Source organism: Diorhabda carinulata, chromosome 4 (assembly GCF_026250575.1).
Source record: "Diorhabda carinulata isolate Delta chromosome 4, icDioCari1.1, whole genome shotgun sequence".
NCBI classification, from domain to species: Eukaryota; Metazoa; Arthropoda; class Insecta; order Coleoptera; family Chrysomelidae; genus Diorhabda; species Diorhabda carinulata.
Window position 1 is genome coordinate 21766239 of NC_079463.1, and position 121412 is coordinate 21887650.

General features: G+C 33.0%; 1 protein-coding gene across 2 annotated transcripts; it reads right to left on the reverse strand.

The window, feature by feature from the left end:
• Positions 1 to 7427: 7427 nt before the first annotated feature.
• On the reverse strand, positions 7428 to 119075 carry LOC130893298 (transcription factor hamlet-like). Of its 2 annotated transcripts, none has more exons than XM_057799281.1 (9): positions 118802 to 119075; positions 57847 to 58190; positions 34260 to 34388; positions 31978 to 32101; positions 18529 to 18622; positions 17046 to 17202; positions 14837 to 15007; positions 13389 to 14694; positions 7428 to 12348 (listed from the first exon to the last, which is right to left on the reverse strand). In XM_057799281.1, exons 1-9 carry the CDS (start codon positions 118836 to 118838, stop codon positions 12107 to 12109), a joined length of 2604 nt encoding a protein of 867 aa, XP_057655264.1. In that variant the 5' UTR covers positions 118839 to 119075; the 3' UTR covers positions 7428 to 12106. The 2 variants fall into 2 exon arrangements, with proteins under 2 accessions (XP_057655264.1, XP_057655265.1); XM_057799282.1 differs by lacking the exon at positions 118802 to 119075 and adding an exon at positions 68847 to 69302.
• Between the last annotated feature and the right edge of the window lie 2337 nt (positions 119076 to 121412).

Here is a 121412-nt window from a genome sequence, read left to right on the forward strand (position 1 = left end):
ATAGCTCTTCAGAGACGCATCTTCGTTTACAGGTAAATTGCACCTCATCGTTATATTTTTGGGCTCCCCTATACGCTTTCTGCTCTAAGTCGGTTTGTACGCGATACACCCTGTATAACAAAAGCTTTCTTGTAAAAAATTAGATTCCAAATAACGTAAAATGCACCCCATCGTCATATTTTGGGCTCCCCTGTATGTTTTCTGCTCTGAGTCGGTTTGTACGTGATACACCCTGTATAACAAAAGCATTTTTGTGAAAAATAATATTCCAAATAATGTAAAATGCACCCCATCGTCATATTTTGGGCTCCCCTGTACGCTTTCTGTTCTGAGTCGGTTTGAACGCGGTACACCCTGTATAACAAAATAATTTTTGTAAAAAATTATATTCCAAATAACGTAAAATCTACCGAATATAGTAAGCGGACGTTTTCTTGAATTATTATTGAAATAATCAATTGATAGAATGATAAATTAGTTGGCCTAGAAAGTAAATTGCTTCGTAATTTTTCTCATTAAACCGTAACAAAGATATTGCGGAAATGGGTGACTAGATCACGCGGTAGTTTCATATTGGTGCATTTAATTTGTAAACAACAAAAAACGACAATCTTATCAATATTCATTCAACCTGCAAACATTAGTTTTCTATTTAATTTCAATTTGATGGGATTGTGTTGTATAATTGGTTGTCTAAGCTCTGCATAATACGGTTCGAAAATAATCGTAGCAGCTTTTGCTGCTGATCACGAGATGTCGACACTTTTTTCAATTAATGTAATATCTTTGTTCACTGTTATTAATTTGTATTTATTTTTAAAAAATGTTGAATGTGAACGAATCAAAATAGATTTTGTGCATGAAATTATCTATTACGTTTTTTTATGATATAAACGCAGAAAAACACATAGAATAGAGAAAACTAGATATATATCATTACTGAAGAAATCGCGTGATTAACATACAGATGACGTTTATGAAGTACCAACCAACTTTTCTTATTTTCAAAACAATTTCGTGTGTTAATTGATCATTATTTTGCTGGATTTAAACGTGGTCAGACAGACACTGATGATGGTGAGAGTAAACAACAAAAAACAATAATCTTATTCAATATTCATTCAACCTGCAATTAGTTTTTTATTTAATTTCAATTATAATGATGGCTTTGTCTTTGTATAACTGGTTGTCTAGTCTCTGCACAATACAGTTGGAGAATAATCGTAGCTGTTTTTGCTAATGATCACGAGATGTCGACACATTTTGGTGATTAATTGGAAATGGAGGCCACCACCCATAAAAAATTGGAAAATTCCTATTTTTAATAATTTTTTTTCCATTTCCTCATTTTTTCAGTCCATTTGAGATGAAAATGAAAGTTTGATGGTTCCGAAAATTAAAATTTGAACACTTTTATAGTTAATAACAAGAAAAAAACTATGGATTTCGAATTTATTTTTCGAAAAGTAAATATAAAAAAAGAAATTTATTAGGTTAGGTTAGTTTAGATAAGGTTAAGTTAGCTTAGGCTAGGCTAGATTAAGTTAGTTTGTAATGGTATTTAAATTCACAATTATTTATTTTATTTATCAATCAAAAAAGTGTTGAAATTCTGGTATCAAAATTTATTTTCATTTTTATCTTAAATGCACCGAAATAATTAACAAAATGGAAACAAAAATACTAAAAACATCAATTCTCCGATTTCTTACAACGAAAAACAAAGTAGACCCCCCTTCCAAACATTTACCATACCAAAAATTTTTATTTCTATAATTATTCTCGTAATAAAATCTATTTTCATAAATATTTTCAACAATTAATAAAATCCTAAAATTTCCTTTGATAAAATATATTTCAAACCGCCCTGTATATCAACTACATCGTATATTGAATTCAATCGAACATTAAAATTCATTAGCATAACAATTTTTTTCCAAAATTATTAATACCTATAATTAAATCTATTTTTATTTACCCTGTATAATATAAATAATTTCCCCAACTAATTTATTTATTTCCTATATTTCCTTAAAACAATAAGGTCTAATTAAATCACTTCTGCGCACCTGTTACGATCAATTCCAAGAATCTATAAAGATCGATGCATCCCGAGACACCCCCGAATACGCATTGTCTAGTTATCTATATCGAATCGCGGACGTCGCGTTATTAACACAATTTCGTAATTAATTTTTGATAGATTTAAACTAATGGCGAGTGTTTTTTATAAAAACAAATGTGCAAAAAAGTGTTCACAATTAAATTTAGTTATTTAAAATATTTATTTCGTTTAATAATTAGTAAAAGTTATTAATTTACTATCACGTTTATGTCTCATGGCATAAGGCAGACAGTGCTTTGTTTTTCCACCATTTTGTTATTAGTGAAATTAGTAAATTAAATAATCGCGAGTGATTTTTATAAAGGAAAGTGTGTGAAAAGTGTTTTGATTAAAATTTCTATTTCAAATATTTAAATGGGTAAGTTTATTTATGTTAATAAGTCTTTTATGAAATTAATTTTTGAACTAGATTCAGTTATAATTTGAACGATTCAATATTTTTGGAACTTATATATGAAATTTTGTTTAGTTATTATTCGCACAAAGATTTTTCATATTTAAATAGAATAGTTTTATTTGTATTTCTTATTATCACTCCAGACTTTTTCTTAGAAATGTACGTATCGAGAATTCTTTGAATTATAGACGTAGTTGACATATGACATATGACATTTGTCGAGTAAATAAACAAAACTTAGGAACTTTTGAACAGTAAAACGTAGGTATTAGGATGCAATTAAGTGCATTCGATTCGAGAGAAGCACTTCTTGTTTGATAAGCTCGAAAAAGTATATTTCGACATTTAATTATCGATGAAATCTTCTAAATATTTTTCTTATTTTATAAACGGTACTGAGCAACAGAAAATTCTTTCTAAAAAAAGCTTGAACTATTGCTGTATTCATCGTATATTATGTAATATACGTCCCGGGATTTGATGGGAAAAATTTGGGAGTGGAGTAGATAGATGTTTACGTATGTCCATTTAGTGTGTCAAATAATAGTAAGTAATAAATAATTTTACATTACAATCTGAAGGCCAGGGGCAGCTCTTACCCAATGATTAACAATCCATCTCGAAAATTTTCCTATTTATAAATCATTCGAGATACACTTTTGTATTTTCCTTGTACAAATGCTGTTTCCATTTTTGTGCTTCATTTTCTCCAATAAACATTATTTTGAAAAAAATGCATAGGAATCAGCTCAGTGTAAACTTTTGACTTTGTTTGAAAAACAATTTGATACGCTTCAATGTGAATTTAAATTTTTTCATAACTTTTATAATCCTAGTGAATAAAAACATTTTCTTGATTTTTATAATAAAAAATAATGTTTTCTTATAGATTTAGAAAAGTTTAGAAAGCGGTTTGCTAAAGGTAGGTGTTTGTGGTTGAAAATAGTATAAATAAAATTATATATTTCAAAAAAAATTTGAATTTCGTAATTTTTTACAATATATACAACTATAATATTATGTAGATTTTTGAACATAGTTCAATGATAATAAAAAGATTTTGAGAAATAAGTGCCCCCCATTTTTAAAAAAAAATTTATTCGAATTTTACAACTTGAAATGAGTCGTTAAGACAGTTCCATTATAATAAAAACAAATTAAAATATTTTTTGATATTCTGATAAAACATATTAGTCAAAATAAAATACAGAATGTCCCAAAATGAATACCGAAAAATAGAAATTATAAATATAAATAATTATATAAATATACTTGATTACAATTGACGATATTTTTCAAAATATCACTCGTAGCATTTTTTTGTATAATTAAAAATTTGAAAAACTCATTAATAAATACGAGGTGTGTTAAAAAATGACATTAATTTCAAGTTATTTATGATATATATATATAGAAATTGTGAGTGTGATTGATTTTGATGTATAATTTGGATCACTTGGTTATCTCTGGGTACAAAAAATCTTTGAAGCCGGGATCGATGACCACGGCATGCAGCGTCCAATAAGAAGAAGTCTTCAGGAGAACTAGATACATCGAGTTGCTTTCTGAGGGTTTGATGTCGTTAAATTGATAAAAAAATAAATAAAAATTAAACGAATAGGATTTGAAATATTCCAAAATGATATTTAAAATTTCGAGAAAATTATTATTATTTGAAATTCTCATTTTTAATTTAGATAACCATCACTCAATAAATCGTATCGCTAAGTAAGAAAAACACATTTTTCGCCAATTTTATTCTACTTCAAGGGCAATACAATCATCTCAACGCTTCTCGAAGCTCTAGATACCTTGTTTGTACAAAGATTTGTTTCTGGCCTGAAAATAGGCTTTAATTTCAGCTATTGCTTCTTCATTTGAGCTAAATATCTTACCCGCGAGCATTTTTTAGAGATCAGTAGTCACTGGTGATCAGATCTGGACTATACGGTGTATAAGATAGCAATTTGGTTTTTTTCTTCGGCATATGAGCCCGTTTTTCCTTGATAGTATTCGCTAGTGATCGTCGATCCATTTTGATTATAGTCTATGAATAATATTCTGTGTGGATTCCAACAAACTAAAACCATAACTTTCCCAGCTTTTGGACCTGGTTCACCGACTGCAGTCCACTCAGATGATGATCGTTTTGATTCCGGAGTGAAGAGATGGATCCATTGTCTCATATCGATGCAAAAAATCTGATTTATTTCGTGTAAACATGACCAAACATTGTTCTGAATCATCAGCACGTTGTTTTTGATCAACTTTGAAAAAAGCTTTCTGTTTATCCATAATTATGATCTTCACGATCTCTGCTATCTGACGCAATTCCAATTTACGATTAGATATAACCAATTCGTGGACTTTTTTGATGTTTTTTGGAGTAATTATCTCAATTGAACGACCAGAACGTTCACCATCAGCGACCACGTTTAAATTCAGCAAACCAATGAAAAAAAATGTACTTTTCGATTGTTAAATGGATTTGTCAAAGTGCAGCGCCATCTGTGCGTTAGTCACACGATTTATTGAGTGATGTAGTACAAAGTGAATTATTTTTAATATTTAGGCGATTCCAATTTTCATATAACAAACGATGTTTCTTGTAATATCAATTTTTTCCTAAATTTTTCATTGGTGAATAACATTTTTTGGTCGAATTGTTGAATTTTCTAACTGTCGAGTATGGAAGTGTACTTTGGTCTTCTTTGTACTGAATTTCGTATTTCTGTATACAAATAACGTATGTGTGGGGTATCCGGTAAGATTTTTTCGAACTACAAGTACAAGGCTGTTGTCTTAAACTTATTTTCACCATAATAATCGATTTAGGTACGATAATTTTATACTATATAGTATAAATACCATCGAAACGGTTTTTTATGTAAATTCTATTCCCTGTAAACATCGGGTACTGGCTCGAAGTTGCTCTAACGTAGTGGGCTTAGAGTCTGTACTATAGAGATAATCACGTGATGAATGCCTTCGATGTAAGTGAAAATATGAAAGCAAACCGCCACGAGATGGTACTGTTCGAGATATGGTGCTGATCAAAGAAGATGAAACCGACGTCGAAAATTATTTTAGTTTATTTATGAATTATTTTAGAAATTTTCTCGAAAATCTAATGGCCCCTCGCCACCCACCTTTCCATACGTGTTTTTATTGATTCAAGTGCTGGAAGTCTTCTTTGGTGAGGGTTTTTAGGAACTCTGGCGTTATTTGCTTTACCATCGACTCAAATCGGGTCCTTTTCAAAGCAGATCTTTTTCTAGCAAGAGTTTTTGATCAGGAGTCAAATTTTTTGGCACTAACATCGCACAGACTTTTGTCATGTGTAATTCCTCGTGTAAATTTTTTCTAATCGTATCTTTATCGGAGTTTACAGTCTCGGCAATCCTCCGGATGGTAATTCGCTTATTTGCACGTTCAATTTTTTTGATTTTGTCACTGTTTTTTGAGGTGAAACAGTTACAAAGCGGCCTGGGCGTTGGTCATCTTCAGTGCTCTATCGGTCATCACTAAAGCGCTTACACCACTCAAAAACACTCCCACGAGATAGAGAATTGTCCTCATAGGTCTCTTGCAGCAATTTATAGCACTCACTCGGAGTTTTTTTCAATTTAACGAGAAACTTGAGAGCCCTCTAGGCGAGTAGTCTCGTTATTTAATAGCCAGACCTCGTATTTCAATGTTTTTCGTGTTATTCCTTCTGCTACCCTTAGGAAGTCCCCGACTTATAAGCAACAGCCGACTTTTGAAGATGCCAGCGGGGCTTTAGGCCTGACAGAGCCTTTTGATAAAAAAAGTTTCTCGGTATACAAAATGACAAAATATTTTGAAACAAACAAATACATTCATTCTATATTGAAACTATAATTATGAATTTGTTAAACCCTCATTAAATCAATTATTTTTTTACTATTAATGTGTTCTGTATCCTCCCCCACAGATTGGGCCTCCAGATCCAATACAGCCCTGGAAATTCCTTTTTGAAGATGGTATTCACGGAAGCCCCGACTATGTCTTTCCTTCCCTATTTTCCAGTTGCTATTTCTCTTATTGATTTTCTATTATTTCTATTATTTTCTAAAATATATTCGAAAACTTTCAAAACTACGTTTTGCAATGTCTGTTTTTGAAGAGCGTCCGTTTTTTGGAATGCGCGTAGTATAAAAAAGATTGAAGAGGCGGTTAATGGCTATTAGACATCGCTGAAGTTAAAAAGAGATAAAAGTTATAAAATGTTTGTGTTTTTTTCGTTGCGCCAGGTACTTTTTGAACCATCCTCGTATACGAAGAGTTGAATTATAAAAATCTGATTCTTGAATCCCCCGTGGAAATTCATCATTTTCCTACATTAATATTTTGTTCTTTATGACGTATTATTTTCATTTATTATGACGAGGGGATGAATGAAAAACTAGAAGGAAAACAATTAAAAGGAACGTGTATTTATATGCATACAGATATATCATAATATGTAAAAACAATATAATTTTTATACAAACATTTTCTAAATAAAAAATCTTTGGATTCCTTAAAAATAATCTACATAACTATAAATCTAATTTTTGACGTTTACTTTTTGGTTTTTGTACTAAGTACTTCAAATATTTAAAATTAAAAAAAAAGTCCAATAGTTAAATTTGATTTTAGTTTCTCGTACCAAATTTAAAACTTATGTGTGTTTGTTTTATTGAAATGGAAACTTCGTATTCCAAAAAATCACGCAATTATGGGAACCCATAACTTTTTTTATTAAAATATCGAAATGATCAAATGTGCGATTCATCTGCTAAATTTATGTGGTCGCAATATATATAGATTATACGGGATGTCCCAAACAAAAATTAGCAAATAAGATAGGCGTTGACAGCGAATGTTTTTTTTTTCTTGTAATTTTGAAGAATTTAGAAGCTAAATTTCTTTGCTTATACTGAAAACAGATCCAGAAGGGCAGTATTCACTGTTTTAATCAATTTCTATTTTGACGTTTCAAATATTAAATTTTTTGAAAATGTTACGATTTGGAATAAATCTGCACCTGAATTATAAGCACCCCCTTGAAAAAGGGGGTCGTATGAAGCCTTGTTGGAAAGGGATTTCAGTCTTTTATTTATTAATATAAAAATTTATGAATTTGGTGCAATCATAACTGAGAAAATAAATGTTTAAGATGTAAAATTTTGATAATGTCAACCTCTTCATTGTCGTACGTTAAGACTTAGTGTTTGCATCAATGGTTGCCTAGCTGCAGCTGGGATTATGAAAATCAGCTTTCATAGCATCTTGTAGGTGGTCATCCTGATGGTCGGTTTTTTTTTCTTTGGTATCTTTACCAACCGATCATCTGATATTCTGTCCACGTGGTCTTTTCATTCCCTTCGTCGATTTTGCTCATTCCATCCACTTAAATCGGATTCCTTTCGAAGCAGATCTTTTTCTAACCATTCACGGAAATCTGAACAAGAGCTTTGGTCAGGAGTCCGATTTTTCGGCACCAACTTCGCACAGACTTTTGTCATGTGTAATTCCTCGTGTAAATTTTTTCTAACCGTGTCTTTATCGGCGTTTATAGCCTCGGTAATCATCCGGATACTCATTCGACGATTTGTACGCTCAATTTTTTCGATTTTGGTCACTGTTTTTTGAGTTGAAACAGTTACAAAGCGGCCTGGGCGTTGGTCATCTTTAGTGCTCTATCGATCATCACTAAAGCGCTTACACCACTCAAAAATACGCCCACTAGATAGAAAATTGTCCCCATAGGGCTCTTGTAACAATTTGTAGTACTCAGTCGGAGTTTTTTTCAAATTATCGCGAAATTTGAGAGCCCTCTAGGCGCGCAGTCTCGTTATTTAATAACCAGACCTCGTATACGATTCAGAATTGGACGAAATTGTTTGATGAAGCGATGGGTTGAAATACCAAGGAAAAAAAATTACTAATCACTCCACAGATTTTTCAGTGATTTCTTATAAAGAATGGACACGAAATATCTTATTGAAATCTTAATAGAATTAATTAGCACTTGAGGAATTATTATTTAAGTAGTTATTACCTGTAGTATAGTAGTGTAGTAGTTATAACTTTTATTTTCATTAAATTTTGAAAAAAAAAATAAATTAATTCGTGAAATTGGTGACAAAATTCGACACGGTATTAATTTCTTACCACTGTATTTAGCAGATCTTATCTCCTGCGATTATTTTTTTACTACATTGTGTTTTGGAATAGTACAGGGTTTTCATAATGTTATTTTCGTGGGTTACAAAGTTACGGTTCGATATTACAAGCTTTCATATTTTCGAATTTATTGCAGATTTGTGCTTTGTATGAATAAAATTTCGAGTGCCGAGTGGTTTTTATTTAAAATTATCATAGGAACTTGATAGATCTAATCTTTTTTTGTCCTATATGATTATTATTTGATCACTATTTACATTTAATACAGTTATTGTTTATATAACAAATATCACAATCGTATATAACTTAATTACAACGTTGCCAGTAGTTCGTTTTCAATTTTCTACCAATACTAAATGAGACGTTATCTCTTCTAAAACACCCTGTATATTCTCTTTTTGTATTACGAGGGGAATCTCATAAGTTATGACGACTTTCATACTGCATGTAAAAATTCTTAAAAAAGCTTTTTATTTGATTTCAACGCTACTAAAGTGTTTGAATTTAGAAGATTCCAAGTATAATTTTCATTGACTGACAAGATAATGCACCAGCTCACAATCCGTTATTGCAATGGCCAAAATTGATGAATTAAAGTTTGAATTGATATCTCATACACCCGATTCGCCAGATTTAGCACTCTCGGATTATTTTCTGATCCCAGTTTTGCAAAAATGTCTATTTTGAAGAGATAAACAATTCTTATTATAAAAAAAGTATCGAACTTATTAAACATCGCTGGAAAAAGAATATGGAGCTGTACCAGGTACTTTTGGGATCATCTTTGTATGGTAGCAGCTTCCTAAGTTCTTGGTGCTCAGAAAATGGTTTCAAAGAGCTAGGTTAAGAAGTACATTTTGAATATTGAAGTTTTATTTCAAACATTGAAATCGATATTATTTATCAGACACTCTGTATATAATAGACTTTTATATGAAATTAACAGCTTCAGGAATGTTATACCGTGGTAGGTCTGCATTAATAGATATCAAAATATAATTAATTCACTCTGGCAAAAATAGATGATGATGATTTATGATAATTAATTAGTAGGTTTTAGATTTTACAAGGTTTTCTTTAAAAAATATTAAAACGACTTTTAAGGGCTGCATTTTATCATATAACTTCTTTCGATATATTCTTCTCGATAAATTTATATTTTTATTATTCAAAAAAAAATTTTTCGAAGATAATGTGGATTAGAATTTAAGAGAAGTTTTTATTTTACTATATTAAGTAAAAATTTATTAATTTTCATAAAAAATGAAATTTTCTCGATGAAATAATGTCTTTCTGCTTTGATTTCACGTAGTCTACGAAATGTTTTTATTATAGAACAAAAATACTTAATCAGAAAACTAATTTTGGTGAATATTTGACAAATTTCTTAATATGATTTCAATATTTGTTATATAAACATTATAATAAATAATATTCAATCTTAATATGAACAATACAGGTTTTAACCTTATTACAGTACATTAAGTTAAATTATTCGTGTTGATACAAATTCTAACAAACATAGAAACTATTCATTATACGAGGGGTGGTCATTCGAAAACTTCCCATCTTCAAAGTAGATGAGATATTGTAGATATTTTAGACGTAGGTTCGAAAATTTGCAAATTATGTTATTTTATTGAATAGAGATTTCAAATTTTCACACAATCATAGTGTCAATATGATCCAAAAAACGTAACTTTCAAAAATTCCACGCAATATAATGCCAAATTTCCATTGGACGTAATTCATATTGAATTTCGTGAAGATTTTCCATAATTATTCAAAGTTTTCAAAATTTATTTTGACTAGACGTTTTGCAAAAGGCACATTGAGATGACGTAGTGCTAATAGCAAAACAAAACTTTTTCAATATTTGAAATCATATCAAAAATGTCTTACGTATCAAACAACTAAGTCCAAGTATAGCTAAGAACTCTTCTAATAAAAAACCAATTGAACAATAAAAGATTATGAAATAGAAGAAGAGTTTGGAGCTCTAGGAAACCTATTAAAGTCAAAAAATACCCCAAGGGCATTAATAAAAGAAACGAAATCAGATTTAATGCATTAGAATGTGAAGAAATTTTTTTATGTGATCAAAACAGAGATTGAAATGTGATATGGTCCTCCAACCAACTCACTTTACTATAAAGTAAAGTGAGTTGGTTGGAGGATTGGATGGAAAGGGGCAAGCGCAAAAAGAAGAAGAAAACATCTGAAGAAGACACCAGTCGAGGTTGCAACATAAAGTTAAAGTAAAATAAAGGACTTAATTTAAGGAACGGTAAGTTTTATTTGAGATAGTTGAAACTTCTCTGGACTATTTGTAAGACTTAAAAGGAGACTGAAAGTGATTGAAAACTTCTTAAAAACACTTTTAAATGAACTAGTACTTTTGTCTGATTGTGCAAGAATTAAAATCTGTATTACTTCGAATTATACAGAGTTATGATCAAACAATGTACAACATTCATAAAATGTACAACGTTCATTTCGATGAAACCAGACACACAAGAAAAAACTGTTAAAATGAATACAAAACAAGATGAGTTTGGCGATGATTGGTTCACATGGAATTGATCTTTCATATTGACTGTCTCATTCATCAAACCTTCTTGTCTCGTCTTCATTTTTCGTCTTCTTTCAAAGCTGGTGATTTTCTAGCTGATCTACTGATTGCTCTATTCGACAACTGCTTTCCGATTTGTTGCGCAGCTTGGACACCTTGGTTAATAAGAACCTTGATGAAGTTAGATTTGAAAATTATGGAGAAGCATGTGCTTTATATAACAGAATAAAGAAGAACTGAGAGAGTAATAAGTTGAAATTGGAAGACCAGGAATCTGCGATGGTGCAAAGATGCACATTTTGCAGTAATCGGAAAACAACACGTCAGTCGTTTTAAAGAAATAAAACTGTCGGCGTAATTTCCGGATCCAAAAACTAGGGAACCCAGTACGTGGTTCGAACAAGATGGTGCATTTGCATTTATGCATTTATGGTCTTAATCTTGGAATATTTCTGGAAAATCAGTCTGAAAGAAGATGAATTTTGTGGAATCTACAAGTATTGAATTCAGACAGATACAGCGCCTTCAAGAAAAAGTTTTTTCGGTTGGAATCTTCAGTGGAAGATTTATCAAACCTAATTGCTTCATTTCCGGATACAAAATCTAGGGAACCCAATACGGTGTTCGAACAAGATGGTGGAGCAGCAAATTATGGTCTTAATCTTGAGATATTTCTGGAAAATTAGTCTGAAAGAGGGTGAATTAGGAAATTTGAGCATTACTTGATTATAACCCTATATAAGCGACCCTTATAAATTGTTAAGGTACTAGGTTATCTTTGCATTTTGGTCTTTATTGACTATTTTATTTCGCTTACATCTCACATTATAGTTTTTAACTTCGTCGATATGAAATCTTCGACGGTTTCCGTAGTCGATTCATCGATATCGTGTTTTTCGACGTCTATATTATTATTAGACGGCGAAACGACTTTCTTATTATTAACATAATCTGCATTTCCTTCAGTTATTTTACCGAAAAACGATCTAATTTCATCGAAACAAGCTTCTTCTCTATCATTTTCATTGCTACTACCCGGAGAATCGGCGAGAGTTACTCCACCTGTGAAAGAGAAATGTTAAGAAGTAAAAAATATCAAAGTAGTCCCGAAGAACTTCGTATATGGATAAGTGAGGAAAATCTATAAAGTCTATAGCCAAATATTTCTTTAATTATTCTTGAAAATACAAAAATTTCATAACCGAACCTAATAATTAAACACCTAGTATATAGTTTAAGAGAAAATTAAGGATTTGAGAAAATTTATTTAGGATCTTTAACTCAATTTAATCACTGTACGACATTTACTATTTTCTACCCCCAAAATCATTTGTACCAGTTGTAGTATCAATTTATCCCTAAATTCGACATTTCGACTGAGTGTCTATCCAAAGATTACAGTCTCAGTTCAAAATTAATCACAAAAACATCCTAAATTACTCAGAAAAACCTGATTAACCAAATTGATCGCTCTATAAACCTAATCCATGAAAAACAGTTTTCGAAGTTCATGAAATTTCTCAAAGACATTCTGGTTATTATACAATCACCGTTTGTGAACTTAAATGCATCCATCTTGTCACATTCGGCGTTTTCAGAACCATCTGACCTAACATAATCTAACATAGCCGGGTACAGATCAGGGCTATACGGTGGGTGTTCAATGCCGTTCTTTTGGATATAGGTGAACTTTCGCCATGTTCAACAATCAGGATCTAGCATGCGTTCTTCCTTTGAGCTCTTAGACCCAAAAACCTCATGACACCATAAAAAAACCCCATCTATACATTCCCTACTGGGAATGGGATTATGGGGTGAGCAAAAACTGGTAGTGTCTTCATAAAATGAAAGGGGGTATTTTGAAAATAGGAAAGTCGTTAGAAGGATTATTGTGGAAGATGGAAAGTTCTGGATAATTTACAGTCCAGCTGTAGTTGACGAAGGACTGATTATATATAAAATTGAAGTTTTGAAAAGTTAAAAACCTTAGATTAGATGTTGTTTGGTCAAGTTTCTGGATAATGGGAAGTTAAATCGAATCGATTCTTTAGACCCCTTCAAAATTATTGAAAAAAGTCAGACAAATATCGTGTGAACCTTACCATTTCCTTCGTCCGCTTCGTGTTTCTTAAGATGTCTATCCAAGTTGGTCTGTTGTCCAAAACACCTCTCGCATAGCGGACATTTGAAAGGCTTCTCCTTGTTATGAATATTCCTGACGTGCCTTTGCAAATTGCTCGATATACTAAAAGACCTTTCGCAATATCTGCATTTGTAAGGCTGTTCCCCGGTGTGCGTTCTCAAATGCCTCGTTAAATTCGCCGATCGCGGAAAAACTTTCCCACAAAACTTGCACGAGTATCTATCTTTGATTTTCCCTTGGCTGTATTGTTGCATGACGTCCTGAAAGGGCTTGACGTTGGATCTCATCATGTCGATGCGTTGAGGTTGCAAGCCGTTCAAAAATGGGAATCTGTGAGGGGGAAACGGGAAAGGAAGCATTTTCTCGTTGCTTGGAGGCGGGTAACTGTAAGGAAAATTCCGACAAATATCCGACATCATCGGGTGAATCGGCCGGGGATATACCATAGGTGGCATCGCGGAAACTTTATCAGGAGGATTATTTTCTTCTATAACTTCGAGTACCTCGACGTTTTCTTCGTCAGTTATGGATGGTGGTGATTGATCTTTTGATTTTGGTGATGGGATGTTTTCGTTTAGTTTCCAACCGCTCAAATCCAACGGTTGATCGTTACTGTCTTCGTTATTTGTTGAAGGTGATGTAACGAATCGTTTTAAATCATTTTTTGGATTGTACGTTAAAGAAATAGGATGGAATGCACGATCGTTCTTCACATGATCTCCCTTGGGATTTCCCGGTGATAGAGGTTCGTTTTTAACGTTTTCTTCGTATTCCATTTTACAAGGAAACGGTAGAAAACCATTTGGTTTATTAGGAGAAGGAGCACCACTAGCTTCTAAACCTTTCGAAGGACTCATTACTTCGTTTAAAGGCTCTTGCTTCGGTGAAATTTTTTCTTCTTTATGTTCTTGTTGTATTCTCTTTGTAAGCACTTCGGAGTATTGCTGAGGCATTTGAGGAAACAGGATAGGTGGGATTATAGAGGTAGAAGGAAATAAGGAGATTTGTGGTGAAAAAAACGGTAAAGGACAACCGATAGGTCGATAAAAAGGAAAAGTATTGCTTCCAGCCATTGGGGGAGTTAAGGGTATGTTATGTTGTTGAGCTATGAACGGCGTTACGGTAGGCGAATCGCAAAATCTTTTGTGTTTCGATAAAGAAGTTAAGGTCGGGAAGGATTTTCCGCATTTAACACACTTGATTTGCATCCGACAGTTGGCGTGCATACGTCTGTGACGACACAAGTTCGAAAATTGGGTGTAGGACTGAAACAGAAAACAAAATATCAATTTATATAATTGATTATTTGAACAGTAAACTTTAGAAACAAACATCACATTCAAGGGAAGATTCGGAAGACAGTTGGAAAAAATCTCTTCGTTTTTAATTATTGTCTTCGATGGTTACCTTTAAACAGACTTCGCATCGATATGGCTTGTGAGAAGAGTGGATGTGTGTGTGTTGTTTTAAACCGGAAGAAGTAGCAAAAGTTTTTCCGCATTCCGGACAAGCATGGGATCTTGCTCCTACGTGATGACTTCGTATGTGCCTTTGCAAATTACTAGGGTCAGTGAAAACCTGAAACATTAAGATGATAAAAAAGATTAAAGATGATAAAGTACATCCATACCATTATAAGGAGAATTAACATTTAAAGCAACATTGGAAATGAAGTTTTGATGAATATGTTGATAATTTTTTATAGTAATGAAGATAGGATCAGAAGAAGATTTGAATTGAAACAATTGAGGAAGATGTACGAAGTATTGGAACCTACCAACTATGTCTAGAGTTGACAAGGAACTTAAATAGATTAAGGAAATCCTTGGGGGTGTTGGACAAGGATGTGTCCTGTCTTGGTAAAAGAGAGGTCTCCAAGTACTGGTTTCGAACTGCTACGACCATTGGAAAGATGTTTTTATTACGAAAAATATTTAGACCATTTACAACACCATAAACTCGTTCAACTATTTAGACAACTTGACATAGACCAGAAAGATGTACGATGTATTGGAACCAAACATCTGCGTCTAAAGTTGACAAGGAACGTTCATAGATACAGAAAATCCTTGGAGGTGTTGGAAAAGGATGCGTTCTGTCTTGGGAAAAGAGAGGCCTCCAAGTACTGGTTTCGAACTGCTACGACCATTGGAAAGATGTAGAAGATACAGGAAATCCTTGAAGGTGCTAGACAGGAATGTTTCCTCTAACATAAACATGAATCATCTCCAAAGGCTTCTGGACATAGTTGGAACACATATTATGTACTAAACAAAGCTTAACTATCTGGGATCTTGGTTATGTGAAGACTGGTCATCAGACGTAGAAACCAAGTGCCAAAAAGAAGAGGTTGACCCAAACTGCTTGATTTGGTCCGTGTCTTGGTACAGTATGGAAGGCTGGACACTGAAAGTTAATACCCTGAACAGATTGGAGGCATTTGAGATGTGAAGAAGAATTTTGAGGGTTCGATGGAATATATAAAAACAGCATACCTGGGACATGTGATACAAAGCGAGAGGTATTATTTGCTTTAACTCTTGATAGAAGGGAAGAAGAGGATTGGGCAAAAAGAGGAAGTCATGGCTCCACAATATCAAAAAGAGAATCGATTCATACCACCAGAAACAGGATAAAACGTTTAGAAGTGATCCAATAATGAATAACAGAAGAAGAGTTTATCTGAAGATGAAAACTGGACTAGGTATTGTTTAAAATGAAAATTTAGGGGAAAAAATTTCAATGAGTTCTTGACTTTTTGTATGGAACAAAGGTTTTTTGCTTATATATGTCAAAACAGAGTCCAATAAGAGCTTGGGTAGTTGTAGTGCATTCCACGATCTAGCAAAGAAGCAAAACATTTTTTTCCAAGCTTAATTTATAAATTGAAGCAAGAAAACCCATTCATTCTGTTGCTGCAGCCTTAATAAGAAATTTTCATTCGATTTGTTTCAAATTCTTCATCCAGTTAATGACCTTTTTAACCTTAATTCAATGATTTACCGAACGCTTATTCGTCAGTTAAATCTCGATCTCTTCCTTCCATACCTCACCATATTCTGGTGATGGACTTTCGGATTGTAATATTCAGGACGAAAGCCTTTGGTTTCCAAATTCCTCAGCTTGGTATTTTCCTCGGTGGTTAACAGTTTGATGGTTTGGAAGTTTGAATTTTCTTCTTAAACATCGTATCCTTCCAGTTTATCCAAAATAAGGAGGATGAAGAAGCAACTCGTTGCATCGGGCAGAGTTGGTTACCACTCTTAAGATTAATCGGCTACTGAGGTTTATGGTGAAGAGTGCATGATTGTTCAGCACGTTCATAAATAGCGCAGGACTTTTGGTGAAGGTTGCACGGAAGTTAACTATGAAGAACCAAGTTTATGATCAACTGTGAGGTATTCAAAGGTCGGAAAAATGAAAAAAAACTTTAGGTTATAGCAAGGTCAGACCTCATTAGGTTCTTCGGACACAAGAAACAATGCCTTGAACTTTTCCATCAGCTATGTGAGGAAGTAGGAGAATTTTTGGGTTCTTGATCTTGAAATCTAATGAAAATATGTGGACGTATTTTAACTTTTTTGTCGTTATATTAAATTTCTTAATATACAATTACCTTTGGACAATTTTCGCAGTGGAATTTTTTGGTTTCTCCGTGTTTTATAACTCGATGTTTGGTTAAACTGGGTCGATATGAAAAAGCCTTGGGACAAAAATCGCATTGGAATTCGTCACGTCTGTGGCTGTGTTTCGTTACGAGGTGATCGTCCAATCTAAATAAAAAAAAAAAGTTTATTATATAATTAATCGTTTTATTTTCGTTGGACCTCCCCGTAAATTTACTATCATATTAATCACCCTTGCGAAGGGTAGCGTTTTATATCTGATAAAAATTGAAGTACAGTAAAGTATGGCAGTATAAACTGAATTATTTAATCATACAAGCGTAAATATTAGTATACAGGGTGTTTGAAACAGATAGAAAACGTTTTATATAAAATTAAACATATAGAGATATAGTTTTGAATTTTAAATATTATTATTTATTGAAAAACCTTTTATTATATATATATATATATATATTATATTCACCCCTAGACGTTTTTTGATGTTATATAACATACGAGGGTTGCCACTAAAGTTTTGAGATATATCAACACTAATATAATTGGATGGACAATATTTTGAAAAACAATAAAGTCATTTCCAATTAGAAATATTTATTTTCGTTCGTCTATATCAAAAATTAAGTAGCAACCCTCGTAGATGCTGTTTAATTGGAATTTATAAACGCCTTTTTTCAAACTCAAAATTACCTCATTTTTCAATTGAAAAAAAATTAGATGCAGGAGCTGAAAATTTGACAGTTTTCATTTAACAGCTCGAATATAAAAAATAAATTTGTTATTTCGAAGTCAATATAATCTGATCTACAACAAAATGACGGCCGTGGGAAAAACAATCGATTTTCTCGTAGGTATTCATATGAGTTTTTATGGTTGTTTTTCCGATAGTGAGAGTTGTTTGTTTGTTTTATGGTGTTAACAGAGCTCCATAGATACTGTTCAGATATGTTTAAGTAAAATTAATAAAACTGAAACTGAGTATTTTTGCAGTTTTTTATATCACTCTGCAATTTACCAAATTTAAAACAAAGTACGAGACTTTTTGAGGGTGCAAAGTCATAACTCAATGACAACTGACAAATTCAAAGTTTTAGGCGCATAAAAAAAGATTTAATAATAAATCTGCTCAGTTTCTACGAGTTTTCAGTTTTAAAAATATATTTAACGCTTCCTTACACTTAGTACAACATTTCATAGTTCATTCTAGAAGAAAATTTCGTTTTTTTTAAGTAGAACTTTACAAAGTTATTTCGCAATAAAACTGGATACAATAAGGTCGAAAATTAAAGAAATAACTGCACAAACCAACCAGAAATTTAAAACAAAGTATTAGTATTCCCCACGGCGACCATTTTTCAAATAGGCATCAGCTGAATTTGAAAATTCGGTAGATAGAATCGAAAGTAGATATTACATAGATGAAGAAAGAATCTCTGATATATTTGATAAGTTTTTTTATTGCGAATTACTTACTTATCTAAATCAGCGAAGATATTATTGCAAATATAGCAACGAATATCGTCTTCTTCATCATCACGATCATCGACAGTTCCACTATGTTGAGAAGCTGTAACAAAGCAATAATAAAAATTCTTTCATAATCAAAATAAAGAAAAATCGTCTTCAGATAAAGACAAACTGTATAAACTTCTGTTTGTGAAGATGTAAACCTTTAAACACTTTACTAACTACAGACGAAAAAAACTTTATGAAAGATACTGAAAATGACGCAATGATTGAAAATATACAGTTCATTTTTTGGTTGACAATTTTTCAAAAAAGTATGCCTAATATCGATAAATTTTTTGAATAATTGCAAAGACCTTAAACAGATCTAATTAAAGCTAAACAAGATTTAGAAAATTTTCGAAAGCGAATACAAAATATTAGCAACCAAATGGATGAACTAGAAAGGATTTTAAAACTTTTGGAGATCAAAGAAGTGGAGACGCAATTTCCACAAAAAAACTTGATACTTGATACAGAAAGAACAAAATCTAAGCATCCAAGAGCTGCTTCTAGAAGGTCACTAGAAAGCTTAATTCAACACATTAAAAAGTAATTAACAAAAGGGTATAAACTGATAAAAAAATTCGAAGCATATTACAAACACCTAAGTAACATATTCAAACCCTTTCCCTCAAAGATATCTGCTGAAGAAGAAGATAAAGTTGTTTAAAATCTAGACGCATCCTTTCAACTCGATCTTCCTCACTAGAAAACGACTATAACTGAATTTTAGCAAATAATAAATAAACATAAAAACGTCTGTTATGATCCTACCTTTGGTCAAAATTTGACAAGAACTATTAGGAAAAAACTAAAAACTTAATTGCAGATCAGAAAGTTGTCCTCAAAACGAGGATGTCTAATCCTGTAGACTGATAAGTCCTCAATGATTCAAAAAATGCGAACGCGATTATTTGCTAGTTGAAATAGAGCTTTCAGTTATCCATGGAAGAGATCTGACCTGATCTGATGTAATTGTGAGAATTCTAATTTCCAAAATTAAACGATTTTCATGTGAACATATTAAAAATTTGTGCCCATGTGTCTTAAGGAAGATCATTGAATGATTCCTAAGAAGATGAATTAACCACGAGATCAAGAACGAGGTGAAAGATGGTGATATAGTGACATTGATAGAAATCCAAAAGGTTAAATGATTTGAACAAACACGCTGGGAACTGGAGACAAATCGTGAAGAATAAAGAAAAGTGGAACAGGATGATGAATGGAGCGAGTAAGGAAATGAAGACGAGTCATGAAGGATAAAGAGAAGTGGAACAGGATAATGAAGGAAGCGAGTAAGGAACTGGAGACGAGTCGTTAAGGATAGAGTCAAGCGGACCAGGTTAATGAAGGAAGCGAGTAAGAAACTGGAAACGAGTGGTTAAGGAAAGAGTCAAGTGGAACAGGATAATAAAGGAAGCGAGTAAGGAACTGGAGACGTGTCGTTAAGGATAGAGTCAAGTGGAACAGGAAGATAAAAGGTGCGAGTAAGGAACTGAAGACAAGTCGTGAAGGATAAAGAAAAGTGAAACAGGATTATGAAGGAAGCGAGTAACGAACTGAAGACGAGTCGTGAGGGATAAAGAAAAATGAAACAGAATGATGAAAGGAGCAAGTAAGGAAATGGAGACGAGTTGTGAATGATAAAGAAAAGTGAAACAGGATTATGAAGGAAGCGAGTAACGAACTGAAGACGAGTCGTGAGGGATAAAGAAAAATGAAACAGGATGATGAAAGGAGCAAGTAAGGAAATGGAGACGAGTTGTGAATGATAAAGAGAAGTGGAACAGGATAATGCAGGAAGCGAGTAAGGAACTTAAGACAAGTCGTTAAGGATAGAGTCAAGTGGAACAGGATGATAAAGGAAGCGAGTAAGGAACTGGAGACAAGTCCTGAAGGATAAAGAGAAGTGGAACAGGATGATGAAGGAATCGAATGATGAACTGAAGAAAAGTCGTGAAGGATAAAGAGAAGTGAAACAGGATGATGAATGAAACGAGCTGGAAACTGTAATATGTTGAAGAATAAACGAAGAAAACTCAATGCGGATTGATTTACCGTAATAGATAAATCCACCGAGCCCGAAAGGACAAAATTTTTTTTCTTTAAGCTTATGCTGAAGCTACTTTCGTTTAATAACTGTTCCTAATTGGTAAAAGAACCACAATCCTTATGGAATCTCATTAGATATTTGGTATGAGCTTCTTTTAAAGTGTCTAACAACCATTAATGGAAGTTAAGAGAAATGAATATTGAGAAACACAAAAAAAAATTAAAAGAATTTAGAAATGATAAAAATCTTTAGAAGGATAGAAAAAAAAAAGGACAGGACTTTATTCACCTTAGAAAGTGGTTATAGATCGCATTTATGAATAAATTTTCCTTGTACCGGATTTAATCGAAGGGCAAAAAAGTTTTTTACAAATTGTTAGTATAAAAATCACATTATATTTTAGAATTAACTTAACCTTTTGTAAAATTTGCGTTAATTCTGGTAGTTATAATAAATAAATTTCATATTCCACAGATACAAAATTAAACATTTATCGATGAAATAAGAGTTATTATTATTAGAGATATAAAGGATTTCAAAAAATAAATATTTCATGAGATACTACATACCCTTAACTCTTCTCAATAATTTTTTTCTATTGATACACTTGTTCTAATACTGAATGATAAAATTCCGAATTCGAACTGAATTACGACAATGCCGACATAACATATTGCACCTCTACCTGCCAGTTTATTGGCCGATTTTAGTGAGTTACCCCCTATTTTTTTCCGCCCCCATTAAATGGACTAGAATGTGACAACGAGAGGGTTCAAAACGTCAACCCTACGAAATGATTTGCGTTGACCCCGTTTACATATGTTCTAACGATATTTGTCGGTAATCTAAAAATGAGCAACCTGTTTCCGCTTTCCGTGTCTCCTCGCTTTCGAATTTTTCGTCCTGATTTGAAATAAAAAATAAAAGGGTGAATTGGTCGAATGGAAATCGTTTTTTTCATATCACGGTCAATATTATAATTGAGGGATGATATTGAATCCAATATGTCAACGCTATTGACAATTATTAAAAATGTTTTTTACTAGTTTTCAAACAAATCGAAGAACTTTATATTTCAAACACGATATTATAAAATTCCAAAGAGATATTCCATAAATTTGAATAAAATCTTTTTATAGCACACCCAAACTATATATTAATAATTTATTTCAGTGAAATACGCAGACGGTCCTGTACAATTTAATATTTTAGCACAAAATTGCGCGAAGAAAATAATTTGAATTGTTCTAAAAGTTCCATTTAGATCCCTGTACAATCAGTTATTATCTTCAATTAATTGACTAAAAATACTTCCATCGTCTAGCAAGTTTTGGTCTCTTTTTGGACCACCATTAGATACTGAAGACTGATTTTTTAACCAAATGGTTAGCTGGATAACGAATTTTTAGACCGAAATTCATCTCCAAATCACTTGGAAAGTACCTAATAAACATATGTGACCAGAAGTTTTCGAAATTTGAATCTCTTTAGAAAGCAAGTTATGGTCTTAACCTTTTTGGACCACCCTTAGGTACTGAAGACTGATCTTGAAGAACTTTTTGACCAAATGGTCTCACCAGATGATATTTTGTTGAAATAATGAACCCAGGGGATCTGGCAAGTCTTGAGAAGATTCTAGAATTGGTACCAATTGTATGCACGTAGAAAAAAACTATTTTGGACTAAATTCATTGAATGATTTGGTCTGAATGGATTGCAAAAATTTTAAAATGAAAGAGAAACATTCCATGTCTAATACAGTCCGAAAGATTCGTAATTATACCATATAAGAAGTGTGGGATATCAAGAAACGTCATTAACTTTGTTATGTCTTCTGACATGTCATTGTCGTGACAAAAACCACTTTGAGATGATGAGCATGGTAGAGAAAGACAACTGCAGAGTTGTAGTAGAAACTGGGGTATAAAACAATGGGAAATAAAAAAATTTGACGTATTTTTGGATCAGGACAATGAGATGCAGAATCTTGTACAAAATATTTTTGAGTTATAGCTGCGGAATGACTGAAAATCCCAAGCATTTTCATCATTTATTACCAAAACTCTTTTGTGGTCAATCTAGTGCTACTAGTCAGAGCTGTAGTCTTGGAAATATGTGGAAATTAACATCAAAACTATAGAAAGGATGAGGAAAAACTCATTTTTTGTTAGCCTCACTTTTTTTAACATATTCTAACAACAAAGCTTATGAAATTGTATTAAACATACTGTATAAAAAGCAAACTTTTGGGTGTGTTGATTATGACTACAGGGGTTGTTATTTAAGTTTTAAGATATCAATAAACTTTTGTATGATTGTGAACCTCCAAAACATATGATTTGAACGCTTCAAAAATGATTCGTCTTCTACAAATGATTCCCTGACTTTTCGAACACTTCCGGTAAACAAATGCTGGTTTAACATTAAGAATTGACAGTTCTACGTTGTTTTAACGGACCGGTGACGATTTGACACCCAATATTAAATGTATACGAGTGGAATTAATGCCCAATTTCACTGTATGTCAAATGCAAAATGCAAAAATCGATGAATTTTCGCAATTTTCTCAATTTTTAAATGAACTATAGCTGTTAATATTATAGTGCCACCTGGTATATATGAGATCACCCTTATTACTTAAAAAATCATATGATTTAATCGAAATTCTCATCTAAAACCGACGAAATTCCGGTTAAAAGTCAGGTGTAAGTTGAAAACGAATTTAGCCATCTGTTTCTTATCCATCTCAATCAGAACGAATATTAAAGAGGTCGTAGCGGCTAATGGGATAAAAACAAAAGCTTACACCATATGTCGTGCACTACTGGAACGGTGAAAAATCTATAAAACACTCGGTATGTGCTTCAAAAAAAATACAATAAACGTTCGGTATTTAAAGAAGTAGTGGGGTCGATAAATATGAACTTTAATACAATGCTTATGTATACAATGTGATCAAATAATATATTTTAATAAAAATCTCTTGAATCCTTTTCAAAATAAGGTCCTTTCGAGATTAATTCAATGTTTCATAGCCTCGATTTGAAGGTATCTGAAGCGTACTAATTTTTATGGCTATGACACTTTCTTCGAAGCGGAATTTTGAGTTTCTAAAAAGAAAAAGTCGCAGGAAACTAAATCTGTCGATTAGGATTACTAAACGATGACTTTTGATTCGTGTTTGGCCACATTATCATGGTAATTACCTGTTCAAAAATCTAGTTGTTTATGACAAATTATCTGAAATGGACGTTTCTCGACCACATCAACTGTCGTCATTTCTACAACTTTTTGACCTACCCCGTAGCTGTGATTCTACGGGAAATACAACGTTCCAAGCAAGTCAATATCGATAGACAAATTTTTCGCATAGAAAACAAACCGATAACGATTTAATCGTTTTGTTTCAAATAACAAATTTGATGAAACCTCGTATTGGAACAAAAAATAGATTTGGGCTTTAACAAGATTATTTACGATGACGTTTCGTCGATTAGTGTCAAAAGTCGAACCAATAGAAGAGATAAAGACTTTCTGTACAGTACCACCGACTTGCAATACACCAATATCCTTTTTAGAGGGTACTTACTGGAAAAAAATTATTCGATGGTTAGATCAAAGCACTTGCAGATGATAGACGTCATGGAATTCATATGTACTTTAACTGCGTTCTTCTCCGGAAGGTTCTAAAGGACTCTTGGAAGACATGTAGTAGAATCCTTCAAACTCAAGGAGATTCCTTGGTTTGGTAGACAAAAAAGATCTGTCCAATCAGTACTCATTCTTTCTATAGTTCCATAGAAATATTTTCTTTTGAAACATCGTTTTGGCATTGTCTTGGAATCATCTTTCACCTCCATCGTTCAACTGTATCTAAAGCTCTTTTCTGAGGACATTAGGTATTCATATTGGATCTAGGTTTGGCACTGATAAAGGAACAATTTTCCTCTGCATGGCTGAAAAAAGTCTTGACGAAACCAACATTGGAAAGTGTAGTAGATTTTTTCTATTTAAGTAAGCGTGTAGACGTGAACGGATACACCAGGATACAGGACAAGAAATCTGCAACACCGACCATCGACGTGGTGGAATTTAGAGGGTTTCAACTAAGATCGATGGAGGAATTGGCGATGAAATTGAGTTTCTGGAAGTATGCTGTAACTAGCCGTTGAAGGTGAGATAGGGAAGTTTCTTCTTAAAGGGAACAGGCTGTATCGTATTCATTATTCATATTGAGTCTAGGTTTGGTCCTGATAAAGGAACAATTTTCCTCTGTATGGCTGGAATTGCTGAAACTTACAACACCGACGATCGACGTGGTGGAATTTAGAGGATTTCAATTAATGGCGATGGAGAAATTTGCGAGGAAGTTGTAGTGATCAAGGGGGTTGAACTTGGACATCATTTAAATGGAGTTATGTCAAAGGATGTTTCTAGATATGAGGCAATTATAACTTGAGAATGGAGATACGTATGAATTGAGTTCGTCGGAGTATTTTGATGAAACAGACTCGCTTCTTTATTCTTTCCAGAGTATAGTTAACAGCAACTGTCCAATTTAGAGTGAATCTCACTTCTAAATAGACGCATCTTGAGTTAAGTTTGCATGTATTTGGACCTTCTCCAAAAGGTATCGAATGGGGCTAGTATGGAGCCTTGTTGAACACCACTAAGGGTAGTAAATAGTTAAGATAAACAATCACTAACTTTGACACTAACGGAATCCATAAAAAATTGATATTAGAAGTATATTTAATTAAAAAAATTGTTGTCTAAATTATAATCATCAATTTTCGTCGCCCTCGTCCCAATAAATTCTGTTTCATTTTTTTTTATTAATATAGTGAGAGGAGACATGATGGATTCATCAATCCGAACCCCGCATACAAACTTACGTCACAGTTAAGGGCTTTTAAAGGGCGATTTTACTCATTTAAGGGTTATACTATCAGTTTTCATTCGGCGAAAGCACAGCTGGAATTAATCGGATTTATTATAGGCCCTATTGATATCGTCACCTATTGTAAAAGTCAATGGAATACAATAGCCTTCTCTACGGCCCATATTACATTTATTTTGTGTTGTTAATGGTTTCTTTTTCTCGTATATATATATATGTACATTTGTGATAGGCGTGTGTCGAACCGTTTTGCTTATTTTTTATGGTCGTCTACCAACCGGGACGTGTTGAGGTTGTGTACATGATAATTCAATCATCTTTATATTAATATACACGGTGAATGAGAAATTTTAAGTAAGCGACTGCATTTTTGGTCATACGTTGATGTACCATCACTTTCCAGCTTGATTGTAATTCGTTTTTGACCAAACCATGGAATTTGGTTAATAACTTTAGCTCTATGCGACTTTGAAACACTTTGAAACAAATTCGCTTCGGGAAACACATTTGAACCCATGAAAAGTATATTATTGTAGACGCTTACAACAAGTGTAAGGAAAATTGAATGGAACCTGATCTAGAGATAGCTAAAGACGACGCTGCGTTGTTTGGTACGTTTTCAGCGAATTTGTAAACATGGAAAAAATTAATCATTGTTATATGATACAATATTTTCATTCGAAAGGCTTTAGTCCAACCAATGTAGAAACTGAAGAATATTGGATAGCAAAGTTTAAGCGAGACTGTAAGTTCTGTGTAGACCAGCAACCCTGCATCATACTGGTCGACCAAATGAGGTGACGACTCCAGAAATGTTGTAGGAAATCCTCTAAATGGTACTGGATGATCGACCACTGAAACTGGCATTGGACAGCAGAGTTTAAACGAGGTATTACGACATGCGAAGACCTGCATCGTACTGGTCGATCAAATGAGGTTAAGAGTCAAGAAATGTTGAAGAAAATGGACTAAATGGTACTGGATAATCGACCACTGAAACTGGCATTGGGTAATAGACTTCAAATGAGATTTTACAACCTGCGAAGACCTGCATCATACTGGTCGATCAAATGAGGTGACGACTCCAGGAATATTGAAGGAAATCCACTAAATGGTACTGGATAATCGACCACTGAAAGTGGCATTGCATAGTAGAGTTTAAACGAGATTTTACGACCTGCGAAGACCTGCATCGTACTGGTCGATCAAATGAGGTGACGACTCCAGGAATATTGAAGGAAATCCACTAAATGGTACTGGATAATCGACCACTGAAACTGGCATTGGGTAATAGAGTTCAAATGAGATTTTACAACCTGCGAAGACCTATATCATACTAGTCGATCAAATGAGGTGACGACTCCAGGAATATTGAAGGAAATCCACTAAATGGTACTGGATAATCGACCACTGAAAGTGGCATTGCATAGTAGAGTTTAAACGAGATTTTACGACCTGCGAAGACCTGCATCGTACTGGTCGATCAAATGAGGTTAAGAGTCAAGAAATGTTAAATAAAATGGACTAAATGGTACTGGATGATCGACCACTGGATAGCAAAGTTTAAACGAGACTGTAAGTTCTGTGAAAACCAGCAACCCTGCATCGGACTGGTCGACCAAATGAGGCGACGACTCCAGAAATATTGAAGAAAATACTGAAGTGGTACTGGATGATCGCTAAAAGCAGCTGAAGGGCTTAAGAAAATTTGTACTACAAAGTTTTTTTCGTTGCCCTGCATTTGACAATCTGCTTGGAATGGCTAAACTTTGACAAAACAAGGAGATGATTAAAAGATCTTGAAGTAAATAATATAATTTCTCAATTTTTCTAAAAATTCTGTTTTCATTAGAAATTAAATAATTTTAGGCGAAATATCCGTTGATCCGATCTAACATAATTCAGTTAGACGATACGGAAGGTTGCTCTTCCGTTGGTTTTTTCGAAATAGTGAACAGGTGCCCTCTTACACGCTTTATAATGTTGAAATCATAAGGCACGAAATTAAATTAATTTGTCCAACGTCTGCTTTATTAGTCGTGAGAATTTTACTTTGTTTATCGGAATTTTTCAACTTCAATTGGATACTGTTGAAAATAGGCAATTACGTCAAAATAAAGATCAAGTATTCTATGTAATATGAAGAAGAAAAAAAACGAAAAGCTGATAAAAATAGTAAAAAGAAAAGAAATAGAATGAAAAAAATGGTATAGAAAAGGTTTTGAAACAACTGTTAGATATATATACAGTTATTCTGGATCAAATTGATCTACATACAAAAAATATAGTTTTGACATATTCTATATACTGCAGAAGATATTTAGTAGCAAGTTTTCAGAATATATAGACTTCCTACACCTGAATCTTCCACTGTTGCCTCAATAACTCTCAGAATCTGCAGTTGTCATCTTCTACCATGACTAACTTCTAAAGATCTATCAGAAAACCTACCACCAGTTTAATATTCTTTCTGGACATCTTCTTCGTAGCTTACAAATTTTCTGGAGTACACCTGATTCTTCAGTTATTTTTCAGTTTGATAGGTTTTTTATTCAAAATACGAAGTCGTTTAACTTTTTCTGGAAAAACTATCTGCTTCCTCATTGTCTGGTACATCCTGGTGGCTGGTAGGATTAGATAGGGATATTCCTGTAGGACCTAGGTTTGAATTGACTTATCCTAACCTAACTTAACCTATACTGTCACTACAATTAGGAATATATCATTGATATAGTATAAAATCCACTTAAAACTTAATTTGGATACAAATAAATATCTCACAAGCTTTTAGTAGCTTTCGAAACATCAGAATAATGTAAAAGTTTGCAATAAATAGAATAATTTCATAAATATGCACTATTTTCCTTCTCAGTTCACTAGAATAACATAAAGGGATTAAATAAATTCAATAATTGAATAAATTGTATCTTATTGTCTTATACAGTTTAATAATTTAATCTCGAAAATTATTGGTAATGTTGTGTGTACAAGAAGTGTTGATCAGACTATTAAATTGGATGTTTTTGGAGGGAAAAGCTTATGTAGTAGCGGCATTAAACGAAGATTTTAAATTCTCAAAATATAACGATGAATTGAAACAACAAATTATAGTTTAAGAAAATAACAGAATCCCTTTTACCCCAAACGATAAGTCTCCCTCAACTTAAGCTTCGTCATCGAGGATTATAGGTTTTTTTTGTCACGTGACTTTATCGGCCTCGAAAGATTACAATTATTGTCGAACATATTCATCCACCCCGAATGGAGTTGTCGCTACGTCAAACGCCAAACTTTATTTATGATATTTGTTATGAGCAATACGAAAATTGTGACCGAGAACCCCCTTAACCCTAGCCGAGGTGTTTATGAAACGGGAGCAGCTGTTAACACACCCTCCTTACATACAGATAAAAAGTTTCGAATACATTTATATGAGAAATATTTATTTATATACGATGATGGTTATTGTATATTAAGAAACTGTGGATTTAGCGTTATTACAAGGTGGACGTGTCCTAGATCGTCCTGCTACATTTACCAAAAGGCTTAACGTTACGCGCCATCTCTTAAGTAAGTATCCTTTCTACATCATCTTCATTTATTTCCATAAATTCACAATCAGTGTAGACCACAAATTACTATTTTGGTCCTGGACTTCTAAAAGGACTTGTATGACCACGCACCAATTTTTAGCTGCTGGGAATCATTAGAAAATGACTTTTTCAAAAAACATTTTTATAAGAACCCTTTTTTTAATAAAGATTTCAGGTAATTCCGCAACCAGATCAGTAATGAGGTCCTGATCAGGTTTTTCTTATATCGTCATTATCATACAGGGTTCTGATCAGGATTTGATTGCTTTGATCTGCTCTAATCACATATTCCTGATTAGTTCTCCTTCTGGTTGAGCAGGTGATCCTTAGAGATGCCATGCATGGACATGACCAGAAAAACCTGAAGAAAAATTATCATCTTCAAACAGGTTAACCTACAAAAAGCCTAGAAACGTCTCCTTCAGGATAATCTGATAAGAAATAGTCTTTATTTTAGCAAGGTGATCCTGACATATTCCTCCAACTTAATGTATGTGGACCTCGACTGGTTTGCCCTAATCAAGTTAACCAATTTTTTTTTCAAAAAAATTGTCCAAAGGATTCTACAAAAGGATCAATAGCAATTATGAACTTTCACTATGATCCGACACCTAAAAAAGATTCCACGGAGTGTCAAAGAAGCGAAGGTCACGAACGGCTACAATTTTTCGTAGTTGGTTAAAAAAATTATCGAAAAAGGCTCGGAAACATCAGTTGAGTTAAAATCTTGCTTCATAAAAATGCTTCAATCAACACTGCATTGCTTTCCAAGGCTACTGTATACGACTGAGGTTTCACAGATAACAAACAGCCACCGTATAGCACCGATCTATTCTCGTACGACTATTTTTTTTTGTTCGTAAACATAGTGGTATGTAATTTTAATCAGACGATTTGGAAAGTGTGTAAAAATATTGAAAAATAATAACCTAGACTTTCTTTCTCAAATTTCCTCATGAGGTCGTGAGTAATTAAATAGAAGATCCTCTAGTTCTTTAGATTCGTATAGATTTGAAAAACTCGGTAAACAAGAAGAGAATTCGCCCAAATTCATTCATACCAATTGAGTTCTTGATATTTATGTATATCTAATTAAATTATGAAATCTTCTAGAACACGCGACTTGAAACAGCTTTTTTTATGTTAATGATAGAACAGGAAGGCGATGACCACATCCGGCCAGATGTCGCGTCTGACTCCACTTGACAGGGTAATAGATTGATTGAATTAAGGGTGATTTACTCAAACGTACAAACTGATTGTTTAAATGCTCAGTGATTTCTTCGGTGCAGATTTTTTTAATACCAAATTCAAAATTAACAGTTTTATTTTTAATGGCGTGCCTTAATCAAGTTTGTTTTGTGAACTGGTGATGATAATTGATCATGAGGACATCAAGTTCATTTGATTTCGAGGCTTCTATTGAGAAACTGGAGGATCAAACCAACTGGTCGCGTTGGAAAAAGCACCAAAAGGTTTTGGATATCGGAAATAGCAAGCTGACATTCTCTGCAGGAGGCTGTGGATTTTGAGCAAACCTTCAGCCGTATTGCTTGATTTGAAACAGTGTTGAATCTGGCTGTCGCTGAAAGGTACGATTTGCTTTTTTGTATGGATATGTTTATGAATCAACCACCTGAGTTTTAATATGGAAGTGGTCAAGTATGTAAACTGGATTGAAGCAGTTACCCCGCTGATGGAACCAAAGGTTAGTCCAGTTCATGGAATTTAGAAACATTGTGGTAAGTGTTGCAGATCCCTGTCTTTTCGTCAAGAAGTTCACCAATGTCCCATGGTTGCCATCTATGTTGATGATTGCTTGGAGATAGATCTAAGATAGACCAGTTTTTGTCAAAATTAAAAACAATTGGCGCTTTGGATACGTTTCTTGGAATGCGACTAGAAGTCCAAACTAATGGTTCCATATTCTTGCACCAAACGCATTTTAACGAGGTTCAACATGACGGATTCAAATCCTATAAAGACACCAATCGTTTCGTAGACCACCTATGGAGAGGAAATTGCCCTATATACAAGCTGTGGGAAGCCTGATCTATTTGGTTATCTATGAATACTCGTTCTAAATTATCATATGTTGTTAGTATAGTTTCAAAGGTGTTGTACTTTGGAGGTGTAGTCTTGGAGTTGAAGTGTTTCAATGATTATGCCAACGAGACACGACGCTCAAGATCTGGATTTGTTGCTACTTGTGGTGGAGCTGCCGTGACTTGGATGAGTCATAGAGGTTCTGCTCCTGCGATCTAATAGGAAATCTATTTGAGTGTTGAGTTTTGGGGAAGGTGTTGGACTTTCACCTTCGATTTTCCAATGACGGAAAACTCAAATCGAACACACCATTTCTTGTATATTCATTCTTAAACGCTTCTTCATGGCAAGTAGTTCTATCCTAGTGGGCTTGAAAATCTGGTTCCAGCGTCAACTATTTTATGTTATTTGGTGGATTGCATTTCAAAATATTACTTTCTGGTAGTAGTGAAAGCCTTTTTCTATGGTTATACCATCAATTATATCATCATCGGGGAAATTTCCTGATGATATGTACTTCCTCAAAGAGCCTCTTGCTTCATAAGTGATTTCGCTACAATATTTTAAGGATACAACCCCAGTTTCTATCATCCATGTTTAGAGTTAGATCATTTTGAAAAAGGAATTCCTTTTGTAGTAAATTTGAAGCAGAGATTCCTGTAGAATGATTTCAACCCCAAGAATCGATGACAATGAGTCTCTTATACAATGGAAAAGAGAATTAATTTAATAATCCACGATAGTAGATGTGTTTTTTCATAGTATTTACTCTAAGTAACCAGAAAATTGAATTTTAAAAAGTTATTTCTGTTTCTTACCAGTTTCTCTATCAGATCTTGCATCTGTTGAATCGGCAATAAGATCTTGAAGACACAAAGGCTCTTTTGGTAATAAAATTAATTCCGTATTGACTGGTAAATCTTTAATTGTTTGGTACCATAACTGGAAAATAGAAAAAAATTACGTTATCATTCAGAATTTTGACTCCAAAGAAATATAACTTCAAAAAATTACGTGATTACAGACATTTATTGTGAAAAAAAAACAATAAGTGTCTTTAAATTTGGTCTAACGAAAATTGAAGCTGCATCAGATAGTACAAATATAAGTTGGAGATGTATCTAAGACTCAAAACTCAATTTGGACATAATCCAGCGAACTAAACAAGAAAAAATTGATAGAATATCTTCACAAACAATGAAGAGGCTTTATTAGAGACAGAAAACGTTACAAGGTTTGTAAGGTTTCGAAGCCAGAGATGTTTAGAAGATATTCATGGATCTCCAAAAAAATTTCCATTAAGATCAATGAACTTTTACATGCGTTTCAACTAATCCCTTCCCGATTGAGGTACTTCCAGAACCTATGATCAACCTCTTCTTTAGATGTAGATCTGTGGGAATAAGAAAAAATCATTGGGTACCAAACAAGGACTGTACGGTGGATGATCTATCAATTCGATGTTTTGACTGTTCAAAACAGTTTTTGTTTGAACTGATGTGTTAGAGCTCGTATCTTCGTCAAACTTTATGATGTCAGATTTAGCATATTCAAACGTTGCCAAAAAACAAAGCGACTATTTGCTTCGAAGCTCTTCGTGTTCGTTGGATTCGTCTCGTCTTGGATTGTTGTTTACCACAAGTTGAAGCGAATTGGTTCAATCAACGCACGTCAAACTTTATAATTTCAGATTTGGCATATTCAAAGGTTGCCAAAAAAAACGACTATTTGCTTCGAAGCTCTTCGTGCTCGTTGGATTCGGCTCGTCTTGTTTGTTGTTTACCACAAGTTGAAGCGAGTTGGTTCAATCAACGCACGTCAAACTTTATAATGTCAGATTTGGCATATTCAAACGTTGCCAAAAAAACAAAGCGACTATTTGCTTCGAAGTTCTTCGTGCTCGTTGGATTCGGCTCGTCTTGGATTATTGTTTGCCAAAAGTTGAAGCGAGTTGGTTTAATCAACGCACGTCAAACTTTATAATGTCAGATTTGGCATATTCAAACGTTGCCAAAAAAACAAAACGACTATTTGCTTCGAAGCTCTTCGTTTTCGTTGGATTCGGCTCGTCTTGGATTATTGTTTACCAAAAGTTGAAGCGAGTTGGTTTAATCAACGCACGTCAAACTTTATAATGTCAGATTTGGCATATTCAAACGTTGCCAAAAAAACAAAACGACTATTTGCTTCAAAGCTCTTCGTTTTCGTTGGATTCGGCTCGTCTTGGATTATTGTTTACCAAAAGTTGAAGCGAGTTGGTTTAATCAACGCACGTCAAACTTTATAATGTCAGATTTGGCATATTCAAACGTTGCCAAAAAAACAAAACGACTATTTGCTTCAAAGCTCTTCGTTTTCGTTGGATTCGGCTCGTCTTGGATTATTGTATACCAAAAGTTGAAGCGAGTTGGTTTAATCAACGCACGTCAAACTTTATAATTTCAGATTTGGCATATTCAAACGTTGCCAAAAAAACAAAACGACTATTTGCTTCGAAGCTCTTCGTGCTCGTTGGATTCGGCTCGTCTTGTTTGTTGTTTACCACAAGTTGAAGCGAGTTGGTTCAATCAACGCACGTCAAACTTTATAATGTCAGATTTGGCATATTCAAACGTTGCCAAAAAAACAAATCGACTATTTGCTTCAAAGCTCTTCGTGCTCGTTGGATTCGGCTCGTCTTGTTTGTTGTTTACCAAAAGTTGAAGCGAGTTGGTTTAATCAATGCACGTCAAACTTTATGATGTCAGATTCGGCATATTCAAATGATGCCATATCTAAAAACTTAACTACCAACCCTTCTAGTGATAGTAAAACCGCTAAATAAAACATAGCAAAGGTGTGGTATTGGGGTTGAAATGAAGAATAAACGTCCTAGAATACGAAAAAATAAAATCTGTTTTATACACAGCGTCAAGTTGATTAATTTCGCCTAAACAAACAGCTTATTCTTCAGATTTAATCCCCATTGATTATTTTCTATTTGGGATCAAATTTGGTTTCAATTCGTTGGTTTATAGAAACGTTAAATGTGAATATTTGTGAAATTTTTACTGTTTTCTCTTATAAACTTATAAATATTGATTTCCAGTTGATTATTTACCTGTCCGCCTTGCAGTAGATATTTCAAATTCGCTTCTTCTTGGTTAGTAGTACATTTGATCAGTTTTAACCAGTTCCTGTAATGCATGGAGCCATCCAACCATCCTTTACTTTCGTTTCCATCTACAACCTGAAATACAGAAAAAAATTATTGTTTTATGGGGTAATTTATGCCGTGTTGTTTGGTCTAATATAAAATTTTGAGAATATTTTTTGGAATCGTACGTGATTTATATTTTGTCCGAATCATAAAACTGTTTCGGGGACAATCAAATTTTGATGGGAATCGTTGGAATGATACGAATCAACAAGTTATTAAAAGATTTTCTAATATTAGGATTTTATTAGAAATTTTATTAAAACCCATAGGAGATCAGGAGAATTATTAAATTAATATAAATATGCACGGAAGCAGATTTAGTACAAAAGGTTGACACACAGATGGGGCTGCTTTTGTCAAATCCATATGACTCACAATCGGTAGATTCTAACCTTAAATGGAGATCAGATAGTTCGTGTGATTCACTTATTTAAAACATTTTTTATATATTTTGAATTGAATATGAAATTAAACTTTTTTTGTGGAATAAAAATGTTTTTTTGTACTCCCCCACGTTGCTCAAAATGCATTCTCATTCTCTGTTAGTTTGATTCACTCGTGGTCTTTCCTTTTATGTCCTTACGCGATTTATAATGACAGGATTAAGGATGAGGCCATTAGAGGTTAAGGGTAGTTACTTCTGACAATTAGAGTTGATTCAACACTCGCTCTTCGACCCTTGTTTCGCTTCGCTTTAACATCACCCCGATTTAATTGGTAAGGTGCTGAAGAAAATCCGGTTTCTATTAGAGATTTCGGAATATTATGTTTCTCTATTATCCTGCCAGGATGGCGGCGTATTGATTAATTGCGGTTGAAATGATTATCAATTAATTCAGTTTTTGCTTCATGTTTATTACGTTACAGATCAACAGATGACACTCCAAACCATCATCTTCATCCCTTCTTAATTGCCTTAGACAAAAGACGGTTTTTAGACCAGACTAATTTCAGTTTTTTCCTCTAAACCGTAGAACAAAACAGATTCTTCACCTTGCCAAACGCGTTTTCTATCTGTATTAAATTCTTGTAATATAAAGGTTGTCCCACGACGAGTTAAAACTATTTTTATATGGCAAAATACTTATAGTAAAATCATGAAAATTTCTACGTTCGGGTTTTCGTATACGATCTTTTTAACTAAAATATTTTCAAAGATCGACTTCCGGTTCTACAGGAAGTCGATTGTAATTTTGTTATTTTAGATATAACATCCTGTATATTAATACATTTTTGAAATAAACGTAAAATGTTAGTATACTTTTGTCTAAGAACTTTTTTCCAAAAATGCATACTTTTTGAGTTATTGATTTTTTTGTAAAAAATTTGACCGTTGCAAACCCTTATAAATTATTTTTTAGGAGGATACCCTTAAAAATATGAAAATGGTTTCCATTCGGATTCTTTTAGTCAGACGTATTTGAATCTATGTTGAAAATTTTTTCATTTTATACAGGGTATGTATAAAAAGTGTTAAAAATTTAACTTCATAAATATCAAATTTTTTAATTTATATAAATAGAACTACCCAGTTTTCTCTATTTTAATGCATTCAGGGATAAAAAATAATGCAAATTCATGTCTATATTGAATGTTTTCTGTAAATTTTTAGAGATGGCTCGTTCGATTAAGTAATTAGCAGCAAAAAACATTTATCATGTATTAAAAGCAAAATTACAGATTTAGGTTTAGAAAAGTAAACATGAATTTGCCTTATTTTTCATCTCTGAATGCATTAAAATAGAAAAAACCGGGTGGGCCTATTTAAAAAAATTGAGAAATTCGATATTTAAGAAGTTAAGCTTTGAACTCTTTTTATACACACCCTATATATAATGAAAACTTTTTCAACATAGATTCAAATATGTGTGACCTTGCTAAAAGCAAGCAAATAAAAGCCATTTTCATATTTCTAAGTTTATCTTCGTAAAAAAATAATTTATAAGGATTTGTAAATGTAAATTTTTTTACAAAAAAATTTGCATTTTTCGAAAAAAGCTCTTAAAAAAAAGTATACTAAAATTTTACCTAGATTCCAAAAATGTATTAATATACAAAGTTACAGTCGGCTTTCGGTAAAACCGGAAATCGGCTGTAACTTTGCTATTTTTAATAGAACATCCTGTTTATTAATACATTTGTGAAATGTACGTAAAATTTTAGTATACTTTTGTGTAAAAACTGTTTTCGAAAAATGCATACTTTTTGAGTTATTAATTTTTTTGTAAAAACTTATAGACAGACCCTCATAAATTATTTTTTGGCGAAGATGCCCTAAAAGATATGAAAATGGTTGCCTTATTTTTCACCCCTGATGTATTAAAATAGAAAAAACCGGGTGGTTTTATTTAAAAAAAATAAAGAAATTTGATATTTACGAAGTTAAGCTTTGAACTCTTTTTATACACACCCTATATGCAATGAAAACTTTTTCAACATAGTTTCGAATATATGTGACCTTGCTAAAAGTAAGCAGATAGAAACCATTTTCATATTTCTAAGGTTATCCTCGTAAAAAAATAATTTATAAGGGTTTGTAAAGGTCAATTTTTTTTACTAAAAAATGAAAAAGTATGCATTTTTCGAAAAAAATTTTTTGACAGAAGTATACTAAAATTTTACGTGAATTCCAAAAATGTATTAATATACAGAGTGTTCCATTTAAAATAACAAAGTTACAGTGGACTTCCGGTAGAACCGAAAATCGGCCATCTTTGCTAATAATCATGTTCTGTTTTTTATTTATTCTGCACGTTCTTCATTCACTTGCTAAAATTACTCTGTTATCGGCATATTTAATATTGTTAATTGCTTCTCTTATTCTAAACCATTTAATCGAAGTAAATATTGAATAAGAAGGATGATAGGTTAGTTTCCGAACATTCAGGTCATATCGTAATTTCCTAATATTGACCAAAACATCAATTTTAACTAATTGTGAGACATCTGTAGTGAAAGTGCGGAAACTATATGGATTTTTCGATTCTTACCATACACAACGCACACAGGTGGAATTAAATAACTTTTTAATAGCCCGCTAGATGTCGCCGAGTACAACTAATCTATTACTGAATTAAAAAAAAACAATATTTTTATCCAAGTTCATACGATTAATAGTTAATAGTTCAATTACGAGGGTCTTTGCGTTAGGGGTAGTAACATATAAATCATTTTGAATGAGATAAATGAAGGGCAGTAAAAAGTGTGGGTGTGTGTATGTCTTCGACACTCCGGGACAATTTCCAAATTTAATAATTGCACATCGTTTAGTACCTAACGTATTTAATGGTATCATTTAATTTGTACAAATTAAGGGCATTAATCATTCTATTTTTAAATTGTCAAATATTTATTTTGATTACGAATTTTGGATATTACATTTTTTTTCAAGTTTTAATGTTGTTTTGTTTTTAATTTTTTTCTTATCGTCCCTTTTGGTTCCTGTTCTAGTCAAAATTTCTTCTTGATCCCTTGATTGTTGGAAAATATAATTTTTCGTAGTTAAAGTCGCAATTTTTTATTAAAAATATCAAGTTCAAAATAGGGTGTACCATAAACGTTTGGATTGTTTTCTCAAAATCGCAATTTTTGATCTATAGCAATTCCAAAATTTGAAAATATTGAATTTTACATAACATAAGAAAAGAATTAACATTTAAGATAGAGGAAGCTTTTTCAAATGATCTCGAACTGCTAATAGAAAGAGAAAGTACATCGGTATACCATTCTCTATTCCATTAATATTAGGGTCTTAAGTTCATATATAAATGCTTCTAAATGTTCTGATTTTAGGTCTCTTCAGTTTTGAAATTAGTTTTTTAATAATTTTTGAGAGATTGATAAAAAAACAAAACAATTTATGAAACTGAATCTCTAAAAGCAGCGTAGCTCCGCTGAGATCTAGGTATTCGAGATCATCTCGCGTGGATTCGTGAAATAATGTAGAAGATAGAAAGATGTAGGATGTTGCTTTTTCCTAAAACGTGTACCAAGTATATAGTAGAAAATTAAGTTAATTACAAGTTATTAGAAAATTATGATAGAAATGTGACTTAGAATTAACAAAACAAGATAAATTGGAATTCCCTGGGTCAAGTATCGGTAAGTGAATGGTTTAAAGTTTATTGTTTTATTGAAATCAAAGGGGAAAATGACAAGGATCGAGCTTCTCCTCAGTCCAAAATATCTCGCGTGGGTTCGTGAAACAACGAAGAGGTAGAAAGATGTAGGATATTGCTTTTTCCTAAAACGTGTACCAAGTATATCGTAAAAAATTAAGTTAATTACAAGTTATTAGAAAATTAAGAAAATTATGATAGAAATGTGACTTAGAATTAACAAAACAAGATAAATTGGAATTCCGTGGGTCAAGTATCGGTAAGTGAATGGTTTAAAGTTTATTGTTTTATTGAAATCAAAGGGGAAAATGACAAGGATCGAGCTTCTCCTCAGTCCAAAATATCTCGCGTGGGTTCGGGAAACAACGAAGAGGTAGAAAGATGTAGGATATTGCTTTTTCCTAAAACGTGTACCAAGTATATCGTAAAAAATTAAGTTAATTACAAGTTATTAGAAAATTAAGAAAATTATGATAGAAATGTGACTTAGAATTAACAAAACAAGATAAATTGGAATTCCGTGGGTCAAGTATCGGTAAGTGAATGGTTTAAAGTTTGTTTTATTGAAATCAAAGGGAAAAATGACAAGGATCGAGCTTCTCCTCAGTCCAAAATATCTCGCGTGGGTTCGTGAAACAACGAAGAGGTAGAAAGATGTAGGATATTGCTTTTTCCTAAAACGTGTACCAAGTATATCGTAAAAAATTAAGTTAATTACAAGTCATTAGAAAATTAAGAAAATTATGATAGAAATGTGACTTAGAATTAACAAAACAAGATAAATTGGAATTCCGTGGGTCAAGTATCGGTAAGTGAATGGTTTAAAGTTTATTGTTTTATTGAAATCAAAGGGAAAAATGACAAGGATCGAGCTTCTCCTCAGTCCAAAATATCTCGCGTGGGTTCGTGAAACAACGAAGAGGTAGAAAGATGTAGGATATTGCTTTTTCCTAAAACGTGTACCAAGTATATCGTAAAAAATTAAGTTAATTACAAGTCATTAGAAAATTAAGAAAATTATGATAGAAATGTGACTTAGAATTAACAAAACAAGATAAATTGGAATTCCCTGGGTCAAGTATCGGTAAGTGAATGGTTTAAAGTTTATTGTTTTATTGAAATCAAAGGGAAAAATGACAAGGATCGAGCTTCTCCTCAGTCCAAAATATCTCGCGTGGGTTCGTGAAACAACGAAGAGGTAGAAAGATGTAGGATATTGCTTTTTCCTAAAACGTGTACCAAGTATATCGTAAAAAATTAAGTTAATTACAAGTCATTAGAAAATTAAGAAAATTATGATAGAAATGTGACTTAGAATTAACAAAACAAGATAAATTGGAATTCCCTGGGTCAAGTATCGGTAAGTGAATGGTTTAAAGTTTATTGTTTTATTGAAATCAAAGGGAAAAATGACAAGGATCGAGCTTCTCCTCAGTCCAAAATATCTCGCGTGGGTTCGTGAAACAACGAAGAGGTAGAAAGATGTAGGATATTGCTTTTTCCTAAAACGTGTACCAAGTATATCGTAAAAAATTAAGTTAATTACAAGTCATTAGAAAATTAAGAAAATTATGATAGAAATGTGACTTAGAATTAACAAAACAAGATAAATTGGAATTCCCTGGGTCAAGTATCGGTAAGTGAATGGTTTAAAGTTTATTGTTTTATTGAAATCAAAGGGAAAAATGACAAGGATCGAGCTTCTCCTCAGTCCAAAATATCTCGCGTGGGTTCGTGAAACAACGAAGAGGTAGAAAGATGTAGGATATTGCTTTTTCCTAAAACGTGTACCAAGTATATCGTAAAAAATTAAGTTAATTACAAGTTATTAGAAAATTAAGAAAATTATGATAGAAATGTGACTTAGAATTAACAAAACAAGATAAATTGGAATTCCGTGGGTCAAGTATCGGTAAGTAAATGGTTTAAAGTTTATTGTTTTATTGAAATCAAAGGGAAAAATGACAAGGATCGAGCTTCTCCTCAGTCCAAAATATCTCGCGTGGGTTCGTGAAAAAACGAAGAGGTAGAAAGATGTAGGATATTGCTTTTTCCTAAAACATGTACCAAGTATATCGTAAAAAATTAAGTTAATTACAAGTTATTAGAAAATTAAGAAAGATGTAGGATGCTTTTTTTCCTAAAACGTGTACCAAGTATATCGTAGAAAATTAAGTTAATTACTTGCTAATAGGACAGAAAGGTTCACCTGGAATCAACAAAATAAGGTAAATTGTAATTCGCTTTGTTAAGTCCCAGTCACCATTCCTCGTTTTTAATTTGTATTTACCGATATTATCACATCAATTTCTCACGATCTCCTTATTAAAAATCAACTCAATAATAAAAAAAATGATTTAAATTCATAACTACATCACGCATATTTATAACTAATAATATAAATGAAGGGATATTTCACTATTAAGTGGTTAAGGAATTGGTTTCTGTTGTGATCGTTTTATTTTACATAAATTAATCCCCGGTATGTCATTCGACAATTGACGTTTCGACAAAAGAAACAACGAAAACACGTTCAACGACAAACAAACTGGTTCTAAAACATCACCAGATCAAAATAACGTTATTTAAATATAATGAGGGATTATTTTTTTTTTCTCGCGTCATCTGTAGCGATATCACCGGGGGTTTTAACCCACCAGCGTTCTCGATATTTGTAATCACGCCACGTATATTTTCGTAGATATTAATTTACGTGTGAGCCCTGTATTACCTTAAGGAACCTTTCAAAATATTTATAATTCGTTCGATAAACATTTTTATAAAAAGGATTCGAATCCTTTTCTTACCTAAACGATGATATGAATTTGAACGGGTGCCTCATATTGGATTATAACTAATATTAAATGTTCCATTTGAATAATAATTTTTTTTTTCGGTCGAGAAATAAGTTATCATTTGTCGGTTTGACACCCTTATATAAAGAGAGACACCTTGATAATAAAAGGACTCCCATAGCGTTCGAAGGACTATAGGACATTGTAAAATCCTACCTACTGGGCTTAACATGCTATATTTTTGAGAGGTAACATTTTAATTTTTGTTCGAAATATCCTTAGGAATTTATCTGGTTTGAAAAGTTTTTGGAATTTTACATGGTTTTGTGTGAATTCAATAAGATATTTTCCAAAAATTTTACACAAAATCTCGTTAATAATAAACTAATTTAAATTTCGAAAACAAACATACAAAAAAATGATGACGATACTATATGAAAACGATAATAAAGATGTAAATAACAGAAATGATAAAGGATGTTAAAACGATGATAAGAAATGACACAAAAACAGGTTGGAACAAATTACTGAAGAAGAAATAAGAAGACAGCAAAAGACTAGAAACAGTGAAATAAAAATTGATGACAGGATAGTGGAAACTATAACTACAAGGACATGAAGAGATCTAAAGAAGAAGAAATTATTTAAAAACCAGAAATGTCGTTCAACCTCACCCTACATACATTTAATTATCTTTAATACACTCAAAGTTATTCTAAGATTGTTGATGTATTGAAGACAAATGGATGAGTTGTGATTTTTATTGGATCTGAACCAATCTAAACTCAGCCAGCTACCAAGCGATGGTAATTGAATACTAGTAACAAAATTTGATTAGATCCAAGTGATAAGTATTTACATTTGTAGTTAGTAATAACATTAATGATCGACTGAAGGGGGTTTTAATAAGGGGAGACGATTCTTTCGTAAAAAGATCGATTTTTAAATCGATTCCAATCGCAATCTGATGAATCGATTCATAAAAAAACGTCTAAAACTAGAAAAAATCGAAAAAAAATGTAAATATGATTAAATTATGAAAAACGTTTTTATTTATAGGAAGCGGTGCGTGTTACCAGCAATTGAAAAAAGCAAATAATTTTATGATTTTTCTCGAAACAGAATAAATCGAATGACGATGTTCAAATATCGTTCCAACGAATCGATATAGTACATTTAAAAAATCGATTTATTTAGTCAGTGGAATCGATTATTCGATTAAACGATGTCAAAATACGAAATTACTAATCAAACATAGCGTTTTTTCGAAGTTTTTCAAAAAAACGTCTAAAACATTGATTTACAAAAAAAACGAAAAAAATGTAAATATGAATCCATTTTATGAAAAACGTTTTTATTTATAGGAAGCGGTGCGATATTGCCAGTAATTGAAAAAAGTAAATAATTTTATGTTCATAGTTGAAATATCGATTCAGTACATTTAAAAAATCGATTTATTTGGTCAGAGGAATCGATTCTTCAATTAAACGAAATTACTAATCAAACATAGCATTTTGTCGAAGTTTTTCCATGACAGTTTTCTTTACATTTAAAAATTAATATCGTTTAAGCATTGGAAAAGCATTTAAATATGCAATAAGATGAATATTCTATTTGGTTTTCAAATTTTCTTAAAAAACGATCTTTTGGTAATGGCGTATGAAGGGTTAACTAAAAGGCATTTCCTTGATAGTCTTCTAAATCAAAACATTAGTTGTTTATAGTAAATGAGACAGACAGGAATGTAGGTCAAAGGACTTTTGTAAAATATTTCGATTCAACATTTAATCTAAGGTTTTCAAAATTTCAATTATATCAAAAATTATTCCTTCGTACAATACTATTCGGGACTCACTGCGTTATCAATGAAATATTTTTATCTTATTTCTTGTTATTAACTTCGTCAGCTCTTCTGAAGATATTTCTAGTTTTACTCAAAGTGCTCAGTAGCTCAGATCAATGATTCTGGGGATCTTGTAAAGTGAAAAATAAATTAAGAAAAGCTGCCCTGGATAGTAGGGAAGACGTCAAGAGGTAATTTGTAATGTAAAACACATGTGAGAAGAATTTTGAAGAAAGGAGTTATAAAAAATATCGTAGTAAGTTTATTGAATCAAAAAATAATTTTTAGTTTATGAACTTAATTTTCAGTTAACTAATACTTATAAACTATTCTTATAGTCCAGTGATCACAGCTCCTGGTAGTTCTAAGGGTGATTTATGGATACAGTGAAAATTAACATCAAAATTTTGGACTCTAAGCGATTTATTTCTGTTTATATTTTCAAAATTTCGAATTTTGTGAATAACTCGGAATCTATGCCAAATTTCGAAAAAAGTGAAGAGATCAAAAATGTAGTTCAAAAAATTTTCTACAAAAAAGGTTCCTTGTGATTTTTCCCTTTCGCACCACGTAGACTCTGAGAGAAATTACGTTCCCGGCTGTTTCTACTCGAAAACTCAACATTTCGTGACGAAAGAAAGTGAATTTTACTCGTTAAAGTCTCTACTTTTTAACTGCATCTGCAAAAAAATTCAGACTTGTAAAATTTTCTTGGAAAACAACACGAACGGGACTGTTTTTTGCTGGTTGCCTGGGTGAACTTTAAACACGTGTGTCTTCGATTCTGTTACACCCAGCAGCGAAATCTTGCTTGAGGTCTCAAATTAAACGATTACCTTTAAAATGACATCAATTATACTTTTGAATTCACTCTGTGATAGGAAAAAAACTACTTTTACTAATTTTTTCATAGTTGACAAGTTTTGTTACTTTTTTATAAGTTGTTGAATACTAATTTTCGCAAAATAATGAGAAAACGGAAGCATTGATTTTTTAGCTGAGTAAAACCTTCAATTTCCCATCAAAAATTTGAAAACTCGCCAAGATCTCCAAAACGACATTTTTTTCTAAAATCTTCTTGCGATTTTCGAGAGTTTGGTTTTAACGCATCATACGGGGGGAAACGAAAGCTTACGTGATACAAAAAAGAAACCTTTTTCTACTGAGAGAGTTTCTTCAATACATCAGCTGAAGATTCTACGGGTGTAGAGGGCGCCATCGGAGCAAAACAGACAGAAGGCAGAAGACATTTTATTAGTTTGGTCAATCTGGGGTCCTTTCCTCCAGCCTCGGATACAGCCAAATTTCATTGCTTAAGAGTGTATTTCCAGGTTCAAGAATGGCTTTCTAATACCAGCTCAGATCCAGCAAAGTGGGGAAGAGAGTTTCGAGACATTTTGTCACCGAAAGCAATGAAGCAACCACCAGCGCCCTCAGATATGTTAAAAATGATTTTTTGTAACTGCCAAAAAGTTTGTAGTAAGTTGTGTACTTGCAAGAAGGCTGGACTGTTATTTAGAAGCCTGTGTGGGTCGTGTTTACAAAATTACTGCACGAATATGATTCCTGCTGACTCGGGAGAAAAAAATTTTTTTGACGGAGGGACCGGTCCTGCAGGAGAAGACACTCTAACGAGCACGGAATTCCTCTTGGAAGGAATGTTCGAGATTGAAGATGTAATCGACTAGATTGCAATTGATTTTTAATATTCTCTCTATTTTTGATAAATGTTTGAATATAGTTCTCACAAGAATAGCGTTTAGCGTTTAGCGTTTAAGTGTCCCACACTTAAGTTTAGGGTACTTACAGCATTCAAAATTTTAAAAGAGGATTTCTGGCATTTTAGAGTTTTTTGTAGGTTAGGAAAAATCATATTTGAGCTTTTTCAAAAGGTAGTTTCCTATTTGGCAGAAATTTACCTCGAAATTTCAAATATTTTTTGAGTTATTCACAAAAAATTAACTATTGAAAAAATACAGTAACACGAAGTTCGCTTTTTGTAAGAGTAATTTGAAGATTAGGAAAAAATAACAGGGAAACTTTTTTGTAGGAAATTTTTTGAACTACATTTTTGATCTCTTCACTTTTTCCGAAATTTAGCATAGATTCCGAGTTATTTACAAAATTCGAAATATTGAAAATTTAAACAAAAATATATCGCTTAGCGGCCAAAATTTTGAAGTTAACTTTTACTATGATTTACCTAAATCCAGAAAATCAGCGTTTTAAACTAATTTTCGTGGGTTTTGGTTCTAATTGATCTGTATTCACTGGACTATTATTAAAAATAAAAGTATGAATAATTCTGTTTTTTTTTTATTTCTTAAGCCGAACTGAACAAAAAAAAAACTTCCCTCGCTGTAACATCTAACAGCATTTCAGCAATTTCAGTTACATTGACCATTTTTCTGTGTGACACCGAACACCCTAATCAAGATATTCCTCGATTTACTACAAAAACTCTCGTTCTCGCAGAGATTAAATACGAAATGTCAGATAACAATCAGAGACTAGATACAGCCAAACATTCGCGACGATGTACGCACACACTAAAAGAGATATAACAAAATCAATCACTGTTCCTTTCAGGATACTTTTGTGTGTGCCAAAACAGATGCATCACTTTCAGTTGTCAATAAGATAGTCGGACGGATATTTATTCCCGTTGAAAGAAATCGGTGTTTGTATTGATTGATTATAGTGGGCCACTATTCTAACACGTCGGGATTGATTTCAATAGACGGACAAAAGACAGAGGCGTACAAAATTTATCTATCTATTTGAAAAACTCTAATTTTTCTAAAAATTGCACCTGATGGAAACATATTTTAAATATTTCAAATATCTTATACGATAGATCTTTTCAAGTTTTGAGATATGGCAAATTTTATAATTCCACCATTAAGTCTCATAATGATGATTCGACTCCCTTTGACTTTTGGTGATGAATATTTGACTGTCAAAATAATTTGACAATCACTCTAAATACAAACTTCAGTCGATTAATGCAAAGAAACGCTGGAAATTTCAATCAATTCAAAAAACGTTTGAAGTTGAACAAAAATCGATCGTGTCTTTCAAGACGAACCAAATCCAACGAAAATTGTTCGCGAAATTACTGGACATGTCGTCACCTTTCTATTATAGCAATTTAGTGTTCAATGTGTTCAAAAAAATCAAGGAAACCAATCGCAGAAAACTAATCATTGTCCACCACGAAAATTTTATCTTTTGTATACATATAAAAAAAAACGTTTTTGAACAGTTAAAACATCGAATTGATGTATAATCCGCCGTATGGTCCTTATTTAGCACCCAAGAATTTTTTCGTATTCCCGCAGATTAAAAATAAATTGCGAGGTCAACGTGTTTATACACCTGAAGAAGCAGTTGATGCGTTCAAATCACATCGAAGGTTAATAACGAAATTCTGATCCAAAAATAAATAATAAACATTTTTAAGGAAAAACTATGTAAAAATTAACACTTTGGGATTATACTAGATCCTCAATATATAAAAAGCTCATTTGTATAGTTATTCTGATTATTTTCCTTAGAAGTGAAAACAAATTCGAAATTTATCTGTTAAAAAGAGGCAGGTGTCTACATAGAAGGCCCCAAAATATTATCTAAAGCTACGTATATAGAAAAAGAGACAGGGCTGTATGAAAATGAAGAAGATGTGCCAAAAACGTAACATGGAAAGAAGCTTCAGAAGTAACCAAAATCAGAAGGAAATTGAGAGACCTCGACTTGTTTTATCATACACTTTTTTCAGAAAGTCTGACTGAAGCTTCTATTCCATATGATGCATGAATTGTAGACAAATCAGGGCTATATGGTGGCTGTGAAGCTACAGTAGCCTTGGAAAACAAAGAAGTGTGAGTTGGAGCATTGTCTTGCAAAAAAGATGTTTACCTATGGTATTTTTTTTCGAATTTAAGTAAAAATTTGTGTAGAACAACTAGTTAATATGAGTGATGGAGAATTTGTAGATGTTATAGAAATTTGAACCACAACAGAAATAGACATAAGAATAATTGAAAATAAACAAAAACAAAACAAAATTGATAATTATTGGGGAAGAAGATACCAAGATAAATATAAGGAATCAATACCTAAAAAAAATATGGACACAAAACGCAGATATAAATTACAGAATATTTGATTGTGAATCTGGATATTTGGAGTCATTAAAACTAAATTTTTAGACTAGAATCACAAATTTGGAGAATATGACGCACTAAAATTTTGGTTTTATCTATATAACAGAACGTTTTTTAAAAAAAATATACCTACGGTAATGGATTTATCGACCCAACTTCCGACAATGGGCATTCAACCATTAATAAACCGATTTCTAAACCCATTTCACAATTCTGGTTAAAGAATCCCAATTTCGTCAATTCAATGAAATTCTGAGATACTACTTCTTGTTAAAATAACCGTAAAAAGGTAAAATTTGAAAAAATACATGGTAATATGTAGTTTGTAAACGTCAATTATATCATATGTGTATCGAATAATAAATTTTTATCATACGATTAATAATAATCGAAATTATCGATTTTAGTAATCAGTCGAAGTTAAAATTTTTCACAATATCACTTTCTATGTCATTTTTCACAACAATCCTGTGGAATTTTCTATATATCTTAAAGGACTAAAGGATCTTCTAGTATATAGGAATTGACAGATTTATAAATCGATTCAGACGAAACCTCTATAATCGATAGTCACTGGCATTAGCTTCAAAATGTTAATCACCCCAACAACAAAATAGAATTCCACCTGAAAATTATGAGAAAAGAGAAAATCAATCATCTGGTGTTTCCAGAGATTTCCATCGTTACCAAGAAACTAGTAACTTTAATCGAAGTTGCGGAATGAATCCTGATTGGTGTTCAAGTCCAACAAGAACTCAGCGAAACACTATGAGTGGATGAACAGTCTGAAGAAGACTAATTTCCAGCCAAAAAGACTAACAACTGGCTCTAGATCAACCATAGATCTCCGAGAAGCTCATCTACGATTTACCACAGAACTGTTAATTGAACTTGGACTCTGTTCTTTTCTCGGAGTGTCTGCATGGTAAAGTTAGAAGATGAGGAGTGTATAGAAGACCTGGAGGATGTTTCACGCAGTGTTTGAGCGCGAGTTTCAATGGAAGTTGGAGTCTTTTAACTTCTTTAACCATAATGTGATTTAATAAACTTCCGATAGATATAGGTAACTTTTTGAAATTTTATTATATAGAATGTAAAAGAAGTTTTAGAATATATGCAAAATATATTGAAATTTTCGTTATATATTTTTATAAATTGAAAAATTGTAGTCGAAAATTCCAAGAATATTTCCGCTCCTAATATATCTCTTCCTCAATTACTTGATATCGTTTGGAGATGGGTTCGTACATCATTATTTTATCTTTTGTCTTTGTCTTATTGTAATTTTTTCAAAAAATCATGTTCTGGAATTTATTTAAATTCTATATGATCGTTTTTTATGAAAATAAAATCGTATTTAAAAATTTACTTCAAATAATAAATTGTAATTAATTTCTATTTAATAATAATATTAATTGTCACTTACGCAATTTCCTATTTTTTTGTCCGTAGCTGACACAATCAATTTCCGTACTGAATTACGGTTGTTTTCAAAAATTATATAGATAATTTCAAAACAAAATGATAAGAAATTTATCTGCAATAATTAATCTAATTTCCACGCAAATATGTATGTTGAATTGTGCATTTCCTCTTAGTATAATTTTGTACTAAAAAAATCACTCGTTTTGGGGCTTATTAAGCAAAAATTAGTATTTTTCAAATACTGATTTCAACCTCGAAATTTTCATCAAAAAAAAGATCGCAAACAAATCGAAACATCATATTTTGACCTGCCTTTGAAAAAATCTAAGAAATAAGGAATTAAAAAGATGAATGAAAACGAATATTTATAATTAGATATGGATCTATCGTTTTTCACAATGTTTTCTATTTGAACCAATTTCCATTCCGATTGAGTCGCCTCTAAACCATGTTAGTTAAAAGTGTCAACCGCTTCTTCAGATGTAGGAAATAGTTGATCTCTCCAAATAAGGACTGTTTGGAGGATGATCTATAAATTTGACTGTTCAAACACGTTATTCGACTGTTCAAAAAGGTTTTTCGACTATTCACAAACGTTGTTCAACTGTTCAAAAACTGATACGTGAAAACACGCATTGTCGTTGTGGAGAATGAGGCACTTGAGGCAAAGTTCTGGTGTACCAGAATTGAGCGATCTACATATAATTCAGATTTTTCAATTTTACTCTAGGATAATGATCTTCTGTTTGCGATAGATTTCTGCTTTAAAAATGCTTAATGCGCTGCTGTTTTAGATCCCTTCATTTCTTGTTTGTTGTTTGGGTCCCACTTGCTTTAGCAGTTTCATTATTGAGGTGAAGTTTTTCTCGAAGCTAAATTTTTTCGATACGACGTCCTGAATAGGTCATTATTATCTGAACATTCTAAACTGATATTCTCTCTGCCACGCTTTCCAGATTGGTGTAACGATTGCTATGTACATCCACCTCAGGATCCCAATTCCTCCCTGCAAGGTTACAGCACATCATCAGGACTTTTGTGACTAGTTTGAGTCCCAGATATGTCGATTATTTGTCCGACCATCTTAATGGGATTGAGTTTCATCTTCCTAGTAAAAGAAATTGGGTAGTTCTTGTTGGGATTGACCTTTAGCCCAACCGCACATCTACATTAGGATCCCAATTCCTCCCTGTAAGGTTGCTGAACATCTTCAGGACTTTTGTGACTAGTGTGAGTCCCAGATATGTCAATTATTAGCCCGACCATCTTGATGGGATTGAGTTTCATCTTCCTAGTAAAAGAAATTGTGTAGTTCTTGTTGGGATTGACGTTTAGCCCCACCGCACATTTACATTAGGATCCCAATTCCTCCCTGTAAGGTTGTTGAACATCATCAGGACTTTTGTCACTAGTTTGAGTCCCAGATATGTCGATTATTTGCCCGACCATCTTGATGGGATTGAGTTTCATCTTCCTAGTAAAAGAAATTGGGTAGTTCTTGTTGGGATTGACGTTTAGCCCCACCGCACATCTACATTAGGATCCCAATTCCTCCCTGTAAGGTTGCTGAACATCATCAGGACTTTTGTGACTAGTGTGAGTCCCAGATATGTCAATTATTAGCCCGACCATCTTGATGGGATTGAGTTTCATCTTCCTAGTAAAAGAAATTGGGTAGTTCTTGTTGGGATTGACGTTTAGCCCCACCGCACATCTACATTAGGATCCCAATTCCTCCCTGTAATGTTGCTGAACATCATCAGGACTTTTGTGACTAGTGTGAGTCCCAAATATGTCGATTATTTGCCCGTCTAACTTGATGGGCTTGAGTTTTTTCTTGCTGGTAAAAGAAATTGAGTAGTTCTTGTTGGGATTGACGTTTAGCCCCACCGCACATCCAAATTAGGATCCCAATTCCTCCCTGTAAGGTTGCTGAACATCATCAGGTCTTTTGTGACTGGTATGAGTCCCAAATATGTCGATTATTTGCCCGTCTAACTTGATGGGGTTGAGTTTTTTCTTGCTAGTAAAAGAAATTGGGTAGCTCTTGTTGGGATTGACGTTTAGCCCCATCGTACATCCACCTTAGGATCCAAATTCCTCCCTGCAAGGTTACTCTACACCATCAGAATTTTTGTGACTAGTATTAGTTCCAGATATGTCGATTATTTGCACATCTAGTTTGATGGGATTGAGGTTTTTCTTCCTAGTAAAATAAATTGAGTTAATCTTATTGGGATGGACGTTTAGCCCCATCTTACATCCCCTTAGGATCCCATTTCTTGCCTGCAAGGTTACTGGACACCATCAGGACTTTTGTGACTAGTTTGAGTCCCAAATATTTCGATTATTTGCCCGTCTAGCTTGATGGGATTGAGTTTTTTCTTCCTAGTAAAAGAAATTGGGTAGTTCTTGTTGGGATTGAGGTTTAACCCCACTGATCTTTTTTTATAGTTGAGTCCTCTTCGAATTAAATCACAAAGTGTATTCTCAAAGTTTCTTTTGCGTCTGCAGTTATTGAAATGGTGTCTTGCCCTACTTTAATTTTTGCTTTTCTTGTAGATAGAAGTTGTTTGATCGACGTGGAGGTTGTCCTATCCACTCCTTTCGCGACTATTGCTCTTCTGGCAGCGTCGTTTGAAGTATTGTCAATCCAATCAAATAATAAAAGTACGTCGTTGTTATAAAATTTTCCTTCACAAACAAATTGTGACCAATCTAAGAAAATATCAGAAAAATGATAAACAATGAATCATTTTATCCTTTAGAAGGAAGTTCATTAAACAATACGTCTAAAAGAAAATTGTTTATGCTTGTTTCACGCCCACGACTCGTTTCACGTAAACAAAGATTACAAAAAGAGAACTAAGTGATATCAACTATATACAATGTATTTTAAAAAATTACTCGTTCGAAAATTTCGTATTTCCGAATTTATATAATCGGATTCATATAAAAAAATATATATTTCGTAAACCCTATCAGCAATACAACGTTATATTACGATTCTAAGAAAGTTTATTTTGATAATTCATTTCTGGGAAGAAATTTAATTTTTTCAATAAAAATCGAGTGTATTCGCATTATCTAATCATCTAAAGTAAGTAGATAGTTATTATACAATGTCGATTTGAAATTGCGTACACAAATTCGTAGAGATGACAGATAGTACAAATGATATACTTATAAGGGGTTAACTAAAAATAACTATCTATAAATTATTTATGAATGTGCAACCCCTCGAAGAAGCTACCATCAGAAAGATCTAAAAACTTTGCTTAAAATATTATCTAATCTAATCTAATGTTTATGTTTGCTATTTTTGGAAACTGAAGGTTTCAATCCAAATCAAACATAACAGTGTATAATCCAAATCAAATTAAGGTATAATTTGGTTTTAAAATGATAAAGAACGAAATTGTAGATGTTGGAAATTAGTATTTTTTAACAATAATCGTATAAATTGACAGTTTTTTTGACTAGATTTATAAATTATAAGAAAATTTGATTAAGGAAATTTCATTTTTAGAATATAGGAATTTTGCTGTAAGAAAAAATTAAATAAAAGAAATGATTTTTGTTCAATTTTTATTTTTATAGTTAGAGGCTATGTTAAACTCATTTTGGCTTCGATAAATGGATTCTACGATATCAAAAACGCTAAATTAGCGTGATTTATTATAATTAAGAATCTAGTATATTTAATTTTACTAACGGAAATGAAAAAAAAGTTTCCAAAATTCTAATATTTTCGATTGTTGTCGATTCAATCTTAAATTAAATTGTCTCTTTACTATAAACATATTCTCCCTAGTTTTTTTTCTCTTTTCCTCTTATTCCTTAATATATCCGACAGAAGCCGCAACTACTTGAACTAGGTAATCAAGCGAATGATTCAGACGAAAATGGCAGAAAAAAATGCAACCAAACGATGCGGCAAATGTGCAACTGACTTTGTGTAAGCTTGTGTGAACATTGATGAGTTATGGTTTCTAGGAAATTGCCAAACGTTTACAAGATGAAAAAACCGAGAAAATTCCGGATGGAAGACGATTCGTTCGATATTTTTAGAGTTATGGTAAACTTAACATTTGGTAACCTAATTATTTAACTATTTCAAGTACAAAGAACTAAATTTTACATCAATTGACGTACGAAATTTCGTTTAAGTGATACTCGAATTGGAAATATGAGAAGCTCCTTCAACTTCCAGTATTTTCTTCAGTTTTAAATCACGAAAAAAACAGGAAAATATATTAGAATGAGAAGAAAACCCCATGAGGTTCTCGACTATTAATTTCAAGAGATTTGTCAAAGCAAGCCTCTAAATAGGCAAGCTGGAAGAATTCGTCTTGAAAATGATCTGCAGCACTCCTGCAGTATTAATTTGATTAAAAACTGGATTGTCAGTTGTAGATGAAGATGAAGAAATATTCAACAACAGCGAATACATGGAAAAAAATGTCTTTTTTATGAAAGTTACTGCCATTATCCATTGGATATTAGATGAAAGATTTTCCCCTTGATACTTAGCCCGAAGTAAATTAATTGACGTTGAGGATGAGATTCCAGAAACCCTTAAGGTACTTTTAAGGTCAATTTTCAAGATAAAAATACTTTCTGCTCAGCCTTAATAAAAAACCTTTGTTATTGCTGATGTAATAATTAATCCTGCGAGATTGCAGTCCTTTTTGTCCCCGCTGCTCGCAGGATTTTTTTTTGTACTATTCGAATTTCTATTTAGATTATATATATTAAACGCAAAGCAATAAGGGATGTTTTGGTACAAAAAATCACATGAATTTACTCGAAATCACGAAAAAAAATGATTTAGTATTGATGTCAAATTCAAAATTTTTAAAAATTAGTTTATTAGGTTAAGTTAGGTTATAAAACGTGAAAGTTTATTCTCTACGACTTTTACTCCACGAGTTTTTTCAATAGAAATATTTGTTTTCAAAAAATGTGAACTTGGAAAGTCGCAAAATGTAAGTTTACAACGAAATTCGACGTTCGGTTTGAATATTTACAACAAACAGTTAATTATTGTTTATCAATTAAAATCAGTTTCTGAATGACAGTTAACAATCTCAATTTTTTCGTGAAGATCATCTAGTACCGCTTTGTGGATTTTCTTCAACATTTCTGGAATCGTCACCTGATTTGGTCGACCAGTGCGCTGCTGCTCTTCACAGAACGTGCAGTCTCGTCTAAACTTTGCTATCCAATATTTTACTGTTGATAACGAAGGAACGGTCTAAATCAGAATAGAATCTAGTCTAATCCAGTTCACTATTAATGGCTACTAAACGACGAGGCGTCTTCAAAACTTGAAACATCTCCAATTTCTTCTGGGATCATCCTCTTGGACTTTTTTTTTATGTCGAGTGTTTTTACACTCACGTGGACATAGTATTCGAATGAAATTGACACAAATTCCCAAATATACCTATATTAAGGTAACTTTTAATATCTTAATCATAAATTACACATTCCAATATTGAATCCCACTTCTGATTTATTATGTACTAGGTATTGCGTAACTTATTTCGCATGGGAATATCCATTTATAAAGTTTAGACAGACATAATGTCGATCTCCGGCTCGTAATTGTTTTAAAAGTTTTCCAATTGAGGGGGAAAATACTCCGGAATATCGATTTTTCGCCTCATCAGAACAGTACATCGTCAGACAATTCCTTAGACAAATATATTTACGTTGCGTGAAAGAAAAAAAATCCTTCCTGTATTATAAATCATATAAAAAACGTGTTAATTCCTTCAACTTTTTTTCACATAACTTTTGATTAATGTGGGGGTGATTTTTTGAATTAAAATTGAAAATCATCTTATGGATGCGGATTCTTCTTTTTTTTCTATTTTTTACGTCTGGATGTACATAATGTCTTCTAATCTACGATATCAAGACATTTATGGCAAATTATCTTTTGGGGGTTGTTTTTTGAATTAAGAATAGAAAAACTTATTAAAATTCATCTTAAATGGATGCGTCTTCTTCTTTTTTTTCTGTTTTTTGCGTGTGGATGTACATAATTTCTTCTTATCTACGATATCAAGACATTTATGGCAACGTATATTTTGGGGGTTGTTTTTTGAATTAAGAATAGAAAAACTTATCGAAATTCATCTTAAATGGATTCGTCTTCTTCTTTTTTTTTATGTGTGGATGTACATAATTTCTTCTAATTTACGATATCAAGACATTTATGGCAAGCAATATCGAAATATTTCGATGAAATTCAAGTTTTCTAATTTGACGTCAAATAACAGATGGACATGAAGTTAGGAACCCGATAACATTTGTCCCGATCACATAAAGGTCAGATCCATATTGTTTTCAATTGATTTATTCCCTTTAGGGGGAAAAAGGGAATTGCAGATGTGAAAGATTAACGAAGACACTCCATATTATGTTTGTATGTGTACATTTATACTTATATACAATAATTGACGTTGTGGTTTCGTTAATACATTCAAATTGTACAATAAATTAAATTATTTTTGGTAAATTATACCCCATATGAAACAAAACATTCGTAATACTACGAGGATGATCCCAGAATTACTTGGCGCGACTTAGATATGGCGGTAGTTGCTTGTAAAAACCACTGTGATCAACCAAATTTTGAGCTACCATAATTCCCTAGTTTTCGTGCCACTTAATCGTGGTCGAACATCGCTACAGGATGAATTATTCATAAATTACCAGATACAGAAACAATTCAAGATCCAGTTCGTTTGGGTGCCAGATCACTCGCTAAATTGGGATCGGCGAACCTATCCTTGGTGTGGTTATCGCGTCTTTCAACCATATAGATGAACCCCTATGATTTCCAGCTACATAGACGCCAAATCAGACTAGTTACCTGCCATCCAAGACGGCCATGGGCATCACGGATGATTCGGAATGCCTCTGGTGCATGTAGGAGGACGAAAATACAGACAACGTTATCTGTGAGTGGGCAAACCCCACAAACTTCCTAAAAACCTCAAAGGGTTCAAGCCGAAGCGGATTCTCAAAGGATATCGGACTTTGGTTACGTCAAATTGGATACGAAGGACCTATCTCAAGCCCACAACTATGAACTAGGTAAATTAAGAAGACTAGTGGAAATGAGGGGTGGAAAAACCAAGTTCAAAGTAATTTTGGAAAGCAGTTATTCTAAGGAATCTAAGAGAGGGAAAAGTCTGAAACATTATCCACAATTTAACAACTTATTTTGCTTAAACCGCATCAATGAGGTACGGAAAATGTTCATTCGAATGAGCTTTCGGTCCAAAGGAAGTGAAATTTATAAACCAACTAAAAATTAAGTGAGAATCTCTCAACGCGTGCGCAAATCCATATCCCAACATCTACGGGATGGAAACTTTTCGGACAAACCTCGTATGTAGAATCACGGATGATGGATAGGTAAAAGATGGAAAAAAACAGAAGAGAAATATCAAAAAAATGGTTTGAAGAGCTTAGAAAGATCTCGAAGTCGATGGAGAAATTTTATATTAGAAATACTATATGATCAACCCCCTTGGTAAATAATAAATAGTTGATTAAGTGATATTTCACGTCAAAGATTTAATTGAATGTTTAAGAGTTCGATTTAGGATAGCGGGGTGTCGAAAATAATTAGTAAATCGTCATCTTCTCGGTTAAGAGTGGTGTTGCTAGCAAGGGGTAATAGTGTAATCAAAATGTCGCGTTTGTTATTAGCTCGTTTATCAACAGACAGCTGCCTTTGATGGCTTATACTTGACCTTTATGTTCGCTTCCTTTTAAGACAACATCTTGCTACGTTTCGTTTTCTAATTTAGTCATCTCACTTCAATCAATTAGAATCGTTCGGTTAGATAAGAGCCAGAACTTATCAAAATGTCTATCAAAAATAAAATTATACATAGAAATTAACTCGAAAATATACAAAGAGTTTTTAAACTCTGATTTGTCACTAAAAATAAGTTTAACTTCAACATTGATTTCATAGTCATCTTCTAATATATTCTTATCCAATAATAGGACAATTGTATATGAAAATTTGTGGATTCAACTTAGAAAAACGATTTTATTCATTAATTTAGTCTTCTACAAGAAAAATACCATTAATCCAACGCTTCTTTAACATCTCGATGCCGTGCTTGTAGAAGGATTTGTCTTTTGCCTCAGATTCATTAATTTCTTCTCCATTTGTACTAAATTTCTTACCAGGAAGATTTTTTTTAAGATCAGTAGTCACTGGGGGTCTAATCTGGACTCTACGATGGATAAGGAAGCAATTCGAAGCTTAATTCCTTCGATTTAATCATCGTTTCTTTCGATTTTTGAATCGGTGCATTGTTTTGGTTTTTCTTCTACATATAAGGCCGTTTCTCTTCGATTTGTTGCATTCAAAAGATCCTACCAATCATCTCCCTTTTGGTTAGATTTTGGACGTGGTTTACTGGCTGCAGTCCACTCAGATGATGATCGTTTTGATTCAGGATTGAAGTCATGGATCTATTGTCAAATATCGACGCAAAAAATTTGATTTATTACGTGTAATCATGGCCAAACATTGCTCTGAATCATCAACAGGTTGTTGTGGACATAGATGATGGTGAAAGTTCTGGTGGTCGTCCAATTGAGGTGAATACTCCAGAAAAAAATCAAAAAACACGTTGTTGTGGACACAGATGATAGTGAACGTTCTGCTGGTCGTCCAATTGAAGTGATTTCTCCAGAAAACATCAAAAAATACGTTATTGTGGACATAGATTATGGTGAAGGTTCTGGTGGTCGTCCAATTAAGGTGTTTACTCCAGAAAACATCAAAAAACATGTTGTTGTGGACTTTCTTATGTTCTTTTCGAAGTAACATTCTTTTATCAAGATAATTGTTTCAAGTATCTGTAAACACTCGTTTGACAACACATTCTGAGTGCGTTCATCATCAAAAACGTCAAACTTTATGACATCAATGTCAGATTTGTCATATATCGAAACTTAAGTAGCAACCCTCGTATATGAATTTTGTTTTTTGGAAAAACCCCTGTTGTAAAATGAATTATTAGAAATATGATTGTACAAAATTGACTTTGTATATAAACACAACAAAAACAAAACAAAAATATTTGTAATACGACTTACCTCCCAAGCGAATCTAACATCGTGTGGTTCGAGGGCCCAAGTCCATTGAAAGGGTCCATATTTTTCACCTTTGGCTACTGGTGTCCTAGTAAACACTCCAGTTTTTTTAATTTGTATGTCCCAAGGTAAGGAGATATTCAAAATGGAATCTTCGCTATCTTTAACATCTTTATCTTGTAATTGTTTTTCGATGAAAAAATCCGGAGTTTCGTTGCGGTTGTTTTTTATAGTGCAATAATCAGCGGCGTCCGTTTCTACGTTTGGAGGTACCATAGTTGTTTCCATGGATTGATCGTCTGAACAAAATTTTATCGTTTTTATTTCTATATCATCTTCTGAACCTTCTGGAACAAAAAAATACCGTTTTCAGTTCGTAGAAATTTGATTTTTGTTAAATGAAATTTTAAATCGATTAACTTAGATTGATATTGGACAACTTTGATATCAGATTTGTCCTAAAAAAATGTTGATAGCTGGAAAGGTTACAGGAAGTTTTAATAATCATGACTAATTCCTAAATCATGAATCACGACATTTTTTTGAATACATTTTTGTTGATGAAGAACTTGATAAAAAATTGAAAGAATCAGAAACTATGTGAACTAATCAGCTTATTTGAACCTGAAACGCCCTGAGTTTTAGTTTTCTCCCAACCTTTCAATTTTCAACAACTATTTATAGTTGCATTTATTTTCTTATTATTTATATAACTAAATCAAATTCTAGAACAAAAAGAAATAAATAAATAAATAATATTTTTAAGAAATTGTTTCAAAGAAATACTATAAATAAACCTCCTGCTACTAAAAAATTTGTGTACAAATACACGTCGACAAAAATCGAAGCGATTTGGTTCAATCCTCGTTAACTCTCATAGAAAATGTTCGCGATTCAATGTTCTGTAACACATTCTGAATATTTTCACGATTAAAAATGTCAAATTTCTTGATTTGACATATTTACATCAGTACTGCCAAACCGATAATCGTTTCTTTCCCTAGTAATGATAGATGATCACCGAATAATTATTTATAACTTCATATAAATTTATTTAGTATTTATTGAGTTAAAAAATAATAGAAAATGTTTATTTGTTAATACAAATAATAAAAATTGTGCTAATAATTTAATGATTAAACATCTGATTCTTAAGAACTGAAATTACTGTTTTCAAAATGAGGATTAACTAAAGTTGTCTATTAAGAAATAGGCCCTAATTTTGCTATGAAACATTCAAAATTAGAAAATTCGAAAAAAAAAACACACCCTCTGCTGTCTGGATGATGCAATTTTCGTTTATTGTAGTCCCTTCATTTTGAATTATCTGATTTCAACGTTGTTTTATAATTTTTTTCACCAATAAATACAAAACTCTTCAAAATTTGTACCACGTGTGTCTATTGGATTAATTATCATTTAGCTTGTGATGTTATGCTGATGTGATTCAAGTTTCCTAAAATGGTCCTTCATGAAATATAATAAATTATCAATTTGATATTTTCTTTGTTTGTTTAATTGTATAGTGGTGTAAAAGAATTGGAGTTAATTGAAACTGAGATAAGATATTTCTTTTTGTCTCGCTTCATCTGGAAATGCGCGACAAAAAAATTTCTAATCGATCTAAATTATCATTTTCCTTCCTATAATCAACTCGATTTATGGGGTCGTCTTATAAATAGACCACGATATGATTGGATTACATTCTGTAAAAAGAAAATGCCTAATTAGATTTCAATAAAAATACTTGACGGATATCCTATGATTATATTTACAATGCGGTCACACCATTAGCCGCTAAAACCACAAACTATTTGGAAGCGTTAATTACTGGATAACTACTAAGAACTTTCTTTATGTTTCGGGCACCCACAGTTTCGAAAAGATAACGAATTTCATAATGATTTGATAATTTGTTGATTCCGATGTGTATAGTGCGTGATTTTTATTTTTATTTTTTTTTTTTCGAAAATTTATCCTGTACCTAACGAGATTTGATCCATCAACCATATATCGATATAATTTAAACCTCTAACAATCAATGCGCTTTTAAATAATTCATTTTGCACAAATTCCACATTAAATATAGTTTAAAAACACTAAAAAATACATCAACTAATTAACTGCGTTTACACGTATCATTTATATACCTAAATATGATTCTAATAAATTCTAGAAACAAAATAAATAGATAAATAGACTTTCCTAGCAATTATTTGGAAGAAATACTGTAAATAAACAGCGTGGTATAATAAAAAGTTCTATAAGGAAGTCTACAATGCGTGTCCGCTATTAATAAAAAGCAGATGAAAGGCGCGGTACGAATTCGCCGAATTTTAAACCTAACGACTCGTTTGGCGAACTTATTTTTATCTACAATCAATAACTTTAGAATAAATTGAACTGGCATACAAAAAAAAAGCAAATCAAACGTCAACTTAAACAACATCTTGTACTGCTATTATCATTTATAGAAACACTTATGTCGTCCTATTGTACCATTGATAGTAAAAAAGAAGCTGAGAATTGAAAAACTCAACAAAAACATATTGAAATTCGAGTCCAATTCAAGATAAACCAAAGAAAATATAAAAAAATCATTTATTAATGTCTAAAATATAATTTATCTTGATAATTCCACTTGATTTTAGATCTATTTTGATAGAAAATTATTTTGAACTTATTTTTTTAATGAAAGAAACCCAAAATCAACAAGAGCCGTCATGAAAAACATTTTAAAAAATTGTATAATTGAAATTTATGGTAGTTTTCAACATTAAATAATGGAATTATAACTTTGATGATTTGCATTGAAATTAACTTGACTTTTTCGAAAAATATATGCACTAATTTTTTATTTTTTTTTTCTGCTACACCGATCCAAAAAATATTGACTTTTCCGAAAACAGGTTTTGAGTTATATTTCACGCAATTTCTGCAATTTAATAAGGATTGCAATCAGATTTTTCTTCTACATTTAGTAAGCTTAACAATCAGTGTTTTATCAATCAAAATTTAAAAAATATTTTGCAAAATGACGATGACATTTCAAACTTTTTAATGACATTACAAAATTATTACCATCAAAGAAAGTTATTTATAGACAGTGTAAACAAAAAATACTAGAATTTTCTAATTAGTTTTTTTAAACGGTATTTATTTTTCACTTTTCAGTTTCATATAATTTGAAAGCGTTAGTTTTCCTAATTTAATTGTTATCACCCTCGTATAATAGATTCGCTGCATATAAACCCACATCTCGTCGAAATTAGTATCGAGCCGTAACGGTGTTTTTGGTAAGGTTATCGAGACGCTTGAGCTACATAATCTTGCCCAGAGATAACAGCTGAGATCAATGAATCTGGAGATCTTCTACAGTGAAAAGGAGGTCTTTTAAGACCTCAAAATAAAATTGAGAAGTGATGCAGGTGGTTAAAAAGAAACATAAAACTTGGACGTATGAAAAGTAAGTGAAACTTTTATGGAATGATGAGTCAAAGTTTGTGGTTTAGTGATGGTTTATGGATGTTTTGGAGGTTAGAAGATTAGAGACCTAATAAAAATTGGAGGTATTTTAAAAGAAAAAGATTTTATAATAATTTTGGAGGAAAATAAATTTGTTAGGCTAGATAAATATGCTTATTTAACGTTTTGAAGAGTTTGAAGGCAGCCTTTTTGTTTTAATTAGTTTCACGACTGTTTTGGAAAGACGAAACACCATTTTTGGTGAAAATACACCAGAAAAAATTATTTATTAATGATCATTTTTTCTAAAAGGTGCTTTTCTAAAAACAAACAGTAATGAAATTAATTTTCTTCGTTACTTTCTTATTAAGTACGACATATTTCAACTTTGTCTAGTTTACTATTTAAATTTAATAAAGCGTTCAAGTTACATTTTAAATTTATCGAAAATCATGACAATAACAGAAAGATAAATCAAAATAATGGAAATATGATATAAATAAGAAAATGATAACGTTGCTTTGTCAGTGATACAATTGGATTAAATATATAAAAGAAGAAGGAAAAGGATTAGATCAAAGTGGTTAAGAGAATTAGTGAAAAGATTAGAAAAAATATAAAAAAAGACAAAAATAGGACTGATTTATACAAAATATTTCAATAGTTGTCATATTTTTAACGTTATTTAAACAAACTCTAGTAAATCTTGATTTTATTTATAGAAATAGTTCATTAGAACATTTTTATTTTTATCATAGATTACAGGCACAGTATAAAGAAAAAGGAAACTTCTTCCTGACATACTTTATCAAGTCTCCTTGACGTTAAATAGAAAAAAACCTTCAGAGAAAATTAATGAGAAATATCTACAAATCTACTTCTCCTCGAGCACCTACGCTCGTTGTTTGAAGATAAGAATTTTTAACTTAACGAATTGAAAATAATCAAGTTTTCGTTAGATTTAAGTACTTATGACTCATGTCAACATATCCTGTACCTACAGCATTGAATTCCTGAAGATTAATAATATTTTTTCCCTTTTTAAATCTGATCGATGAAAAAATATTTAAAACTCACGAGAAGAGGACGATCCCACGGGAAAAATTCGATACTCATATTACATCACCTCTACTTTATTGTAAAATCTTTAACCACCGAGTTTTAGGACAGAAAATGATTCAAGGGGGCTAAATCTGGCGATTTAGGTGCATGAGATAGCAATTCAAACTTCAATTCATTAATTTTAATGTGATGTATAATCTAGCGCATTGTCTTAATAGAAACAACCATATACAACCGTTTTTGCTTGATTCCTCTCATAAAACGTTGCATAATTTCATAGTTTCTCCTTTTTAAAGACAGTCGATGGAAATCATCCCACGCGCGTCCCAAAAAAACCTTGCCTGCAGATGGAACCTTCTTTGGAGCCCATTCTCCCTTTTCAGTCCTTTGTTTTATTGCTTTGGGTGTTCATCCATGGTTTTATTTCTGTAAAACACTCCATGGAAACATCTTCAAGGCGCTGTTTCCGTTCTATTGTGAGCAAACGCGGTTCCCATTTTGCGCACAGCTTCTCATGTCCAAATTTTCAGTTGCATGTGATGTAGCGCACTTTGAACTGTGTACTATGTCTGCTAAATCACGCACTTTCAGTCGACGATCATCCATTACGGCATTATGAATTTTCTTCAACATTTCTTGACTCTTAACCTCAGTTGGGTGACCAGTGCACTGCTGGTCTTCACAGAACGTACGGTCTCGTCTAAACTTTGATATCCATAAATAATAAGCAGTCTCATTGGCTAATTGGTCTAAGGCCAGTTAATATTAAATCATGTTCAATGGATTCCAAACTTAAATATTTGTTAGTCGTTGTCGAAAAGAACATTTCGTCATCCAGTCATCTTCAATTAGTCGAACCGTCTAATTCTGAAGATGCTTGCCATATTGGTTGACGAAACGTCGTTTAATAATACTCATTATATAAATAAAACTCGATTGAATCAGAAATAAATTAAGTTATCTGCATTTTCCATCTGGATACTTTATTCGAACTAGTTTGTAGAATATCCATTGAAATCCTAAATATAAAGCTTTTGACACGTTCAGTCGATACTAATAATGTTTGGGGTGATCCAAAAGTATTCTCAATTCAGCTCAACAAAGATTTCCAGAACCTTTAACTTCTTTACAATGCCTGACAATGGTTTCTAGACCTTCAAAGTCTTTCCTAAAGCACAATAAAGAATATTGAAGATGATACATCGCTCAAGATGTAACTGGATTCAATGGAATATTTGATTTGCACCGGATAGAAATTTATTTTTTGAAAATTAATCAATACGTCGTGCTATCGAAAATTTCTAGATTTTATAATTTAAGAACCACGACAGTGTAAATAACCTTGTTTGTTTATAATAAGCTTCGGTCAAATATGGGTTGAGTTTTACAAACATATGTATTAAGATCGACTAAAAAAAAAAGATTTTGAAGACATAATATAATTACGAACCACGCGGTCAGCACAATATTTAGATACGATGAACGATGAGAGGCTTGAATTTCATCCATAGTTGCCAGATTTATCCAAAATTCTCGTAGAAAAATAAATCCGCAGCTAGATTACAATGTATTTGAAAGAAAATTCTTTACACTTCGCAATCGCTTTTTCCTTCTAAGACCGACGATAACTCAAGTTGTAGTCTTCGAAAAATAGATGTCCCGTCTTTCCTATCTAGTTTTTATAAATATTTAAACAGAAAAAAAACTAGAAGCGGCCCAATCTTAAGTATTACTGTATAAAAAACTTAATACAGACCAAAATCAATGGTATAACTATCGAAGAAGCTCCTATAAATAACGGTGTCCGACAAGGACATCTCTTAGCCCCATATTGTTCAACATCATCGACAAAATGGGGAACGAAGACGTCAAGATCCTTGGCTACACAGATGATGATGTTTTGTTTGGAGAAAACGAAGATGATCTACAGAGATTACTATTCAAATTCAATACAACGATAAAAAGTTTAAAGATGAAGATATCAGCACCAGAAACGAAAAGCTTGACCATCTCAGAAACATCTATCCGATCCAAACTGATTGTAGATGATGAAATTATACAACAAGAGATGAAATTTGAATATCTAGTCATAGAAATATCGAAGAATCCAAACGGCAAAAGCAGCACGAACCTCATTTCTCGTCGAAACTTGTATCGAGCCAATACGGTGTTTTTGGTACGGTTACCACAAAATCTCGACTAAAAATAGCAACGCAGATCAATGAATCTAGGGATCTTTTACAGTGAAAAGGAGATTGAGAAAAATTGCTCGTTTTGGAAGAGTGACAATGAAGATACCTCTTTTAAGACCTCAAAATGAAATTGAGAGGTGAAAAAGATGGCTAAAGAATATATAAATTGAAGTATGAAGAGTAAATGAGACTTTTATGGAGTGATGAATCGAAGTTTGTGGTTTTTGCGTCTAAGAGACGAGTTATTGTGCACAGGTGATGGTTTGTGGATGTTTTGGAGGTAGGACGACAAGAGACGTCAAAATAAAGTTTAGAGGTGATGCAATTGGTTAAAAAAAACATAAAAATTGGACTTATAAAGAGTGAGAAAGAGTTTTATGGAGTATTGAGTCAAAGTTTGTGGTTTTTGGGTTTAAGAGATGTGTTATTGTGCACAGGTGATGGTTTATGGATGTTTTGGAGGTAGGACGACAAGAGACCTAAAAATAAAGTTTAGAGGTGATGCAATTGGTTAAAAAAACATAAAAATTGGACTTATAAAGAGTGGGAAAGAGTTTTATGGAGTATTGAGTCAAAGTTTGTGGTTTTTGGGTCTAAGAGATGTGTTATTGTGCACAGGTGATGGTTTGTGGAAGTTTTGAAGGTAGGACGACAAGAGACCTCAAAATAAAGTTTAGAGGTGATGTAATTGGTTAAAAAAAAAAGATAAAAATTGAACGTTTAAAGAGTGGGAAAGAGTTTTATGGAGTATTGAGTCAAAGTTTGTGGTTTTTGGGTCTAAGAGACGAGCGATTGTGCACAGGTGATGGTTTATGGATGTTTTGGAGGTAGGACGACAAGAGACCTCAAAATAAAGTTTAGAGGTGATGCAATTGGTTAAAAAAACATAAAAATTGGACGTATGAAGACTGGGAAAGAGTTTTATGGAGTATTCAGTCAAAGTTTGTGGTTTTTGGGTCTAAGAGATGTGTTATTGTGCACAGGAGATGATTTATGGATGTTTTGGAGGTAGGACGACAAGAGACCTCAAAATAAAGTTTAGAGGTGATGTAATTGGTTAAAAAAAAAGATAAAAATTGAACGTTTAAAGAGTGGGAAAGAGTTTTATGGAGTATTGAGTCAAAGTTTGTGGTTTTTGGTTCTAAGAGACGAGCGATTGTGCACAGGTGATGGTTTATGGATGTTTTGGAGGTAGGACGACAAGAGACCTCAAAATAAAGTTTAGAGGTGATGTAATTGGTTAAAAAAAAAAGATAAAAATTGAACGTTTAAAGAGTGGGAAAGAGTTTTATGGAGTATTGAGTCAAAGTTTGTGGTTTTTGGGTCTAAGAGACGAGCGATTGTGCACAGGTGATGGTTTATGGATGTTTTATAGGTAGGACGACAAGAGACCTCAAAATAAAGTTTAGAGTTGATGCAATTGGTTAAAAAAAAACATAAAAATTAGACGTATAAAGAGTAGGAAAGAGTTTTATGGAGTGATGAGTCAAAGTTTGTGGTTTTTGGGTCTAAGAGACGTGTTATTGTGCACAGGTGATGGTTTATGGATGTTTTGGAGCTAGGACGACAAGAGACTTCAAAATAAAGTTTAGAGGTGATGCAATTGGTTAAAAAAAAGATAAAAATTGGACGTTTAAAGAGTGGGAAAAAGTTTTATGGAGTGATGAGTCAAAGTTTGTGGTTTTTGGGTCTAAGAGACGAGATATTGTGCACAGATGATGGTTTATGGATGTTTTTGAGCTAGGACGACTAGAAACCTCGAAATAAAGTTGAAAAGTGATGCAGTTGGTTAAAAAACATAAATATTGGACGTAACTATTTGTTAACATAGACAACGGAAACCAGACCAAACACTTAGAATGCAAAAAGAATAATAGAAACTACCGAAATGAAAATAGCGCGCAGGATCGCTGGAAAAACATTTTTGATAAGGAAAAAAGCGAGGACATAAAATGGTGAAAATAGCTAGAGACAAATCGCCCTTAGGGCGCCGAAGTTCTGGAAGACACCCAAGAGATGAAGCGACAACCTCCCTTATAATTAAACGGCAGAAAACACGAGGAAAAACAAGCATTTTGCTTATAATAAAAAAAAAGAAGAATATATCGAATTTCTACATTATCTTCATCTTTAACAGTATTTACCGCCTTGTCCTGATTTTATTTATCTTTAAACCTTCACCTTGTATTTGTGCCCAGTTCGCAACGATATAATTGTAATAGATGTCTGGAATTTCATCAATTACATATTTTTTGTATTTCTTTTTATAGAAACAAAGAATACCGTTTGTTTTTGGCAAAACCGGGATGAAAATTGATGTAATTTTATTTAATTGCGTTGATATTTCTCAACCACTTGCTCGGACGATTCCATAGAGTACATTTATGTCATCATGGTAAAATCGTTGAAGGATTCACTCCAGTTGATGAATCTTATGAAAGATCTTGTATTATACTATAATTTCGCTTCTTTCTATTAGAATCGACCTGTTGGATTGCTTTTTCCAGCGAAATCCTATTTTTTCTGGTCAAAAGACTCCATAGTGTGTTTCAACTCATTAAGGGTAATTATTATCTAATCATCTCGAACGTTGATAGAAATTTCTGTATTTTCTTTCCAAATCTTCCTTTCAAATAAATTTTTATTTCAAATGTAAGTTTTCCTTGAGATTTACGTTCTGTTAGAATCTCGTAAATCAACAATTTTACATAAAGGTTTGTCTAAGAAAGATTCAAAACAATTTTTTTTATTTAATGCAGTAGAATTCACACGCTGCATCTTGCAACGTTGCATGTGAAGCCAACTGTTGAAAAAACTCAGTTTGGACATTTTCACTAAATGGAAAAATATTTTAAATAGGTTCTTATTGAAAAAAAATCTTGATGATAAGGCTGTGTAATCTGTATAAAAGAGCTTTGGCCTGTCCAAACCTTTTTTATTATTCTGTACAACTTATGGTTATCAAAAAACAATAAAAAAACTGAAAATCTGGTACATTTATGAATATTTAGACCAAAAATAGGTTTGTGGTTTTTTCCTTTTTTACATTTTAACATTTTTGGCATTCTTCGATTGAATTAAATGCCACTTTAAGTAAATTTCGAAGCGTATTTTAGTTCAGTGAAAAAGCTATCAGTTATAATGGATTTTGAAACCTAGAAGAAGTTAAAGAAAACATTAACGAAACACCAAATAAAACTACAAAATCTGATAATCCAATTGAGGGCTGCAACTATTCCATAGATAATTTCCAGTTGATATAATATATACAAGGATGATTCCAGAAGTACTTGGTTTGACCAAGAGATGTATCAAGTTTGAAAACACCAAGTTTTTTAGTATTTGTTTGGTAAACATCAATAGTGAACTGGATTGGACTACATTCTACTCTGTAGTAGAACGTACTCTGTTCTTTCGTTATTAACAGTAAAGTATTGGAAAGCAAAGTTTAGACGAGACCGTACGTTCTGTGAAGACCAGCAGCGCAGTAGTCGACCAAAAACTCACTGGATGATCGTCGACCGAAAATGCGCGAACTAATAGACAAAGTAGGCTTCTCAAAAAGTGCAGTACATCGCGTATTAACTGAAATTGGATTTGGATATGAGAAAGATGTTTGCAAGATGGGTGCCGTATTTCCCCACAATGGAAGTTGCATTCAACCTATTCGCCAGATTTATTCCCTGGAATTATTTTCTATTTCTAGATTTGAAAAAAATATATATTCTGAACATTTTCCTGATTTATTTGTTAGATCAGGTATTTCTGAAACCATCCTCGTATATCTGAATTGTTTTTAATTTATAACTGCTTTTTTTGTTGTTTATATATATAATAAATAATAATTTCGATAATCGTGTCCTGGGAAAATTTTAGTTTTCATTAAATTAATTCACGAGGTAATTCAAGCTTTTTTCACCTGGTTTCATCCACTTTTAATTTAATATAAATAATTCACCCCATCTGATTATCAATTATTTATCTACTTTAATTTGAAATAAGAGTAAATTAGTTTACAAATTATACATTTTCTACAGTGTAGATTATTTTTTTATGTTATTTCCATTTTCTTTGTTTTTACAAGATTTTGAATTATTTGTATCCATTTAAATAAAATATTTTCAATATTTTCGGAGATCTAAAATTTATTTTATCGTCAAATCCTCCCACTCGGGCAATTCTTTTTTTTTAAGACTCCCGCGCATACATTTAATGATTTTTATGTTCATCTCGATTTACTAAATTCGTCTCCTACAAAATGATCATCGATAAATCGTCCCTTACCTGTCATATTTTTATTCAGCATCTCTCACAGTGTACCTGCGCCATAAATCACCAAAAAAAAAACCAAAAAACAACCGTCTTATCATTTAACACCAACACACATTCACCAAGAAAAAATTTCAATAACAACAAAAAATCATTTTACGCTAGACTTGACATACCATTTACACGAAATCTATTTCGGCACTGGAATCAAGATGCTCCTGGAAATCGAGCTTCCTGATAGGGGCGTGTTCGGAGGAGGGGCGAATGGGACGGTCTATCCTACAGGATAAAATAACCCCACTACTTGCAAACAACGACCCATCGTCTACTGGGTATAAGACAGTTCGTCGTCAAGTCTGACAACTACTTTATTAACTCGAAGATCGAAGCTTTGGTGGGGGCGAGAATCCTATCAAACGTATAAATAGAAAAGGATTATTTTGAATGCTGCGTCTCGGAACAGATTAAATATAAATTGATGTATAATAGAGAATTGCATAGATATTTTCGTCTCGTTTATCTATAAAAATAAACGCCATGTTTTAATACTGATTATTGCGCAATTTTTTATTTAAATTAATAAAATTATCAATCAAAATCAATTAATTCATTTAAATTTTCGTCCTATTACAATATTAGATTATCAGACAATGTTATGAATATGTCAAATCTGACATATTAAGTTTGACATTTTTTATAGTCAAAATACTCAAAACTTGTTGTCATAGGAGTTTTGTTTAAATGTATTTGAAACATACGTTGATTAAACCAACTCGCTTTCACTTTTAGAGATGAAACCTGGACTGTAGAGTCCTCCAGAACACTTCTGGTAGGAAACCATATGCTGATATACCATTCAGAATTGACCCAATTCTGAATGGCACATCGAAAAGGATTCTGGAGGAATCACGTAGAAAGAAAGATGGGCAAAGTGGGCTAAATCTCTGAGACCGAACTCACGCAGACCACCAAAGACGTGGTACGAGAGTTGAAGTTGAGTTTACCAGGAAGATCTAAGAAGAGGGCCAAACGTACAGGAGATAGTGTAAAGATCAGGGAAACCAACTGCTGAAGACGAATCTCCACCACAACAATGCGAACTATTAAACATCAGTTCAAATAAAAAGGTTTTTGAACAATCAAAACATCAAGTTGATATGAACAGTCGTTGTTTGGTGTGGTCAAAGTTCTACAGCTGGTACTGCTCAAATCACTTGTTTTGGAGGTACCTCAATCGGACTGGGAAATATTCTTGACTCCCGATGGAGCTTAACGCATCTATGAGTGTTTCAGTAGCTGCAGTAAGAAATTTGTGGATTTTATCAAATTTTGTTGGTGTTGTTCCTCAAATTCCTTCAATTTTTGGTTATTTCTGTAGCTGTTGTTGCGTCAATTGACATGTTTTGGAGGTACCTCAATCGGAATGGTAAATATTCTTAACTCCCGATGAAGCAAAGCGCATCTGTCAGTGTTTTAGTAGCTGCAGTAAGACTTTTGTGATTCTATCAAATTTTGTTGACGAGGATTCTCAATGTCCTTCAATTTTTGGTTATTTATGTAGCTGTTGTTGTAACAAATGACATTTTTTGGAGGTACATCAATCGGAATGGGAAATATTCTTAGTTCCCGATGGAGCTTAACGCATCTGTGAGTGTTTTAGTAGCTGCAGTAAGATATTTGTCGATTTTATCAAATTTGGTTGAAGAGGTTCTTTAAATTCCTTCAATTTTTGGTTATTTCTGTAGATGTTGTTGCGTCAATTGACATGTTTTGGAGGTACCTCAATCGGAATGGGAAATATTCTGAACTCCCGATGAAGCAAAGCGCATCTGTCAGTGTTTTAGTAGCTGCAGTAAGACTTTTGTGATTCTATCAAATTTTGTTGACGAGGATTCTCAATGTCCTTCAATTTTTGGTTATTTATGTAGCTGTTGTTGTAACAAATGACATTTTTTGGAGGTACATCAATCGGAATGGGAAATATTCTTGACTCCCGATGGAGCTTAACGCATCTATGAGTGTTTCAGTAGCTGCAGTAAGAAATTTGTGGATTTTATCAAATTTTGTTGGTGTTGTTCCTCAAATTCCTTCAATTTTTGGTTATTTCTGTAGCTGTTGTTGCGTCAATTGACATGTTTTGGAGGTACCTCAATCGGAATGGTAAATATTCTTAACTCCCGATGAAGCAAAGCGCATCTGTCAGTGTTTTAGTAGCTGCAGTAAGACTTTTGTGATTCTATCAAATTTTGTTGACGAGGATTCTCAATGTCCTTCAATTTTTGGATATTTATGTAGCTGTTGTTGTAACAAATGACATTTTTTGGAGGTACATCAATCGGAATGGGAAATATTCTTAGTTCCCGATGGAGCTTAACGCATCTGTGAGTGTTTTAGTAGCTGCAGTAAGATATTTGTCGATTTTATCAAATTTGGTTGAAGAGGTTCTTTAAATTCCTTCAATTTTTGGTTATTTCTGTAGATGTTGTTGCGTCAATTGACATGTTTTGGAGGTACCTCAATCGGAATGGGAAATATTCTTGGCTCCCGATGGATCTTAACGCATCTGTGAGTGTTTCAGTATCAAAGAATCAAATTTTATCATATTGTATGTCAAAAAAAAAAAAAATAAAACACGCGTTAGTTGAAATTACCATAATAATAAAACAAGAAGTAGGTTAATGTCAGCTGTCAACTGTCAGACGTATATAAAATCCAACGCGTCTGTCGAGTCCGACCCTTGCAAGCCCCGGCGATGCTATCCGGACGCTTTGAAAACATTCAGGCGTCCTAGTCGACGTCGTCGCATTTTTCTGAGTGGAATCACTGAGGAATTTTTCTAGATCAATATCAGACTGAGGTTGGTAATGTCGCTTGTAATTTTATTTAGCAATTCTACGTTAAAATCAGGGTGATTCGCTTGATTTTTAAACTTTTCTTCAAGAATCTTAGTAAAAATTATTAATTGGAAATTCAGTCCTATGAAAGTGTTTGATAAATAATTTTAGTTTTCATAAACTAGTCTCTAATTTTTTATCACTTTTTGATATAATATGAAAAAATGTCTAGACTTCATTGAAAAGTCCTAAAGTCCCAAAAAAGTCGTGGGAACAAAAAAAATGTTAAATTTAACATTCAGTCCGGATCCAAGGTGAAATTCTTGCATGGGAAAAACTTCGAATCCAAAAGAGATATTGAAAATAAACTACGAAAATTTTTAATTTCTCTCTGCTCTAATATCCTATATTGTATCGAATGCTTTTTCTAGATCAATAAATTAAAAATCGTCACGAACTAGCTATTACATTTTGTATTTCTTCTTCAAGATCTGTGTCATCTTGTACGTTTTCTTCACTTTCGTCTTCTCCATTCAGGAATTCTTTGAAGTATTCTTGTGACTAATTAAGAAAAACACATTTTTTGCCAAAAAAAATCGATTTTATTAATCAATGTAGTCTTCTACATAAACAATACAATTATTTCAATGACTAATGGTCACTGGAGGTCAGATCTGGACAATATCGTGGACGAGGAAACCATCGGCTTATGAATCAGTGTATTGTGGCGAAACAAACAGTAGTTTTTTCTTCGATCTTCGATCCAACAACTCTTTGTAGTATTCCCTTTTGGAGTTAATAGATCCAAAATTCTGAAGTCATAACCTTCCCAGCTTTGGGACGTGGTTCAAGATCTGCAGCCCACGCAGATGTTGATAGTTGATGATGTTTTCTGGAGAAATCACTTCAATTGGACGACCACCAGAACTCTCACCATCATCGGTGTGTGTCCGACCACGTTTAAATTCAGCAAACCAATAAATGATTTTTTTCGATGGATAATACTTTTGAAGCAATTTCTGAGCTTTTTTGATCAAGAAACAATGATAAAATCATTGTTTTAAAAATAACGAAAGTAGCTTCACTTAAATGGCTGTCACTTTTTACTGTCTAATCGAAACGTCATGAAATTTGACACATAGTCTTTTGACAGTTAATGCTTCATAAACGTCATATGGATTTGACAATTGTAACGCCATCTGTGTGTCAGTCACACGTAGTAAAAACCTTTTAATTATCTTTGTATACCATCAGTTTCTACCCGAAGTTTTTAAATTTATTTTCTCTCCTAAGTAACTGATAGGATAGGAGTCCGATCTCCATTTCCATCGACAAAAGAATCGGAAAAATAGATGGCCATGGCTTATCTAAACGCGTTTTAAAGTTAGGGAACCATTGCATTTAAATTTGGTCATTTCTCCACACTAACAGTTCACACTATAATACAAAGTGATCTTATCAAGTTGAAGATTGATTCATTTGAGGCGTAGAGTCTATATCTTTGAACTAAACGTAACGAAAAATTTTTGCTTCACAAAATATTGAATAATTTACCTGCTAGTTAGATATAATCGAATATTTTATGATATACGTAATATATAAAGGCCTGCAATTTTATTTCTTGAGTACCCAATGGGATTATGACTTACGAGGATAAAAAAATCAAAAAATCAAGTGTCACTAATGGCAATTGACTATGACAGTTTTAAACTAATTTCAACAAGCTGAACATCAAGTTTCAACTTGCTACGTCGATACATTTTATTATAGTAGAACTCGAACGATCGTTCAGTCAAATTGTTTTGAAAAATGTCTCAAATTGAGCTTGAACAAAATAAAATTATTAAAAATTGATTTTCGAACACTTCTAGCATATAAATAATAGTTCATCATCCAGAATTGACCATTCCACGTTTCTTGGACGTTTTGAGAAGTTTTAGGGACAAAGGAAAAATCTTTCTTACTCTAATATTAAGGATAAAAAAGGATAATCAGATAATTTATTCGTATTATTGTTGTATAAAGTTTAAATTGAACCTGATTCATTCAAATGGTCTAAAATACATTTCAACATTTTTATTTCTTAATCAAAAATATTTATTATCGTCTTCAATCGTTTAGAATAAATCTGAGGGTGCTAAACGAAGTTTAAATGCATCAGGATGTGTTAAAAATGATCACTTTTATAACCTGAACAATATTTTGTTCTAAAAAAATATTTAACGTCTGTTTACAATAAATTATAAACATAATTTTAAACACGGTCCACCTGGAGTTCAACTTGTTTCCTTATTATCCTGTTTTAACGAAAATCTATGTATAATAATCCATTATTATTTTGTTTCAGGTAAGTCCTTTTTGTGTATGGAACGGTAAGTTATATTTCCATTTATTTTTGACTTAATATGAGTCCTTATTCAAACTATTCGCCATAAATATTTTATGTATTATATCCCATGAGCTTCGCTTTCAAAATTATCGTAATTTTTGCGAATATTTTGTGTACAGGATGTACCAATTGTCTCTCAAAAAAAAGTTAACTTATACTCAATCATACGAAATTTACGATATTGAAGAAATTTAAAAAAAAATAAAATTTTAAGTATCTTGTACTGGTGGAAGTTGAAAAAATTAAAAAAGTGATACCATCGAGGACTTTTTGGAACTATATATTTGAGAATGGAAGTATTTACTCTCTAATTCATAAAAAAAACTTTAGACCTCTTTGACTAGTTGTCACTGGTGTCAAAGTTTGAGCACAGAGAAAGTCAATTATGAAAGAAGGAAAAGTTTGAACTGGTAATGAGAAAGGTTTAAGTGAATATAGAGAAATTAATTGGGCACTCTAAAAGTCTTTATTGAATTTTGGATAGAAGAGGTTTAACTAATTCATATCTTCTAACATCTATGTTTATTTTTTACTGGATATCTTTCTTGAAATCAAAATTTTTGATAATTTGCTAATTCAGTCATTTTACAAGATGTGGGTCAAGCTTTTTTGATCAAATTATTGATAGAAACCTAAAATATGTAATAATGTATAATCTTGATTTTCCACACGTAGGGATGATTTTTTCATCACTTTCAATGAGGATTAAACCAAAAGCAAAGTACAAATCAACTCGTTTCAACTTTTGGTCATGAAGCAACATTTTTAGCTACCAAAATCGACTGTTGTGCCAGAAAATATCGTAAACTGATATTCCAAGATGTCATGTGATATACCTTGAGATTATTGACACTCGCATATATGAAAATTTGGCTGGTAATTTGGCTATAGTGCCGATTGCTGCAAAGAAATGCTGAAAATATTCGATTGCAGTTCTACAAAAGATATCCATAAGATCATAACAAGGATCTGTGCTGAACTAGAACAAAAATCGATTGTATGAGCCTTCCAAGTCGCACCAAATCCAATTGTTGGAGTAGGAACTACTTCGAAGCAACGTAGAACGGTCTTAAGAATTTGTTTCTCTGAAGCGTTCGATAAAATCAGGAAAACCAAACTCAGAAGGTGAATTATTTTCCACCACGACGATGCAAGCTCTAACACATCAGTTGAAATAAAAACGTTTTTAAGAAGTCAAGATATCAAATTGATGGGTCATCCACCGTATAGTCCTTATTTCTATACCTGAGGAAGAGGTTGATGCATTTTTTGAAGGTACCTCCATAGGAATGGGATATTTGTCCTAAGTAGCAACCCTTGTACTCAGTTATATCACCAGGCAGATAATTCAGCATTCATTTAACTAAACCTGAATATTTCCGACTTAATTCGTTGAAATATGAGTACAGGTCAAATTAAAGTCGATTGAGAATCAAATTAGAAAGTGGAGTCATCGTAAAATCTCTCTAAAAACATGTTGAATAACTTCCCTCAAAGTTAAGAAGTTTGAATACAAAAATCAAACTCTCGATGAACGAAATACTAGAAAGAGTCGACGGATATCACTACCTGTGTACACGTGGATTGAGAATAAAATAAGAAAGTGCAGTCAACGTAAAATATCTCTAAAACATGTTGAATAACTTCCCTCAAAGTTAAGAAGTTTGAATACAAAAATCAAACTCTCGATGAACGAAATACTAGAAAGAGTCGACGGATATCACTACCTGTGTACACGTGGATTGAGAATAAAATAAGAAAGTGCAGTCAACGTAAAATATCTCTAAAAACATGTTGAATAACTTCCCTCAAAGTTAAGAAGTTTGAATACAAAAATCAAACTCTCGATGAACGAAATACTAGAAAGAGTCGACGGATATCACTACCTGTGTACACGTGGATTGAGAATAAAATAAGAAAGTGCAGTCAACGTAAAATATCTCTAAAACATGTTGAATAACTTCCCTCAAAGTTAAGAAGTTTGAATACAAAAATCAAACTCTCGATGAACGAAATACTAGAAAGAGTCGACGGATATCACTACCTGTGTACACGTGGATTGAGAATAAAATAAGAAAGTGCAGTCAACGTAAAATATCTCTAAAAACATGTTGAATAACTTCCCTCAAAGTTAAGAAGTTTGAATACAAAAATCAAACTCTCGATGAACGAAATACTAGAAAGAGTCGACGGATATCACTACCTGTGTACACGTGGATTGAGAATCAAATAAGTAAGTGGAGTCATCGTAAAATCTCTCTAAAAACATGTTGAATAACGTCCCTCAAAGTTAAGAAGTTTGAATACAAAAATAACGTAAGTCTGGAAAAAGTCGACAGATATCACCACCTGTGTACACGTGGACTTTTTATAAAGATTGAGAAGCTTCTTTGTAGTATATTACAAGACTAGAAGCTTCTATGATGTGGTCCTACTGCAGAATGCTGAAAATAACACGAACAGCTGTAGATGTACTGAAGAATTTTTTAGTTTAAGAACCTGCGTACCATGGAATGTAAATTGTTTTCGAATTGATCTTTTCCAAACATTTGGATGAGTATTAGAAGATTGATGTTTTAGGACCCCTTGAAAAAATTTAAATTCATATTTGATGATATTAGGAGTGGAAGCGATATAAATAAATCACGTTAGTAGTCAAAAGTTCGTTAGACGAAAGCGAAAAGAAAAAAGTAATAAGTAGTTTGGTCTCCCCCTTCGAATACATTTTATAAATATATATCGGGAGAGGCAGCATTGTAGCTTATGCCGCAACGATCTGACTTGATCTTGATCGTATTGAATTCCGCTTTCTTTACGTCGAATAAAGAACTTCCGCGCACCTTTTGTGTCACATATTCATCATACGAGGGACTTCACTAATTATATATGTTAGACTCTGACTCGTTGATCTTTAAAAATCTGAAGTGCGCCCATAGTGTTTTCGTTTTTGTATGCACAGTTTGATTTTTTCTTTTTCTTCGGGCGAATCATTAATTGGGGAATACTTTTTCGGGGTGGGGCGCTTATTCTTATTCTTAGATATATCGGTTGAACTTCACGAAACGGTTATTATATACAGAGCGTTTTTTAAATTAGTACCTTAGTATCTTCTGATAACGATATTAAAAAGAAAATTAGAAAGCGACTATGAATTTAGTCAGAAACTCCTGCAGATTACATAATAACTAATATATTAAAAATATTTGAAGTATATGTATTTTCCAAAAACTTTTCTTCACTGGTTTAGGTCTCTTTGATGTTAATTAGTCAGTATCCATTTCTTTTATCGTCTGTTTTATCAATTTTCGTGATGTTCCCGCACTTTTTAGAGATGAGGGAATGTGAAGATATCACCCATTCACATCACAACACTCTAGTGCCTCAAATAAAGGTAATAACCTAACTAATTTACAAGTTTCACCATACATTATATTTTATAGTTGACAATACTTTTGATTCTCGATGTTTCTATAAAAAACCAGATGATCGAATCGAGTTTAAGAGCAATCAGTAGCTTATTGGAAGATCAGTCTACTAGTTATTTATTTTTCAGGTTTAAAGGATCAAGAATAAACTTGGAGCCCCAAAAAATACTATTCCACTTGCTCTAGTACTTTAGTAAGATGGCTATAAAGTTTGGAGTGTTAAAAGTCATGTTGATGATTGTTATTTTTGCTTACAAATATTTTGAGATTTCAAAAGCAAACATAAAACAATGTAGTCTAATATTTAGCACTTCATTACGTTTTTAGTACTCCTGATGTTCTTAAGGCTCCGGAGAAATAAGATAAACCAGATAATATTGACTCAGAGGAGGCGGAATTTAGTTTTACTAAATTTTTTATGAAATTAGATAGCTACAAACTGAATTACTTTGAAGGAATCCCGAAGAACGTAGAAGACGATGTCCCCATAATTTACCTACCAATTCATTAAAAAAATGTTTTTGTTCAATATTTTACTAAATTTGTTTATCAAATGCCTTTATTAGATCAATAGATGTTCATAGCAACAAAATTTGATACTTTTAAGGGACCCCAAAGAACCTAGATGACCATGTCCCCATAATTTAACTACTAATCTATTAAAAAAATGTTTTTGTTCGAGGTTATTGAATATTTTACTGAACTTTTTGATCAAATGCCTCTATAAGATCAATAGATGTTTACATCAACAAAATTTGATACTTTCAAGAGACCCCATAGAACCTAGAAGACCATGTCCCCATCATTTACCTACTAATTTATTAAGAAAATGTTCTCATTCGAAGTTATTGACTATTTTACTAAATTTTCTGAGCAAATGCCTTTATTAGATCAATAGATGTTCATAGCGACAAAATTTGCTACTTTGAAGAGACCACATAGAATTCAGAAGACCATGTCCCCATCATTTACCCACTAATTTATTAAGAAAATGTTCTCGTTCAAAGTTATTGAATATTTTACTAACCTTTTTGATCAAATGCCTCTATTAGATCAATAGATGTTAACAGCAACAAAATTTGATCCTTTTAAGAGATCCCAGAGAACCTAGAAGACCATGTCCCCATAATTTACCTACTAATTTATTAAAAGAATGTTTTTGTTCAAAGTTATTGAATATTTGACTAAATTTTCTGAGCAAATGCCTTTATTAGATCAATAGATGTTCATAGCGACAAAATTTGATACTTTGAATAGACCCCATAGAATTTAGAAGACCATGTCCGCATATTTTACCTACAAATTTATCAAGAAAATGTTCTTGTTCAAAGTTATTGACTATTTCACTAAATTTTTTGATCAAATGACTTTATTAGATCAATAGATGTTCATAGCGACAAAATTTGATACTTTCAAGAGACCTTATAGAACCTAGAAGACCATGTCCCCATCATTTACCTACTAATTTATTAAGAAAATGTTCTCATTCAAAGTTATTGACTATTTTACTAAATTTTCTGAGCAAATGCCTTTATTAGATCAATAGATGTTCATAGCGACAAAATTTGATACTTTCAAGAGACCTTATAGAACCTAGAAGACCATGTCCCCATCATTTACCTACTAATTTATTAAGAAAATGTTCTCATTCAAAGTTATTGACTATTTTACTAAATTTCCTGAGCAAATGCCTTTATTAGATCAATATATGTTCATAGCGACAAAATTTGATACTTTGAAGAGACCACATAGAATTCAGAAGACCATGTCCCCATCATTTACCCACTAATTTATTAAGAAAATGTTCTCGTTCAAAGTTATTGAATATTTTACTAACCTTTTTGATCAAATGCCTCTATTAGATCAATAGATGTTAACAGCAACAAAATTTGATCCTTTTAAGAGATCCCAGAGAACCTAGAAGACCATGTCCCCATAATTTACCTACTAATTTATTAAAAGAATGTTTTTGTTCAAAGTTATTGAATATTTGACTAAATTGTCTGAGCAAATGCCTTTATTAGATCAATAGATGTTCATAGCGACAAAATTTGATACTTTGAATAGACCCCATAGAATTTAGAAGACCATGTCCGCATAATTTACCTACAAATTTATTAAGAAAATGTTCTTGTTCAAAGTTATTGACTATTTCACTAAATTTTTTGATCAAATGACTTTATTAGATCAATAGATGTTCATAGCGACAAAATTTGATACTTTCAAGAGACCTTATAGAACCTAGAAGACCATGTCCCCATCATTTACCTACTAATTTATTAAGAAAATGTTCTCATTCAAAGTTATTGACTATTTTACTAAATTTTCTGAGCAAATGCCTTTATTAGATCAATAGATGTTCATAGCGACAAAATTTGATACTTTCAAGAGACCTTATAGAACCTAGAAGACCATGTCCCCATCATTTACCTACTAATTTATTAAGAAAATGTTCTCATTCAAAGTTATTGACTATTTTACTAAATTTCCTGAGCAAATGCCTTTATTAGATCAATATATGTTCATAGCGACAAAATTTGATACTTTGAAGAGACCACATAGAATTCAGAAGACCATGTCCCCATCATTTACCCACTAATTTATTAAGAAAATGTTCTCGTTCAAAGTTATTGAATATTTTACTAACCTTTTTGATCAAATGCCTCTATTAGATCAATAGATGTTAACAGCAACAAAATTTGATCCTTTTAAGAGATCCCAGAGAACCTAGAAGACCATGTCCCCATAATTTACCTACTAATTTATTAAAAGAATGTTTTTGTTCAAAGTTATTGAATATTTGACTAAATTGTCTGAGCAAATGCCTTTATTAGATCAATAGATGTTCATAGCGACAAAATTTGATACTTTGAAGAGACCACATAGAATTTAGAAGACCATGTCCCCATCATTTACCTACTAATTTATTAAGAAAATGTTCTCGTTCAAAGTTATTGAATATTTTACTAAACTTCTTGATCAAATGCCTCTATTAGATCAATAGATGTTAACAGCAACAAAATTTGATCGTTTTAAGAGATCCCATAGAACCTAGAAGACCATGTCCCCATAATTTACCTAGTAATTTATTAAGAAAATGTTCTCGTTCAAAGTTATTGAATATTTTACTAAATTTTCTGAGCAAATGCTTTTATTAGATCAATAGATGTTCATAGCGATAAAATTTGATATTTTGAAGAGACCCCATAGAATTTAGAAGACCATTTCCGCATAATTTACCTACAAATTCATTAAGAAAATGCTCTTGTTGAAAGTTATTGACTATGTCACTAAATTTTTTGATCAAATGCTTGTATTAGATCAATAGATGTTCATAGCGACAAAATTTGATACTTTGAAGAGACCACATAGAATTCAGAAGACCATGTCCCCATCATTTACCTACTAATTTATTAAGAAAATGTTCTCGTTGAAAGTTATTGAATATTTTACTAAACTTCTTGATCAAATGCCTCTATTAGATCAATAGATGTTAACAGCAACAAAATTTCATCGTTTTAAGAGATCCCATAGAACCTAGAAGACCATGTCCCCATAATTTACCTAGTAATTTATTAAGAAAATGTTCTCGTTCAAAGTTATTGAATATTTCACTAAATTTCTCGATCAAATGTTTCTACTAGTTCGTAATTTAATTTTTTCATATTTCATTCATAACATGGACAAAGGACTGTATCCCATTATTGACACCAAAAATTTCCGCGAATCATTCTTATCTACGTATACACATCAAATATTTGATTCAAATAGAAATTTTTTGGAATTTTGAAACCGGTGGTGCCGATCTGTCGCACTTCAATAGAGGAGTTTATTGACGAAGATATTTTACACCATATCATTTGACGCTACTATCTGTTGTTTATTTAATTTTTATTTTTTACATATTTATAGACAGATAAAAGTTCCATGTACTTACCTGGTAACCATTTATTATTATTTAACGATATTGGGGTGCCCGGCACTTATATATTTATTTATATTATTATAAATTTCCTCTCCATTCAGTTAATCCAACTCATCTCGAATCTGATCTTACCTCTTTTATCCATTTCCTTCCCTTCTTTCCATTCCCTCTTCTTCTCAATGAAACGTCGTTCATTCATCTGGTTTAACATCTAGGATTCATCGAATTGTACAAAAAGTATTTTTGCTGATCCTGGATCTTCATTATGATCAGGGATCTCATTGATCCACGACACTTAGCTGTCCAATTTTCTAGCTCTTCCGTCTTATCAATCGTATTCTTCGTAGATAAAACATCGTTGAGCTCCAGTAGGGTCCATAGACCAGCAACTGCACTTTACCAAGCAACCATATTTAAATGTATTTTACAGTTTGGTTGAGGTCCTGGATGCTTGAAACATAACCTCCTTTTGTTTTTCTCATGATTTTTTTACTATACTGCACCAACAGCCGTATTACTATTTAAAAAACCACTTACAAATCATTTCTTGTGAAGGATAATATTTACGTAACTTTTTTTGTTTTCTTTAATTGATTTGTTTTTCGTAAAATAGGGTAGAAATTAACAATATATATTCAAATATCCCTCGTATGTGTTAAATTCTTTGAGTAATTGTTTTTTATGACGAATAGAGTAAGCAGGATATGAAAAGTGACATCAATAAACAGATTTTTTCATATATACAACTCTAATATAGATATATGCTAACAAGATGTCGACCCTAATATTTTAAACGTAAGTTGGGGTTGAAAATATGGTACACATTAATAATTTTCATATTCCACTGACTTTCTTCGTTATTTATTGTTCTTTTTTTTTATAAGATAGATCCGTCTATGAATCATAGATATACGCGAATTATTTCTATTGAGAAATAAAAAAAAATCGTCTTGATTCATGATCCTTCGTTCTTTATAAAAAAATTTTTCTCGAATTTTGTCCCATATTGCTCGTGATCTTCATTTTTCGTCGCTTTTTTGCCCAAAATTTCTCAACTTTACTATTTACTATTTCCAAGACGCAACCTCACATAATAATCAAACTTCAGTCCCTTTTTTAAAGTAATTTATTCCTACTAAAGATTGATTATAATAATTGATCTGTAAATAGCTTTTAACATTGTCATAGTTGTTTATTAGAATTATTCAACCCCTTGTTTAATATACTTCATTTCATTTCTTGTCAGTATTCGATCCCAGTTTTCTTGTATGATCATTACATCATCTGCAAAAGTACATCCCCATACGAATTACACCCCCAATCAAATCTTGAGCATATTTATGCCTCTGCTTTCCCTTATATCAGACACCCTATATACATATAATTCAATGATGTCTTCATGATTATTCATTTTTTTTATTTTTTTATCAATTTTGTGTACCAAATCTTTTGTTTTCTTTTTTTTAATTTATTGATTCAGTTTATCTGAATCGCGACGTTAATTAACTGAAAAATATATTTTCAATATTTAATTTTATTTTACGTATAAAAAAAACAACTTGAGAATAAAATATTTATGAGAATAAAAACCGTATTGAATTCAATTTCACACGATATCATGTAAAACTGTCAAATCAGGGTAGGAATTCTTCAAAAAAAAACCATTTTTAATAAAATAACCACCGTACAACCACCCTATTTCATATGGCTTTGTCATTTTTTTCGTTTATCTATTCTTCATCGAATCAGGTATATATATATAAGGTCAGGTAAAGTCCGTTTTCACCCTTTACGTCTAAAAAAGTCAACTCGAAAACTTCCATAATGAACTTTATTGTTAATTCAACTCCAAGTTTTACTTTAAATGCGAAAAGCAGTTTGATAAGGGATAGGGTTGTTCGTAGATATCTACATTCTTCGATTATTTAAAACGTGTAAGAGATTATGAGAAGAAACCACCCGAAATAACGGTAACAATCAATATTTTATTCACGAAAAAAAGGTCGTAATGAAATTATTAGAGGGTTGCAGCAAATACCTCCCTTGTTATTGTGATTTCCAACCGATTTGTCATAGAAAAATGGAAATATTCCAGATGATAACTAACTTTTGCATGAAATCATGTTATTGTACTCTGAAGATGGTCATAGACTGAAGAAATCAGACCAAATGGACAAAATAAACGCATTAACGAGATAGCTCAATAAAAATCACCTCGATCCATTTGTAATATCCACCCAAACCATTCAGGAACATCCTCCGAAATCCACGTTCTTTTTTATACAACCCTGCGCGAATCTTTCTCTTGCTCTTCTATCAAAACGAAGCCCAATTAATCGTAAGTCTAATTAACTTCTCTCTTTGTCTCAAGTTTAGCTGCGTCAAATCATCTTCTGACCGTTTATCCACGCCCAGCAACTCTTCCAGCTTCTCTAAGCTCTTGTTAGGCTTGAACACCTGCAGATCATCGGGCATCTCCAAGCCCAGCAACTCTTCTAGTTTCTCTGAGCTATTGTTAGACCTGAACACCTAAACTTAAGCACCAGCAGGTCATCGGGCATCTCCACGCCCAGCAAGTCTTCTAGTTTCTCTGATCTATTGTTAGACCTGAACACCTAGACTTAAACACCAGCATGTCATCGGGCATCTCCACGTCCAGCAACTCTTTTAGCTTCTCTAAACTCTTGTTAGGCTTGAACACCTGAAGGTCATCCGGCATCTCCACGCCCAGCAAATCTTCTAGCTTCTCTAAACTCTTGTTAGGCTTGAACACCTGCAGGTCATCCGGTATCTCCACGCCCAACAACTCTTCTAGCTTTTCTGAGCTCTTGTTAGGCTTGAACACCTGCAGGTCATCCGGCATCTCCACGTCCAGCAACTCTTCTAACTTCTCTAAGCTCTTGTTAGGCTTGAACACCTGCAGGTCATCCGGCATCTCCACGCCCAGCAACTCTTCTAGTTTCTCTGAGCTCTTGTTAGGCTTGAACACCTGCAGGTCATCCGGTATCTCCACGCCCAACAACTCTTCTAGCTTCTCTGAGCTTTTGTTAGACTTGAACACCAGTGGGTCCTCGGGTATCTTTCTCGGAAGTGCAGCTTTTTCTTTCGGAATCGCGTCTTCTATTAAAGTTACCTGTCCTTTGGAAACGACAGTAAACTCTGGAAACATCAGATCGACTCATGTTCAGCGCGCTGGTCACTTTTTGTTGACACTGATCTTATCGCAATAGGGTGGTCAATGTTGCAAAGAAATTAATTTTTTGCCAAATACGCCAGTTCTTTTGAGGAGCACCCTGTATAAATCTCTCCAAAACTCCTAATTCGTACGCCTCTGATTCGAAGAGAACGAATTTCATATAAAAGGGACCAACTACGATGCGACATCAAAACCCTATTTTAATTTCAAATTGAATTTGCGACGGTGTATTTTCTAACACTTTGAAGATACGACTTCCTGCAGATCTGATAATTACGAGTTTTAAACTAAAATCTGTTTCTGAATCGACGTATCTGGAAGTGTCAGAAATATTTGTGAAAAGAAGATTTTATGATTCATTCGTAATAAAAAATTACGTTATAGATATACAGAGCTAGTTACAGTTAAAGCTGAGACATCTTATTCTGTTTTAATTGCATTTACAACAATATCCAAGTGAAATGGCTACATTGGAATCTTCAAATTCGGCGAATTCACGCGGCGCCTTTCATCTACTTTTTATAAATAACGAACGCACTTTTAAAGTTTCTTTTTTTATCATATCAGGCGGTTTTTGTACAGTATTTCTTATAATTTCTAGGAAAGTCTATTCATTTATTTATTTTTTTATGGAAATCTTTTGGATATATGAGGAATTTTTGTAGCGCAGTTTAGTCAGTTTATAATAAATAGTCGTAGTGAAAAGTAATCGAAAAATTTAAATGAATTATTTAATTTAGTTAAGTGATAGTAATAAGTGAATTATTATGAGTTAGTTAAGTGTTTAAATGAATTAGAAAGTGTGTAAATAAATACGAAAAACATTACAATACTAAATTACCGAGTGTCTCGGAAAATTTTTATTCATGAGATTAAAAGAAAAACGTTGTTTAAGACAATTTGAAACAATGTTTGATGAACCAAGTCTTCTGAACATAACCTCACGAAAATTAGTCCAATGCTGTTAGACCTACCGAGAGGGAAGGCTTATTTATAATTAGATATGGCTTCTTCTCCATTAAGATCAATTTTTGGGTCAGTCATAATCGCTCAAATGGATCCAGACGTTTGCAAACAGAAATCAAAATCTCCAAGTCAAATAGTATTCATGGAATGTTAGGTGTGGTCAATACGGATCTTGATAGCTCAAATGATCAAAAAATTTGAGGAATTTGAGATTTGGCTCTATAGAAGCATCCTGAAGATATCCTGAACTGACAGCATCGATTTTTTCTTGTATAAATTCATCCTGTATCGAAGTGCGATTACGATTGATCAAGATAAGTCATTAAAAATGTCAAACTTCACGATTACAATCTTTCAGATTTGACATATTCAAATCAGTGTTGCCATATCTCAAAACTTAATTCTATATTATTAAAATTAGTATACAAATTACGTGCTTTCCATCATTGAAGTGTATTTTATAATTATCAGTTATTCCCTTAGGATTTGCCCTTTCACATTTTATGATCATTTGTTGTATTACCAACTTAAAATAAAAAGTAAAGCTTAGATACCACATGAAACTAAAAACTTTACTATTTACTATTTCCAAGACGCAACCTCACATAATAATCAAACTTTATTGAGAAAATAAAAAAAATTTAATCATTTAATACGCGATCGTCTTAATTAGATATTTTTTGTTGCCTTTAAAAGACAGTAACCCCGTTATAAAGAAGACAGTGACAATCACTCAAAAAACAATTAATGTTTGAACACACTTAGGGATAATTATATTTCAAGTTTACACCACTTCAGGCGTTTATCATCCTTGTTCGGCTGTTTCATATTCTCGATGAGATATATGAAACAGCGCGCCTGTCAAAAACAAGTGACAGTATAGAAAAGCAGTCGCTTTGTATTAAAATCCCCGCTTTAAAATTGATATTTGATCTGAGAAAACAGAGCCGCTCGGAAATTATTTACGAGAACCGATATTAAAAATATCATTTAATACATAAGAAAATATAAATAATTTATTCTCTATTAAATCACATCTTTCCAGCTCTTAATTGATAATGAATTGTTTTATTTTGGTTTCGTCTTTCCTCTTCGAAAAAACTAATGGAACCAATCGCATTTTCCATCATATCAGTTCAAACAAAAACGTTTTTGAACAGTAAAAACATCGAATCGATGAGTGATCCTCCAAACAGTCCTTATTTGGAGAGGTCAACGTTTTTCTACACATCTCGATGCTTCAAATCACATGTTTTAGAGGTACCTCGATCGGAATTGAGAAAATACTTTCTCAATTGGTTCAAACTCATGCAAGAATGTATTGTTATTAATGGAGAAGATTTTGAAAAATGATAAAGCCTCGTGGTAATTAACTAACTCCAATTATATGTTAATAAAGATCTTCCTCAAGTCTAAATGGTATATAGATGGTTCGAAGCTAGCATTAGAGTTGAGCTGGAAATTTCTGAACTCAATTGCATGCTCTCCATGAGAAAACGACTCATTATTCTTCATGTAGAGTTGATATCAATAAACATAAGCTCAAGTTTGTATAGAAACCTCTCCAGAAAACATATTAACGTTCTATTCGATAACCAAGTGGTCTTTAAGGCACTGAAGATTATTTATTGTACGTTATTTAAACAATTTTTGGCCCCAAGAAGATATAAGACGCAAGAATCTAATTAATAGTTTACCAGGTGAAATTAAGAGTCCTACTTTAAATATTGTAGCTAAACGAGCGGCAGTTGCAGAGCTGATGGTACATAAATCAAAAAGTAAAAAGTTCTGCTTGTACCTGACAGATTCAGATCGTTTGCAGAAGGTGCGCATCTATATATCACGGATATATATATTAAAGTTAGTACACTTTGGTGTTTAATTTTGCCACAATCCCAACACTAAAAACTAATTTCCAATTTATAGTGGAAACTTTAAATAAAATTATTGTAACAATGAAGCAAATTATTCATGACCTCTGGAGATGTGCAGTTAAATTCTTCGTCTCGTTCTCCATCCATTTTCTTGTTATTTTCATATTTGACGTATTAACAAATAAAAATTTTAATATCACAAGAAACGAAAGGAAAAAACATAGTTAAGAAGGATAATCTAAGTTAAAAGGATGTGTTAAGGTTTACCAAGGTCGAGTACCAATAAAAACTGCAAAGAGGAAAGATATTGAAAAACTGAGAGCCTAAATTCCAGACGAGTATCGAGGATTTGGCGAAAAAATTTCTGACTGACCAATTGATGACAGATTTCAAGAGATTATCAACGATTTCGATGTTGAAGAAACCAACGACGATCCATAAACCAGAAATATAACCTCAAATTTACATCTTTGATTCGTTTTTTCCTCTTTTAAACTCATTTAAGTAGATTTTACTATGTTTCTAGTAAATTGTAAACATTACAAAAAAAATAACAGCTTTTACTTGAAATTTAATGGTTTTTTATCCTCTTGCAACATGATTCCTGTGAAATATTTTGATTTGAACAGTTTTTTTGTCTTATTTCTCACAAGTTGAATCATCATGACGTCGAAATTAAAAATTAATCACAAATATTTTGTTTAGAACTAGATAATCAGCTAATTGACCATTGTTTGCAATTACTAATAATCTAATAGTTAGTCAGGTGTATTGCGAAACGAAACTACTAATTTTCTGAATGAAAAATTTCTTTTTCTTGTCTATATAACGTTAAAAATACGTGGTACAAATGACGTGTCTACAAAAAAGATATTAAAAAAGTAGATGATAAAATCGAAAGCGAAAACAGCTTAACTTTCACAAAAGCCAAAATATTATGTTGGAAGAAGCGTTGCCAACGTTATAAAGAGACTGGATCCTTTTATAATCGACCTGGAACAGCATCTGCATGAACTATTAACTTTAATCCTCCCTAGCAGATTTTTTTAACGTTCTATATCAAATGGTGGATTCATGGAACTAATATTTATACTTTAAACTTCGAGCGCTGCATTTGATTGACGCTTGTACGTATTATCTGTCGTCTAAAGCCCTTACGTGTACAAGGGGATATTTAGAAACGCGGTACTAAATCTTTTATAACATATAACAACGTCAGAAAATTTTATATTTCATAATTTTTTGTAATTGTTGGTTATTAGTAATGTAGAAGAGAAAAACTAAGAACACGTGTATAAGAAGCACCCCAAAGCTCGAAAAGTTATCCTAAAAAACATGATAGGGGCGCTGGTAACAAAGCCGCTCCCTCAATTATTAACAATTTGCGCTCCTCTTCTGTAATAGCTCGCTTAGATGAAAGTGCACTCATCGAGTGTTCTCCGAACGGCAGACAAATGAACGCTGGCTGCTTCGCAGATTGCGTTTAAACGTTTAAATGCATATGGCAGTGAAGAGGTTTCATTTTCGGTTTGTTAATTTTGATCATTTTGTTTTCCCCCGTTCGAAGAGATTTCCCTATTGCATCTAAGTACACCCCATACGTTACCCATATTAGCACGCTTTAACCGATGTTTGAAAATCTCGTATTATTTGGTTGGATGGCTCGAGTTATGGAAACATTCAATATTATAAAGAATGCCCAGGTTTTATTAATTAAAAATATTGTAATTGAAATTGCCTCAATCGTAATGAATTTTTTCAATCTTACTATCCATATAGAATTTTACGATGGGTCCAGTAAAGGTCCAGACTTGACTCAACCACGGACAACTCTAACCCTAGCTTGGAATCCGTTATTTTCCAGACCTGGTGGAAATCTGGGATGACTATAAGATGGTTACCCAGAGCTCAGCCAGGCTTGGGTAGCTATAGAATGCCCGGGTCTAAGTTACCCAGACTTCAAAGAGGCTTAAGCCATTATTGGTTTGCCATGGCCGGGTTTCCCCAAGCTAAGCCCCGTCGTTCAAGTCTTGCGCCTCTTACATGGGTATATATTCCTGTTCAACACGCCGGGTTTCCCAACGTTGGTCTAAGATAAGCCCCGTCGTCGTTTTCCTTAGATTAAGCTAATTTTTTAGGTTAGACGATAGAAAACCATAAATGGTACATTTTCTACTTTTCAGTTTTCATTATTTTCCTATTTCGTGATCGTTTCTTTCGGGATATTAAACCACTCTTCCTCTATTGCAACGGGATTAAGTTTTGGGTAAAAAGTCCAACTCGAATTCTCCTTTTTAGCAAATCCCATCGGATTTAGGTCAGGACTGTATACTGGCCACTCCATAACCCGAAAACCGACTTATGCAATGTAATTTTGCACGAATTTGGCATTATCATGCATGCATCAGCCGTTAAACCACTTCGTCGGTGAACACGGTCGCCTCTACGAATGAACACATGCTCGGTTCGTGTTTCTATAGAAATTGCAACTCAGATAATGCAGGAACCACCTTCGCTCTTTACAGTAAATTGCTCTCTTGGTCTTCGGTATCTTCCTTCTTCAGTTGATACCATGGAGGCATATTCTGGTTTCATCGGTCTCGTTTGAGCTAGAGTCATGATTTGATTGAATTATGAAGGGTGATGAAGAGGTTAATCTGTCATTTATTAAACGTTTTTTTCCACTACTTGCTCAAACAAAATTCAACACATATTTGAAAATAAAAATCAATGCTGTTTCATATTCTATTATTAATGACCTCTGGAAATGTGCAGTTAAATTCTTCGCCTCGATTTTCATCCATTTTCTTGTATTTTCAAGGAAAACTTTGAATTATTTGATATTTGACGTATTAACAAATAAAAATTTAAATGTTTCAATGAATCTAATTAATTCCCAGTCGATGAATACGTAGGTATTCGAAAGATCGAAAATCTATTAAAGTTAGTACATTTTGGTGTTTAATTTTGCCACAATCCCACCACTAAAAACTAATTTCCAATTTATAGTGGAAAATTATGGTAACAATCAATGAACGTCCTCTCTATTTGCCTGATTTAGTAATTTCAGGATGTCTAATTAAATATTAACCTGAAAAAACATTTACGTGGATGAATAGTCCATTGTTTTTTCTCAAAATATATAGTTTCATCTGAATATATATTTTGATTTATATTAACAATTTATAGCTTAATCAAAGTACCACAAATATACTGTTTTGTATTAAGGCGATTTCTCAGGCGTTTTATACAGGAAATAATTCAGCAATGGAATCATTGCATGCGGAAATTCGCCACGGGAACTGTATATATAAGTCAAAAATATCTATGTAAACGCGAATCTAGTTTACATACGTTTGCTCCCTTTGAAACAATAAAGTCTCGTGTCATAAATATCTGCAGGCCATCGTACGAGATATTCTCGCTAGCAATATGGTTTCTAGCTTCTGTATTATTCAGAAAGAGGGGCGGAATATACCAAAGAATTGTTGAATTAATACAAAAGACAATATTTTATGAAACATTTATAATTAATAAACTAGATGATGCGAAGTTTGTAATGTTTACCGGGTAAACAAGGATTCACAAAGTGGTCAATTTATACGAGAACGAGTACCTGGTCCAACAAAGAAAACACAAATTTGTTTTTGTTTTTCAATTTGATCCCCATTTCGCTCAATGATGTTCAATTAGTTCGATATATCCTGTTTGTTGGAAAATCTTTGCACACCAAGCTATTTTTTCAAGTCTAGAAACGGAAAATAATCCAAGGGGGATAAATCTGGCGATTTCGATGCATGCAAACTTCAATTTATCAATTTTGGATATTGCAATAACGGATCTGATAGCTGGTGCAGTATCTTGATGAAACAACTTTTTTTTAGCCAAATACGGCCGTTTTTGCTTGATAATGATAGTTTCTCCTTTTTAAAAATTGTACCACGCGCATCCCACAAAACCTTGCCTACAGGTGGAACAGTTTTTGTGGATTTTCTTTAACATTTCTTCTAACAAGTCTTCACTTCATTTGGTCGACCACTGTGCTGCTGATCTTCACAGAACGTACAGTCTCGTCTAAACTATGCTACACAATATTTTACTGTTGATAACAAAGGATCAGTCTCACTTAGAGTGGAATCTAGTTCAGCTTCTATATTGGTTGATGCTAATGATGACCAAAGAAGTGTTCACTATTGATGGCTGCCAACCAAATATTAAACAACGTGGCGTCTTTTTCAAGCAGCAACCGCCATCTTTAGGTCAGGCAAGGTACTTCTAGGACTATTTTCGTAAATTAGTTCTTCAGCAGAGGATATGAACTAACCCTTAAATTTATCTAGAGTCACTGTGGTTGTGATTGGTTATTTATAGAGTCATGTGACTAAATTGTGATATTTTTTGCAATTTTTGTTTCAAAAATAGTTTTTTCTACATTATAAATAATAAAATATCCAAAATTGTACACTGGAAACTATTTAAATGATATTAATTTTTAAATTTATTCAAAATTTTATAAATTTTCATAAGTTATGCTAAATAAAAATCATTTGATGACTAGATTTTGTTATTTACTTAAATTATAGTCAAAAAATTAAGTTTTTATCGCATATTTTGTGAAATTTTTCAAATTTATTCAGAAATTATTTTAAAAAACTATATCTAGAATATAATTCTCATAATTTTTGTAAATAATCTGACTTAAAAAAAATAGAGATGTCGGATTTTTGATTTTATATCTGGAAAAACATGATTATGAAAAAAGTTTTCTAATTTTGGAAATTCTCATTTAAAAATTGCCAGTTTTCACAATGACCTGAGATTTCTGAATTTTAAGATTTCTTAAACTTTTTAACAAACAAAGGAAGTTGTATAATTAGGAATCAAACTAAACCAAAAAGGAATATGAAAGAAATAAACGTTTTTATCACCTTGAAAAAGATAATTGATGATGTAGGATTCAGTAAACATTATAAAAACATACGAAAAAAGCAACAAACAAAAATAATTTCGGTAAAGTGCAAAAGGTAACATCTGTACAAGCAAACTTAGAAGCAATTCTAAACCAGCAACTTATAAAATTGTCCTGTGAAGATAGATGTGAAATGAATAAAGATATTCAATTATCCTGCAGAGATTCAGTTTATCTTTCTAAATGTTCTTGATTTTGGGTCTCTTCTGTTTGAAAATCAGTTTTATTTTAATAATTTTTGAAAGATGAAGATGTAAAGAGAAGTCGAAATGTCTAATTTTGTCTTTCAAAAATTATTATAAAAAACTAACAGAAGAAACCCAAAATCAAGAACATTAATATATTAAAAGGTCTAAGAAATAAGAAATTGAAGAAAATAAAAATGTATGTAATGTGAAACTAAGTGAAATGCTGGGAAACGTCACAGAAAAAGTTAAAAAACTTGATTCTCAGCTCAAAATGAATTTGATTTATCCATTCGCTGCCCATTATTCCATTTTTTTTTTATAAAATATTCTTGCGCAAATGTGTTTTCTACTTCAGTTGTGTTCGTTGTTGTTTTATGGTTTTCTTCACTTGGTCTTCCATGAATATCTATCTTTGAAACCGTAGAGTGTTATTCACAATGTTATAGGTACATACACAGCTAGTACGAGGAAGGTCCCAAAAGTACCTGGCTTGACCTAGACCTAGACCACAATCTATACAGTTTCAAGTTTGAAGACTGTACGTTGTTTATTCTTCGTTTGGTAGAAAGTTTTCAGTGAATTTGTAAACATCTAAAAAATTGGTTATCGTTTTGTGATACAATATTTTCATTTGAAAGGCTTTAGTCAAACCAATGTAGAAGCTGAAGAATATTGGATAGCAAAGTTTAAATGAGACCGTACAGAACGTACGTGAAGACCAACAGTGCAGTGGTCGACCAAATGAAGTGAATATTCCAAAAATGTTGAAGAAAATCCACTGGATGGATACTGGATGATCGTCCACTGAACATGGCATTCCAAAAAGTGTGGTACATCGCAAATCAACTGAAAATTTGGACATGAGAAAGCTGTGCGCCGCGTTTGTTTACAGCGTCTTGAAGATGTTTCCATCGAATCTTTGGAGATGTTTTACAGTGTTTTATAATCGTGGATGAAACTAGGATCTATCACTGTACTCCCCAAATCAAAGAACAATCAAAACAATGAACTGAAAAGGGAGATTCGACTCCAAAGAAGGTATAGACTGTTCCATCTGCTTGGTGTATTTTTTAAAGCGCGTGTGATAATTTTCATCGACTATTTTAGAAAAGCAAAAAACTATCAACAGCGATAATTACAGCAATGTTTGAGCGCAAAAATCAAGTAAAAACGTCCGCTTTCAGCTAAGAAAAAAATTTTGATTCATCAAAAAAATTCACCAGCTACATATTCCGCATTTTTTTGAAAATTTGTATCGAATTGACTAAATTTCTTGATCGTGGTTGTCTTAATGCAACTCGTAGCGATCTAATTTTGATTTAACCGGGTAAATTTTCAATTATTTCTACAATTAATGACGTGAAAGTTGATTTTTACTATTTTTTTATCATTAATCCATCACTCCACCATTTTATCAATGGACGTTTCTAACACACAAATCAAAATGCAAGATGATGAATGATTCGGTAAATCATCGTACATGATATCATCTAATGAATAATAAGAATTTTTGCAAGGTGACAAATTTTCTGATGGAAGTTTATTAAAAAAGAAAACTTAATATCATATGTCATCAAATTTATTTTCAAATAAATCGGTTTTCATTGATATTTATAACATAAATTAATACGTATCGGGAGACATCCTATATAAATAGTGTAATAGTTGAAAAAAATACATTTTTAATATACAGATTGATTTAAGTTTAAAAGATGGAAAAAGCCGAAATCTATAAAAAAAGAAGTAACTTATGCCGAACGCGTATATCCCTGATAATCCTCTTTTTATTACAAGGAAAACAAAAAAATCGTATCCTCAAAGGCGATAAAAGCGAGAGCAGCCGTTTTTGAACGTATCAAATAACGAAAAGTTCACGCCCATATACCGGCAATTCGAAAAAGTCGATATATACATATAATTTAACTCCTATTTTAATGTTTGTTTAAATTGAAATGGTAGAAAAAAAGACGATAAATCTCGTTAAATAAAAATTTCATGGGTGAGTGTTACGAATTTTCGTGGTCTTGATGTTCCTGCCGACTGTAAAGGGTGTCCGCCGTATAAGATATCGAAATATCTAACAGAGAAACTATGTTAGAGAAATGAAATACGATGCAGTTTGTAAAATCGAACACATTGCGTTTTATAGCAGTGATATTTATATGATAAATGGGCCATTTAACACGGGATTTCTTTCAGTTTCCAACTTACAAACTGGTACTTAAAAACGGGGGAATAACTTTCGAAAAAATCGTCTCATGATACAAATTGATTGGAAAATTGTACGAGTATGTTTAGCTCAATATTTTTTTGTATAATTAAAAAATTGTTTCAACATTTATCTCTCCATTCATCCACCTACCAAAAACCTTGGAGAAAAGAGTTTTAAACAAAAATTGAGGCTCATAAAAAGCTCTACAAAAAAAGGTTATATACATTTTTTATGTAAATATATTTTCTTGGATGTTATAATTCAAAATATTCGTTAATTTTTTCGTGGTTCCTTAATCAATTTGAATCCTGTCGAGATCTTTTGAATCATAAAAGTCAAAAGAACAGATTTAAATATCGATCGAGAATTGGAGCCCCCAGATTTTACCTTAATTAGAGAAGATATTCCCTAAAAGGATTTTTGTCTACGAAGTTTAATTTGCCCTCAGTCTCCTCCAAATTTTCATTAAATATCTTCAAAAATATTGATTTTAGAAAAAAAAGTTTTAAACAAAAATTGAGACACATAAAAAGCTCTACAAAAAAATTATATACATTTTTTATGTAAATCTATTCTTTTGGCTGTTATGGATCAAAATATCATAGTATTTGAACCGATAGATCACCTACCATCAGTTTAAAGTCAATTCTGGACATTTCGAGAAGTTTTTCAAATTTCATAGCTGAGTTTTCGGCTTGGAATGTCCTTTTAATAAGATCCCGTTTCATCCCTTAGACATTCAATGAGTTTGTGTTGATGTGACATCTCTATGACCCACAGAAAGGCTCTGATCCAAAATACGGTCTCACTTCAGCTTCCTCACTAAATTATCACTTCTTTAGGTTAAATAGCGCCTCTAAGGCTGAATTTTGAGGTTAGGTGAAGCAATAATTGGAAATTTCTCAACGTAGACTTCAAATTTTGTCATCGTTTTAGTTAAAAACCGATTTTTTCACCATTCCAATAACCGTATGAAACTTTTTTCAAAATCCTCAATTGAATTTGTCGATATTATCGATATTGAAACAAATATTTTAGTTGTCGAATGGGTACGAAAGTTTTACTAATAATTTTAGGATAATTACAAATTATTCCAAGTAGGGAAACCGAAAAAATTGAAAAGAAAAGTGAAATTATCGGCGATGAGTATACCACAAAAAAGGAATTAAAAACGGAAAAGATCTAGCGCGAAATCCGAAAATCTCAACATATCTAGTAACACGTTGATAGAAACATCTGCCAAAACGTCCAATTCAGGTAAACTACCAATAATTTTGGTATTTTTGTTAAATCTGTTTTCTATTGGTTTGAAATGTGAATTTTCTACCCCAAAACTTATATATAATTTTTAAATCACCCTGTATTTTATTGGAAACAATCTATTTCACCTTATTTTGATTTCCCCCGTATCAACTTCAACATTTTTCGTTTTCGTAATTATAACAAGCGAAAGAAATTTTATATCGGAAATGAACTACAGGGTGTTTTGATTAAAATAAAAAGCAGATTTTGTCGTCTTGTATATTTGATAGCGTTTTTTTCGGTTTTAATTTTTTCGTTGTTAATTTTTTATTCCTGACGATTTAACGGAAGCGGATTCTTCGACTTCATCGTATAAAATGCACAATATTTTGAAGTATTGTCAACAAAAATCATAATATACAGAAGGTTTAGGGAAAAAAGTGTTCCAGTCTCAGAAACAGGTGGAAAATCGGAAAATATTACGGTTTTTTTAATGAAAAATGTTCGTAACCCAACTGTATTCAATATAAATACACACACATGGATTTTGCTTAATATACTGGTCATATTACAATGAAATTTCATACGAATATGCTTCAAAACTTGATACATTTCATACAAAGTTCTATCTTTCACTGCCAAGATAAAAAGGTACTTGTAGATAGCTCGTCATAGCGTAAACCGCTAGAAAAGAAGCCAAACTACAAGTTTATCTCACCAAATATTGCCTAACAGCATTCTCAACATTCGCAGCACCTTAATAATCTTATTTTATGCACAACCCTCGTACCTACTATAAAAAATCATTTTCCATAAAGAAGCCCATCGTAAAATGTCTTATAAGTCCCTAATTAGCTCCCTCGCAAAATCAATTCACCTCAACAGATGTTGTCCTATTCAAACGTTTTAATTTACGCCCTTTAGAGGAAATTTTCACTTTATCCTTCCACAAAACTTAAACATTCCACTTGTCCTACCAAGAATCAACGTATTGAATTCAACTTAAAGTGTCTGTTTTATCACCACAACTCACTTTTCCTTATCAATCTTTTTCTGTGATTTTCCCTTGTCAAGTTGTTGTTAATTCTTCTTCTTCCTTGTCTTCAATACATATCTTCCATGATCTCTTATTCTTTTCAATTCCTTTCTTTTTATCTGTCCAATATTTGATGTTGGGTGTCTTTTATTTCGCTGAATTATCCAATTTATCGAAATTATAAAAAATTTTATCAATTTCTTCAACGAATTACATAAATTTTTTTCTTTAATGATACAAGAAACTATAAGTTAATTTTCTTATTAGTTACGAGTCAAGTTATGGGTCGTATCTTTAGCGGAATTTAATTAGAGTTAATTAAGTGAGTGAAGTCTCGTATTTGCTACGAATTATTATTAAAGTCGTTCAGGATATCCCAAGTTGGCACCACTTGTCTCCTCAATCTTTAGGGGTCGTTCTTTATTTTAACTACACCCCGTCATCACTAAAGTCGGTCTTAAATTCGTAAAATTTTAATTTTAACTTTCATCATCGCTATCCTAATATCTCGGGCGCATTTAATTGAAATTTGTTTGTTTATTATAACAAGTTTTAATGTTAATCAACAAATTTTATTGTTTCATCCTGTACGCAACGTATCGATGTAAATTTCCTCGTTCCGTACATGTCAAATTGATAGTCTTCGGTCTAGTTATAATGTCTATAATATAGAAATGTAATTTGGGATGTGTAAGACGAATAGGTCACGTGATCGCGTGTCTAAGTTTCATTTTCAAGTGGAAATCAACTATCTAATTGGAATTTGTTTATTTCGAAGTGAATCGCGCGCCATTCTAATTTAAAACTTAATTTCTAGCTTATTTTATAGTTCGTTAAGTATACAGACAAGAACCTGATGTAATAATTAACGAATATCACATGTCCGTTACCTATAAAAGGGACATGTCGCTCTAAAATATCAATTATTGATCCTTCTAACAGTACCAAATCTGTATAAGATGTTCCACCCTACAACGGGATGGATCCTTCTCCATAAATTGATGTTGCAGCCTCTATTTCATAAATATTTTGATGTATCTTGAATAATCTAGTCTCAATCTAGCTCTAGCTGCAGGGTGTTCTTTGGGAAGCACTTCGGCACTAATTCCAGCAGTTCTTGAAACTTTTATCATAGTTTGTAAAGTTATGAGCTTCGTAAAGCTTGTAGTCTCAAAAATCTATTATTTTTGAGCTCTATCATATCTTTCGGTCTTTCTATATCTTTTTCTTTGTATATTATATATGAAATCTAGTCTCTATTGAGCTGTAGCTGCAGGGTGTTCTTTGGAAAGCTACTTCGGTTCCAATTCCAGCAGTTCTTGAACCTTCTATCATAGTTTGTAGAATTAGGAGCTTCGTAAAGCTTGCAGTCTCAAAAATCTATTATCTTTGAGCTCTATCATATCTTTCGGTTTCTCTATATCTTTTTCTCAGTATATTATATATGAAATCTAGTCTCGATCTAGCTCTAGCTGCTGGGTGTTCTTTGGAAAGCTAATTCGGTTCTGATTCCAGCAGTTCTTGAACCTTCTATCATAGTTTGTAGAATTAGGAGCTTCGTAAAGCTTGCAGTCTCAAAAATCTATTATCTTTGAGCTCTATCATATCTTTCGGTTTCTCTATATCTTTTTCTCAGTATATTATATATGAAATCTAGTCTCGATCTAGCTCTAGCAGCTGGGTGTTCTTTGGAAAGCTACTTCGGTTCTAATTCCAGCAGTTCTTGAAACTTTTATCATAGTTTGTAAAATTAGGAGCTTCGTAAAGCTTGTAGTCTCAAAAATCTATTATCTTTGAGCTATATCATATCTTTCGGTTTCTCTATATCTTTTTCTTAGTATATTATATATTAAATCTAGTCTCGATCTAGCTCTAGCTGCTGGGTGTTCTTTGGAAAGCTAATTCGGTTCTGATTCCAGCAGTTCTTGAACCTTCTATCATAGTTTGTAGAATTAGGAGCTTCGTAAAGCTTGCAGTCTCAAAAATCTATTATCTTTGAGCTCTATCATATCTTTCGGTTTCTCTATATCTTTTTCTCAGTATATTATATATGAAATCTAGTCTCGATCTAGCTCTAGCAGCTGGGTGTTCTTTGGAAAGCTACTTCGGTTCTAATTCCAGCAGTTCTTGAAACTTTTATCATAGTTTGTAAAATTAGGAGCTTCGTAAAGCTTGCAGTCTCAAAAATCTATTATCTTTGAGCTCTATCATATCTTTCGGTTTCTCTATATCTTTTTCTCAGTATATTATATATGAAATCTAGTCTCGATCTAGCTCTAGCAGCTGGGTGTTCTTTGGAAAGCTACTTCGGTTCTAATTCCAGCAGTTCTTGAAACTTTTATCATAGTTTGTAAAATTAGGAGCTTCGTAAAGCTTGTAGTCTCAAAAATCTATTATCTTTGAGCTATATCATATCTTTCGGTTTCTCTATATCTTTTTCTCAGTATATTATATATGAAATCTAGTCTCGATCTAGCTCTAGCAGCTGGGTGTTCTTTGGAAAGCTAATTCGGTTCTGATTCCAGCAGTTCTTGAAACTTTTATCATAGTTTGTAAAATTAGGAGCTTCGTAAAGCTTGTAGTCTCAAAAATCTATTATATTTGAGCTCTATCATATCTTTCGGTCTCTCTATATCTTTTTCTTAGTATATTATATATGAAATCTAGTCTCGATCTAGCTCTAGCTGCTGGGTGTTCTTTGGAAAGCTACTTCGGCTCTAATTCCAGCAGTTCTTGAAACTTTTATCATAGTTTGTAAAGTTATGAGCTTCGTAAAGTTTGTAGTCTCAAAAATCTATTATTTTTGAGCTCTATCATATCTTTCGGTCTCTCTATATCTTTTTCTTTGTATATTATATATGAAATCTAGTCTCTATTAAGCTGTAGCTGCAGGGTGTTCTTTGGAAAGCTACTTCGGTTCTAATTCCAGCAGTTCTTGAAACTTTTATCATAGTTTGTAAAATTAGGAGCTTCGTAAAGCTTGTAGTCTCAAAAATCTATTATCTTTGAGCTATATCATATCTTTCGGTTTCTCTATATCTTTTTCTTAGTATATTATATATTAAATCTAGTCTCGATCTAGCTCTAGCTGCTGGGTGTTCTTTGGAAAGCTAATTCGGTTCTGATTCCAGCAGTTCTTGAAACTTTTATCATAGTTTGTAAAGTTAGAAGCTTCGTAAAGCTTGCAGTCTCAAAAATCTATTATTTTTGAGGTCTATCATATCTTTCGGTTTCTCTATATCTTTTTCTTTGTAAATTATATATGAAATCTAGTCTGGATCTAGCTCTAGCTGCAGGGTGTTCTTTGGGAAGCTACTTTGGCTCTAATTCCAGCAGTTCTTGAAACTTTTATCATAGTTTGTAAAGTTATGAGCTTCGTAAAGCTTGTAGTCTCAAAAATCTATTATTTTTGAGCTCTATCATATCTTTCGGTCTTTCTATATCTTTTTCTTTGTATATTATATATGAAATCTAGTCTCTATTGAGCTGTAGCTGCAGGGTGTTCTTTGGAAAGCTACTTCGGTTCCAATTCCAGCAGTTCTTGAACCTTCTATCATAGTTTGTAGAATTAGGAGCTTCGTAAAGCTTGCAGTCTCAAAAATCTATTATCTTTGAGCTCTATCATATCTTTCGGTTTCTCTATATCTTTTTCTCAGTATATTATATATGAAATCTAGTCTCGATCTAGCTCTAGCTGCAGGGTGTTCTTTGGAAAGCTACTTCGGTTCTAATTCCAGCAGTTTTTGAAACTTTTATCATAGTTTGTAAAGTTAGAAGCTTCGTAAAGCTTGCAGTCTCAAAAATCTATTATTCTTTGTATATTATATATGAAATCTAGTCTCGATCTAGCTCAAGCTGCAGGGTGTTCTTTGGGAAGCACTTCGGCTCTAATTCCAGCAGTCTTGAAACTTTTATCGCAGTTTGTAAAGTTACGAGCTTCGTAAAGCTTGCAGTCTCAAAAATCTATTATCTTTGAGCTCTATCATATCTTTCGGTTTCTCTATATCTTTTTCTTTGTATATTATATATGAAATCTAGTCTCGATCTAGCTCAAGCTGCAGGGTGTTCTTTGGGAAGCTACTTCGATTCTAATTCCAGCAGTTCTTGAAACTTTTATAATAGTTTGTAAAGTTAGGAGCTTCGTAAAGCTTGCAGTCTCAAAAATCTATTATCTTTGAGCTCTATTATATCTTTCGGTCTCTCTATATCTTTTTCTTTGTAGATTATATATGAAATCTAGTCTCGATCTAGCTCTAGCTGCTGGGTGTTCTTTGGAAAGCTACTTCGGTTCTAATTCCAGCAGTTCTTGAAACTTTTATCATAGTTTGTAAAGTTAGGAGCTTCGCAAAGCTTGCAGTCTCAAAAATCTATTATCTTTGAGCTCTATTATATCTTTCAGTCTCTCTATATCTTTTTCTTTGTAGATTATATATGAAATCTAGTCTCGATCTAGCTCTAGCTGCAGGGTGTTCTTTGGGAAGCTACTTCGGCTCTAATTCCAGCAGTTCTTGAAACTTCACATCTTGCAGTCTAAGCATTGAGAATCGACTTTATATTTCATATCTCATGGTTTTTTAGATTTTTTGAGATCTCGCCTTTCCATAAAAAGTCGTTTTTATCCTGGATTATAGAATTTTACAACGTGTTCTCTATTTTTTTTTGGTCATCATGTATATCTAGAACTATTGGACTCCGAAGTGTGTTTTAGTATCACTTATGGGAGATTATCTTTTATCAGCGATCTTTCAATCTCTGCGGGAAATAGAGTAACGTCGCTTATAGGGGGTGACAAAACGATGGATCCGACTAACCGATACATAGAAAACAGCTTAATCTTAACGATTATCACGTAATTTAGTATTGTCATAAAGTAGTAGATGATCTTTGTATTAAAATCAGATATCATTAAATTAATTTAAACTTCAACTCATATTTGATCTAAATTAGAATTAAATTCCAATTGTCCTTTGTATAATAATGTACGTTCGACGACTATGATTGAGTAGACTGTTTACGTGACTACATCGAAGAGCTAATGACTTCGAGCACTGTCTCCCCGTGGTTTTGTTAAAGGACACTATGTCCCTAATGTCCTTACGTATCGTGCTGATTTCAGGAAACGATACCAATTTTTTTATGGTTTATATTCCATGCACTTCTTTAATAACTTTTATGTTATTCTTTACGAACTTATTTTTCTTTGCGCACTATGTTTTGATGATGATTTATTCAAGGTGGTTTTACGATCGTCAACAGAGGCGTACGGAAAAAATTAATAATCCAAAAACATCAAGATAACCAAGATCTTTCTTAGTACTTCTACAGCGAGAAAAGGAAATTTGGAATGAAAAAAAAACCCTGAAGACGACAAATTAACATTTAGGGGTTGCAGTGGGCAAAAAAACATAAAAATTTGATGTATGAAGAGTGGGAGAAAGTTTAGGAGAAAAATCAAAACGACATCGATCTCAAATATTCCTCGAAGCTGTAAAAAAATTTTTAAATGTTTAGAGATTAATAGTTACATGAAATATTGAAAAAAAAACGTAAATAAACTCAATATATTTCGAATAACAAAGAAGTGGCTTAGATTTTTTTATTTGAAACCGGTAATCAATTCGAATTAAAGATTTTTATAACTTTAACTTAAACCTTGATTAGTTTATGGTTTTTTCACATATTGCTTTTCGAATAACCCCTTAAAAGTTATTTGGACATAAATGGCGGGGTCATTTTTTGTTGACGTTTTTTTATAGAGAAATTTCATGTTACTCAAACTGAATCTTGACGTTTGAGAGACTCTAATAAAAGAATTTGTCCATTATTCACAATCTATAGCGACTCATACTGATACGTTTCTAGAAATTCTAATTATATGCTTAATTCAAATTTTTTCTGTTGATTTTTTCTATTTATATCTTGAATGAGTGCCTGCGTATATTACGTCTCGTAGGGGTAATTTGAGACTTCAATATTAAATCCAACACACCACCGAAACGAATTGATTTTTCTAAAAGTACATCTGTCAATTTTAAATGAGAAACTTATCGGTTTCCGTTAGAAAGAATTTTTCGTAAAATACGTCACTCATTAAAATTTGAAAGATTTTCAGTACATGACTTTTTACTTAGCGATGGGCCGCTATCAGAATGTGTTCACACACTGTAAACCTCCTCCTCTATACGCTATAAGTAATTTTTCATGGAGGATATGATTCTGGCAGCACCCAATTTAGACACGATCCCCGTCGGTAATTTCGGGAACAGGACACGTGGCTAAAGTATTAAGAAACCGAGTTTAGTTCCTGTCATTTCACACACTACGGCGAAAATTGTTTGATGGCCACAGCAACGCGATCACCCCAACGATTATTACCGCACGGGCTCCTCTATCCAACAATTATAACATTGTCTCACTTCATTCTACGAGAAAACGAAGAATTTTCAATTAATAATTTTTCATTTTTATATAAAAACAAATTTATAAGAAAATATACTTAATAAAAACCATTTCCAAATCTCTCCTTACGGTCCTTTGGGGATGTTAATATTGACAAAAAGGTCCATTGACTTCACGGTCTTCAATATTCGTCTAGGCTTAGCCAGGAAGGTAGTTGTTTCCTCCTTCGAAAAACGACAGAATATATTATCGAAATATTATTTTTTTTTTGACATTGTTCTTGCGGATTTTCATACAGGTCATGACCTCAACACCCAACTGACGAATTTGTGATGATGTTTCATATTTTATATCCAGACAGGACCAAATCCGGAGCTATACCACCAGTTTTTCCAAATTTTCGTTGCTTCAAGGTCAAGCAGATCGCCTCTACTCCAATTGCATATCTAGAGAACATCATTTGATGTCAAACTTTTCTGAAGTGATGTCCATCGATGGTGACTCAATTTATTTAGAAAGTTGGTATGTTAGACTCTGTCAAAAGAGCGATTGGTGGGGATTCCCCATATTTTTATAGCTTCAGTCCAACGTTGATAATATAGATCAGTAAACCACCCAGTGATCTTTTTTTATATAGCCTTTAGTTTAAACAGACTAATAATAACTTTCTCTATGATCTCTATGGTTACAAATCCCTCCTTGCGAGCCTTTGGGGATGTTAATATTGACAAAAAGGTCGATTGACGTCACGCTCTTCAATATTCGTCGAGGCTTAGCCAGGAAGGTAGTTGTTTTCTCCTCTGAAGAACGACAGAATATATTTACGAAATATCAATTTTTAGGAATTGTTCGTATTCTATTGTAGTATATATATATATATATATATATATATATATATATATATATATATAAATATATATATATATATATATATATATATATATATATTGAATAATTTTCGAGACATGTAACATCTGGAGTGAAGACAATTGAAAGAAATTTAAACGGTTGAACTCGAAGTAAATATTTGCGTCGAAAGAAAGAAGACAACGTTAAATTTAACATGTCCGCGGCATACCTAATTTCTCGGAATAAATAAAACGGAAACAAGATATGATTCTAAATATGACAAAAGGTTCAGGTTCTCTTCTTTGGTTTTATTTTCAACACACAACACACTCGCCCTGCAACGAGCCACGAACGCAACGCAACATTGATCAAAAACAAAGGTCGTAAATCTACACAGCTATTAACTATTGATGAAAACGATTTTCGGACGTGACTTTGAAGGAATTCTCTTTCGAACGGCCTCCGTTTCCAGTCGAACTCAATGTTATAAGCGATCCTTCGACTACAAATATATTCATGCTTAATTACTTAAACAAATTATATGTGCACTAACTGCTATTCATTTTTTTTCTGTTTCTTCTTCTTGTTCTTCACCTTCCTATTTCAAGATTCGTTTTTGTCTAACTTGAGTGACAAAACAAACACGATTTTCAATAAAAGAGGTTCCGTTCATCGAAATATTATAATAAATATTAAAATGTTTTCATTTTGTTTTTATAATAAAAAAATTTGGAGTTGAAAGACCACGTACATCGAAAACCATAAATAAGTTTGAGGTTAGGTATAAAGATACAACAAACAATAAACAATATTTCAAATAAACATAGAAATTCCTGTTTTCACTCCAAAGACTCATTAATATAGATCTGGTGCATCGCGACATCTCTTTATAACTTTAGAACAAGGAAAATAGTGTAATGGTCCGCTAGATCACATGATCTAACCTCATTAGACTTTCTGTGCTTTAGAATAAAAGTGATAAATATGATTTGAAATGATAAAGAAAGCTTTTATCGAAAGGTATCAGCATAAAGCACTCACGAAGGTTTTTTTAAAAATCTAGGAAATAAAAACTGATGGATATGTGGATCTCCCATAGCATACCCACTAAACCGCCATCTTCCATCATCTCCATCCAACAAGGGGCTATCTTGATATTACTTCTGGTTGGTGGAACTGTCCGTAACACGTTTCTACTAAAACATCGTTAATTGTCTACATTCTTTTGCCCAAGAATTCTCTCTACCTCTAGTGGTTACAAACGAAAAACCTGTAATCGACAACATCTGAGTTCTTTCCACAATGAGTACACTCTGGTGTTTGTACTTCATTATCGTCTTCAGAGACTGAAGATAAACTTTACCATTGTGAAGCTGGATAAAAGTTCACCACTCCAAACTTCCTTTAGGTTTACTGTCTAAGAAATTCTCCACGTCCGCATTGGTCTAGTCCGAGCTGCTTCTGAGTATCCTCCTAAGAGGTCTACTAGAATTATACCCGCCACCACTAGGACAACCTGTAGGAGATGGCGATTCTCACAGGATCTAACCAGACCTCCATAAAGAAAAAATTGAGTGAGTTATCGCCGTTAGCAGTCACGTTTCTTCGTCGATATTTGCTGTACTCTTTGCAGTTTTTGGAGTTGTCTTCCATACCAAAGGTCACTTCCAAATAGTTTATTTCGTATCTAGACCTATTTCTTTATAAATACATTCGCGAACAACAATTTAAAAAGCATCTGCTTCGATTCGAGTATATTATTTCTTGTCTATAGACGAAACGAAATAAAAGAGATGAACCAAACATAAGACAGGATGTTCTTTGAGCGATGTTACGGAAAGACAAGTAAATGAGTTTTGAAAAATAATACGAACGCATGTACATACCTTAAATTAATCACGGGCGGAAATATCGTGGAAACTTAAGAATGATGAAGACGATCTCTTCGAATTGTTTGCTTGATAACAAACCGGCAGTAGCCTTTTATTCCAAATAGAATTATCGAAAATCAGGACCGGTTCAGTTTAAACATCAATATAAATATAATAAAACGAATTATAAAATAATTAATTTTTCTGCTATATTCAGAAATAAAAAGCGAAATAGAAATGTCGTAATACGATTAATAGAATTCGTTAATAATAGTGAATCGAAGAACTAAACCGGAAATAGGACTGTCATGATACCGGAAGATACGACGTATATTGTAGAGGAGCCTTCGAAGGTACGTAGGGAACCGTTTATTGAATAGGAAATTGTTAGATTGAAGTCTGATTTTCTTTTATAAAAGCTCTCGTGTCAATTATAGGGATTGCTAAATAAGAAAAGGCAGATGTGCCAGTCGAAAACAATGTTACGAGGTTTATCCACATAGTAGCTTCGTTTATATTTCTATCACTGGCAGTTCTGATCATTAATCATTGAATGTCGATCATCCTCCGTACAGTCTGGACCTTGTTTCTAGCGATTTTCATATTTTATAACACTTAGAACCTCTCGTAACTAACAAACAACTCCTATTTTCACGATAAAACTCAATCTCATGCTAAGAACTTGACAGGAATAGGGATAAAACGTGTTCGATCATCCTACGAACAGGCCGGACCTTGTTTCTAGCGATTATCATCTTTTATTACACCTAGAATCTCTCGTAACTAACAAACAACTTCTATTTCCACGATAAAACTCGATCTCATACTAGGAAGTTAACAGGAATAGGGTTAGAATGTGTTCGATCATCCTCCGTATAGTCCGGACCTTGTTTCTAGCGATTTTAATCTCTTATTACACCTAGAATCTTTCGTAACTAACAAACAACTTCCATTTCCATGATAAAACTCGATCTCATACTAGGAAGTTAACAGGAATAGGGTTAGAACGTGTTCGATCATCCTCCGTACTGTCCGGACCTGGTTTCTAGCGATTTTCATATTTTATAACACTTAGAGTCTCTCGTAATTGCAAACAACTTCTATTTTCACGATTAAACTAAATCTCACGCTAAGAACTTGACAGAGATAGGGTTAAAACGTGTTCGATCATCCTCCGTACAGTCCGGACCTTGTTTCTAGCGATTTTCATCTCTTATTACACCTAGAATCTCTCGTAACTAACAAACAACTTCTATTTTCACGATAAAACTCGATCTCATACTAAGGAGTTAACAGGAATTTGGTTAGAACGTGTTCGATCATCCTCCGTACAGTTCGGATCTTGCTTCTAGCGATTTTAATCTCTTATTACACCTAGAATCTCTCGTCACTAACAAACAACTTCCATTTTCACGATAAAACTCGATCACACGCTACGAACTTGACAGGAATTTGGTTAGAACGGGTTCGATTATCCTCCATACAATCCGGACCTTATTTCTAGTGATTTTCATTTTTTATAACACTTAGAATCTCTCGTAACTAACAAACAACTTCTATTATCACGATAAAATTCGATCTCATACTAAGAAGTTAACAGGAATTTGGTTAGAACGTGTTCGATCATCCTCCGTACAGTCCGGATCTTGCTTCTAGCGATTTTAATCTCTTATTACACCTAGAATCTCTCGTCACTAACAAACAACTTCCATTTTCACGATAAAACTCGATCACACGCTACGAACTTGACAGGAATTTGGTTAGAACGGGTTCGATAAGTCTTCGTACAGTCCGGACCTTGTTTCTAGCGATTTTTATCTCCTATTACACCTAGAATCTCTTGTAACTAACAAACAACTTCTATTTTCACGATAAAACTCGATCTCACACTAGGAAGTTGAAAGAAATTTGGTTAGAACGTGTTCGATCATCCTCCGTACAGTCCGGACCTTGTTTCTAGCGATTTTCATCTCTTATTACACCTAGAATCTCTCGTCACTAACAAACAACTTCCATTTTCACGATAAAACTCGATCACACGCTACGAACTTGACAGGAATTTGGTTAGAACGGGTTCGATTATCCTCCATACAATCCGGACCTTATTTCTAGTGATTTTCATTTTTTATAACACTTAGAATCTCTCGTAACTAACAAACAACTTCTATTATCACGATAAAATTCGATCTCATACTAAGAAGTTAACAGGAATTTGGTTAGAACGGGTTCGATAATTCTTCGTACAGTCCGGACCTTATTTCTAGCGATTTTCATCTCTAGTTACACCTATAATCTGTCATAACTAACAAACAACTTCTATTTCCACGATAAAACTCGATCTCATACTTGGAAGTTAACAGGAATTTGGTAAGAACGTGTTCGATAATTCTTCGTACAGTCCGGACCTTATTTCTAGCGATTGTCATCTCTCATTACAACTAAAATCTCTCGTAATTAACAAACAACTCCCATTTCCACGATAAAACTCGATCTCACACTACGAACTTGACAGGAATTTGGTAAGAACGTGTTCGATAAGTCTTCATACAGTCCGGACCTTGTTTCTAGCGATTTTCATCTCTAGTTACACCTAGAATCTCTTGTAACTAACAAACAACTTCTATTTTCACGATAAAACTCGATCTCACACTAGGAAGTTAACAGGAATTCGGTTAGAACGTGTTCGATCATCTTCCGTACAGTCCGGACCTTGTTTCTAGCGATTTTCATCTCCTATTACACCTAGTGTCTCTCGTAACTAACAAACAACTTCTATTTTCACGATAAAACTCGATCACACGCTACGAACATGACAGGAATTTGGTTAGAACGTGTTCGATAAGTCTTCGTACAGTCCGGACCTTATTTCTAGCAATTTTCATCTCCTATTACACCTAGAATCTCTCGTAACTAACAAACAACTTCTATTTTCACGATAAAACTCGATCTCACACTAGGAAGTTGAAAGGAATTTGGTTAGAACGTGTTCGATCATCCTCCGTACAGTCCGGACCTTGTTTCTAGCGATTTTCATCTCTTATTACACCTAGAATCTCTCGTCACTAACAAACAACTTCCATTTTCACGATAAAACTCGATCACACGCTACGAACTTGACAGGAATTTGGTTAGAACGGGTTCGATAATTCTTCGTACAGTCCGGACCTTATTTCTAGCGATTTTCATCTCTAGTTACACCTATAATCTGTCATAACTAACAAACAACTTCTATTTCCACGATAAAACTCGATCTCATACTTGGAAGTTAACAGGAATTTGGTAAGAACGTGTTCGATAATTCTTCGTACAGTCCGGACCTTATTTCTAGCGATTGTCATCTCTTATTACAACTAAAATCTCTCGTAATTAACAAACAACTCCCATTTCCACGATAAAACTCGATCTCACACTACGAACTTGACAGGAATTTGGTAAGAACGTGTTCGATAAGTCTTCGTACAGTCCGGACCTTGTTTCTAGCGATTTTTATCTCCTATTACACCTAGAATCTCTTGTAACTAACAAACAACTTCTATTTTCACGATAAAACTCGATCTCACACTAGGAAGTTAACAGGAATTCGGTTAGAACGTGTTCGATCATCTTCCGTACAGTCCGGACCTTGTTTCTAGCGATTTTCATCTCCTATTACACCTAGTGTCTCTCGTAACTAACAAACAACTTCTATTTTCACGATAAAACTCGATCTAACACGAGGAAGTTAACAGAAATTTGGTTAGAACGTGTTCGATAAGTCTTCGTACAGTCCGGACCTTATTTCTAGCAATTTTCATCTCCTATTACACCTAGAATCTCTCGTAACTAACAAACAACTTCTATTTTCACGATAAAACTCGATCTCACACTAGGAAGTTGAAAGGAATTTGGTTAGAACGTGTTCGATCATCCTCCGTACAGTCCGGACCTTGTTTCTAGCGATTTTCATCTCTTATTACACCTAGAATCTCTCGTCACTAACAAACAACTTCCATTTTCACGATAAAACTCGATCACACGCTACGAACTTGACAGGAATTTGGTTAGAACGGGTTCGATAATTCTTCGTACAGTCCGGACCTTATTTCTAGCGATTTTCATCTCTAGTTACACCTAGAATCTGTCATAACTAACAAACAACTTCTATTTCCACGATAAAACTCGATCTCATACTTGGAAGTTAACATGAATTTGGTAAGAACGTGTTCGATAATTCTTCGTACAGTCCGGACCTTATTTCTAGCGATTGTCATCTCTTATTACAACTAAAATCTCTCGTAACTAACAAACAACTTCCATTTCCACGATAAAACTCGATCTCACACTACGAACTTGACAGGAATTTGGTAAGAACGTGTTCGATAAGTCTTCGTACAGTCCGGACCTTGTTTCTAGCGATTTTCATCTCCTATTACACCTAGAATCTCTCGTAACTGACAAACAACTTCTATTTTCACGATAAAACTCGATCTCATACTAGGAAGTTGAAAGGAATTTGGTTAGAACGTGTTCGATCATCCTCCGTACAGTCCGGACCTTGTTTCTAGCGATTTTCATCTTTTATAATACGTAGAATCTCTCGTAACTAACAAACAACTTCCATTTCCACGATAAAACTCGATCTCACACTACGAACTTGACAGGAATTTGGTAAGAACGTGTTCGATAAGTCTTCGTACAGTCCGGAACTGATTTCTAGCGATTTTCATCCCTTATTACACCTAGAATCTCTCGTAACTAACAAACAACTTCCATTTCCACGATAAAACTCGATCGCATACTAGGAAGTTAACAGGAATAGGGTTAGAACGTGTTCGATCATCCTCCGTACAGTCCGGACCTTGTTTTAGGCGATTTTCATCTCTTATTACACCTAGAATCTCTCGTAACTAACAAACAACTTCCATTTCCACGATAAAACTCGATCTCACACTACGAACTTGACAGGAATTTGGTAAGAACGTGTTCGATAAGTCTTCGTACAGTCCGGAACTGATTTCTAGCGATTTTCATCCCATATTACTCCTAGAATCTCTCGTAACTAACAAACAACTTCCATTTCCACGATAAAACTTGATCGCATACTAGGAAGTTAACAGGAAAAGGGTTAGAACGTGTTCGATCATCCTCCGTACAGTCCGGACCTTGTTTCTAGCGATTTTCATCTCTTACTACACCTAGAATCTCTCGTAACTAACAAACAACTTCTATTTTCACGATAAAACTCGATCTCACCCTAGTAAGTAAACAGGAATAGGGTTAGAACGTGTTCGATCATCCTCCGTACAGTCCGGACCTACCTTATTTCTAGTGATCTTCATCTCTTATTACACCTAGAATCTCTCGTAATTAACAAACAACTTGCATTTCCACGATAAAACTTGATCTCATACTAGGAAGTTAACAGGAATAGGGTTAGAACGTGTTCGATCATCTTCCGTACAGTCCGGACCTTGTTTCTAGCGATTTTCATCTCTTATTCCACCTAGAATCTCTCGTAACTAACAAACAACTTCCATTTCCACGATAAAACTCGATCTCACGCTACGAACTTGACAGGAATTTGGTAAGAACGTGTTCGATCATCCTCCGTACAGTCCGAACCTTATTTCTAGCGATTTTCATCTCCTATTACACTACGAACTTAACTATATATACGAGGGTGGTGCAAATATAAATCGGAATTTTTGAATACTCTTCGTAAATGTTCGACTGGTCTGTTATTAAGCGTAGTTTTAGTGTACGTTCAACTTATCATTATTCGTTTTTTTGCTCAAGCATAATGTAAAAGCCTCGAAAATTTATCGATAACTACTCATAAGTGCCTTTCGAGGACTCGAAGTTACTCAATGTCCGATTTTAGCTTGCGCCTCTGGTATACATTGCCGTTGAAAAGCAGCTGGATTTTGATATCTCAAAAAAGTATTCCGAATCAATTTCGTCGCTTTAGATAAGTTGGAATGTATACGAAATCGATTATTTCGACTTTACCACATTATAATTTGTCAACGATGCCGTGATTTTTTCATTCGAACAAGTAAACCCCGAACTAAGAAATTGAATACTGGAAAGGACGAACTGTCATAAAACGCACATTAGAATCCGTGCCGCTTGTGTTCTTTTCATGCGACGCGGCATGAAAAGCATTAACGGTCGAGCTTTTCGCGAAACGTTTTCGGAGGAAAATCCAAGACGACACGCAATCTAAGTACGACACGCGAGTTACGCCATATTGTCCTTTATGTCACCGATAAGACTGTCCACTTGCATGTCCGGTGATTTAGAGCTTACCCCTGTTTTCTGTTAGGATCTCGCCTGCGAAGGGAGGAAACGAAAAAAAAATTTTCCTCGAGCTTGAGATACTTTACTAGATAAGACCAAGACAAAGAACGACGAATACGTCACGGAATCTATTCTATAATATTTGTCGTTGGTATTTTAGGCTTAATTGAATTCGCTATCGATGTATCGAAAGATTCGTTGGAAGAAAATACGATGTGCGGTTTAAAAATATCAAGAATCGATGCACAAATACACTTTAACTTCTACTATAACAAATTGATCTAAAGAACCAGTCCCTAGGACATAATCGTTATTGCACTCGGTCGTTAAATCATTTCCAATTCTCTATTAAAAGATTTTTGTAATTTTTTGAATATATGCGTCCAATTTATGAAACTATGAAAAGGTCTCATTGATACCACTACGCAAATTCAAAACGTCAAAAAGTTTTTGAAGAATTTACGAAAGTCGTCGAATACGATCCCCTATAAGATGGGTGCGGTTTATTAAGAGCTTGTTTGTGGAAAAGGGGGATGATTCCGGTAAGTAATTTTTCGATCGATATCACGAATAAATGATGTTCCTACGAAGAGGAATATTTGCTGTCAATCAAATAAAAACTAAACTTTTTATGAGCACAATTTTTTTTACAAAAAACAGCTCTATGCTTTCACTTGAAGCTCATCTCTAAATGTTTTCCTTGGAGATCCAAATATGTGAAAATCATATGGTGATAAATCTGTACTGTAAAATGGATGATCGAGTTTCTTCTGGGCCTCTTCTACGAGATCTACGCATTTGAAAAACACATGGCGATCAGTTTAGACTGTAAAATGGATGATGGATTGTTTTCCGTTCTATTTCCACTTGACGCATGTCTCCAAATCCATTTCTTCGAGGTCCACACACAGCGCGATAAGTCTGGACTTTAAAATAGATAAACGGCTGTTTTCAGGTACGTTTCTACATGACGTTCGTCTCAAACACTTTTGTACGAGATCAAAACATTTGAAAATCGCATGGTGAGAAATCAGAACCATAAAATGCAAGATCAAGTTATGTTTCCACCAGTTTTGGTTACGTTAAAGTCGTTGTGTAAAGCCCAGAGTTATCGTGAAGAAGCAGTACCTCTCGGAGAGTACAAAGTCGTTTTTCACCTCGATACTGCGATTTCTATGAGATCAAAACATTAGAAAATCGCATGATGAGAAATCCGTACGATAAAATTGATGATCATGTTCCGTTTCCACCAGTTTTGGTGGTGTTAAAGTCACTGTGTGAAGCCCAGAGCTGTCGTGAAGAAGCATCACCTCTCGGAGGATACAAGGTCGTTTTTCATCTCGATACTGCGCTATCTATGAGATCAAAACATTTGAAAATCACATGGTGAGAAGTCAGTACGATAAAATGGATGATCAAGTTTCGTCTCCACCAGTATTGGCTGCGTTAAAGTCGCTGTGTGATGCCCAAATTTATCGTGAAGACGCAACACCTCGAGGAGGGTTTAATGTCATCTTTTACCTCGATATTGCAGTTTAATTCCATCCAAGAGATGGCAGTAATATATTAAGTGTTGCTGGTGGAAATGGAAAATGAAGAAACGGCAGACTTTTCCATCGGCGAGTACCCAAAACTCCACGAGCGAGATTCAAGTACCCGAAAAAGCCCAGTGGAGTTATAAAGTTCAAGCCTTGGTGTCTGATTCGTTTGGGCGTTAGTTAATTTGTAGTTAACCATAACCATGACCGCCCTCTGTCACAACTTTTAGTCCACGAAGATTTCTTTGTCAATTTAATTTCTAATTACTTCTTCTTATTCATCTACAAATTCCGAGGTTAGGGTAAACGAAGATACTGAATATTCTTGATTCAACCCTTTCGTTTATAATAAACCGATTATTAAAAGCAACCTCTTATCAGAATCATGATTTCCTAAACGTCATTCGTATTTCTTAAATTGTTTCGAATAACAAAAAAAAGGCCAAAGAACACGAAACTACTTCGGAGGGGTTAACTAATAACCACCCTCCTAATCCTCCCTTATCGCGGTCGGACTAGCAAGTGACATTATAGGTTAGTTGCTACTTTTCCATGCAAGAAATGTCATGTTAAGTTGCGTGAATCAAATTGACCCATATATAGTTCCGATAAAAGCGATTCGTTTGCTAATTAGTCGTATAACTTTGATACGATTAACAATCAGCACAAGAATCATTTTTTATTATTAAAAAAAAACATAGAAAAATATTCCATAAACGATTGGTAGGAATCGTGGTTAAGTATAGATCCAATTGACACGAATTACCTGGATTACCACTTGAAATCTCCCCTATTCCATGTCTGGAATCAGTTAGAGGTGACTATGGAAGCGTGATGCATATAGACGTTCATCCCCTTAACACATCATAATGCACTCTAAACCAGAATAACCAATAATTTTCCAAAAAAAAAACATAAATACTCTCAGTGGTTCTCGTACAATATTTTCAAAAATTATTGACTCGATTTAAAAAACAATGTATCTAAAAAATTGTACATAATCATTAATAAAAAATTTGTGGACGGTGTATTACATTTAATAAAAAAGTTATGAATTATATTACATCACTCAATAAATCGTAACTGTCAAATTTATATGACGTTTATGAAGTACGAACTGTCAATGTGTCAAATTTCACGACATTTCGATCTGTCAGAATAAAGTGACAGCCATTTAAGTGAATCTACTTTCGTTATTTTCAAAACAATGTACTCAAACAACTTCGTGTGTTGATTTATCATTTTTGATGAGAAAAAATACGGTGCAAGCTCAGCGATGGCTTTAAAAGTGTTAACTGGATACTGCTTTGTCCAATTGAGGTGGTTACTCCAAAAAACATCAAAAAAATCCACAAGAAAGAAATTATACATGAGCATTTGACCATTGGAAAGCTTTTGATTCAGCGTTTACTCATAGCCGATCAAAAACAAACATGTTGATGATTCAGAGCAATGTTTACACGTAATAAATCAGATTTTTTCCATCGATGGATCCATCACTTCACTCCGGATCATTATCACCATCATCTGAGTGGACTGCAGTTGGTGAACCAGGTTCGAAGCGTCCATAGATATAACAGTCAGTTGTGAAGGTTATGGTTTCAGTATTTTGGTGTGCGCATGCTCTACTATTTGCAATTAATATTACATAGAGTTTTAAGAGCGTTTTAGAGCAAAAATAAAAAAAAGACCTCATACATCGAAAAAAAAAACAAAGATAATCACAAGTTGATAGCAACAATGATTAAATTGAAGAAATTGCTGCCTCATCCACCGTCTAGTCCAGATCTGGCCTCCAGTGACTACTTGCTATTCGTTGATCGCAAAAAAATGTTCGCTGACTAAAATCAAGGAGTAATTGAAGGAATTGAAGCCTATTTTGAGACAAACTATCATATAAAAATCGACTGTTATAAAAAAAAAATGAAACCGGCGCTACTGATCCATTTGACCCCAAATAAATCGTCAAACAAGTAACCCAAGTTGATTTACCGAACTCACACGGACAGTAATTATATTCTCCTTTGACTTGCGAAAGCCCTTTTCGCATCACTCACACTATTTCACCCCCAAAACACAAAAGCACTCGCATGTTATGTTTTAATGGACAATTCAAGCAACTTTTAATGGGTTCGATCTAACGTTAGCAAAAAATATTTAGAACTCGCGTTTTTTTTAACTAAATCAAATCTTGTTTATGTATATACAGGGTGTGAATTTAAAATTCACTTTTACATAGAGTGTGTTTATTTTTTCAGGGTCGTTTCTAATGCGAATCCACTAATTATGCAAAATGAAACGTAGCGAGTTTTGAACGGATTTTTAATATTTTATCAGACAATAAATTGGTACTGCGGCGATACGACACGTTCTATCACTTAATTGGTGCAACCCGACCGCAATTTTTTACTTTTACTATTGTCATCTTAACATTAAAAAAAATTCGTTTACATATTCACATTCTATAAAATGAAAACATGCGTGATTATAATTAAGTGAAATACAAACACTTTAATAATCTATTGTTCATTATCTTTCCATTATTTTTAGCAATGACACACGTAGAAAAGAGAATGAGAGAAATTGTTGTTTTATCAGTTCATATGATTTACGTAAATCGCAATAAATTGATCATAGTTTAACCAAAATCATAATACAAATGGATTTAACACGTTAACTGCCAACGCAATTTCATTTAATCGTATTAAACATTAAATCAAATACAAATTCGTCTCCAAAAGGCAGGAAAATGTAGGGAATTTGTAAAAAAAGTTCACCATGTGAAAAGAAATCTTCTCCAGGATGTTAATTGATGTTTACAGCGAATATATCTTGAAGAAATCTATTCAAATATTGATGCTGATTATCATTAACATCCTAATGTTTATTATTATTTTTCTTCATCACCATTTGGCTGTGCTAAAGTTGTTTTGGTCTGGAGAAGATTGTTTTTTCCTTACATAGCGACATCTATCAATAGACATTGTTTTCTTTTCTTTGCCTCCACAAGATTGGATCCCCTGTCATCAATTTGGATTCCTACAGTGCAATAAGTCCACCGACTCACGCAGAAAATGAATAAAGCCCTGGAAAATAAAGAATACTGCTCTGCTGTTTTCCTCGATATCGGAGGAGCTTTTGGCACAGTCTGACACCTAGTACTGCCATACAAAATGAAAAGAACTCTTCCTCTATTCTAATATCTACTTCTGAAATATTATTTAACCAACAGAACCTTTCAAATAAAAGTTAATGAGGAGAAATCTGAACTTTTCACTATTGCACGCTGCTCTGCTGTTTTCCTCGATATCGGAGGAGCTTTTGACACAATCTGGCACCTAGTACTGCTTTACAAAATTAAAAGAACTTTTCTCCTAAACTAAAGTTAATGAGAAAGATTTTACTATAGCAACAGGGGTGCCACAAGGTAGCTTACTAGGCCCCCTATTTTAAATATTGTATAACAAAAATACAGTATATAACAACAGGAACTATTGCTGAAGACAAACATCAGCAAACAATGTCCAGGCTCATCTTGATCAATTACAAGGCTACAAATAAGAGGATCAAAGTTAATGAGACCAAATCAATAAATGTCCTTAAGTTAAAAATACGGAAGCACAAGCAGATCACGAAAAAAAAGAAAACAACTTGTTATAAAAGCAATAAAACTACATACGTTGATAGGGAGAAAATCCAAAGTCCTTATCTACAAACCTAGATATATCGAGATATAGAATGGAGCTATGGGGCTGCGTTTTCATATCTAATACCAATATCACTCAAAGATCCTAATCGTTAACTTGAAGATGCTCCATGGTATGTAGCAAATCACAAAATTGACGTGGATCTGGAAGTGACTACTGTACAAGAGAGGATCATCAAACACCAAAAAACTATAGAAACCAACTACTAGAGGAGTTGTTAACGCGAGAAGACTGAAAAAAAGTTGACCAATACAGGTATAAGAGGTTGCATCACTGGATTTAATCCTCACCAAGACATTACAGATGTTAAATTGTCTAACAATCGCGAGTAAATTAACCCATAGAATTTCTAAAATATTCTGATTGTTTAATAAAAAATTCAGAACGTGTTTTAATACGAGTGGTATTTTTGATGTTTACAGATATTAGAAACATTCGTTTTGGCGAAAAAATCTATCCCAAAACTTGAGTAGCAATCATCATTTTATGAGGTCTGTGTCTACGTGTTTAGTGCGTCTACTTTAAGCTTTATTCTTCAAATATAATTTCTCTAAATATGCATTATTATGTTTATACACTGCTCAATTTAGAACTGGTATCATTTACTCATCCAGAATACAAAGTATCAAAAGAATAAACCTTATAGATTACAGCCTTCTGCGTACCAGTGAATTTGTTTCAATTTTTAATTTTTAGCTGTATCAGATCTGGTCAATCTCAATTGCGAGATCCACTTATTTGGCCAGTTTCTCCTGGTGTTTGTTGAGAATGTTGTGAAGAGCTCGGTCTAGAAGATCTGAACTCAATCTTCAGTCAACCACTACGATTATTATGATGCACCTTCCTAGATATGTATTTCAGTGAAGAATCGATGTTTTACATCTTATAACTTGATGTCCAAGTATGTTGTTTTACAAGACATCCAGTTTAGGATACTGAGCAAACGACTTAAATCTAAATCACCCCCCGTATATTCAACTAAATACTTAATAACATGATTATCGAAATATTTTCGTGATGAGATAGAAAAAATGAAAAAAAAAACAATTAATAATACAGATTGTCCCCTACCTTTATTCCACTTTCGCGCTACCGATTTAAATCTCATTTTAGACACACAGTATATATAGAAACGAAACCACTGAAAATTCCAACGTCTTCATATCATAAAACTGAAACACACCATAACGAAAAACGAACCAAGACAGTAAGAAAACAGATCGAATCAAGGAGAATCCGAGTAGTCTTTTTTGTGTGTGTGTATGTGTGTTTTGTTCTAATAAAAAGTAGACCAATCAGAACCCGTGGTCGGTTGTCATGTTTTATCACTTCACCGTGGCGACTGTGCTGTAATTTTTATTTCGGATGAAACGTAACCGCCGGTAAAATAATGGAAAAGGATATTTTTTTTGTCTCTCTCGTTTATTTTCACCTGACAGGACAGATATCGATACGGCGTAAGTCGTAAGTTTTTATTATTTAGCCGCGCAACTATTAGCGCATGGTCACGCCTACAAAGATGCCACGCCAGTAGTAGGTAGATAAGAGCATCTCGGTCGATACTCCGGGACAATCCGGGTATTCTCTCCCGGATTCCTATCACCAGCATAACCGTACAAACGCCCTAGGGCTGTTTGTACGAATGTTCTATTAGATTGATGCATATGTAATTTGTTTATTTTGGTTACGCCGCCTCCCCGGTACACATTACAAAATTAAACAAACCGGAATCCTTTTTATTCTGATCATAGATGAAATTTTTATTTAAACAGAAAACGTCGATTTGTTTTTATTTCAAATTTTTTTAACCTCTATATATCAAATTAAAACCGGATCGAAATACGATGGATTTTGAACTCGGAATTAATAATCTGGAAGATTTTTTTCTCATCAAAATACACATTCATTCATTGAAAATACGTGAAATATAAAATCTTCTTCAACCAGTTTCCTTTGAATTGCCACAATCCCACAACGATCATTTGTATTACGAAATTGGCAAATATTCGTTTTGAATTTATATTAATATAATTATGAATAAAAAAAACAGGTTCGCAAGTTGAACTGCATTAGAATTTTGAAAATTCTCGACCATTCAGTTTCCACTTTGAAGCTATTATCAAGATAAGGGTGGGGATAGGGTTGATCCGATTCCATAGTCTCAATCTGCCTGCTACAAGCAACGAATCATCCCTTTTTTTCAGTTGATTTCAGGATTCCTTGAACTTTCACCGAGGAAATGGGAAGCTGAAACAAAAAAAAAATACAAAATTATTAAAAAAGAAACCAAAAATATACACAATAAGTGCTGGTGTTGAGCTAACAGTTAGATCAAGACCAGACATTTTATATTTTAGCTTCTCATTTCCTCGGTATAAGTCCAAGGAATCAACCAAAAGAAAATTGTGATTGAACGAATGACCACTCTATCCCCACCCTTTTCTTTAGGACTCTAACAATTTCACAAAACTTCTTCGTTTCCAAGAAAAAGTCTACTAACCAAAGAAATGTTTTCATGGACAAAGATTAAGTTGGAAATTTCTGGAAATTCACACTGATCACTACCACTACACCAACACTGACTATTAGACTGTCTGACGCGCGTTTCGATAACCAATTTATCGTCTTCAGGGGCTGAAAGTAAACTACCTTCAATAAAAATTACAAAGAAATCAAAAGTTGGCTACGAATTTATACATCTAGATATTTCCAACTTAAGTTTCAGGTTAATATATCGATCGATATATGATTGAACCAGTTGTTGAGATTGCTCCATTCATAATAGAGCCTCACCTCATTCTAGTATCAATGTAAATCACCAAGATCCAAATAAGTGACTGAACGAGGAAATAATTGGCCTCCCCGCTCACCGGACCTTATGACATGTGATTATGAAAGATCATTTCATTTAAAAAAAAAGTGTAATTCTTTATTTTGTTGTGGGAAAAATTGTTATAAGCACATTTTTGGGGCTCCCTTCGATATCAATTTTGAAATTTTTTACTTACAGTCCTTCAAATAATAGTAGTTGAAGTATACCTTTTATAATAGCAATGGTTAACTGGCGCAGTTAATAGGATAGTAAAAAAATAATTTCTGGCATCCGATTTTCGCGAATACATACAAGTATACCAACTCAATTTTCACAGTTTCTACTTCGTTGGTTAGAAAATTAATGTATTCTCTTACAAACAAACTCGATTTCGAAAGGAAAACCTTTAAATGCAAACGTTTCCTATAGACACGAAGTTAATCAAAGTCTTTGTTTCTATAATATCGAATAGATATCGAAAGGTTTCCGAGAGCATGTGACAATAAAATTGTAACATCAAAGAGATGCGCGGATTTGCAACAAAATGTGCAGACGCAGGACCGTAATTAGAATAATTAGACAACGTCTAATTAATTTTATTTGACGTACACTAATTTTGAAATGTAGGATTTTATAATAAGAAAAACAAATATAGTTTGTACATCTATTAATTTAATTTCTCTGGATTAAACGAGAAGATTTTTAAGGGGTAATATCTCTAAGAAATGGTCACTGCGTATTTCCGGGATTTGATGTATTCTTCATACACAAAAATTCAATTTTTTACGAAAAAAATGTACAACAGTAGAAGATAATCAGCAAGTGTTCAGATGAGGTAGATCCTACGTAGATGCTGTCATAAAATTATAA

Bases quoted from the DNA above. Each gene is read 5' to 3' on its own strand.
- LOC130893298 (XM_057799281.1), bottom strand. From the start codon at position 118,838: ATGAGATTTAAATCGGTAGCGCGAAAGTGGAATAAAG. The intron at 58,191-118,801 runs GTAGGGGACAAT...TTTTTGTTCCAG, and splicing joins AGCGCGAAAGTGGAATAAAG to AAGGTTCAGAAGATGATATA. The intron at 18,623-31,977 runs GTAAGAAACAGA...GCTTTGTTACAG, and splicing joins AAGATCTGATAGAGAAACTG to CTTCTCAACATAGTGGAACT.